Raw genomic sequence first — 144179 nt, forward strand, 5'->3', positions numbered from 1 at the left:
ACAATGTGAAATAAAGAAGACATGTAAGTTCATCCAACACCCTCAGCATTGCATAGCCTCACTCCAAACTCCAAAATCTCGATTCCAGTTCTCACGAAATACGAGCAAGGCCATGAAACACTACCTAAAAGAATTGAAAACCTTCTATGTTTATTCACCCTACAATGCCCACACAAATCCCAAAAGAAAAAAAAACATGGGTACAATCAAAGGATAACATTCGTACAAAATGTCTGGCATCATGAACTAAATTACAGCAAATTCTGACCTTCACAATGTTGTCCTCACTGCCAGATACAACCCATCGGCCATTTGGTGTAAACCTGATTGCATTGACTCCTCGACTATGGCCCTTGTATGTATGGATACACCCTTTCTTTCTGATATCCCATACCTTGAGATTCGTATCAAGAGAACCAGATGCAAAAAACTCACCAAAGGGATGGAAGTCCACAGAGATGCAATTGGATCTATGGCCAGTCAAAGTCCGAACAACTAAAAAAGTACAGATTGCCAAAAATATATCAAAAATAGATAATCAAGTGACACATATTTAAGACCGGTATTTAACATACAACAGCATGTATATTTAGATTATTTTTTTTTTGGGGGGGGAAATGGTCTATGAAACTGGACAAGCATACTTTTTGCCTCCTCCAAATCCCAAAGCTTGATGGTACCACTTGCAGCACCTGCAGCTACCAAGACTTCTGAAGAATCAAAGCTCACTGAATCTATTCGTGTGTCCAGACAAACTCTGATATAATGGTTCGCATAAAAATTGTACGGAATAAGAATTTATTGGTCTCCAAATCGAAATTTTATCATAATTACAATTGTTTAATCCTACTATATGCTATATCCTACTAATTACAGTAAATAAGTGACATATAGATGATATTGCAAAAGAAGAGTATTTGAAAGGAAATGCATTGTGCGAATATAGAGCGAGAACTGACCAGTATAGAGTTGAGTTTACCAATAGCCCAGAGATTAACCTTGTGATCTTCTCCTCCAGTCACAAGAACCCTAGACGTTTTCCTTCCAATCTTCAGGCAATTCACAGTTGAAGAGTGTGCCACAAATTCCTCTGTTCATAATTATTAAGGCAACCCTGGGTACAAATAATTCTTAAAGAAAAAGATCTGTTTGAAGTGATGGGGGCAACTGTAATGAAAAACCAGATCAATATTAACATAGTTTCATAAAAACCCTAAAAGAAGGATACGTAGCTTGTAAGCTCGTTTGGTAGTCATGGTGGAAATGAAACTGAAGACAAGACCCTTGCAATGGCTATAGCCAACATTCAAATCTTCTTAAAAAGAAAATTTTCTGATCAACAGTGCCGTGGATCTCATCCCCATTTCATTATTTTAACCGTCTACAACGACTGCATAATCGAATTTGTTACCTTTAGATCGGAAACATTAAAAAAATATCGAAATGAGTAATCTACATTTTTACCGAAAACCAAAAACCTACAAAGAAGACAATAGTTCGAGAGGTCTGTTCATATTTTACCTTTTTGCTTGAGCTTTTCTGTGAAAGTAGATAGAAATTAATGAGAAAGTAAGCAGAAGAAGAAGAAGAAGAAGAAGGGATTCAGATTTCAGTTTCACTGCTGCTGCTTGGGTTTGTTTTAAATTTGTTTCATTTCTACTGATTAATAAGCTTTAGGGAGGGAACTTAAAGGAAAAAGAAAATTCAAAAAGAAAGAAAGAAAGAAGGGCCCAATCCAAGAAGGAAGAAGAATCCCTCCATCTGCAACTCAAAAATGTGAAAAAGACAGGGCAATCACACCCCCACCTTCATCCTCAAACAATTGAAAACTCGGCTTACCTTTTTCCTATGCCAATTTCATTTTCTTCTTTCATGTTATTCTTATTGCACGCCACCTCTCCCACAAACAGGGCTGTAGATGACACAATAAAAGCCACTTTTTTTAATTTGATTCCATCAAAATGCACTCAATATTTAAACCAAACAAATAAAAAAAAAGGCAAATATTTATGTTTCATAAATTTTTTTAATATTGAAGAAGTTGGTAAGAATGGTAAGAGGCTATATTAGAAGAAGCTGAGAGCTACAAGAGAATAAGGTTTCTCTCATTTAGAAGGTGTTTCCATACCTAAATTCATTAAGAGAATATGGTGTCATGATTTCAATTGAATGTCATTTATTATTTGCTTTTCTTACAAATTTACTGATTTATTAAAGACAAGTCATTCTATTTGAAATTTGTTGCTAGATGATGGAACCCTTTCAACTTATTACAAAACACATGATAAATTGGATTATTCTTGTGTGGTCGATGAGCATCGATGAGAACCAATAACGATGAGTTCCGATAAATTAAATTGTAAAATGATAATATTACAAGGTACTTAATGTATAATTATATTTTAATTAAAATATAATTTTAAATAAATCATAATTTTCAATTAAATTGTTTTTAAATATTTTTTGTATAATTAGTTCAAATTGTAATCCCTAATTACAAAACTCTATTTTTTAAAATTTGTGATTTTCTCATCGTCGTCGCCGCCGTCGTCGTCGATGGTTTCGTCTTCCTCTTTCGATTGAATCATTTTCGTTCATCCCTACTAACATAGAAGTCGTTCACCGTCATTTGCGCAACCAACCCGTTGAGGTAAGCTAGAATAATTTATTTTTATTCAAACTTGGTGTTTTGTCCAAGCCGTCATCGGAGGGTGGTGGCTGACTGGTTGTCGATATGGGAGTTTCCCCTCTCATTGTTTTCCCCAATCCCAAATTTTCTAAACCCTAACCTTAACCCTATTTTTAAAATTCCTCCAATTGTATAACATGAATTCCTTAATTGATTTCCAAAATTCCCTTCCTAGGACCCCATTTAGAACAATTTAACCTTAATTTTTACGTTGAAATCATTTTTTCAATTCAATTCCCGATTCCCATTTTTCAAATCGTGAAGGGTGTACGGTACACACTGCCAGTGTATCGGTACTCGAGCAACCATGTATCAATACTTGTAATGTATCGGTACTACAATTCTTTATTGTTTTTCTGAATATGTCTTCGTGTACCGATACACTCATGTAAAGTATTTGTACGGTATGCTTGATTTGTTTGTTCAGCCTTATACTTTATTTATTTTTTACGTAGATGATGGATCTAAACTTAACGCACTTAAAACAAGTTAAGATGATGGAGTGTAAACGTCATATCGACATGAGTTTAGAGAAAATTAAAAACGAGGTACATTCATTATAAGTAACTGGATTTTTAATACTTGTGATGCATTTGTTTTTCGGTATATTTTTTATTTTTTTAAGATTATTGTTTTATATACATATAGGAAAAAATTGAAGTTGTTCATGAGAATAAGATTAGAAGTTCTTTTCTAAGTTATCACAAGTTTGAGACACTCATTCGATCTGTGCAAAAAATTGAAAAGGAATTTGCTATAATGCATGACCAATTCAAAAATTTAAAAGGACAATTTGAAATATTAAATGACCAATTTGGGAAATTAGTGAGCATATTAACACCGAGTAATGTTAAAAGTTCAATACATGATGGTGATTTAGTAAAAGGAGAAGGTATGCATATTCGATCATTAAAGGATGATGCTTTAAATAATATATCAGAGTGACAGATTTACATAGTGTTCTATTGAAATATGAGAGTTTTAAAAATAAATCAAACATGGAAGAATGAATAAGTGTTGCACCATTGAATGATCAAACCAATAGTGGAATTAAAAAACCAAGTTTGTCTCCTTTTATTAATTGTGATTGTGATTATCCTTCTCCCTCATTAGAATGTAGTGGCAAATGGAAACTTAATGTTAAATCTGAAGACAACTGCAAGACTAATAGTGATGGTTTTCCAAAAATCCCAGTTGAGATCTTTAACTTTAAATTTAGTCTCAATCGATTTCTTAGTCAATTAGTTATGTTGAAGGAAACTCTAATGGTTAAAAAAATTGGACCTAAAATGTCTAACAATCCTACGACTTTGTCAAAGATGAATGAGTCACAACAGAGAAAATGTTTGAGACGTTTGACCGCACGGTTATATTTTATTGATGATCTGAAGTCAAAAGACGTGACAATGAAAAAATGAGCTAGAACATCTAAAGCGAATACCAATGTATGTATATATCATTCTTTATTGGTTATATTTCATGTTAAAGTTTGAATTTAATGCTATAAAAATGTTTGTAAGAGTTATGTTTTTCTTGTAGTAAAAGTATAAGGCATTTGATTTGTTATCGAAATATGAAAAAAAAACCAATACGATAAGTGATGCGTACATACAATATTTGGAGTTTTTAACACCTGAAGAACGCATAATTTGTACAAATGTTGCCATTTGGAATGATACATTCATCAATGTTTACATGGCCAAGAGTAATTATTTGGATATCTCAAATGTTCATACAGTTTTTCCAGAAATATGGTTATTTGGTTGGTTATTACAATTTAAATTTTTTAATGTTTTACATGATCAATATTAATTATTTTGCTTATTTTTAATATAATTGTTTGTATTATTTTCAAATATTTAATAGTTTATCGATATGTATATGTACATTTTGTACTTGAGAGAAGTACATACGCGAAAGAAGTTATATTTGCCTTTTTCATTTCAGGTAAAAATAATTTATGGGATAAAGATTGAATAATTTAAAGTTTATGATTTCTTGATAGTTATATTTATTGTTTGTCTTAAAGTATCCTTACTAAATATGTCACGCATGCTCAAAAGACAGGAAGAAATACTATCCTTTTCAAATTTCATACTCGATTGATAGAGGACTTTATGCCTATTGATAGTAGTCATGTTGAACATGTATATTTATATTTAAAATTTATTATTTACATGTATGTGGTTGACTGTGATTTTTACCTCACATGATTTTGCAGGTATATGTACATTTACATGACGAAGTCAACAATCATTTATTTTTATTAGTTGTTGATGTTGTGGAGGGGCATACTTACATTTTGGTCTCTCTTATTATCAATGGCGTTCGTAAAAATATTGTAAGTTCTTTATTCTTTTATACGAACTATAAGAATTCGTGTAGTTTTCAAATATAAATTTATAAATTTTGACTTATTGTAACAGTTGAGTAAGGTTTCGCGTATCTATGAGAGTCATGCTCATTTGGGTATATTATTTGAAAATGTTTCAAAATTTCCAATCTATTTTCTTGGATTACCGAAGCAGCCAAATATGTACGTCATTTACATTTAAAATTAAAGATATTATTTTTTGGACTATGTATTTCTTTGTGATAAATTATTTTATTTGATATTGGATTTAGAAATGATTGTGACATGTACTTATTGAAGTATATAGAAGTCAATAGCAAAGGCGATTGGTCGAAGATTAGTTTCACGGTAAAGAATACCCTATAGTTTTATTTAATTATTGTGTGATATCCAATGACAATATAAATTTATTGTGTAGACTCAACAAATGAGAGTTGAACAACTAAGAATTTTGGCAAAACTTATCGCAAGAAACCACAATGAAGTTGATCTTTTCGATCTACATAAACTGCATGTACATGATTAAGAAGTTACGAATTTTCTATATAGTTTCTTCAATGCTGAATAATGATTGTGTATTAGATTTTTCGAAGCATGACATATAGTCTAGTATGATTATACATGTTATGATTCTTTTTGTGTTGATTCCGAAAGTGCAACATTAAATTCAAATTCTACCTAATAATATGTGGTGATTTGATTCCGTAGATTTGATAAATAACTAAAATAGTACTCAAGACCCAATATGATTTACTAGGTACCGATACACAACTCATATCGATACTTGTATAAACCTCTTGTTTTTAAATGTATCGATACTACATTGGTATCAGTACCATAATTCATGTTTAGATAAAGAATTCAATTACATGGTACCGATACCTTAGTTGTATCGATACCTTCGGTTTTTCTTGGGTTTTCAAGGTTGTCCATGATACCCTAATGTATACTCAGCTTGGCGTAATTGAACTTTGATTAATTTATCATAATTAATTTACAGTGACAAACAAAATTTGAAGTAAATTAAAATAAATTTGAACATTTTTCAAAATAAAATCGAACAGTTTTCAAATTAAAAAAAGCCGAATACATGTTCCTAAATCCTAAATAAATTTGAACAGTTTTCAAAATAGTATTCCAAGGTCCATAAATATAAAGCTGTAAATATTCCAACAGATACAATCCAAAATAATCTATAGAATAAATCTAAGCCTCCGATGCATCATCGTCACCATCAACATTATCCTCGTCATCATCCTCATCATCATCCTAAAGGAGCTGAACTAAATACTCCTAGATGTCAAGATGCACATCAACTAAATTGAAATGACACATAATGCGACCCTCCATCCGAGTGATCAACTCTAACAGCGATACCAAAGAGACTTCCCATTGAGGTGATAGAGCAATTGGTGGATGAGTCGTTCGACGTGATCTAATACCCAGAGTATTAGGCTAGTGACTTTATTGAAAAGATTTAAATATTGAGAATTTAATTAATAAATGATAAAGTATAAGAAAATAAATTAGAAATTTTATTTGGTTAAGACTAATTTCTAAGAATAAAATAATGAAATGTGTATTTTAGTACTTTAATGGGGAAAAGAATTATGGTATTAAAATAAGGTAAAAGAGAAGAAAATGAGAGTCTTAATACCTTGGGTATCTTTATTCTTCTTTCTCGTGTTCACGTGACCTTCTCCATAGATAAGGTAAGTTTTATTAAATGAGTTTCTCCTTTCGATTCTAGTTTGTTCTTGCAACCTTATGTGATATATAAGCTTTAAAAAGGATGAAATAAGATTAAAACTAGGAGATGGATGAAATATTTGAGATTTAAGAAAATGGGTTTTTGAATGATATGTTAGAATATGAGTTTTTATTGGTGTTTATTAGTATATTTGACTTGTCAAAGAAGTAAATAAGAGATTAGAAGCATTGGATGAGATTAAAAACATGTTAGAAAAAGTGGTATGATTCTTAGATGGAAATGTTCTTGGGAGATTTTAGATGTTTTAAGAAGCTAAATGAAGGAAAGTTAGTAAGGATAAGTAAAGAAGAGTTTAATAGTATTGTTGAAGGTAAACATAAGGAAATTTTACCAAATTTGGGTAAGAATCGGGCTGTAAATAGAAAATATGGGTAAGGGTATCGGTACTGATAGAACATTATCGATATTATAGGTTTAAAATGGTAGAAATATGATGATTAGTACCGATACTAAAGTAATTAGTATCGATAGTGATGGGGTATCGATACCATGGATTCCAAAATGTCAAAATGGTATCTATACTGAAATGGGGTATCGATACCATATTATAGAAGTATCGATACTAGGGTAGGGGTACCAGATACTATTCAGCCTAGAATTTAAAGATAGGCTAAAATTTCCATAGAAATCTAAATAATAGTACTTGTGAGTGCATTTATTATGTACATTAATAGTTAGATATACATGTTGTTAAAGGCATGTGTTGCATTTGTATATTAGTACTATGTGTACTATAGGCACTAAGTGTGCAACCCACGGAATTCATCATATGTTGATGAACAACCGTATAGGCACTAAGTGTGCAACCCACAAAATTCATCGTATGTTGATGAACAACCGTATAGTCACTAAGTGTGCAAACCACGAAATTCATCATAGGTTGATGAACAACCGTATAGGCACTAAGTGTGCAACCCACATAATTCATCATATGTTGATGAAAACCGTATAGGCACTATATGTGTGAACCAAGAAATTCATAATATATTTATGAATGACCGTATAGGCACTACGTGTGCATCTTAACGAAATGATAATGACTTTAAAGGAATGAATTGGTATTCAATGGATATGAAATAATGAAGAAATGATATCATATCAATAGTATTCTTGCCTCACTAAGGAAATACTTAACGTATGTTTTTTTTCATGCATAGGTTCTATCAAGCCGCATAAGGAGTACATCTGACATCACCAATCTGGAATCACCTCATCATTAATTGTATGATAGCTATGTCTATTTTGATATTATTAGTTGGCATGTAATAGAATTATGATAACGCTCTACAATCATCAGTAATTATATGATAATTATGTCTATTTTGATATTATTAGTCAACATGTAATAGAATTCTGATAACGTTCTGTAAAGTTTTTGGTTTTATGATGATGTAGTAAGGATAAAATCCTAGAATGTTAACTTTTGTTATATACTAAAGTCTTTAATGAATGTTTTATAAATACTAAAATAAAAATGTTTTAAAAAAAGAAACAAATTTTTATGGGTTTTTCTAAAGAGGTAATATCTTTAAAGTGATGTGACATATGTATCTCGTGTATGGAAAGGTACCGAAACTGAGTGTATTTTATTGTAAAAAGGGTTTACATGCCACTAAGATATCAAGGCTACTGATAGGGTATGAATATAATAGAATCGATGTCTCTCTTTAATAATTTAAGTATTAATCTTATGTATGTTATGTTAGATGTCATATTCTATGAAATCGAGAAGGGCTGTTGATCAAGAGAATAACAATGGATTGGGTAGTGAAAGCTATGAAGAGAATAGTGAGCACCTGATTCCATCCGAGAATACTAGTGCCTTGGCACTTCAGGGTATGCTCGTGCCAGAGTTTGGAGCTTTTATGCAAGCTCTTGATGTTATCTTAACATGGTTCCAACCTCCATCGCCTCCCCCTGCTCCTCCAACCCCTCGAATGTTAATCCCAAAGGAGTTGAAAAGTTTGAGAGCTCTTGAGTTCCGGGGAGAAGAAATTAAAAATTCTATGGACGCTGATTTATGCTTAAATGATGTTATGATGATGCTGGAAAGTCTACAATGCTCAGATCATGAAAAGCTAGGCGGAGCTATATCATTACTCTGAGGATAAGCTCGAGTGTGGTGGTTAAATACAACGATATATGCATTACCTGGTCAAGTGAACAGGTAATTCTTTCAAGATGAGTTCAAGAACAAGTACATCGGGTAGTAATTTATGAGGCCAATGCTGCTGAAGTTTTTTAATTTGAAACAAGGCGATAGAGCAGTACATGAGTATGAGGTTGAATACAACAAACTTAGTTGTTATGCTACTCAGGTAGTTCCTAATGATAAAGCCCGATGTGATTGGTTTATCGAGGGTCTAAGGCCTAAGTTGAAAGAGATGAGTTGGTGTTAAACTTGTCTAGCCTGCAGGAAGTCATAAAACGAGCTGGCTATAGAGAGACCTTAGCATGAGACTCTAGCAACGGAGTAGAGTTTGCAGATAGAGAAAAGAGTTGGAATATATTCAACTTCCCATCATGCTAAGAGAGGCAAGGGCTCAAGTTCCCAATATACTGACAAAGATAGTTCTATTGATGCTTCTCAGAAAACTAAACAATCACAATTTGTTGCTTCTAGCTCGAGTATAGCTTATGGAGAAAGAAGTAATCCATGTCAGACATGTGGCAGATTTCATCGGGGAGTGTGTAGAGTGCTCTCTGGTGCTTGTTTTCTTTGTGGAGAAATGGGTCATTATGCTCAAAACTGTCCATATAGATCTGGAGATAGGTCAGTGCAAACTGAGAGATCAGTAGCAGCATCTAGTAGAAGCAGAGGAAGAGGAAAATCTGGTGGTCAATCTGAGTCTAGCCAATGACAAGAAACTTGGGGAGTGGCTCGAATTTATAACATTAAAACGAACAAGGATTGGGATGACTTGAAAATCATAACAGGTATATTCCATCTTTTTGATGAGCCTGTATTTGTTCTAGTTGACCCCGGTTTCACACACTCTTATAATAGTACAAAGTTGGTTAGAACTAGAGGAATTCCTTTAGAACCAACTTTTAGTGAAATGATAGCGGTAAACCCTATGGGTCATAGTGCAAGGGTAACTCGGGTATGTAGAAAATGTCCAATCAAGATTCAAGGGGTTGTGTTCTCGACAAACTTGATAGAGTTGCCCTTCAACAAGTTTGAAATCATTTTGTGCTTGGATTGGTGTTCTCCACATCATGGATCGGTGGATTGTTGCATGAAATAATTATTTTTAAGGACACGGAATGCTCTGAAATAGTAATGATTGGAAAAAAAGTGAAATCACCATCCAATGTGATATCAACCATGAAGACAGAGAAAATGATGTCAAAGGGATACATATCTTTTCTAGCTAATGTAATATACACTTGAATACCGGAGGTGAGATTAAACGATATCCCAATAGTTAAGGAGTTTCTATAGGTTTTTTCAGAGGAATTACCAGGTTTACCTCAAGATCGTGAGGTGGAATTTAGAATTGAGGTTTACCCGGGTACCAAACCAGTTTATATGGCTCCGTATCAAATAGCTTCGAAGGAGTTAAGGGAATTAAAAGCCCACTTGCTACATGATAAATGATTCATTAGACCTAGTGTTTCTCCTTGGGGAGCACCCATGCTATTTGTGAAAAGAATGACAGATCTATGTGGTTATATATTAACTATCGTTAGTTAAATAAAGTAACGATAAAGAACAAGTATCCTCTTCTGAGGATTGATGATCTGTTTGATTAACTAAAAAGTGAAACGGTGTTCTCTAAGATAGATATGAGGTCGGGGTACCATCAACTAGAGATAAAAAAAGATGATATTTCAAAGACAGCTTTTCTAACCCGGTATGGACACTACGAGTTTGTGGTAATGCCATTTAGACTAACTAATGCTCCTGCAGAATTTATGTATTTGATGAACAGAGTATTCCAACTGTACTTGGATCAATTTGTGGTAGTATTTATTAATGATATTTTGGTATATTCCAAGTCAAGAGAGGATCATGATGCTCATCTTCGAGGGGTTCTTCAGATACTTCTAGAGAAGAGGTTGTATGCCAAATTATCCAAGAGTGAATTTTGGTTAGCTGAGATTGCTTCCCTTGGTCATATAGTTTCTGCAGAAGGCATAGGATTAGATCCCAAAAAGAATCAAGCATAGTGGATTGACAACCCCCAAAGAATATTTCAGAAGTTTGAAGTTTCTTGGGGGTTGTTGGTCATTATAGGCGGTTTGTGAAGAATTTCTCAATGTTAGCATCGCCGCTAACTAAGTTGTTACGAAAAGATGTACCTTTTGTGTGGATAGAGAAATGTCAAGAAAGTTTTGAAATGCTAAAGAGAATAATAACACAAGCCCCAATGCTTGTGCAACCTGAGTCAGGTAAGGACTATGTCGTTTTCAGTGATGCATCCCATAATGGACTGGGATATGTGTTGATGTAAGAAGTGAAAGTCGTGGCTTATGCCTCGAGACAGCTGAAGAATCATGAGAGAAATTACTTGACACATAACTTGGAATTGGCAGCGGTAGTTTTTGCTTTGAAAATTTGGCGCCATTATATGTACGGTGAGTTTAAAGTACATGCTAACTCAAAAAGATACGAATTTGAGACACAAAAGATGGATTGAGCTTTTAAAAGATTATGATTTTATCATTGATTACCATCCCAGAAAAGCTAATGTGGTAGCTGATGCACTTAGTCGAAAGATTTTTGCAGTTTTACATGCATTAGATGCGCATATTCTTTAAAGAAGATGGTGCCTTGATTGCTGAACTTAAAATAAAGTCGATGTTGTTGGATCGGGTAAAAGAGCTACAAAGTCAAGATGAGAACTGTTTGGCGAGGATGGCACAAGTAAAAAAAGAAGAAGCCAAAGACTTCAAAATAAGGGTTGATAGATGTTTATATTATCGAGAAAAACTTTGTATTCCGATAATGAAGAATTGAAAAAAGATATTCTTTTTGAAGAACACTATTGAAAACATTTTTTATGTTTCGATATAATAAATTAAGTATAAATAAATTTTAAGATTTTACAAATCATTTTCTAAGTATATTCGAATCAATTTACTCGAATTTCAAGATATTACTTCAAGTCTTTAAAAGATCATTTTCAAATCGTTGCTAAAGTATAAAATTGTGTTTTGATCTTAAAATATTTTTGAAATAATTTTCACAAAGTATTTCGAACCAAAAATGAGCAAAATATCAATCTTTCAAAGTAGTGTTCGAATGCATTTTGTGTACCGATGCACAAGGCATGCATCGATGCACTCCTAAATAATTTGAACATCAAATGCATTTTATTTATCGATGCACATACCATGCATCGATGCACTCCAAGCTTATTTGAAACATCGAATGTATTTTATGCATCGATGCACCCCTAGTGTACCGATGCACTAAGTCTTCAAATGGTCAAAATATTTGAATTTTACACATAATGTAACGATGCACATTGTTTATGCATCGATGCACCATACGCTCCCAACTGTTTTATTAATTGTTTTCACACAATAACGACTCTATTGACTCCACTAATGATCCCCAACATTCAAAAGTGATCCAAGGTGTATTTAAACAAGCTTAGGAGCCATTGATCAACAACAATTTTCAAGAATTAAAAGATAATAAAAGAGAAAGCATCAAACCTCAAGTTTGAGCATTGTCAAGCCTATTTCATTCAATATTCATTTTTGCTTTCAAGAATACTTATTGTGCTCAATTGCATTATTCTTGAGTGTTCTTTCTTTGTTCTAGAATTGTGCAAACATCTTTTCTTGTGAGGATTTTCTTGTAAGTTTGCAAAATTTGTATTGTTCTCTTTGGGAGAGAGTGTTCTCAAGAATTTGAGGTATAATTCTTGAGGGATTTGTAAGGTTACTCTTTGTCCTCAAAAGAAAGAACAAATTAGTGAATTTGTGGAAAATCCTTAGTGTGGATAACTAAGGTAGTGGACGTAGACTTTGGTTGAGAAAGTCGAACCACTCTAAATCATTGTGCAAATATTTTCAATTTTCTGCAAAAGTTTCTACCGAAATATTTATTGTCAATTCACCCCCTCTTGGCCTATTCCGTCGATTGATTAACTCAACAATTAGTATCAGATTCTCACTCATTTGAAGGTTTAATTGCCTCTTGAGTTGATTCGAGAAAAGTTACATCGATAATCAAGTCATCAATGGCCTCTACTTCAAACCACGACTTCAGTCTTGACTCATTGCCCGTCAACAAGCCTCCTTTCTTCAATGGAGCTAATTATCCCTAATGGAAGAATAGAATGATGTATTTCATTCAAGCAAGTGACATGGGAGCATGGAATATCATAGAAGACGAATACATCAAACCTTCCACTCATCCTAGTGTGGAGTGAAGGAGAGACAAAAATGTTCCAGCTCAACTCCAAAGCTATCTATATTATATTTTGTGCTCTTGGACCGGATGAATACGGGAGAGTATCATCTTTTACAACCACCAAGGAAATATGGGATAAACTACAAGTCACTCATGAAGGTAAAAACGAGGTAAAAGAATCCAAAATTAGTCTTCTAGCTCATAGCTATGAAAATTTTAGGATGAAACCGGATGAAGATATCAAAGGTATAACGGATAGATTTTCCACGATTATCAATGGTCTCAAATCATTTGGAGAGTTCATTCCAAATGAAAAGCTTATGAGGAAGTAGTTTACTCTCTTCTAAAATCTTGGTAATCAAAGAAGACGACGATCATCGAGGCTAAGAACATAAAATCCTTAACTCTAGATGAGCTAATTGGTTCTCTCCTCACTCATGAAATGATGCTTCAAGATGACGTAGACGTCGAAAAGATGGACGAGATAAAGAAAGAGATAGAGAAGAAAAAGAACGTGGGAGTTTCTCTCAAATCCACAAAAGATGAGAGTGATTCAGATGAAGATGACGATGACGAGGAAATGGCATTATTTGCCAAACGGTTCAGAAAATTGATTAGGCCCAACTAAGGAAGAAAATTCAAATGCAATGAAGGTTTCAAAAATGAACCGAATGAGAAAGACCCTATCATTTGCTATGAGTGCAAAAAGTCGGGGCATGTTAAATATGATTGCCCTCTATTGAAGAAAAAGGTCAATCAAAGAAGAAGCACAAGGATCATGTGGCTACATGGAGCGATGAAGAAGGTTCCGATGAAGAGGAACAAGAAGTGGCAAACTTGTGCTTGATGGTAATAGGGGAAAACTCTCAGGTAACCTCTAACTCATTTGATTCAGATAAATTATCTTATGATGAGTTATTAGAGGATTACAATGGGTTGGCTTTGGATTATAAGACTCTATTTTCAAAATACAAAAATGATGTTTTAAAATTGAAAAACGAAAATATACTTATGTACAGGACCAACAATGAGCTTGAAAGTAAGATTAAAGAATTGCAAATCAAAATTAATGATTCTGAAAAGAAAAATATTGATTTTCATAACTTACTTTCAAAAGTTCATGATGATCATCAGAAGAAATTGATGATCTTAAAGCCTCCTTTAATAAAGTTGGAACAAAAAGTTTTGAAAAAGGTGAAAATTAAAAATCCTACTAAGTTAAAAAGAGCTTTAAAAATTACAATCATATAGGTCCCCAAATAACTTCAAATGGAAAAATTATTAGAAGTATATGGGTTCCTAAAGAACTCATTACTACTAAAGATAAGGATATCCTACACAAATGGATACCCAAGGGGACTAGGATTTTGGAAACTAATGAATATAGACCCAAAAATTCTGGGTACCAAAAATAAAAAATTAATCTATGTTTGTAGAGAAATGAGCATTAATACAAGGCACGAGAAACAAATCCAAACTCATGGTACCTTGATAGTGGATGCTCAAGACACATGACTGGTGACAAGAGCCGGTTCATAGAGCTTAACGCTAAAAATGGAGGAGAGGTGACTTTTGGAGGTAATTCAAAAGGTCACATTGAAGGTATAGGCACTATAGGTAATACCTCTTCCATACAAATTAAGAATGTTTTATATGTGAATGGATTAAAACATAATCTATTGAGTATTAGTCAATTATGCGATAAAGGATTCAATGTCATGTTTGAAACTAATGGTTGTAAAGTCATTGACATTGCATCTAATCAGATTATGCTTGTTGGTCATAGAATAGAAAACATATACATGGTGCATTTAGATTCTATAGATATGATTAATTTATGCCTAGTTGCTAAGGATGAGCATGATAGTTAGTTATGACATAGGAGACTAGGACATGCTAGTATGAGTGTTTTGCAACGATTAATTCAAGGAGATTTAGTTCGAGGGTTACCTAAACTAAAATTTGGTAATGATAAAATCTGTGATGCTTATGCTAAAGGAAAACAAAAGAGAATTTCTTTTAAATCCATTAATGACGTATCCACTAGTAGAGTATTACAATTAATCAATATAGATCCTTTTGGGCCATCTAGGACTACTAGCTTGGGTGGAAAACAATATGCATTTGTCTTGGTAGATGACTATTCTATATATACTTGGAGTTCTATTTTTAAGTACTAACGATAAAGCATTAGAAAATTTCATCACATTTTCAAAAGTAATCCAAAACGAAAAAGGTTACTCTATAACTAGTGTTAGGAGTGATCATGGAACTGAATTTGAAAATCTTGGATTTACTGAATTTTGTAATTCTAATGGTATTAGTCATAATTTTTCAGTACCTAGAACCCCTCAACAAAATGGAGTTGTTGAGAGGAAAAATCAAACTTTAGAAGAAATGGCTAGAACCATGCTTTGTGAAAACAATTTGCCAAAATATTTTTGGGCAGAAGCCACAATTACCGCTTTTTATGTTATTAATCGAGTAATGATTATGACTATTTTGAAGAAAATTCCATATGAACTTTTCAAAAATAAAAAGCCTAACATTAGCTATTTTCATCCTTTTGGATGTAAATGTTTGTTTTAAACAACATAAAGAAAATCTTAGCAAATTTGATGCTAAAAGTGATGAAAGAATTTTTCTGGGTTATTCCTTAAATTCTAAAGCTTATCGAGTATTTAATAAAAGAACTTTTGTTGTAGAAGAGTTTATACATGTTGTTTTCGATGATAATTCCCTTCCAAGGAAGGATTCTTGTGTGAATGATGATGTAGGTATTATAAACACAAATGACGTTAGATATGACGTTGGAGAACCATCATCAAAGGAAGAAACGAAAGATGAGGAAACTCAAGATCCTCTCGAGAATCCAATCATTGAAGAAAGGGAAGTCTCTTACCCAAGAGAGTACAACTATGTCAATGATGGTGAGATAATAGGTGATCCATCAAAAGGGGTAACAACTCGATCTTCTCTTAGAAATATATGTAATTATGTTGCATTTATTTCATGCATAGAGCCTAAGAATATTAAAGAAGCATTAAATGATGAACATTGGATTATGGCTATGCAAGAAGAATTAAATCAATTTGAGAGAAGTAGAGTATGAACATTAGTTGAAAGGCCTAGTAATAAATCTACTGTAGGTACTAGATGGGTATTTGGGAATAAGCTTGATGAAAGTGATAATATAGTGAGAAAAAAGGCTAGACTTATTGCTCAAGGGTATACTAAAGAAGAGGGAATAGACTATGATGAAACATACGCTCTCGTAGCTAGGATGGAAGCAATTAAAATGTTATTAGCATTTGCATGTTTCAATGAATTTAAATTATATCAAATGGATGTTAAAAGTGCATTTTTAAATGGTTTTATAAAAGAAGAAGTGTATGTGGAACAACCTCCTAGTTTTGAAGATTAAAAATTTCCAGATCATGTTTTTAAATTAACAAAAGCGTTTTATGGTTTAAAACAAGCTCCTAGAGCTTGGTATGAAAGATTGTCAAATTTTTTAATTCAAAAAGGTTTTTCCAAAGGAAATATTGATACTAAATTGTTTTTAAAGCATAAAGGTAAAGATTTATTAGTTGTTCAAATTTATGTTGATGATATAATATTTGGTTCTACTAATGATATAATTTGAGATGAGCGTGATGGGGGAGCTCTCATTTTTCTTGGGACTCCAAATCAAGCAAAGAAAAGATGGCATCTTCATCAATTAAGCTAAGTACGTCAAGGATATGTTCAAGAAGTTTGGACTGGAAAATAGGAAACCTCATGCCACTCCAATGAGCTCATCAACAAAGCTTGACAAAGTTGAAGGAGGTAAATGTGTGGATGTTAAATTGTATAGGTTAATGATTGGCTATTTGCTTTATCTAACCGCAAGTAGACCGTACATTATGTTTAGTGTTTGCTTATGTGCTAGATTTCAATCATGCCCTAAGGAATCACATTTACTAGCCGTTAAGTGGATCTTTAGATACCTTAAGGACACTCTTAGTTTAGGACTTTGGTATCCTAGAGACTCTAATTTTAGCTTGCATGCCTTCTCTGATGCTGATTATAGAGGATACAAAATAAATAAGAAAAGTACCTCTGGTACTTGCCAATTCCTAGGAAATATGCAGATTTCATGGTTTTCAAAGAAACAAAATTGTGTTGCATTATCTACCACTGAAGCGGAATACATTTCAGCCGATAGTTGTTGTGCACAAGTTTTATGGATGAAACAACAACTTTTAGATTATGGAATTGAAGTAGGTACCATACCTATCAAGTGTGACAATACTAGTGCTATTTGTCTCACTAAAAATCCCATCCAACACTCTAGAACTAAGCATATTGAAATTAGACATCATTTCATTAGAGATCATGTCGCTAAAGAAGATATAGTTCTAGAATATGTTGATACTTTGCATCAATTAACAGATATTTTCACAAAACCTTTACATAAAGAAAGATTTTGGACACTTAGGAGAGAATTAGGTTTAACAGACCTATCTTCACTTAGTGTTTAAAATAATTTAGCACTTTTAATTAGAAATGAAAAATACTTAGAGAAATAATATTTTTTATTGCATTCTCTGTTATTAGTTAGGGGGAGTTTATGATTCTTAGTGAAAATTAAATACATGTTCAAATGAAAATTTGATTGATCAAACATAGTTAATTTTCAATCTATGAGTTGCCAATACCACTAGAGCTAAATAATTTAGCATTTTGAATGCTTAAAATGGATTTTTGACATTTTAGTGCATAATGCATCGATACACTAGACAGTGCATCGATGCATCCTTTGAATATGCATCGATACACCTTGAAGATGCACCAATGCACTCCTTGAATATGCATTGATGCACTATGTTGTGCATCGATACACTCATCGGGTTTTGGGTATTAAATCCCTATTTCTTCTCATTCTCTAAGAACCTTTCAAAGCCCTCTTTGTCGCCGTTCGTCCCTCTCACCCTACTCTCAATTTTTTTCTCAAAAACTCATTTCAAGCCTGAAATTACTTGCTTCTCATCTCCCAATCCTGCTACTATCATTAAATCGTGCAAAACATCATCACATTCTCACTCAAATCCAAATTTCAAGGTAATATTTTCTAAAACCCATGTTTTATTAATTTTTGAACTTAAGATTAGTTTTGATTAGTTCTAGGTTGAACAAATTATCGGGCATTGATTGTTTAGTATTTAGAAACTAGATTTTACAACCAATTTCGTCAAAACACTAAATTTCTCAAAATTATTTTTGAAATTAAAAAAAATCTAAAATTATTGTTTTAATTGATGTTTCTGATTCACTTATGTTGTTTTCATGAAAACTATACATATTATGATCTTCAAACATTTTTTCAAAATAGTTTTCCAAACTTTGCCCATTAGGATTCGGTTTAGAGAACCTTGACTATTACGGACTCAACTGAGTTTTGGGATTGATTTTATTGCATACATGTGTTTTAAATTTACAGGTTAACTATCCCATTCTGATTCTTGAAAAATGTCTAATCCTAAACGACCTAGGACATCGTCTAGTTGCTCAAGTCAAAACCGACCTCCTATTCCTCCTCCACCTCAAAATCCAAACCCAAACAAACCCGAATTAACCATTCTTAATTCTTGCTTCAACCAACCCGGTCGTCGTCGAGATGAATTATATGATAGGTTCGTTAGTTATTTTCAATCTTACAAAATCCGAGAGGAACATATTCCTTCCATTCAAGCAGTGGAGGATATTAACTTCAAATATCTTCCTGTCCTGGAAGTTTGATAAATTGTGCCAAATTAAGCCCACTGTCTATCAACAATTAGTTCACATTTTCTACTCCAATACGGTTTGTGTCCAAAATGCAAGTAAAACCGAAACCATAGGCATACGATCTTATCTCTTAGGAGAATTCATTTTCATCAATTCGGAAACTATCGCTAATGCTTTTGGTTTAGACGATGCTGACATAGATAATGAAAGAGACATTGTGGCCACACCATATAAGTCTAAGAATAGTGTTAGTACCTTACAAACACATCATGACCGATTTCTTCATTTAATGATCTCTTAGTGGTTTAGACCATCCGGAGGTAGGTACTCCACTCTTAGAGTCATCGATTTATGGTGGATACATTGTATCCAACATAACAAGAAAATTAATTTGCCATAGATTATTTTTGGTGAGCTTGTTCATAACGTAAATGTTCTCCCTTCCAAAAATATAGAAACTTTAGTTTACGGTTGTCTTCTTTCTAATCTTTTTATCAAACTAGGGCTTAAGATCTCGGTTGAGATTCCCATCCCTCTCCAAAACCAAATTAATCTTACTTCCTTAAAGAAATCGGGATGGAAAAAGGATAAGGAAACGGGTCAATGGGAATATAGACCCACTGAGCAAACTCCGGGAGCTAGCTCTTCACGAGCTCCACCTTCTCCGGCACCAGCAGCAGACGATGATCTTGAACTTCAATAAATTTTTCAACATATAGACGATCACATACCAGACGATGAGCCGACACCCGCACAGCAAGAGGAACAAATGCCTCCATATTTTTGATCGTTTATGGAGTCATTTGATCTACGGTTTGCTTCCATGGAGTCTTAACTGACTGAGTTTCAATGGGAGATGCATGAACGTATGGATGCTCTCACACTTAAAGTGCGAGCACATTATCCTCCTCCTCCCGATCCTCCTATGGACGACTAGACCTATCTTGCTTTAGTTTGCCTGAATTAAACTTTTGATTAATATTTTAGATTTTCTTTCCTTAAATTGTTCAAACTTTTGATGTTTTTGGATTGAATGTTTAGATGTTATAGATGTTTGAACTTAATATATATATTTGGATTGCTTGAATTTATAAGTTAAATGTTTATTTCGTTTTTGCATCATTTACATATTAGTTGCAATATGAACAATTTTACCATTACACATTGTTTATGAATATTGCTTATGAAACTTATGGCTCACATTTTTCTTGATTGTGATCTTAGCAGCTCACAGTTTTAAATTTCTAAATATCAATTGGCTGAGTTTTTAAAACCCTTGTTTCAAAACGTTTTAGGAGTTTTTTGATTTAACAAAAAGGGAGAGAAGATGTGTTATAGTAAGGGGGAGTAATTTTTCAAAATTGATCTCAAAAATGATTTTCTTGAAAAATCTTAAAATTACTCAAATGTTTTGTTATATCAAAAAGTGGGAGATTGTTGAAACATTTTTGATGTTTCGATATAACAAATTAAGTATAAATAAATTTTAATATTTTACAAATCATTTTCTAAGTATATTCGAATCAATTTACTCAAATTTCAAGATATTACTTCAAGTCTTTAAAAGATCAATTCAAATTCTTACTAAAGTATAAAATTGTGTTTTATTCTTAAAATATTTTTGAAACAATTTTCACAAAGTATTTCGAACCAAAAACGAGTCAAATATCAATCTTTCAGAGTAGTGTTCGAATGCATTTTGTGTACCGATGCACAAGGCATGCATCGATGCACTCTTAAATAATTTGAACATCGAATGCATTTTATGCATCGATGCACATAGCATGCATCGATACACTCCATGCTTATTTGAAACATCGAATGTATTTTATGCATCGATGCACCCCTAGTGTACCGATGCACTAAGTCTTCCAACGGTCGAAATTTTTGAATTTTACACATAGTGTACCGATGCACATTGCCTATGCATCGATGCACCATACGCTCCTAATTGTTTTATTAATTGTTTTCACACAATAACTGCTCTATTGACTCCACTAATGATCCCCAATGTTCATAAGTGATCCAAGGTGGATTTAAACAAGCTTAGGATCCATTGATCAACAAATATTATCAAGAATCAAGAGAGAATCAAAGAGAAAGCATCAAACCTCAAGTTTAAGCATTTTCAAGCCTATTTAATTCAATATTCTTTTTTGCTTTTAAGAACACTTATTGTTCTCAATTGAATTATTCTTGAGTGTTCTTTTTTTATTCTAGAATTGTGCAAACATCTTTCCTTGTGAGAATTTTCTTGTAAGTTTGCAAAATTTGTATTATTCTCTTTGGGAGAGAGTTTTCTCAAGAATTTGGGGTATAATTCTTGAGGGATTTGTAAGGTTACTCTTTGTCCTCAAAAGAAATACAAATTTGTGAATTTGTGAAAATCCTTAGTGTGGATAGCTAAGGTAGTGGACGTAGACTTTGGTTGAGAAAGTCGAACCACTCTAAATCGCTATGCAAATATTTTCAATTTTCTGCAAAAGCTTCCACCGAAATTTTTATTATCAATTCACCCCCTCTTGGCCTATTCTGTCGATCAAATAACTCAACACACACTATAGTCATTTGACAATGCATCCAGGCAGGAATAAGATGTATCACGATTTAAAGAGTCGTTATTGGTGGTCTGGTATGAAAAGAGCGGTATTAGAGTTTGTTGCAAAATGTTTGACATGTCAGCAACTGAAAGCTGAACATCAGGTGCCTTCTGGATTGCTACAACTGATATTCATTCCTGAGTGGAAGTGGGAACGTGTTACAATGGATCTTGTTTCGAGGCTACCTTTGACACCAGGTAAAAAGGACTCGATATGGATATTGCCGACAGATTGAAAAAGGTGACTCATTTTATTCCAGTTCGAGTAGATTACTTGGTCTGATATGGGTATTGGTGAATAAGTATGCAGAGTTATATATAAAAGAGATAGTCAGACTGCATGGAGTTCCTATATCAATTGTGTCCGATCGATACCCAAGGTTTACTTTAAGATTTTGGAAGTTTTTACATGAGGCATTGGGTACTCGATTGAACTTTAGCACAACTTTTCAACCACAGAAAGATGGGTAGTCCGAACGAACTATACATATATTGGAGGATATGTTAAGGGCATGTGTGATTGAGTTTAAATGATCATAAGAAAGGTATTTTCCTTTAGCAGAATTTTCTTATAATAATAGATATCAATCTAGTACTAAAATGGCCTCGTATGAAGCTTTGTATGAGAGGAAGTGCAGAACACCATTAAATTTATTTGAACTAAAAGATCGAGACCTAGTTGGACCGGATTTGATGAAAGAAATAGAGGAAAAAGTGAAAATTATCCAGAGCAATCTAAAGATAGCCTCTGATCGCTAGAAGTATTATGCAGATTTGAAAAGAAAAGAAATTGAATTTCAAGTGGGAGACAAAGTATTTATAAAAGTGTCACCTTGGAAGAAAGTTATGAGAATTGGGCGTAAAGGAAAATTGAGAAGGTACAGATCATATCCATCCCATGTTATCACTCCTAAGAGATAGAAATCTGACCAGATTTAACTTATGAGAAAGAACCAGTTCGAATATTGGCTAAGGAAAAAAGGAATTGTGTAATAAAAGAATTTTGTTAGTTAAAGTGCTTTGGCAGAATCATAAGGTAGAAGAAGCTACTTGGGAAAGAGAATAGGAAATGAGGAAGCAGTTTCCACACCTCTTCGTTCCAGGTACTTCATTAAATTCAAAGATAAATTTTCTTAAAGGGGAGAATTGTAATACCCCGAGTATCAGGGTAATGACTTTATTGAAAAGATTTAAATTTTGAGGATTTAATTAATAAATGATAAAGTATAAGAAAATAATTAGAAATTTATTTGGTTAAGACTAATTTCTAAGAATGAAAGAATGAAAGGGGTATTTTGGTCATTTAATGGGGAAATGAATTATGGTATTAAAGTAAGGTAAAAGGGAAGAAAATGAGAGTGTTAATACCTTGGGTATCTTTCTTCATCTTTCCCGTGTTCACGTGACCTTCTCCATAGATAAGGTAAGTTTCATTAAATGAGTTTCTCCTTTCGATTTTAGTTTGTTCTTGCAACCTTAAGTGATATATAAGCTTAAGAAAGGGTTAAATAAGATTAAAACTAGGAGATGGATAAAATATTTGAGATTTAAGAAAATGAGGTTTTGAATAATATATTAGAATATGAGCTTTTATTGTTGTTTATTAGTATATTTGACTTGTCAATCAAAGAAGTAAATAAGAGATTAGAAGAATTGGATGAGATTAAAAACATGTTAGAAAAAAGTGGTATAATTATTAGATGGAAATGTTCTTGGGAGATTTTAGATGTTTTAAGAAGCTAAATAAAGGAAGTTAGTTGGGATAAGTAAAGAAGAGTTTAATAGCATTGTTGAGGGTAAACATAAGGAAATTTTACCAAATTTGGGTAAGAATCGGGCTAAAAAATGGAAAATATGGGTAAGGGTATCGGTACTAATAGAACATTACCAATATTATAGGTTTAAAAGGGTAGAAATATGATGAACAATATCAGTACTAAAGTAATTAGTATTGTTACTGATGGGGTATCGATACCAAAAGAAAAGTATATATACCATGGATTCTATAATGTCAAAATGGTATCGATACTGAAAGGGGGTATCAATACCATAGTATAGAAGTATCGATACCAGGGTAGGGGTACCGATACTATTGAGCCTAGAATTTAAAGATAGGCTGAAATTATCATAGAAATCTAAATAATAGTACTTATGAGTGCATTTATTATGTACATTAATAGTTAGATATGCATGTTGTTAAAGGCATATATTGCATTTGTATATTAGTACTATGTGTATTATAGGCACTAAGTATGCAACCCACGAAATTCATCATATGTTGATGAACAACCGTATAGGCACTAATTGTGCAACCCACATAATTCATCATAGGTTGATGAACAACCGTATAGGCACTAAGTGTGCAACCCACGAAATTCATCATATATTGATGAACAACCGTATAGGTACTATATGTGCGAACCACAGAATTCATAATATGTTTATGAATGGCCGTATAGGCACTACGTGTGCATCTTAACGAAATAATAATGAATTTAAAGTAATGAATTGGTATTCGATGGATATGAAATTATAAAGAAATGATATCATATCAATAGTATTCTTGCCTCACTAAGGAAATAATTAACGTATGTTTTTTTTCATGCGTAGGTTCTATCAAGCCACGTAAGAAGTACATCTGACATCACCAATCTAGAATCGCCTCATCAATAACTATATGATACCTATGTCTATTTTGATATTATTAGTCAGCATGTAATAGAATTATGATAACACTCTGCAAAGTTTTTGATTTTATGATGATGTAGGAAAAATCCTAGAATGTTAACTTTTGTTATATACTAAAGTCTTTAATGAATGTTTTATAAATACTAAAATAAAAATGTTTTAAGAAAATAAACAAAATTTTTATGGGTTTTTCTAAAGAGGTGATGTCTTTAAAGTGATGTGACATGTGTATCTGTATACGGAAAGATATACAGGATAAGGTTGTTACAGGTGTTACTGGTGCTGGAGCTGCTCGTGGAGTGCGAACTCATTGTTAACAAGTTCAAAATAAGCCCTTCAAAGAGATGAATCATCAATATTGTTTCCTAGAGGGAAAGGAATATATATTGAGCAATCTATGTTCTCCTCAATAAAGATATAACTTAGAACGCAACTATAGTAAAAGAAGGTGACCATAGCGGTGAGATGATAGGTCACAATGTAAACTATGTCGACAAAAATAATATGAGCAAGATTGATGCATTGCCTAGTGCGGAAGCACTGAATCCACCATGCATCGATAGTCCTAATGGTAGAATATTTACCACCAGCTGGTTGAAACCACAAAGTGATAATCAAATAGAGAAAGCAGTCATGGGTGTTCAGGGCAGTAACAGAGCCAGTGAGTGGAGATCCATGAATAAGTTAATTCTCATCAAAACGACCAATGTTTTCTAGACCTAGATGGCTAGAAATTATTTCGATGTCTAGCAGAAAGGTCTTACCCATAAGATAAGACTTTACAGCAATAACATCGTTACTAGGTTCATCAACAATACAACGAGTGTTGGAATAAAAAAATTCGGGATAAAGTGGGGAAATATTGTGGCTTAAGGTTAGGAAAGGTTAAAAATTTCCAACACCTCATTAGACCAAGATAAGGAAAGTTAAAGTTAGGATTAGACTTAAAATCAAAATCAACAACACGTTCATCCCAAATAATAAATTTTTTGAAATATTGCAAGAAAATATAAATTTCGGTTTATTACTCCGATTTCATCAAAACACGTGTAAAAAGAATTTGATAAAAAGGGTTAAGGTTAAGGTTAAGGTTTATTTATCGGCCGACTCGAAGACGAGTTATCTAAATGACGATGTTTAGTTGTAAGTTTCGATTTTAGTGTCATTTTGAAATCATATTCATGCTAAAACAACATACATTGTACAATTAATCATTAATTTCAGTCCATTTTAAATTTTAAATGGAGATGTAAAAAAACTACATCAAAATAATATATTCGATTAAATTAAACCTATGCATTCAACCTAAACCCTATAAACCTAAAAAGATTTAGTCAATAATCCAAAAACCCATAAAATAACATAGTAGAGAAAATTAAATAAAAATGGAAATAATACCTAGGAAAATAACAAATATGTGATGGGTATGCACGATTCGATGTTTAGAGTTGAAATTTCTTGAAAGGCATATAAAAACGGTGAAGGGTTTTGAATTTTGAGTGATAAATGGGTGGATTTTAGAGAGAAACTTGTGTTCTTAGGGTTATGGTTTAATATAATTTGGGTAAAAATCAGATAAGAGGGTATTTATAAGTAAAAGCCCGTGCGTATTGGTATGGTAAGATCAAGTATCGATACGCCTATTACAAAGGTACCGATACACCACATGTATCGATACCATAATGATACACTGTAATATGACATTAATTATCGCGTATTGATACCCATACAGTATCGGTACTTTAACCTATTACTTGGATTTTCAAGGGTGATGCATCGTATCAGTACCAAATGCGTTCCAATACTCTTTATACATTATGTATTTTGAATGGAATTATACAAAATTTAATGACTAGTTTGATTGTTGCAAAAAAAAATTATTAACGAAATACACCATAAATTTAATAGAAAATAACTTGATTATTGGAAAATTCTTGAATATGCTCATGCTTATTACAAAACATCCTCAATCATAATTCCAAATAAAATAAAAGCTTAGTAACTAGAAAACCAACTTCATACAATCTGAAATATTAAAACTTAAAAGAAGTTTGTGCATAATTAATATGTAATTCTTGAATATCTTACATGACTAACCTTAATCTCCTGGTGGACACAGAAAAGGACAACCACAACCATCAATCGTCATGTGATAAGAACAAGCTCTGTTTATCATGAGAGTAAAAAAATGATAGAATTAATAATCGCAACAACAACAAAAATTAAAACATTTATTTAAGTCAATATTTCACTTTACTATTATATTTCGTAATTTCACATGTCATTACTTCTCTAAGTTTCCGAATTCATCCCTCGTGTGCCTCACAAAAAAGAAATGATCAGATTCTTGCTTTACATATAAATATGCCATCATCATTTCTGCATCATCATCTTGCACTTCCTCTCGTTTGATTCTATATAGATAGTTGTATAAATCCTTCGATAAAAATCCAACATTCTCAGCTGGACCAACTTCATTCACGATATTTCATATCATCTTACTTGCTCCAATTCCATAGTTGAGCATGCTCTTAATCTTAATTCGATCTAACCCATTAATTTTTCGAAATAACCTATAAAATAAAGAATTAAAAAACATTAAATATATAAGATAGCAGTTAATATAATTAACTTTTGGATAAATTACATATCAGATATAAGTAATATGTGTTGGTTGAACCATATCATGGTTATGTTCAACGTGGAATTTTACAATTTTTTAATATTGAAAACGTTATCCAATTTGAATCTAATAAATGCCCCACACCCAACTTGGATGTTCGGTTTTTGGACATGTTTTTTGTTTTGAAGGTTATTCCACCTACCCTCTCTATATCACTTCTTACGGCACACCATTTTCTTTGCAATTATGTGACCACAATTTCAATTTTTCATTGTCTACTCAACTCGAACTCCAAAACCTTTCACCTTTGCATAAGTATGATAAAATTCAATGCAGTCATCTAAAGTCTTTCACTTCAACAAATTCATATCATTCTCATCGTAATCTTATAATTCTTTTACAATCTTATCCCATATGCATTCATCAATGAATTTGTAAATTGTTTTCTCATCATCTATATGATTGTCATTATCAATTGGATTACCAATTTCTTCTTCTTCAGTATGAATTTCACAATCTGATTCACCGTTGCATTCATTTTTTCCTTATTATGGCCATCTTTATCCTGATTAACATCGTCTTACTATGTAATTTGATTTTTTTATCTCTATTATCAACCATCTCGAAAAAATATTTATCTGCACAGACATAATCAAAATCAACATTATTATAATGGTTAATGACATCAAAAATGCATTCTAAATAGTTAAACCAAACGAATCAAGCATACCGTACCGATACTCTACATGAGTGTATCAGTACATGAAGAAGTATTAAGAAAAACAATAAAGAATTATAGTACTGATACATGGCTGCTCGAGTACTAATACACTAGCAGTGTGTACGGGTACACAATTTGAAAAATGGGAATCGGGAATTAGATTGAAAAAATTGATTTCAATGTAAAAATTAATGTTAAATTGTTCTAATCGGGGTTCTAGGATGGGAATTTTGGAAATCAATTAAGAAATTGGGTTATACAATTGGAGGAATTTTAAAATTAAGGTTAGAGTTTAGGAAATTTGGGATTAGGGAAAAACAATGAGAAGGGGAACTCCCACAGTGGTAACCACGACCACTGCTGGTGAAGGCGCCAACAGTCGGTTAGCCACACTCTCCGGTGATGACTTGAACAAAACACCAATTTTGATCAAAATAAAATTATTCTAGCTTACCTCAAAGGGTTGGTTGCACAAACAGCAGTGAACGGCGTCCACATCGGGAGGGATGAATGATAACGATTCAATCGAAGGAGGAAGACGAACCGACTGTGGCGATGAGAAAATCACAACTTTTTAAAAAATTGGATTTTGTAGTTAGAGATTACTATTTGAACTAATTATACAAAAAATATTAAAAAAATTAAAATTGTGATTTATTTAAAATTACATTTACATTTTTAAGTAAAATTTAATTATACGTTAAATACCTTATAATTTTATCGTTTTACAATTTAATTTATCAGTGTTCATTGCTATTGGTGATCATCGCCGCTCATCGAGCGTCGCAGAATTTTCCTGATAAATTAGTGTTACTTGTTATTTCCATCTTTAACTCAAAAGGATAAATTATATAAATGATCCTTCAAATTTTAGGGATTCTTTTATTTTGGTTATCAAACTTTTAAAACTTGTAATGCAATCACTAAACCTTTAATTCACTTTTATTATGGTCATTGAAGTTAGTTGCTCCGACAAAAACCCTAGCTCTTCTTTCAAATTGGTTGTGGTTTGTTATGGTTGTATCAGAGAATCAGCTACAAAGCAGGGCTGAAAACTTTTCATCGTTAGCAGATGAACTTGTCAAGGCAATGAAAAATAAAAAAATGGTGGCATATGTGAGGTGAAACAAACGTGGAATTTAATTGAGATTATTTCTTCAAGCTCCATGTTAGTTCATTACTTTTGAGCTTGTGGGACTTAAACTCAATTGGTATTTGATGGGGCTATTATCATATTATCATTCCATAATAGGGATTTAAATAACAGCTCGTTATTAGAATAGTGGTCATTATATACTGTTGAAGATGTTGTCTAAAATCGTTATTGCACAATCTTAATATCCGTTATAATTACAATAGTACCCACACTATTACCGTAATCACAATAAAGGTAACGCTACTAAAAATACGACCCAATTTAAGTCCATGTTCCATAGCGAAAACTTCCTACAAAACCATATGTATCTGATGGGAAATTTCTAGAAGGTTGAGGTTTCAACAGATAATAATTCTCGAGTGCATATTTCTCTTCCTGCAAGGTAAAGTGAAACATATGGGAAATTTATTACATGTCGAACAGGTTAGTTTGCACTTTGCACGTGCGGCCAAGTTTGGTTGCTCATTTCCCTTTCTTTCTTAACCTTACAAACTCATAATTAGAGGTGGGTATATGGGCTAAGCCCGCGAGCTACCCGTTTAACGGGCGTCCCGTGCGGGTTTTGGACATAAAAAACTGAAGATCGTTTAAATTGTGGGCTTTTTAGCCCGGATCGTTAAATCCGCGGGCTTAATGGGTATAACTGCGGGTAGCCCGCGAAGCCCGCAATAGCCTGCTCAATTTAAAATTTATAAAATTTTAGAGAAAATAAACTTAAAGAATTTTATAGAAAAAGAAAATAAATTACCTATAAATATGATGTTACTTATAACCATTGTAGTTCTTAAATTTATTAGGGTATTTGTCATAATTCTACCGTTGCTTGATAATTTTTTTTTTCATTTACAATGTATCAAATTATTCTTCATTTTAAAAAGTAAAAGTTAAAAGATTTATATAGTATTTTAGTCTTATAAAATTTACAATTGAAAACATACTTTTCAACTTTTAAAGGCTTTTACAAAAGAAAAATTGTTAGATTTGTATAATGTTTGACTTTGTTGAATTTTTCTGTTTAAATTTCTGCTTGCAGACACTTCTGTGTCTTCATATTATAGCCTTAAATAATCGTTTTTTTATAAAAGTATAACATGGTTATTGTTTTATTTGTTTTTCAATTTGGTGATATAAGTGAATATTGTTTTTTTTAAATTTAAGTTTAAGTAATTATATCGTTATATATATATATATATTAATGATTAAAAAATTAAAAAAATATTATTTTATAATAATTTTAAACTATTTAAAATAAAATTTAAATATTATTTATTATTTTGACGGTGCTACCTTCCTTTTTAAGTTACTGAATCATTTTTAAAGGTGTAACAAGTTAGAACATTATTTTTTATTGCATTTAATGCATTTAAAATTGTTTTTATTTAACGGGCCGCGGGTAAGCCTGTTTAACCCGCGGGTTAAACAGATGAAACGGATGGGCCGCGGACCTTAAAATTCAAAACAGTTTATGATTGCGAGCTTTTTAAACCGCACCGTTTAAGCCCGCACTGTCAAAACCCGCGGACTATTATGTTGACATATTGTCATAAAGTAATTTTATAATATTATTGGAAAAAACAAAAAAATGAAAAGTTATCACTCATATTTTTATTATTTTTTAATTATGGATGATTAAACTGAAATCAAAATTTAACATTAGATATAATTTTTTTAAAAAAATCAATTGAGATATCAAAACGGAATAATTCGTTAACTAAACAAGTAGATTTAGAAAACGGGGCCAAGTTTGATTTCTCATGCGTGAACTCAAATGCTTTCTTTGTGTATTCTGATTTGTCCTCCACCAAATGAGCAGCTGCCGTGGAGTATAATCAAAATTAAAGTATTATATATATAACTGAATTAAAATTAAATAACAAAATTAATATTTAACATTATATATGGAACCAAAATTGAGATGATATTTGTCCTAGTGAAATTTCACATTGATTGTAGCGCACTGCCAGCAATGAAAAATTGAATTATAAAACAGAATCTTGGACTAGGCCTACATTTTAAGGACTAGAGTAATTATTTGCACCCTTTAAATTTTCAAAATGAAGCATCAACCACTTCAACATTGATTAAGGTATCAAAGGCAAATCATGATTGCCACCACTATCAAAAGTTTTAGGTTTTATAAAGGAGATTAAGATGAAGATTAGACAGGTTCAGCAAACAGTTTATTTGATTTGCTCCAAATGAATTTAGATTGTCGGAACACAAGTCTCCAACTTTTGCACATAAATAGCAGTCACTTCTTTACAATTTGTCTCCCTCTAGAAATATTTTCTATAAGATGAGCACGCATATTAATAATATAAATATGAATAGAATCTTAGGGTGGGTACAAATAATAAAATAACGAAATTTACCTTTAAGGATACAAACTACATTAGTCACTTACACACTCACCAATCAATTCACTACCAAAACAAGTTCACGGGAATCATTTGTGATTTAGTGTTTTGAAAATAGTACCACTACGATATTTTGTTGATATAACATTTTTATGTGTTTTTGTTGACCTGATATGTACCAGAGATATGGAACATAAGATACAAAGACAAAATTATGTTGCGGCTCTAGCACCTGTAAAATTTTTATATTAGATAAATTTTAGTCTAATAGTACATTGGTTCATGTAAAAATAAGTATTCAAATTAAAAAAAGTACAAAACTTCATCAAATATTTTATCAAGTAGAGCTGAATTAAAAAAATAATCTCATATTCTCAATTTTTTTAGGTCATTGTAAATTTATATATATCAGAGAAACTAGACATCGTCTTCTGAGTTTTGAGTTTAAATATCTAATAAACTATTGTGTTCTTCTTAAAAATTTTAATATTTCGACCTCTTTTAATATTTAATCCTAGCTCCGTTCCTGATAAATTTAGAAATTTCATGTTAGTAACATAGTGATTGTTATCAACTAATTGTTTCCATCCTGTAGGGGTCATTTTGACCCAAAAAAATTGAAACACTAAGGATTAAAGTGCTCCAAAAAAGGGGGGGCTAAATGATCATTCAAACTAAAGTTGGGGGCTTAATACCAATTATACCGTTCTTAAGTCAGCCTTTGCCCGACAGGGGAAGGAAACAATGCTGATTTCAAAGTCATAATCCTCGATTCGACTGCCGGAGACGGTTTTGCATTGCGGCAAGTGATGAAAGAACCAAAGGTGGCCGAAGAAGGAGCCAAAGATGCCTTACTCGGTAGTCATCTTTTACCAACAAACGCCTTCTTTCATTTGCTTTGGCTTGCGGTATCTCCGACAGGTACCACTTGTCGAAAACGATTTTTCCCCCTCAAACGGCTGAATCCAAGCTGGCTGTATGGAGACTTCTTGTCACCGATCTTTACTGCTTTATATCGTATTGGACAGGACCTTCAATGTCAGTTCTCTTGTATTTGTTCTACAATTTCAGCCGGTGGATTTCTTCAGATTTCTCAATTGGAATATGGAAATCTTAAATCAAATAACTTTGGTATAGTTGTAATAGATTTTTTTGTCCTCTAAAATCCGACTAATTGGCCTCTAATTTTGGTAGCGTTGTACTTGATATTTCACTAACTCCAAACCCATTCAATGACCTCAAGGATTAAAATAAAATGCTATTCGGTCTAGGGTTTAAACAACTCCGTCTACAAGATGTATATTCATTAAGAAAGATGAACATATACATATTCATTACGAAAGGAGAACATATACTATCTTGTGATTAAATCAATAAATATATATCCCGTAGAACACAATCAAATCCCCGCACCAATAACCAATCAGCCAGATGGGAAAAATTAGACCTAATCTCCAACACAGTCTAAACTAGGATCCGACCAAACCACTTTAGCACAAAATAATAATAATAATCCGACGGATATAACATGAACAAATAAAAAAATAAGCTTCAAAATCGTAAACAGATATCAAGGTCATTTACTGTAAGCAAAATCATCATACACATGCACCATCTATAAAAGAACTTGTGCAAACGATTTGATCTATAAAAGAAGGATAAATTTTCATACATTAAGAATCTTAGAGTCACACGGTCAAACAAGAGAAAAACGTATTTACCATGAGTAAAAAGTTAAATAAACATGCAAAAGATACATAAACCCAACAAAAATTTACAGGGATCCTCACTGTATGTATAATGGCGCAAATGGGGAGGGATTAACATGTAAAATATATCACAAGACATTGTTTAGTATAAGGATACTCAATAGTAGAGAAGAGAGCATCGGCATCGACAAAAAGAAATTTTCAAAAAGCACATCTTTTAATCATTATACATGTCGTTCGGGGAAGCGACCAATTAGTCTGCACTGTTCCGGAAGCAAAGACGATACTACTTGTCCGTTGAGGGGGAAAAACTCACCGTCAATGCCACAACCATTATGTGTGTGTTTCCCAGCCTTAATCTTAACTGATTTCACCTGCGTTTCAGTGGAAGTTAAATCATGTGTCAATATTTATATGCATATTGGATTGGACCCAATTCACTGATCTAACATAGGAATCTGCATATTTATCCCAAAACAAATCAAAGAGCATGGGGAAACTATCCTTGTGTGAAAACAGTGCACATACAACAAAATGCATGGTCAAACCAGCAACAACTCTGCAGTGACAACTTTTACAACAATCTTGGGGCTCAACAATAAAGTTTATAGGTTTGAATTATGAGGCTGTTTGTTGACTAAAGGAAAAATGATGTTCATACCTTGACATATTCAACATATGGCAGTGAAACGTGTTTACCCATCTGTAGCAGCAAAAAAAATCTCATCATCCTCAGTCGCCCGGTCCTGTGAACTAAAAGCATATCCATGGTGTTGTCATCATGTGCAGCTCTTGGAGCAACCACCTGAGAACTCTGCACTGTTCTGCATGCATGGTTGCACACAATGATGCTAAGAAATGGTCCCTTGGTCACAACCCATTTATCTTCAAGTCTTGGAACAACTTCCTTGTTTATTCCTGACTCAGCATCTAATGGCCCTGGTAACGCAATCAGATTTTCCACATCCCAATTAGCCTCGTTGTACCACTTTGGTTCAGCATCCCAAATTGGACCAGGATCAGACAATGTCGAAGATATATCCTCTCTATCATTTGTTGCAGCATTACCCCAAGAACATCTCGAAGGATCATGTGCTGCAGTCAATCCACTCCATCCTTTATCTGTCCTTGATTTAGATCTGGTCCTTGGCCAGTTTAGAGTCGATGAGAGTGGTAACTGAGGATGAATAACTTCTGGCTCAGCTGTTACATTTCTTTTTCCAGATGATAGCCGTTTAGTCTTAGGATCAAGGCATCGTACAAACTCAGATGGTTCGGAGCTGGCATGAATGCTACTACAAGTGTCTATCTCACCTCCAGACATTCGGCTTGGAGTCATTACTGAATCAATACTAGATAAACTCGAGGCCCTAGGAATGCCTTCTTTGTTTGACCTCCTCATAATGTCTGTGTACAGGTCTGACATGTCAACTACTTCTTGACCTTCTCGATCCTCTTTTTCTGCAGGAAGGTACTCCACTTCATAGTTGTACTTTGGCAAACACAAAAACTTGAAGAACCCAGCAACAAAATATCGTAGAGGACCAAATTGCTTCTGATATTTCTCAGAAAGTTTTAACACTGAAAGTCATGAGAGAAACAGACGATCAAAATTCCCAAATTAAGAGACCATAAAAGATGAGGACATCATTTTATGCACACATCACTTACACTGTATATGCTAATAAAGGATTTCACTCATTCTATACACAGAAAATCATGTATGTATTCTTTGAGTCTAATTTTCCTCTACTGTTGTTAACAATAAAGATCAAAGCCAAATAGTCACTAGAATACAAATTCAGTGTAAACAGAAACATCTGAACACGAGTATATAAAAATGAAATTATTCTAAAATTGAAATTATTCTAGTTCAGGATTAAGATAAAAGTAAAGGCGTACAAAAGGTACTCAACCTTAAATAGGCAATTTAATACCAAAATATTCCACCAAAATCTGCAAATGATAAAAGATGGCTCATCTAGGAATAATTCTGATATGTGATTTCCATTATAGACACATTTATTACTTATGATGAAGGGAGAACAAACAAGGATGGGTACAGAAATAGCTTTTTCATTACAGTGAGGGAATAAGAAACAAGTGAGAACGAAAAGCAGTCACAATTGTTGCATGATAGCAACATGTGTGAGGATGAATGCTCAAGTCACTCTAAAAGGATAATCATGGTCAACAAGTGTAACTCGCACTCGAAACTTAGGCATCATAGTAAGTATTAATTTGACCGCATGCTGAAATGGTGATGCATGTTAGACTGAAGCATCAAAAAAGCAAGCGTAGACCACATTTAGGGGAAAAAAAGAAATATTTGTAAGAACAGAACAGAGGTTGATTAAATAAGGAACCAGCAGACTTGTATCAGCCAGGGGGATCAGGTCCAGTACATACCATCACTGACAAAACCATAATAGGAGACCGTCATTCCAAAGTGAATAATACCAGTCTGAATCCACTCAACAGCAAAAACATCTGTAGCTGTAAGACCTCCCTGAAACATATAAGGGAGAACCATAATTGTAGGCAACAAAAAGATTACTAGGCATTTAATGTATCCATAACAAGAAGCATGTGTTGTTCTTAAATCTTAACTCCTTATCTCCATGGTTATTGAAAAAAAGTTTCCACAAACAGAAATGCTATAGCATGAGATATTTCTCCCAAACTTTGCATAGCAACGTGTTAGGGTCATTAAGGTGTTATTACGCAATTTCAGACCCATGTTTCAAAAGGGTTTTGAAAATCAATCTATAAAGGAAGAAACAAAACAACCAGAAAGTAAAGCAAATATCATCTTGAATTTCCTAAGCAAGTTAAAGCAAATATCATCTTGAATTTCCTAAGCAGGTTTACCTTCACAATAGAAAGCGCAGCAGAGACTGGATCTCTAACTCCAAGAACAGCCCAAACCAGTGAATTATCTGAACCTGCTGGTATAATTCCAATGGGTATAGAAATTCCTTCTTTCTGATTGTCTCTACTAAGCAGGCCATGCAGAACCTACAAATTTAATAGGATGAAGTAGTTGATGATAGAACTGAAATACCAGCAGATTACCTAAAAGAACACAACCCCGTCCAAAGGATGGTGAAGCTTTACATTCTATTACAATGCTTTCCAAAAAGCCACGAGTCCCTAAACAGTATCGTAAAACCCTCAAACCAATCCCCCAGAATGAATATAGAAAATCCAATGGTTTATGCTATATTAACAATGAACTGATCTCAGGGCTTATAATAAACTAAATAGCAGAATTCTGTATACTGAGGTCTCCATTCAAGCTGGTGGCACAATTTTGTACTAAGTTTCAAGGTGATTTCTTGTAACTATTACAGAAGCTTGAGCAAGGAAGATATTTGTTATTCAAAGAGATGCAAGATGCATTATAGAGCATTAAATGATCAAAAAGCACTAGCTTGTTCAAAAAAACTTCATATGAAAAGAATCTATTGTGTGAACTTAATATATTGAAAGCTGACTACTTGAATGAAACAACCATGGGGATCGTTAAATTTGACATGAGACATGGCAATGAAAATCGATATAATACACAATAGTAGAACATAAAATTCAATTTCACTCAATCATAAAAATCATAAAAGGGGGCCTTTTGAAAAAACATGAGTGAGAGAGTCAAAAACTTAGAGAGAGAAATAGTGAAAGGTCAGTCTTCTGTGGGGGAGAAATGGACGATTTTCGTTGATAATCTTAGTAAGAGGGTAACAAGAGGAGAATTAAGGGAAATATTTCAGCATTACGATCAAGTTGTGAGGATTTTCATTCCAAATTATACTCAGAAACCGAAATACACGAATTATACTTTCGCGTTTGTTCAGTTTGCAAGCGAGGAAGGGAGGAGGAGGGCTATCCAGTTTGTTAACGGAACTTGGATTAATGGGAAAAGAGTTTCAGTAGGGTTAGAAAAATATCAGAACAACAGAAATAGAGAAGCTACTGAAGGTAAGACTATGAGGGATGGGTCATTCCCAATTAGGGTGGAGAAAACAAATGGTGAGAATCATGTTGGATCTTCGAGAAACTTGAGGGATAGTAGATCATACAAGGAGGTGGTGGAAACGACCAATCGAGAGGTTAGCGAACATGTTAATAAGGAAGATGGACAAAGGTCAGTGAAGGCTGCAAATGGATTAAGGAATGTCTAGGAGTTGCATATCCCTTCGGAGGATTCGAACTGGGTGAAAAGGTCCTTAACAGGGGTAATCAGGCATTCCTTCGAGCAGGAATTTGTTCAGAAAGCCTTGGTGACTGAAGGAATTCTGGTAAAAATAGCGAGATGGGGCTACGCATGGAATGCCTGTGTTGTAACATTTAAATCGATTGAAGAGTACTCTGATATATGGGAAAGAAAACAGGAGGAGTTGTTTTATTGGTTTGACTGGTTAGAGCCATTGTTGAATGAGGAGGGAGTTCCATTGGCGTTTTGTCTTGTAGAATTAATAGGATTACCGTTATTATGCTGGAATGGGGAGTTCTTGGAGAAACTTGTTCAGAAATGGGGAAAGTTCATCGGCATCATGGATTCTTCAAAGAAGAGGTCAGACTTATCATCGGCAAGAGTTCTGATCAGGGTCGCTAGTTCGTTTGATGTCCCTGAATCGGTCACAATAGGGTCTTACAACAGATCATACAAAGTCAAAGCCATATTGGGATCGGTAGTTTCAAAATCGGTACAGTGAAAATGAGTTTTCCGAGAAAGAGGGTGGCCGCCGTCTGACTTTGGATCAAGTTGGAAATCACAAGTTGCCTGACGACTCTATGCTGAAGGTAAACAAATGCCTTGATCAGGAACAGAGAAGTAGGTTGGAAAATGGGGATATGGAGCAGGTTATACCTAAAAGTCAAACAAGGATATCTCAAATTTTGGGATGTCATATTTTCTTGGAAAAGGAAAATATCCTTTAGGGGATCACGTGGGACTTGGTTTGAGGGAAGAATTGGGCCTTGATTCTCAAGCCCAAGAAGATGAAAATTTGATTTCTGAATCAAGTATGAAGAATTGGTGTCCTTCAGGGCCTGCGTTTAATATAAAATGGATAGATGAAGGGTCCAAAGGCATATTTATTAATATTTTAAACAGGAAACAGAATAAGCCTAACCATGAAGTGCGAACGGATGTAGTGGTCTGGGATAAAGAAGTTAGGATTGCTGAAGGAGTTGAGGAGGAAAAGGAAGATGTATCAGTTCAATATGCTGAAACTCAGTCACTGGATTTAATTAAAGGAACGCTTTCTAATGGTCTAAGGAGTTGGAGTCTGTTGGATCATCTGTCGAGAAGTTTGTTTATTAGGAGTGTTCCGGTGGGAAGATGGAATAGAGGAACATGTAATAGAGTTTATGGAAGATCAAAAGAAAGAAAATTCTGGTATAATCCCAATACAGAAGAAGAGCTGTTGCGACCAGCTGAGTTGCAGGACCAAAATTTAAATGTTTCTAATCCTATTTTGAGCACTCAATCATTCCCAATTATAGCGGAGAAAGGTATAATTAGCGATGATGAGGAAGGTGGTTCTCTTCGAAATGCAGTAGGGGACATGGATCAGCATTCAGGGAGTTTAGAAGTGCCACGATTAGGTTGTCAGTCTCGAGCTGGGAAAGGGAGAGAGGGTAGGAGAAAAGGAAGGATTTTGACTAGGGAAGCTTTGGATATGGCTAGCGTACCTACAGTTACTTCTCCATCTTTTTCGATATTTTTGGAAGAAGCAGTGGCTACGTGGGAGGTTAGTAGGATACTGGGGATTTCTTTCAAAGAAGGCAAGAAGGCATTTTTAGATAAAATTATGGATCTTGAAGAGGGGTTGGGGGTTAGTAGAAGTGTTGAAATAATTGGAATATGTTTTTGTGATCATTTGATCAGAGGCTTTTGGGTTATTTGTTATCTTTATGAGGAACATTAACATTATTTCGTGGAACATAAGGGGTTTGGGGAAGAATGAAAAATCAAGAGTTGTAGCTAATTTGGTCAAGAAGAACAAGCCGAATATTCTACTTATTCAGGAAACAAAGCTCGAAAACTATTCTAAGGCTCTTAAGAGAAGGATAAGGGGGAGTTTTCTTGAGGGATGCATTTTTCCCCAGCTGTCGGGTCTGCAGGGGGTCTACTGGTAATGTGGAATGAGAATGATTTTAAAATGTCCAATAGCTATCTAAGTGGCCAGATTATTGCAATATTTGGGAAGTTTAAGAATTTTGATGAAAAATATGTCATTATGAATTTGTATGGTCCCTCCATTGAATCTGAAAAGGAAGAATTTTACAGGGAATTGTTGGAGTTTGTTTCAGCTCAAGTGAATCTACTTTGTATTGGGGGGGATTTCAATGTATCTTGATCCGGCAGAGAAGATGGGAAGGTCTCAAAACTGGCATTCTGTTGATATTTTTAGGAATTTTCTTCAGCAAACTAATTTAATTGATCTTCTGTTGGTCGGAGGAACCTTTACTTGGTGCAACAACAGGGAAGAATCAACTTGGTCAGACTAGATAGGTTCTTAATATCTGGAAATTTTTTGTCTTGCTTTCCGAATGTAGTTCAAAGACTGCTGTCTAGGTCCATATCATATCATAATTCGGTGTCTTTGGATGATTCGTCTGAAGATTGGGGGCCTAAACCCTTCCGATTTTATAATTATTTATTAGAGGAAGAAGACTTCGAGGATTTGGTTAAAGCTTCAATGGTGGATTTGATGAAGAGGAATAACAGGAGGGGTATATTCAGTATCTTACAGGGAACTAAAAAATCAATCAGAAACTGGTCAAGCAGGAAATTTAATGGGATTTCAGAGTCTATTGTAACCTTGGAAGAACAAATTAATGAGTTGGAATTAAAGGCACAAGGTAGTAATCTTTCTTCTCAGGAGTGGGATCAGGTGAAGCAGTTTAGATCGAATCTCTGGAGGCTGTACAGGATTGAAGAAAGTATTTGGTTTCAAAGAGCAAGAACGAGATGGATTAAAGGAGGGGACAGAAACACCAGATTTTTTCACCTCTGCGCTCTGAATAGAAGTAGGAGAAATGCAATTACAAGTCTGAAGATTAATGGGACTGTTGTTTAGATCCGTTCTTGATTAAGACCCACATTTCGAATTTTTTTCAAGACAACGTTTATTTCCATTTCTACAATGGAAGTGGAGGATTTATTGCTGGATTTTTCTAAACTGTCTGGGTACCAGTCTACAAAACTAGAGGAGCAGTTTTCTGAACAGGAAGTTTGGCAAGCTATAGCAACCTCAGACAGTTCTAAATCTCCTAGTCCTGATGGTTTCACAATGGGTTTCTTTAAGAAATGCTGGCCAAATTTAAATGAGCATGTATTGAAATTTTTTAATGATTTTTACTTTGTAAGAAAGTGGAAGCATGGAGTAAATCACTCCTTTATTACTCTAATTCCAAAGATTTTAATTCCAGAAAAGGTTAAAGACTATTGTCCAATTAGCCTTGTAGGAAGTTTGTATAAGATACTATCAAAAGTCTTATCCAAGAGACTAAGCGGTTGTGTTGGTGACTTTATCATCCCTTTCCAGTTTGCTTTTATACCAGTGAGGCAATTGTTGGACTGTGCCTTTATTGCAAATGAAGGGATCGATTATTGGAGAAAACAAGGACTACAAGGGGTTTTTTTTAAAGTTGACTTTCGTAGAGCGTACGACTCTGTTGAATGGCCAATATTAAACAGAGCAATGAAGGAGATGGGTTTTGGTACTAGATGGTGTTCGTGGATCTCACAGTGTCTCTCTTCTGCTTCAATTTCGGTTATTGTGAATGGGTCTCCCTCAGAAGAGTTTCCAATGGCTAAGGGACTTAGACAAGGTTGTAGTCTCTCTCCCCTTCTTTTTAATATAGTTGGTGAGTTGTTGCATTTTATGCTCGATAAAGCAGTTGAGAAAGGTCTTTTTCAAGGTTTTTTTATTGGGAATTCTGAAGATTCCTTCCGATTATCTCATCTTCAGTTTGCTGATGATCTCATCATTTTTTTCCAAGCTTCACTTACTTAGATTAAAAATGTGAAAAGAGTGTTGAAGATTTTCAGTATTATGGCGGGGTCGCATCTAAACTTGAAGAAGAATAAACTTTTTGGTGTTAACATTGATGAGGATATCTTATCAAATTGGGTATTGGAAGTGGGTTGTTCTGTTGATCGCGTTCCCACAAATTACTTGGGACTTCCAATCGGTGCTAAGATGAATTCTGAAGGCTTATGGGATCCAGTCTTTAAAAATTTTAACTCCAAACTAGCTGGGTGGAAAGCCTCTTATCTTTCGTTGGCTGGCAGGACAGTTTTGTAGAAGTCTGTGTTATCTTCCCTACCAATTTGTTTCCTATCATTCTTTAAAATGCCTTGCATAGTTAGGAAGAAATTAAATTCTTTAATGGCCAGTTTTTTATGGGATGACAGTGCGGAAAAAAGGAAGATTCACTGGGTTAGTTAGAGTATTGTTTGTAAATCTTTGAACAGCTGTGGCCTTGGGGTTCTTGACTTGAATCTTTCTAATCGAGCATTGTTGGGAAAATGGGTGTGGAAGTTTGCAAACGAAAAGAATTCCCTATGGAAAAGAGTTTTATGTAGAAAGCAAAAGGTTAGGTGCAATACTATGTCTATTAGTAAGGTCATCTCTCCAAAATCTTCTTGGAATTTGAGAAGTATTGCTAATAATTTTTTGAGGAATGATTCTGAGGGAGAGTGTCTCAGATCTTTTTCGAAGTTACAAGTAGGAAATGGAAAGTCCATATCATTTTGGATTGATCCATGGGTGGATGAGGTTCCTCTAAAAAATCTTTTCCCTAGAATTTTTGCACTCTCTACTAACAAATGGGGTAAGTTTGCTAAATTTGGAAGTTTTGAGTTGAATGGTTGGGTATGGAACATTCTTACTAGGAGAAATTTGTCGGATTGGGAATTGGATCAATGGATGGATTTGATGGTGAAGTTAAAGGATATAAAACTCACTGATTCGGTTGAAGACTTTCTCTCTTAGTCTGCAAGTGGTGATGGGTTATTATCAGTAAAATCGTGTAGGAAAGCTCTTGGAGGGGAAGATGGGGGTAATGATTTATGGTCAAAAGGGGTGTGGTTGGGTTTGTCACCGCCTCGTGTTGAAGTTTTTCTTTGGCAGTTAGCTCATCAGAAAGTTGCAGTTAAAGTGGAGTTAGCGAGAAGAGGAATGTCTTTAGAAGAAGATATCCTCTGTCTATTTTGCAAGGAACATGAGGAATCAGTGCAACACTTGTTTATTACGTGTTTTGTAGTGTGGGAATTATGGAATAGAGTGGTTAGATTCTGGGATTTAACTATAGTGTTACCACAAGACCATGCTTCTTTACTTATCTCGTGGGGGAATTTGAGGGTGAATTCATTGATTTGGAAGTTTATCCGGGAGTTGTTTTTTGGTCTATTTGGAAAACAAGGAATGTGATTGTGTTTGAAGGATTAAACCTTGATAGGCTGTCTCTCTTTTTCCTCGTGAGATTTAGGCTATCCAAATGGTTCCTAGCTAAGTATCCTAAATTTCATATACAAGAGGATCTGCTTATTGGGGATCCATCACTTGCTGATGGTATTTCTGTTCCTAAACCTAAGGATTATTCTATGATTTGCTGGCTCCCTCCCCCTGTTGATTTCTTGAAGATGAATGTTGATGGAGCTGTGAGGTTAAATGACTAGGCTGGAGGTATTGGAGGCATTTTAAGAGACTGGAATAGTTGTACTTTCTGACTTTTTCAAAGAATATTAGCCAAGGTCCTCCACTAGTTGCTGAATTAAAGGCTATTAAAAGAGGCATTGAAATTTTTTTGGCATCACGTTGGTCTGCTGTCAGTAGGTTGTTGTTGAGAGCGATTGCAAGTCAGCTGTGGAGTGGATCCATTCCCCTCTTTGGCTCCAGTTTTCATATTGCCTTTAGTTAAAGAAATTTTGTTGATCATTTTTGAAAAGGTGGTGTTAATTAGGTTGATTCCAAGGGCTTGTAATGGGGAGGCAGATAGTTTAGCAAAGAAGGGGATGTTGATTATATGATTTTAGTTGTATGTTTCATTTTATGGTCAGTAGGATTTTGAAGTAGGTGAAGTTATTAAGTCTTATGTAATCTCTTCGGATGTAATTGTTAAGGCTTTTGTAATTCTGGTTAAGTAATAAAATGAGGCACTCTTTTCCTCCCTCCACTACTTGATCCTTTATGTTAGGAAAGGGTTATCTATGAGGGAGGTTTTTAATGAGGTCTCCTATTTCTATAAAAAAAATAAAAACCATAAAAGAACCCTATGTAGTCAATCCATATTGCTGGGACAAGGATGACAAATAACTAACTAACAATTTCAAAAATTGTTCATGTTTAAGGAGTAACACATTTCCAAATTTTGGTTGAAAGATCAAAATATGTAAAACTATGTACCACATTAAGTGATTGGTAAAAACTTCAGTGGATAAAGGTACAACCTAAATTGAGAATCAACCCTCTACAATTCAGAGGACAAGTGGTTATACCAAACAAGACCTTTGTTACCATATTAATTTAAAAACCAAATAAGATGTTACAATATTAGAAACCATTCTGGAAGATGCAAGCATAGAAAACAGTGCAATATTCTTCCCTTTAAGGGGTGAAATTAGATTAATTCCATGTTTTTGACTCTGTTGATAAAGAGTAATTACCATAGTGGAGAAGAAAAAAACTTTTTATATTATTGATCGGTGAAAGTACATCTTGCCTTTTTATAGGAAAAGTTAGGAGTAAGTATTCTATTAGAAATAAACTACTTAGTAGTTATCCTTATCTATTTAACTTTCTAAGAGTTAGTATTATATTAAATTACTAACTAACAAGACTTATCGCAACCTACCTCCTCCACAAGTTGGGGAGTAAATGTTGAAAAGACCCAATTTGGATGTAATCTCATTAAAGGTAATTCTTGGAAGTGCTTTGGTGAGAATATATGCTAATCGATTCTTCGTTCAAACATAATTGAGCTTCATCGATCCACCATTCACCTTTTCAGAGATGAAATGTATGTCAATCTCCACATGCTTTGTTCGGTCATGATAAACTGGATTATTTGCAATACTTATTACAGATTTACTGTCACTTTGAAGTTCAAACCATTTGTTGGCACATAACCCCAGCTCAGTTAACATTCTTTGAAGCCAACTTCCTTCGCAAATTCCAAGTGTCATTGCTCTAAATTCTGCTTCTACACTACTTCGAGACAACACTTCCTATTTTTTACTTCTCCAAGTAAACAGATTTCCCCAAACAAATGAACAATAACCAGTTATAGATCTTCTATCCGTTAATTCACCTGCCCAGCTTGAATCCGAAAAAATTCTTATTGTTCTATCATCACTCTTTCTAAAAATTAATCCATGTCCTGGTGTCATTTTCAAGTATCTTAGAATTCTATTCATAACCTCTAAATGTTATTCTCTCGGATCATTCATATATTGACTCACTATACTAACAGGGAACGCAATATTAGGTCTACTAAGTGATAAATAAATTAGTTTACCTACTAGCTTTTAATATTGTTCTTTTTTTTATAAGAATTCAGGCCTCGTTAAAAACCCCCATCTTGATTAATGGATCTTGTAGGAAAGCTCCTTAATCACGGAAAGAGGAAAAGAGTGCCTTATGATTTTATTGAACCATAAAATTACATATGATACAACCATTAATACCCCCAACAGAACCACAAAACTCTAAACACCCATAAAAAAGCCAAACTAATAACACAGAATAAGCCAATTCCTTTTTAGCTAAGGCATCAGCCTCTAAATTGGTTGTCCTACTAACCCATCTAACACCAGCTTCTAAAACATTAAGCCTGTGAACAATATCTTTAATCAAAAAAGCATAAACATCAGAACTAAATCCACTTCTTAATCCAGTCTACAACCACCTTGCTATCGCTTTCGATAATCAGACGACCCTTCCTCTCTTGTAAATTCGCATAGAATATTAGACCCTTCTGAATAGCTTTTAATTCTATATAAGTTAGAGGACCCGAACCAGCATATTCCTTGAAAGAACTTAAATCAATCCCGATGAGTCCTTTAAAATACCTCCAATCCCACTTTTTTCAATCTCTTGTATTAGCAGCATCAACATTTAACTTTACAAATACGTTAGGCGGAGAAGACCAAGACAATATAGTTACAAGCCGATTAGAATTAAGATAGCACAAATCCCATAATGACGGATCTGAAATAAGAGAATCCTTAGGAATAGAAACCTTTTGTTCTTAGCAAGGAACCGAGAAGCTAGTCTAAACCTTGCTAGGAAAAAAAACTCAGCCAAATCTAACTTTCCCTCTTCAAACACAATATGATTCCTGACTTTCCAAGTTGTCCAAAGGAATGCCCCAGGAATAAAAGACCAAATTGTAGAGGTAGACTTCAAATTCACCCAAGCTAGTAGGAATTTTTTAGCATTGACATGAAAAACAACTTAATCTTCCAAAAATTCAGAAATTTGTTCCAAATCGTCCACACCACCGAACAAGTGAAAAACAAGTGTGTGGGAGACTCCTCCTCCCTCTTGCAAAGAGGGCACATAATGTCTTCAATTCCTTGAATTCCCTTTTAACCAGTTATCCTAACAACCAACTTCCCTAACACCACATGCCACATAAATGATTCCACTCTAGACGGAATCTGACCCTCCAAATAATCTTCTTCCAAAAATTTACCTCTTCCGAACCCAAAGTAATGGATGAACAAATCTTAATGCCAGATTTAAAAGTATACACTTTATCCCCTGTACCTTTCCAAATAACCCCATCAGAAAATTCCATAGATAGAGAAACAGAGGAAATAACGTTCATCAAATTGACCCACTGCTCTACTTCCCAGTCATTTAAATTTCTTCTAAACTGCATATCCAACTCCATCCCGATGAGCTGTAATTCCCAAATTCAAACAATTTGCCCATTCTGTTCGTGAAAATGGAAAATAAACATGAGAAAAATGATTAGAAGAGGAAAATCCAATGCCCAATTGTCCTGCCAGAACCTTATCAATTTACCATCTCCAACTCGAAGGAGTACAAACTTCTAAATTTGGAGCCAATATTATCCTCTTTAAAATGATTCCTAACCACCGATCTCCAAATCCAAGATACTCTTTGAGGGACTTTTTGTCAAACATTAACCAATTTGGATCCATATTGTATTTAGAACAAATGAAATCCCTCCAAAAGACCCCCTTTCATTAGCATACCTCAAAGACCATTTTGCTAAAAGAGCTATATTCATGAAACTAAGATTTCGAACACCAAAACCTCCCTCGAATTTTGACTTGCACACATTTGCCAGTTAACCCAATGAATCTTTTTCCGCCTATTCCCCCCATAAGAAATTTGACATAATGGAGTTGAGAGATCTAAGAACCGAAGCTGGTATCTTAAATAAAGATAAATAATACGTAGGGAGTGAACATAGAACTGACTTTATTAAAACCAACCTTCCTGCTAATGACAGTGAAGAAGCCTTTCATCCAGCTAATTTATTAGAAAAATTATTAACCACAGGACTCCAAAGTACTGCAGAATTTCTAGTAGCTCCCAAAGGAAGTCTTAAATAATCAGAGGAAAAACTGCCCATAGAACATCCTATAGAATTAGCCCACTATTGAACTTATTCTTCATTCAAATTCACACCAAACAGTTTACTGCAAACCAGAAATCACTTGAAACACTCAAAGCACCCTTTTCACATTAAAATCTGCATCTTAGAAGCCCCACAAAATATAATTAGATCATCCGCGAACTGTAGATGGGATAATTTGAAAGCACCCGCATCCCTGCCTAAAATCAATCCAGAAAACAGTCCCTGTGCCACAACCTTTAAAATTAGTATATTAAGAAGTTCTCCAACAAAGTTAAACAACAGAGGTGATAATGAGCACCCATGTCTAAGTCCTTTAGCCATTGGGAATTCCTCAGTAGGAACTCCATTCACTAAAACAGAAACTGAAGCTGTGGTTACACATTTTTGATCCAACCTCTCCACCTAGAACCAAATCCCATTTTCTCCATTACTATAAACAAAATGTCCGAATCAACCGAATCATAAGCTTTCTTAAAACTCCTTGAAAACACAATCTTAAGACCATTTTTCCTCCAATAATCCACTCCTTCATTCGCAATTAAAGAACATCCAATATTTGTCTCCCTTGGGTGAAGGCAAATTAAGTATGGCCAATTAAGTCAGAAATACAACTCCTCAACCTCCTCGAAAGACACTTAGAGAGGATCTTATATAATCCACCAACTAAGCTAATTGGCCTATAATCATCAAGTTCACCACTGTTATAGACCTTAGGAATAAGAGTAATAAAAGTATGGTTGATGCCATGATCCCAATCTTTCCCTGAATAAAATTGGAAAAGAACTTCATAATATCTCCTTTAAGTACATTCTAATGTCTCTTGAAAAAACCCAAATTAAAACCATCTGGCACCGAGGTTTTATTGCTATTACAAGACTTTAAAGTATCCCAAATTTCCTCCTCAGTAAATTCTTTCTCCAAACTTATACTCTGCTGAATTGAAATTCTGGAAAAATCCAACCCAATATCTTTCACTTCTAAGGTTGATTTGTCATTAAAAGCCTTAAAGAAGTGATCTTTAATAGTGGCCTTTATAACATTAGGGTCTTGAATAACATTCCCCTGATCATAAGAGCATTCAAAGCATTTCTTTTCCTCCTAACTGAAACACATGTATGGAAGAATCTGGAATTTTGTCCCCATCTTCTACCCACTTGGATCTTGAATTCTGGAACCAAATCTGCTCCTCTATCTTAAGCAACTTCCATAACTCTGATCTTAACTCCTTTAACTCAACTGCTTTCTCATCATAAGTATTATCTTGCTACTGTTGAACCTCCACTTCTAATTTTTGAATCTTCAATTCTAATTCTGAAATTAAAGCTCATGGATACTTTTCTCTTCTCAGCCCAATTTTTAATGGCAGTTTTGATATTTTTCAGCATGTTGAAAATTCCAGCATTCCTCTGAATCTCTTTACAATCTTGAATTGAAGAGCTGACAAATCCTCAAATCTAGCTTCATCCATCAGATAATTAAACAGTTTTCCCCCCAATTAACACCTCCATTCTCAATTCTTACAGCATTGTGATCTGACAATGATCTTGACAACAACGATTGTGTTAAATCTAGAAAACGGCTATGAATTGGCTATCCACAAAAAATCTATCTAGCCTAACATAGGTTGGGGAATCTTGGTTATTACACCAAGTAAACCTACCCCCACTCAATGAAAATCAATTAAACTTGTATGGAGAAGAAATCGACTGAAAATTTCTATCGAATTCCTGTTTTGGGCTCTACCAATCTTCTCATCTTCATGTAAATAAACATTAAGGTCCCTCCAACACAAATAGGCTTAGAATTTCCTCTAATGAACGTGCTTAACTCTTCAAAAAAACTCTCTTTCTCCTCCTCAACCGAGGGGCCATATACATTGATGAATCTGCACCTTAAATTATTTGCACAAAACCTCCCCGAAATAGCAATAAACTTCTGGTTGTACACTGATTTTGTAACTCAAATACATTATCATCCCAACAAAATAGTAATCCCCCTGATGAACCAACCGATGGAGACTCAATAACCCCTTGCAAATTATTTAACCCATTCCTTCTCATAAAAGACCTTTGGATCTTCTCCACTTTCGCTTCCTACAACCAAAGAAATTGAGGATAGTAATTAGAAACTAGCCTCTGAACAACCCTTTTTTATCTCTTCTACCAATCCTCCAACATTCCATGTTATTATAGATAACTTAAACATCGACATAGAGTAATAAACCATCTAAACCCCCCACAAAATCCCCCTATTTTTCCATCCTCAAGCCTTTCTCCAAACTAATAATCTTATCCAAAAAGGCTTGTTGTCCTTGCTTAAATGAAATCCCCGACATCTTACTTATCTCCCAAGTAGCTAAAGCTTCTTCCAATAAATCTGAAAAGCCTGAAGAGGAAGCTGTTGAATTGCTCACTCTGCCTAAAGCTTCCCTTAACAAATGTCTTATAGCTCTTCTGATAAAAAAACCAGATTCAAAACAATGATATCACCCATTGACTGCCATCCTTCAACCACCCTATCCACACTCTTATCCCCTGACTCAATCCATCGTTAACATCCTCACTACCCTAAAATTCTAGATCCAGTGATAAACTATCCAGTTGAATACCTCTAGAATTCAAATTTTTCCAATCCCTGACGATTAATGCATTATCTTTCTCAGCTTAAAATTCAAGATACTCCCAAGTCAGTATTTTCTGCCCCTACACCTTTTGTAGACCCTTTTGTAACTTCTGATTTTCCTTTTCTCTAACGGTTCAGTTTTGGTACTTAATGAACTATCAGACTTATAAAACAGTCTACCCTTTAATTTACTTCCCGAGATATCAATGATAGGCTTTATCACCATTAACTCTGAATCCTTAGCTCGTAAACCAGTATATTCAATAATCTGAATCTAACATATTCCCCTCTTTTTCTCTACTGTAAATTCCTGACTTAGCCAAATCCTGATCCTGAACCATTTTCCCAAATTTATCAATTTTAATTCTTGGCCCACAGGAATAATCCTTATTCCATTAGGCCCATAAATCTCATCTTCTTCTGATTGGGCTACAGACCCATCACCGACATATTTGAATCTCTTAACCCAAACTTTTAAACTCGCCCACTTTGATACTCCCCCCATTCAGTACTTCTGACTTTCCATTAATATCTGATCTAATTTTTGAAATTCTTGGCTTAAGATTTGCTTCCATGGGTGTTTCTGCTGGCTTACATCCCTTCATTCCAGTTTCTGATAGTAAACCAATCATATATTTCCTTTGATTGATCACTACTCCTTTTGACCTTGCAACCTCCATGTTAGAGTATGCCCAAAGACTAATCATATGATGATTGTAATAATACTTTTATTTATCGATTTTATTGAATAAAGGCATTGCAGCTATTATTTTCATTTATATACATTGTTTAACATAAACTGAAAGATAATAAAGTCGATATAATGACATAATTGTTATTATGGGCATGGACAATAATAATATGCTTAAGACTAACATGTTATTGATTGATGACAATGAGTTGTTATTGAAATAGAGATGTCACAATTGATACATGATTATATTGTTAGAGAACAATGTATTGGATTGACCGACCATGAGCATATGTCTTGGATTATTATGTGACATTCATAACATTGCTCATGGTGATGACTATATGTATGATCCTCAGACTTGAGATCAATATTATCCCAATATATATTGTTGTATGTTTTGATGCAACTAAACAAGCTCCGTAACTGGTTGCTCTATAAAGAATGTTATTGAATATATCTCAATATATGTAGTGGGTGTGTATGATTAAGATAGGATTTGTCCTTCATACATAATAGGAAATATATCACATGCCACATGATTGAGTAAGACTAGAAATGTATGGCCATGCTCGAATAAGTTGATATGAGATATCATAAACTATTCGTTAATTAAAGTCTACTCTAGATATCAAGAAACAATAGATGAGCTATACAAGTGTGACTATTCCAATACTTGTGCCTATTCTAGATATAAAGGACATAAGGATGTAATACATAAAAGAGTAATCACCAAGATGATATGTCGAATCATATTTTCTTGTAACTTAGGTGACAATGATATATTGCTAGATGTCACTCATTATATGTAATATTAGAATTGTTCTAATAATTACTGCTAACGTTACAAGAACCTACAAGGTCACACCCTAGGATTGAAACGAGCAAAGATGTACAATTGTTGTACGTTACTAAAATATATATCTAGAGTTAATTAAATATATGTTTAAAAATCCCGAATATATAATTTCAATTAATTAAATATATTTAATTAATTTAAAATAATAAAATCCCTAATATGATTAGGGTAACTTGGATATAAGAGGATTATTAAATTCCAATTAATTAAATATAGATTTAATTAATTTGAAATAATAAAACCTTAATATGATTAGGGTAACTTGGCTATAGAATGGTGTGTTAGGTCTAGCAGCCATTGGACAACACACACTCAAAACCTTCAGTCATTTTCTCTCAAAATAGTTTTGGGGAAAACAAAGATTGCTCTCAATCGGGTGAACTAAGTAGAGGTCGAGACGTTATTTCGTGGAGGCTTAAGATTCGAACCGATCTACACAACCAGTATTCACTGTTGTCCTTGCGTTTTTTCAAGGAACCCACTGTAAGTATTCACATCTCTTCCTCCCGATTTCAATTTTTTTCGTACTTGGATCGCTGGTGAGACCGTCGAATTTTGTTTCCACTGCTCTATGGGGTGCGCCGACGGTCCCAACATTGGCATCAGAGCCACTTGTACGATATGATTTTGGGTTAAATTTTTTGTTGATGCGATTTGTATGAGATGCATGTTCTAGTTTTATCGATTTCGATAAATATGTTGATATCATTGTTCAAATCGATACCCACAACGATTAATATGTTAATTTGTTAATATATTTTTCAATCGATTTGTTGTTGGATTATATATAGAGTGCGATAGCAGATTGCGTTTAGCAGTGGAACAATGGTTGTTCCGATGCAGAAAACCTTTGGGATTAAAAATCCAAAAGAACAATTCTGTTGATAATTGTTATCAAATCGTGAAGTTTTTCATGGAAACAGAAGTACAATGTATATATATATATATATGTTTGTTTTGTACGGTGTTTGATATGCATGGTTATAGCCCTTGTTCAATTCATAATGGTTTATTTTGAAATACAATCTGCGCACCGTGCCTTTCTATATCACTGTTGTATTTCTCTTCTCATCTTACTCCTTCGTATGTAAAACGAGTTTCTTTTAAAATTGTAAATCTATAAAGATTCACAAGGAGCAGAAGAAAGGCGAGAAGATGCTAGAGAGTAGTCTTAGGCTTTAGGGTTATTGGTTTCCCATTGGCTTGGGATGGGCCACCTTACTCATTGGTTTGGGCTATAACCATTGCATCTTATTTATTTATGTATATAATGAATCAAATGATATAATAAGAATAAATATTGATGAGATCAATAAGGGCCTAATATAAAACGAACAATGATGAGATAATTACGCAAATCCCTTTTTATAATCTAAGTTAACTTAACCGTCCAATATTTACCCTCGTTAAGGCTTTGATCGATATTGTGTGGGTTTTGGCAAAGTATTGGCACATAAATCTATCTTGGTTAAACGCGAAGAATAAGCAAGTGATATTGACCGGTTAAAATATTGGTAATAACTTAGCTAGGTTACTCTAATAGGATTAGAAACCTAGAGTTAAATATTTGGATAAGTCATGAGATGACTTGAACAAAAGTTGTTCACCAAAAATGAGGGTTACATTAGATGTAACTAGTCAAGTGTTACTTACCTAAATAATCATATCCAAAAAGAAAAGCCAAAGCTGATTTAGGAAATTGATGTATTATGGATCCTCACCCACTATAAAAATTTTCGTTGAATTTTTTTGAAATTAAAACAAAGAGGGTTTTTATTTTGAATAAAATAGTGGGAGTAATTTATAAATAAAGTCCTATTTATAAATTTTAAATTAGGTAAATTTACTTACTTTAATATTTCCATTGTTGTAGATTTAATGGAAAACAACATTTTATCACTGCGATCACTCCTTGAGAAGGATAAACTTAATGGCATAAACTTCCTTGACTGGTTTCGTAATTTGAGAATTGTTCTCAAACAGGAAAGGAAGAAATATGTCATTGAGGAACCTGTTCCTGATGAACCGGCAACTAATGCTTCAAAAGCTGACAAAGATAAATTCAAGAAACATATGGATGATATGTTAGATGTTGGATGTCTAATGCTTGCCACCATGACTCCTGAGCTTCAGAAGCAACATGAGGACATGGTTGCATATGAGATGATTCAAAATCTCAAAGAAATATATGAAGGGCAAGCACATTAAGAGAGATATGAGACCTCTAAAGCTCTATTTCAATGTAAAATGGCATAAGGAACTCTTGTAGGAGCTCATGTCATCAAGATGATGGGCTATATCCAAACGTTGGAAAAGCTGGGATTTCCTCTCAAAGATGAATTGGCTACCGATGTTATCCTGCAATCATTGCCAGATAGCTTTAGCCAATTTGTCTTTAATTTCAACATGAATGAAATTAAAAAAACTTTACCACAGTTACTTGCCATGTTACGAACAGCTGAAAGTAACATAAAAAAGGTTGGACCTAAGCCCATTCTGATGGTCAACAAGGACAAAGGAAATGGAAAGAAAAAAGTAGTGGAAAAGTCTAAGGGAAATGGTAAGACCAAATCAAAAGGGAAAAATGCATTGAAACCCAAAAGGGGAGTTAGCAAAGAAGGAAAATGTTTCCATTGCGATAAGACCGGACACTGGAAGAGAAACTGCCTTGTTTACCTTGAAGAGGTCAAGAAGGGAAAAGCAAACGGAACGTTTGTTTCAGGTATTTATGTTATTGATGTTAATTTGTCAATATCTACTTCTTGGGTATTAGATACCGGTTTTGGTTCTCATATTTGTACTTCTGTACATTGACTGCAAAAGAGAAGGAATCTGGCTAAAGGAGATGTAGACCTACGAGTGGGAAATGGAGCAAGAGTTGTTGCATTATCTATATGGACATATGTTTTATCTTTGCCTAGTGGACTTGATTTAAATTTAGAGGATTGTTATTATGTGCCTAGTTTGACTAAGAACATTATTTCTATTTCTTGTTTGGACAAGATTGGCTTTGAGATTACTATTAGGAATAATTATTGTTCTTTTTATCTCGATAGTGTTTTTTATGGTTCGACATAATTGGTTAATGGTCTCTATATTTTGGATCAAGATAACACCATTTATAACATAAATACTAAGAGATCAAAAACAAATGACTCGAATCAAACTTATCTTTGGCATTGTCGTCTAGGCCATATAAGTGAGAAATGCATATCAAAACTCCATAAAGATGGATTCTTAGATTCATTTATTTTCGAACAATATGATGTATGTGAATCTTGCTTGTTGGAAAAAATGACTAAAGCTCCTTTTAATAGTAAAGGTGAGCGAGCAAGTGATTTATTGGGGTTAATACATAGTGATGTATGTGGACCAATGAATACACAAGCCAGAGGTGGATTCCATTACTTCATTATTTTTACCGATGACTTCAGTCGGTATGGGTATATTTATCTTATACGCTATAAATCTAAAGCCCTTGAAAAGTTTAAGGAATTTAAAAATGAAGTACAAAATTGTTGAAAATAGGGCTAATGTAAAGTGAAGTAAAAAGGAATTGGGTGATGAAATAAATTAAATGACAAAGGTAAGAAAAGTGAAAAACTTCACTGTATTATATTCAAGTAACAATAGATTACAAGTTTAATATGCACATATAGTAGGTGAGAACAAGTATTTAATTTAAACTAAACTACTTAGTAGTTATCCTTATCTAACTTTCTAAGAGTTAATTTAAACTAAACTACTTAGTAGTTATCTTTATCAAACTTTCTAAGAGTTAGTGTTATATTAAAATACTAATTAATTATCCTTATCTATCGCATAACCTACACTCTCCCTCAAGTTGGGGAGTATATGTTGAAAAGACCCAACTTGGATATAATCTCATCAAAGGTAATTCTTGGAAGTGCTTTGGTGAGAATATTTGCTAACTAATTCTTCGTTGAAACATAATTGAGTTTCACCGTTCCACCATTCACCATTTCAGAGATGAAATGTCTATCAATCTCCACATGCTTTGTTCGGTCATGATGAATTGGATTCTTTGCAATACTTATTGCAGACTTACTATCACTTTGAAGTTCAAACCATTTATTGGCACATAACCCCAACTCAGTTAACATTCTTTGAAGCCAAATTCCTTCGCAAATTCCAAGTGCCATTGCTCTAAATTCTGCTTCTGCACTACTTCGAGACACCACAACCTATTTTTTACTTCTCCAAGTAACCAGATTTCCCCAAACAAATGAACAATAACCAGTTGTAGATCTATAATCTGTTAATTCACCTGCCCAGCTTGAATCCAAAAAAATTCTTATTGTTCTATCATCACTTTTTCTAAAAATTAACCCATGTCCTGGTGTCATTTTCAAGTATCTTAGAATTATATTCACTTCCTCTAAATGTTCTTCTCTTGGATCATTCATATATTGACTCACTATACTGACAGGGAACACAATATCAGGTCTAGTAAGTGATAAATAAATTAGTTTACCTACTAGCCTTTAGTATTGTTCTTTGTTCACAGGACTTCCCAATTCTTCTCTCCTTAGCTTAAGATTTGCTTCCATGGGTGTTTTTGCCGGCTTACATCCCTTTATTCTAGTTTTGATAGTAGATCAAGGATATATTTCCTTTGATTGATCACCATTCCTTCTTTTGACCTTGCAACCTCCATGCCTAAAAAATATCGTAAAGTTTCCAAGTCTTTGGTTTCAAACTCCTTCGCCAGTAGCTTTTTTTAATCTTTCTATTTCCATACAATCATCACATGTTATAATGATATCATCCACATAAACAATCAAAATTAACTTTTTTTGTTTGAAGCTGTTTTGACAAATAAAGTGTGATCTGACTGACATTGCTTGTAACCATCCTGAATAATCACCTTTATAAATCTGTCAAACCAGGCTCTTGGAGATTGCTTAAGTCCATACAAGGACTTTAGTAATCTACATGCTTTTCCTGTATTGCTCTTCACACCCGGTGGAATTTGCATATATACTTCCTCCTCCAAGTTTCCGTTTAGAAATGTGTTTTTGATGTCTAACTGATGTAGCACCCAATTCTCATTAACTGCTAATGACAGTAACACTCTCACAGTGTTTAGTTTTGCTACCGAGCAAACGTTTCATGATAATCAACTCCAAAAGATTGAGTGAATCCTTTCGCCACTAATCTCTCCTTATATCTTTCAATGCTACCATCAGCTTTGTATTTTACCGTGAATACCCATTTGCAGCCGACTGGTTTTTTATCTTTCGGAAGATTAACTATAATCCAAGTATTGTTATTTTCCAGTGCTTTTAATTCCTCTTCTACTGCCTTTTTCCACTTGAGATCTTTCAATGCTTCTTCCACCATATCTGGAATAGTAATGCTATCTACACTTGCTGTAAAGTTCTTAAAATAAGGCATTAGCTTTCCGTATGCAACAAATCTCTCAATTGGATAATTTCTGCATTTTCTTACTCATTTCCTTTGAGCAATCATCAAGTCATTATCATCAATTAAAGCATTTAATTCAGTGGAAGAACTCTGAGTACCTTCTTTGTTTTCCAAAGGATTCTCGTTCAGTTTCGGTTCATGATAGTGTCCATGCTGTGTGGGAGACTTGGGATTAGGTTCAGGGATTGATTTAGAAATTGGTTTTTGTCGTCTCTTGTAAATCTGCAATTGGATTGAGGTATTTGAGGCGAAGTGATATGCTGATCATGCCGAGGTAAATGTGTTTCGGTGGATTGGTTTGGTAAGGATGCGTTTTCTGGGTTCAGTAGTGTTGTTTGGTCTGGCTGTAGCGATTTTGTAGGCTTATTTGACTGGTTTAACTGGTTTGACGGTGCTGGATGATCAAAAAGAGATGGCTGCAAATTAAGTGACAATTGATGTGAGTCAATAAACTGATATTCATTATATGACTCCCCCTGAATAGCAGTTTTAAGGAAAAAAAAAGGTGTTTTTTCAAAGAAAATAACGTCCATAGTAATAAAGAATTTCTTTTTACGAGGATAATAACACCGAAAGCCCTTTTGAGTCGATGAAAACCAGAAACACACATCGAAATGCTCGAGGATCTAATTTGACCTGAAAGGAACATTGTTATGAACGAACATAGTACAACCAAAAACTCTAAAGGGTAACAATGAAGTCATCGATTTAAAATTAGGAAAAAACTGAAGAAAAACATCTCTCGGACACTTAAATTGTAACGGTTTACTAGGGAGACGGTTAATCAAATAAGTGGCAGTTAAAAGGGCTTCCCCCAAAAATAGTTTGAAACATTTGTGGAAAAAAGTAAAGACCGAGTAACCTCAAGAAGATGCCTTTTTTTTTTTGCTCAGCAATCCCATTTTGTTGAGGAGAATTGACACACGAAGTAAGATGAATAATCCCGGTTTCCTGAAAGAAAGAACCCAAAAATTGGCAAAATACTCACTACCATTGTCAGAATGAAACATTTGGATTGAACACTAAAATTGGGTTTCAACAATCTTATGGAACTGTTTAAATATTTCACAAGTTTTCAGATTTGGTTTTCATGAGAAAGGTCCAGGTAGTACGAGTATGATCATCAATAAATGAAATAAACCACCGAAACCCATGTAAAGATGTGACCCGAGATGGTCCCCAAATATCACTATGGATCATGGTAAATGGTTTGGACGGTTTATATGGAGAAGGTAGATAAACACTCCTAATTTGTTTAGCAAGTGGACAAATATCACAAGAAAAATATTTTGGACTCTTATTGACAAACAAATGTGGAAACAATTTTCCAAGATAAAAGAAACTGGGATGTCCTAAACAAAAATGCAATAACATAACATCGGTAAAGACCCCCACAAAGCCTAGCACTGCCAATCACTTTCCCTGAGCTAGAATCCTGAAATTCACAAAAATCATAGTTAAATTTCGTGATACAGCATAAATCAGCAGACAACTTGCTAATGGAGATAAGATTAAAAGTAATTGGGAACATAAAGAAAATGAGATAACAAAATGTCTGATTTATTCGAATAGACCCATGACCGATAACACCGAATAAAGAACCATCAGCTGTTCGAATATGAGAGATAGACGAGTCGGCATAAAAATTGTGAAAGAGCCGAAGATCACCTGTCATGTGATCACTTGCACCAGAATCCACAACCCAAGTAGGAGTGGTGGATATATTAGCCAAAGTAGCAGAAAGAATTCTACCTGCAGGTACTGATTGGGAATGAGTGTTTAACTGACTAAAAAACTGTTGTAACTCTTCCATTTGTTTTTTAGTAAACGAAATTCCTTGTAAATCAGTATTCACAACACAGTTTTCTTGATTATCATGTTGTTGATGCTGTTTTGAAGACTTCCCATCAGTAGGCTTGCCATGTAATTTCCAACAGGAATCCCGCAGATGGCCAACCTTCTTACAAGAGTCATACCAAGGTCTCCTCTTCTTTGGATGAGTAATAGTTTGAGAGTGAGGGATATAATTGTCACCATTCAATCGGTGACATATGATAGAGGCTGAAGAAATATCAGAATAGGGTGAATTAATAAGGAATTCTGAAGTGACTTTCGATGAAGAAGTGTGGAATTCATGATCGACAGCTAGATTTAGGGTAAAAAAAGAAGAAAAAAATCGGCTAGATTTAGGTGAAGGATCGGTCACCTAGCTGATACCATGTTGAAAATAGGGCTAATGTAAAGTGAAGTAAAAAGGAATTGGGTGATGAAATAAATTAAATGACAAAGTAAGAACAAGTGAAAAACTTAACTATAGTATATTCAAGTAACAATAGATTACAAGTTTAATATGTATATATAGTAGGTGAGAACAAGTATTTAATTTAAACTAAACTACTTAGTAGATATCCTTATCTAACTTTGTAAGAGTTAATTTAAACTAAACTACTTAGTAGTTATCTTTATCTAACTTTCTAAGAGTTAGTGTTATATTAAAATACTAATTAATTATCCTTATCTATCGCATAACCTACAAAAATATAGGAAAGAGTATTAAGGCACTTCAATCAGATCAAGGTGGAGAATACTTAAGTATAAAGTTTGATGAACTCCTAAAAGAATGTGGGATTGTCTCACAGCTTACACCACCTGGTACACCACAGTGGAATGGAGTTTCTGAAAGAATGAATCGAACACTGTTAGACATGGTTCGATCGATGATGAGTCATAGTGATCTTCCAACTTCTTTTTGGGGACATGCACTTGAAACAGTCGCTTTCACACTAAATCGTGTTCAATCTAAATCGGTTCAAAAGACACCATATGAGATATGGACTGGGAAACATCCCGGTATGTCTTTTATAAAGATTTAGGGTTGTGAAGCTTATGTAAAACATCAGATGTCTACAAAGCTTTAACCTAAATCTCATAAGTGTATATTTGTTGGATATCCTAAAAAAACTAAGGGATACTATTTCTTCAACCCTAACGAGAACAAGTGTTTGTTGCTCGAACAGGAGTTTTTCTCGAAAGCGAATTTCTCTCAAAGAAAGGGAAGGGAAGAAATATTAAACTTGAAGAAGTTCAAGAACAACAAATAAATGAACCTGAAGTTGAGCATGTTTCACAAGTTTTTGAGGAGCATTCAACAGATTTAGAAACATAATCACTACGTAGATCCACAAGAGAACATTGTGCACTTGAGAGATTTGGATTTCTCGTTACGACACATGGAGATGTTCTTCTTATGGATCAAGATGAGCCCAAGACTTATCAAGAGGCAGTGTCTAGCCCAGACTCTTAGAAATGGCTTGAAGCCATGAGATCTGAGATGGATTCCATGTCAGTAAACTAAGTATGGACTTTGGTTGAACCACCTGAAGGGGTCAAACCTATAGGGTGTAAATGGGTTTTCAAGAAGAAAACTGACATAGATGGTAATGTACAAACATACAAGGGGCGATTAGTCGCTAAAGGTTTTCAACAAGTTCATGGTGTAGACTATGACGAAACATTCTCCCCTGTAGCTATGTTTAAGTCCATCCAGATCCTACTCGCAATAGCTACATTCCATGATTATGAAATCTGGCAAATGGACGTCAAAACTGCCTTCCTTAATGGAAAACTTGAAGATATGTGGATATGACACAACCAGAAGGTTTTGTCTTTCCAGGAAATACTGGAAAGGTTTGTAAGCTACAGAGGTCTATTTATGGACTAAAACAAGCTTCTCAAAGCTGGAATCTTCATTTCAATGATGCAATCAAAGAGTTTGGTTTTATCAGAAATGAAGATGAGCCTTGTGTTTATAAGAAGGCTAGTGGGAGCATTGTTTCTTTCCTAATCTTGTATGTAGACGACATACTCATCATAGGAAATGATATACCTACTTTATAGTCTATTAAGACTTGGTTAAGTAGTTGTTTTTCTATGAAAGATTTGGGTGAGGCAACGTATATCTTAGGAGTTAAGATCTATAGAGATAGATCACGATGACTTCTAGGTCTGAGTCAAAGTACATATATAGACAAAGTGTTGAAAAGGTTCAGTATGGAAAAATCCAAGAAAGGATTTTTGCCTATGAGACATGGCATTTCTCTTTCTAAGAAATGTGTCCTTCAACTCCACTAGAAAGAGAATGGATGAATAAGATTCCATATGCTTGGGCTATTGGTTCTATAATGTATGCCATGATATGTACTCGGCCATATGTATCGTATGCTCTAAGCATGACGAGTCGGTATCAAGCAAACCCTGGTGAAAATCACTGGGTTACGGTTAAAAATATCCTTAAGTACTTAAGAAGAACTAAGGATAAATTTCTTGTCTATGGAGGGGAGGAAAAGCTTAGTATAAAATGTTATATTGATGCCAGCTTCCAAACTGACAAAGATGAATCACGATCGTAATTGGGTTTTGTATTTTATCTTAATTGAGGTGCTGTGAGCTGGAAAAGTTCGAAGCAAGACACAGTAGCTGATTCTACAACATAGGCTGAATACATTACAGCCAGTGAAGTAGCAAAAGAGGTTGTTTGGATCAAGAAGTTCATATCAGAATTAGAGGTTGTTCCCAGCATATCAGATGTTGTAAAACTCCTTTGTGACAATAATGGAGCTATTGCACAAGCAAAGGAACCAAGATCTCATCAACGATCCAAACATATTCTTAGGCGCTTTCATCTTATTCGAGAGATCATTAATCGAGGAGATGTGGAAATATGTAGAGTACACACTGGATGACAACATTGCTAATCCCTTGACGAAGCCTCTTACACAGCAGAGGCATGATCGTCACACTGAGTCACTCGGTATTAGATATGTGAATGATTGGTCTTAGTGCTAATGGGAGATTGTTAGAGTATGCCCAAAGACCAATCATATGATGATTGTAATAATACTTTTATTTACAGATTTTATTGAATAAAGGCATTGCCACTATTATTTTCATTTATATATATGTGTTTAATATAATCTAAAAGATAATAAAGTCTATATAATGACATAATTTTTATTATTAAAAGATCCCTAGTCAAGTATTATTATGGGCATGGACAATAATAATACGCTTAAGACTAACATGTTATTGATTGATGACAATGAGTTGTTATTGACATAGAGATGTCACAATTGATACATGATTATATTGTTAGAGAACAATGTATTGGATTGACCGACCATGAGCATATGTCTTGGATTATTATGTGACAGTCATAACATTGCACATGGTGATGACTATATATATGATCCTCAGACTTGAGATCAATATTATCCCAACATATATTGTTGTATGTTTTGATGCAGCTAAACAAGCTCCGTAGTTGGTTGCTCTATAAAGAATGTTATTAAATATATCTCAATATATGTAGTGGGTGTGTATGATTAAGATAGGATTTGTCCTTCCTACATAATAGGAAATATATCACAGGCCACTTGATTGAGTAAGACTAGAAACGCATGGGCATGCTCAAATAAGTTGATATAAGATATCATAAACTATTCGTTAATTAAAGTCTACTCTAGATATCAATAAACAATAGAAGGGTTATACAAGTGTGACTATTCCAAGACTTGTGCCTATTCTAGATATAAAGGACATAAGGATGTAATACATAAAAGAGTAATCACCAAGGTGATATGTCGAATCATATTTTCTTGTAACTTAGGTGACAATGATATATTGTTAGATGTCACTCATTGTATGTAATATTAGAATTGTTCTAATAATTACTGCTAACGTTACAAGAACCTACAAGGTCACACCCTAGGATTGAAACGAGAAAAGATGTACAATTGTTGTACGTTACTAAAATATATATCTAGAGTTAATTAAATATATGTTTTAATAATCCTGAATATTTAATTTCAATTAATTAAATATAGATTTAATTGATTTGAAATAATAAAATCCCTAATATGATTATGGTAACTTGGATATAAGCGGATTATTAAATTTCAATTAATTAAATATAGATTTAATTAATTTGAAATAATAAAACCCTAATATGATTAGGGTAACTTGGCTATAAAAAGGTGTGTTAGGTCTAGCAGCCATTAGACAACACACAATCAAAACCTTCAGCCGTTTTCTCTCAAAAGAGTTTTGGGGAAAATAAAGATTGCTCTCAATCGGGTGAACTGAGTTGAGGCAAAGACGTTATTTCGTGGAGGCTTAAGATTGAACCGATCTACACAACCAGTATTCACTTTTGTCCTTGATGTTTTTCAAGGAACCCACTGTAAGTATTCACATCTCTTCCTCCCGATTTCAGTTTTTTTTGTACTTGGATCGCTGGTGAGACCGTCGAGTTTTGTTTCGCTGCGCCATGGGGTGAGCCGACGGTCCCAACATTCCATGCCTAAGAAATATCGTAAAGTTCCCAAGTCTTTAGTTTTGAACTCCTTCGCCAATAGCTTTTTCAGTCTTTCTATCTCCATACAATCATCACCTGTTAAAATGATATCATCCACATAGACAATCAAAATTGTCTTTTTGTTGTTCCAAGCTGTTTTGACAAATAAAGTGTGACCCGATTGACATTGCTTGTAACCATCCTGAATAATCACCTTTTAAATCTGTCAAACCAAGCTCTTGGAGATTGGTTAAGTCCATACAAAGACTTTAGTAATCTACACGCTTTTCATGTATTACTCTTCACACCCGGTGGAATTCGCATATATACTTCCTCCTCAAGTTTCTGTTTAGAAATACATTTTTATGTCCAACTGATGAAGCACCCAATTCTCATTGACTGCCAATGACAGTAACACTCTCACAGTGTTTAGTTTTGCTACCAAAGTAAACATTTCATGATAAACGACTCCAAAAGATTAAGTAAATCCATTCGCCACTAATCTCGCCTTATATCTTTCAATACTACCATCAGCTTTGTATTTTACCGTGAATACCCATTTACAGCCGACTAGTTTTTTATCTTTCAGAATATCAACTATAATCCAAGTATTGTTGTTTTCCAGTGATTTTAATTCCTCTTCTACTGCCTTTTTCCACTTGGGATCTTTCAATGCTTCTTCCATTGTATTGTAACAGTAATGCTATCTACACTTGTTGTACAGTTCTTAAAACAAGGCGTTAGCTTTCCATATGCAACAAATCTATCAATTGGATAATTTCTTCATTTTCCTACTCATTTCCTTTGAGCAATCGGCAAGTCATTATCATCAATTAAAACATTTAATTCAGTGTAAGAACTCTGATTACATCCTTCATTCTCCAAAGGATTATCGTTCGGTTACAGTTCATGACAGTGTACATGCTGTGTGGAAGACTCGAGAGTAGGTTCAGGGATTGATTTAGAAATTTGTTTTTGTCGTCTCTTGTAAATTAGCAATTCGGATTGAGGTATTTGAGGTGAAGTGATATCTTGATCATGGTGAGGTAAGTATGTTTCAGTGGGCTGGTTTGTCAAGGATAAATTTTATGGGTTCGGTAGTACTATTTGGTTTGACTAGAGCGATTTTGTAGGCTGATTGGACTGGTTTGACTGATATGGCGGTGTTGGTCGGTCAAAAAGAGCTAGTTGCAAATCAAGTGACAATTGTTGTGAGTCAACAAACTGATATTCATTATATGACTCCCCTTGAATAGCAGTTTTAAGGAAAAAAAATGTTTTTTTCAAAGAAAGTAACGTCCATGTAATAAAGAATTTCTTTGTACGAGGACAATAACACCAAAAGCCCTTTTGAGTCGAAGAATAACCCAGAAACACACACTGAAATGCTCAAAGATCTAATTTGGACCTAAAAGAAACATTGTTATGAACAAACACAGTACAACTAAAAACTCTAAGGGGTAACAATGAAGTCATCGGTTTAAAATTGGGAAAAACTGAAGAAAAACATCTCTCGACCACTTAAATTATAACGGTTTACTAGGGAGATAGTTAATCAAATAAGTGGCAGTTAAAAGGGTTTCCCCCTAAAAATAGTTAAGAACATTTGTGGAATAAAGAAGAGACTGAGTAACCTCAAGAAGATGCATTTTTTGGCTCAGCAATCCCATTTTGTTGAGGAGAATTGACACACGAAGTAAGATGCACAATCCCAGTTTTCTTAAAGAAAGAACCCAAAACATTGGCAAAATACTCACTACCATTATCAAAATGAAACATTTGGATAAAACACTGAAATTGGGTTTCAGCCATCTTTTGGAAAAAAATGGCTGTCCCTTTTTCCCATATGTATGGGGTTAAGGGGAGGTAAGATAGTAGGCTACCCCCAACACCAGTTGAAGCAGCTTCCGTAAGAGACCTCCGAAATTGACACGAAGTAAGATGCACAATCCCAGTTTTCTGAAAGAAAGAACCCAAAACATTGGCAAAATACTCACTACCATTATCAAAATGAAACATTTGGATAAAACACTGAAATGGGTTTCACCATCTTAAACACTGAAATTGGTTTCAGCCATCTTTTGGAAAAAATGGCTGTCCCTTTTTCCCATATTGGGTAAGGGGAGGTAAATAGTAGGCTACCCCCAACACCAGTTGAAGCAGCTTCCGTAAGAGACCTCCGAAATAAAGCTTCATATTTATTTTTCATGAGAAAGGTCCAGGTAATACGAGTGTGATCATCAATAAATGAAATAAAACACCGAAACCCATGTAAAGATACGACCTGAGATGGTCTCCAAATATCACTATAGATCATGGTAAATGGTTTGGATGGTTTATACGAAGAAGTAGATAAACACTCTTAGTTTGTTTACCAAGTGGACAAATATCACAAGAAAAAGATTTCAGACTTTTATTGACAAACAAACGTGGAAACAATTTTGCAAGATAAAAGAAACTGGGATTTCCTAAAAGAAAGTGCAATAACATAACATCGGTTGAAGGTTCAGGTAAAGGAAATTGTTGTATAACATTGAAGGAAGCATGTGGGTAGGAAAATAAAGTTGCTGGAAGAAGGTAAAGACCCCCACAAAGTCTAGCACTTCCAATCACTTTCCCCGAGCTGGAATCCTGAAATTCACAAAAATCATAGTTAAATTTCATTGTATAGCATAAATCGACAGACAAATTGCTAATGGAGATAAGATTGCAAGTGAGATTGAGAACATAAAGAAAATGAGATAAAAAAAATGTCCGGATTTATTCGAATAGACCCCTGATCGATAACACCAGAAAGAGAACCATCCGCTGTTCGAATATGATGACCACAATCCAAGTAGGAGTGGTGGATTTATTAGCCAAAGTAGCAGAAGAAATTCTACATGAAGGTACGGATTGGGAATAAGTGTTTAACAGACTAAAAAACTGTTGCAACTCTTCCATTTGTTTTTTAGTAAACGAACTTCCTTGTAAATCAGTATTTACAACACAATTTCCTTAAGTATCACATTGTTGATGTTGTTTTGAAGACTTCCCATCAGTAGGCTTGCCATGTAACTTCCAACAAGAATCTCGCAGATGACCAACCTTCTTACAGTAGTCACACCAAGTTCTCCCCTTCTTTGGTCGAGTAGTAGTTTGAGAGTGAGCAATGCAGATCCTTCAGCGGGCTACGAATCAGAAAGCATAACTATATGTTGACTTTCTTTATGTCGTACCGCATAGAATACTTCCCGGATTGAAGGAAGAGGTTTGAGTCCTAATACTCGTCTCCAGACTTCATCAAGATCCCGATGCAAACCAGACAAAAACTGGAATATCCGGCGATGTTCAACAATCTTCTTGAATAGACGGGCATCTTCTGCACACCTCCATTCATGGGATTCGAACAAATCAAGTTACTGCCATAAGTGCGACATTAGAGTAAAATATTGATTCATGGTCATGTTGTCTTGTTTGAGATTGACAAGTTGACACTCAATCCCAAATAGAGCATCTGAATTTTCCAAATTCGAATATATCGCCTTTGTTGCGCTCCAAATTTTAACCGTTGTTTCGTATAGCATAAAGTTTTCCCCCACAATAGGAATCATGGAATTGATGAGCCATGACATAATCATGGTATTCTCACTTAGCCAGGTTAGATATTTAGGACCCGTCACAATAGGAACTGATGTAGTCTCCAAAATATATTGTTGTTTGCGCCGACTGGTTATATAAATGCGAACAGATTGGGACCAAGGGATATAATTATCACCATTCAATTGGTGACCGATGATAGAGGCGTAAGAAACATAAAAAATGTTAGAACTAGGCGAATTAACGAGGATTTCCGAAGTGACCTCCGATGAAGAAGAGGCGGAATTTATGATCGACGGCTAGAGACATAATCATGGTATTCTCACTTAGCCAGGTTAGACATTCAGGATCCGTCACAATTGGAACTGATGTAGTCTCCAAAATATATTGTTGTTTGCGCCGGATATAATTGTCACCATTCAATTAGTGACCAATGATAGAGGCGTAAGAAACATAAAAAATGTTAGAACTAGGCGAATTAACGAGGATTTCCGAAGTGACCTCCGATGAAGAAGAGGCGAAATTTATGATCGACGGCTAGAGTTAGGGTAAAAGGGTAAAAAATGATCGGCTAGGGTTAGGGAGAAGGATCGATCACCTAACTGATACCATGTTGATAAAGAGTAACCAGCATAGTGGAGAAGAAAAAAACTTTTTATATTATTGATTGGTGAAAGTACATCTTGTCTTTTTATATGAAAAGTTAGGAGTAAGTATTCTATTAGAAATAAACTACCTACTAGTTATCCTTATCTATTTAACTTTCTAAGAGTTAATATTATATTAAATTACTAACTAACAAGACTTATCGCATAACCTACAGACTCCAATACTTTAATACCATAAATAAGCAGAAGAAATATACTTGGCATAATGAGTAAGCAACATTAATGCAATTACATAAACATAGGAATTACTCCTTCCCTAATGATTCAATACTATCATACAGAGGTCAATCAGTCCCTCAAAAAATCGATCCATGAATCACCCAATGACACAACGGAATACCTATTCTTAGAAAAGTTTGGGAGTAATTCCACTTTTCCATGTAACTAAAAAATATTAATGGTGTTGAAATGGGTAGGGGAAAAAGAGACTTGGAATGAAAGGTTCCCTAGAGAAAACAAATAAATAAGTTAGAAACAAGTATGGAAATTGGAATAAAATTGAAATGGCTAACCTCATTAATTATCCCATCACCACCAACGCATATTATTCCTAAAGGAAGTATAACAATTTAAATTCATGTTAATGGAGAAGATCATGACAATCATCAAAACCATAAGCAAAGACAGAATAAGTAATTAAAGGTAAGTATTACTACTATCAGGGCATGTGCTGATATCAACGGTAGATTCCAACTTTTTAGCATGGCCGACAGATGATGTTTTGACTACCTCTAATTTGAACCCTGCAAGCTTTCACAGTTTTCACATAACACGTAAAACTCAATGAAGCCAAAACTCCAAAACAGCTTCTTCTTGAAAATAATGAAAGAATATCACAAGAGTTGGAAAGCAGTGATGATAAAACATACCAAAGAAGCAATGAGTTAAAGAAAAGAGAAAATAAAGCATGCGGGAAAACACCATTATCCAAAAATTCTACCATTTGTTAATCAAGTAGTATGCAGCAGTATATAACTAATGATTCCTTTATATATATTACATCAAGAATATTCATCTTTAAAAGGAAATCCTAACAAGTAAAGTTTGCCAACACCAGAATTAGAATTCAAAGATACATCACATGAAACGCCAAATATGCCGAGTATCAATGATACTCACCATGCAACAACACAGAAAAAATAAAACATAATTCAATTTTTATCTACACTTTCTCAGAGGCTATAGATTACTAAATAGTTTTGCCACGACCTTCACCAGCTTTTTTCATTTTGATGATGATATCAGAGAAAAATATTCAACCTTCTATAATTGTAGCAAAGAATACTAATGCATCTTCAGTTCAAACAATCCATTTTATCCTAACCATACTTTTCTCTATGCAAGTAATCCCAACAATAAAAATCAGGGTATTTATGGATTTAAGCAGTTATGTGGAAGTGCTCTTATTAAGATCTCAAAGAATGATTGAACCAAGCACCTATAAGATTTATATGCATCCAAGTGAAGGTTAAATTTAGCATATTGATTCCCTAAGATATAAACTAAGAGCCTAGGCATCAGTTCATATAAGAGAAAAAAACCCAAGGATTTTATTTACTTATAGGTGGTTAGTGAATATACCAATATGGTAGAGAGGAAGTAACTAATAAGTTGCAAATAACAGCAGCAATTACGATACGATCAACGACAATCAATGTCAGTGTATCAAATCCTAAATAGTGTCTGTACAAATTAGTGAGGATAAAAGAGCACACCTTAAATATAGGTTCAACAATTCAGAAACAATTAAGGAAACAATTCAATATAACGAGCATTTTTGTGGATTCCTGCACCTGAAGATGAGCTCATGAGGAGCATTCATTAGAAACAATTCAGAAGAAGCTTGCTTCTTTGAAGAAACTAAAGGGTGAGGCAAACAATTAAGGAAACAATTGATCTGCGAACCCACCAACCCATTGAACAACTTCTTCTACACTAGAAGCTAAGAAACGAAAATCCTTTTTTGCTTCTCTTCGGTTTAATAAAGCATGAAAGGTCATAAGAACCCCTTGTTAGAGTGTAAGCATACACAGTGAAATGTCTAACACCGACATTATAAGAAACCTGTCAATATAAGAAAACTGAATAGGCCGATTGCAAACCCAAAACGGTGGAAAATAAATACTTAATTCATGTAAGGGTCTATTCCAGATGAAATCATCTAGAGGTAAGATATGAGAACCCTAAACTATGCCTTGTTAGTGAGTTTAGCAGCAACAGTTTCCTGGTCGGCAATATCAATAGTAATAGTTGGGGCATTCTTTCTTGTATCGAAAATGAGATTCACCAAGTAAACCACGTAACCAAGCAAATCTGACTTTTCATCCCCTCCAATGTCGATTCGATGCTCTTTTGTCTTAGGTTTATCAGTCTGATCATCCGTGACAGGGGCTTCACTACGTTTGGAGGAAGCCTTGTGCTTCTTACTACGTTTCTCTGGGAACACAATTGGGGAAGAGGGGGTTGCTATTTGGGAGCACAAGCTCAGCCGCCTCCCCGACTACTGAGACGGCGACGGCTGTGACGACGATGATACTCTCACAGATGGAATATCATTACTCCTTGACAGACTTCCACTCTTATGCATATCCAATCATGCGCTTCTGGCCCACAATTGTAACCACCAAATCTCACAACTACAGAAAATAAATAAACAGATGGAGACATACAAAAGAGAAAACGAATCTTTGTTTTCTTTATTATTTAAATTCTAATTTTTTCTCCTTAATAATCTCAAGCCAGCTGTAGTGGAGATTATGATAACGGTGGGAGCTTGAAAGCCACGAATTGCGATCAGAGATCTCCTACAGTGCGAATCGTAGGAATAATCTGGCAGATCAGCTCAGGATTTTAAAATTTTAGTTCTACTTTCTTTCTTTTTAAAAAAAATGGATTTAAATTAAATTTGTGAATAATTTGGAAGGTATTTGGAGAGTTGACAAGAAATGAGAAATGAATTTGACCTTGAAAGGAAGGAGACGACGACCAGAATGAAATGGGCTGAGATGAACGGATCCGTCGATTGAAACCTAAGGTGAAGGCCCTTACCCTTTTTCACACTCATGTTCATGTTTTATCAGGCCAAGGTATAATATATGATAGAGAAAATAACTTCAGTGACCGAAAATGCCTTGTAATATACGATTTTAACCAATTTTTTTGGATTTGCGAAACTGACCAATAAATTCGTAACGCGAACTCCAATTTCACAACTCAGTTTCCAAATTCGCAACGCGAATATGTAAATCGCAACGCGAATATGTAAATCGCAACGCGAATTTGTAAATCGCAACACGAATTTGTAAATCACAACGCGAATCTATAAATCGCAACGCAAATCTGTAAATCGCAATGCGAATTTGTAATTCGCAACACATAAGTCAAATTCGCAAAGCGCGTTTATTTTTGCAACGCGAATTTTATTTTCGAATTCGAAACACAATATTAATTTCGCAACACAAATGTAAAAAGTATAATCGCAAATCATAACCTAAAACCCTTAATCACAACACAACCTCATCTCCATCTCTCACTCTCTACGGCGACATCCGTCCCCATCTCCGATGAAATACGTCCCCATCTCCGGCGAAATCCGTTTATCTCTATCTCGCAGAGCCACGCTCATAACTATTCACGATCAGAAATGGAAAATCAACCACCGAGGATTAGTTTTTTTAATTATTTTTATTTTGAAATTTTTGTATTATTATTAGATTTTTCATATTTAAATTGATAAAATTATTTACTGGTAATTTCATAATAGATTAACCATTTCACTTAGATTGCTTAGTAAATTCATTCGTTGCTGACAATACTGCTAAACTGTTTAGTCTTTAACCCTGTGAAGTTAGTATTTGTCTTTGTTTGTCTTTTGTGGTAAGCAATTCATTCAAGTTTCAATTTGCAGAAGACTATTTGAAACTTAAATTCGCAACACGAAAATGAAAATCGGAACGCGAAAATGAAAATCGCAACGTGATTTTAGTTTCACATTGCGATTTTCATTTTTGCGTTGCGATTTTAAGTTTCAAAAACTATTCTTCTTCTGCAAATTGAAACTTGAATGAATTGCATTACTTTAACAAAAAAAAAAGACAAATACTAACTTCACAGTGTTGCGAATTAGTTTCAAGCTTCACAGTGTTGCGAATTTAAGTTTCAAGAAAACTACTACTCTTTATGTTGTCCTTGAACCTGCACTAAACCTATATGTTATCCTTTTAAATGTTTATATAAGTGCTTACTTCTAGAATGTTATCTGATGCATTTTGTGAACTATGATAGAATAATGACTTGAGTGAATACAGTGCAAGTTTGAAACATATTTGGCTTTGTTTTCACTATTTAATATCATGTATGTTTATAGTGTATAATTTGTAGTTTTTGGTATATCTAACTTGGTATGTTTATTGTTTTTGTAGAAATATTTTTTCGGCTTCATTGACCTTAAGGAATAAATTAACTCTAGCCACTACAATTGTGTCGACGCTTACACCTGTACAAAGAAAATTGTTTGAGGATACTTGCTTCGGGTCATTGCTGAAAGTAAAACATCCAAGTGGAGATGCTATGTTGACCCATTTTTTTTCTTCATACCACGACTAACGATCTACCCTAGAGGATACAACGTGGTGATGAAGAGATATGGTTTCATTTTCCTCCGGCGTATACTTGTTTTGGGCAGGAGGAGTTTTGCTTAATCACTGGTGTTGAGTTAATCTATCGACGGAATCAGCCAAGAGGGGGGTGATTTGGCAATTAAAAATCTGGTGGAAGCTTTTGCAGAAAATTGAAAAGATTTGCACAGCGATTTAGAGTGGTTCGACTTTATCAACCAAAGTCTACGTCCACTACCTTAGCTATCCACACTAAGGATTTTCCAACAAATTCACTAATTTGTTATTTCTTTTGAGGCTAAAGAGATAACCTTACAACACCCTCAAGAATATACCCCAATTCTTGAGAACTCTCTTTCTCAAAGAGAAGATTACAAATTTGCAAACTTACAAGGAAATCCTCACAAGGTAGATTGTTTGCACAATTCTAGAACAAAGAAAATAACACTAAAAAATGAATACAATTGAGTACAAGTAGTGTTCTTGAAAGCAAAATGAATATTGAATGAAAAATAGGCTTGAAATGCTCAAACTTGAGGTTTGATGCTTTCTCTTTGATTCTCTCTTGATTCTAGTTGCTTGTTATTTCTTGTTGTTGATCAATGGCTTCTAAGCTTGTTTAAATATACCTTCAAATGATTCTGAACGTTGGGGATGATTAGTGCAGTCAATAGAGTCGTTTAAGTGTGAAAACAATTAATTAAATCAGTTTGGAGAGTCAGTGCATCGATGCATACCCTAGGTGCATCGGTGCATCAGTGTAAAATTTAAATATTTTGATCGTTGGACCCTTAGTGCATCAATTCATACAATGCATTCGATGTTTCAAAATAGCCTGAGTGCATCGATGCATGGTTGGTGCATCGATACATCAAATGCATTCGATGTTTTCATATAAAACCCTGAGTGCATCGATGCATGGTATGTGCATCGATGCATGAAATGTATTCGATGCTCATTTTATTCCATGGTGCATCGATGCATGGATTGGTGCATCGATACATGGATTGGTGCATCGGTGCATCACTTTGAAAAATTGATTTTAGACTTGATTTTGGTTCAAAATACTTTGTGAAAATTGTTTTAAAAATAGTTTAAGTATAAAACACAATTTTACACATTTAGTAAGGTTTGAAATTGATCTTGAAAGACTTGGAGTAATAATTTGATATTCGATTAATTAAATCGAATATACTTAGAAAATCATTTGTAAAATCTTAAAATTCATTTAAACTAATTTGTTATATCGAAACATCAAAATGTTTTCAACAATCTCCCCCTTTTTGATATAAAAAAACATTTGTGTTATTTTAAGATTTTCTAAAAATTTGAAATCAATTTTGAAAAATTACTCCCCCCTTATTATAACTCTTCTTCCTTTTAAAACAACACTTAACACTTCTCCCCCTTTTTATTAAATCAAAAAGACTCTAAAACGTTTTTAAACAAGGTTTTAAAAAACTTAGCCAAATGATTAATTTAAAGATTAAGCTGCTAAGATCAAAGATCAAAAGAGAGATTAGCCATTAGTTTCATAATCAATATTCATAAACATGTAATGGATAATTGGTCATAATGAACTAATACGTATATGATGCAAAAATTAATAAACAGTAAGCTCAAAATGAAAATTCAAATCAAACCAATAATATTAAGTTTAAAATCCATAAAACATCCAAATCATATCTCCAAACAAAGTCAAACAATCCAAAGAAAACAATAATCCTCAAATATTCAAAATGTTTTAACAAGAAAAGTTCAACGAAAATCCAAAACAAAACAAGGTCTACTCATCCATAGAAGGATCGGGAGGCGGAGGAGGAAATCAGGCTTGCATCTCAAGAGAGAGAGCATCCATATGTGGAAGCATCTCCCTTTGAACCTCCATCTGTCGAGTTTCCAAAGTGTCTAAGCGTTGATTTACTACTTCGTGAGTAGCAGTCAAGTGGGATTCGATGGAAGCATACCGTAGATCAAATGTCTCCAAAAACGAACGAAAATATGGAGGCACGTGATCCTCTTGTGGAGCAGGCTCATCATTTGGTACGTGATCATCGATGTCTTGCATAAGTTGTTGAAATTCAGGATCATCCTCAGCAGCTGGAGCCGGAGGAGGAGGAGGAGCATGAGAGAAGCTAGGAGCAGCTCGTGAGGAACTAGCTCCCGGAGTTGGCTTACTGGGTCTAAAGACCCATTGACTGGTTTCCTCGTCTTGTTTCCACCCGTCTTTCTTTAACGAGGTTAGATTGATTGGATTTTAGAGAGGAATGGGATTATCGAGAGAGACATCTAGACCAAGTTTGATAAAGAGGTTACTAAGAAGACATCCATAAACTAATGTTTCTACATGTTTTGAAGGAACAATGTTTATGATATCTACTAGTTGGCTAAAAATAATGTGGGGCAGATTTATTTTGATTTTGTTCTTAATATAATACATCCACCATAAATCCATAGCACGAAGAGTGGAGTACCTACCAATAGATGGTCGAAACCACCACGAGATTATCAAATGAAGAAAACGATCGTGGTGAGAACGAAGGGTACTAACACTAGCGTTTGGAGTATAGAGATAATCCACATTTTCATTTTCATTATATAACCTATCATCATCTAACCCAAAACGTGAGGCTATAGTTGTGGGGTTAATATTAATATATTTGCCTAAGACATAGGATCTAATAGCAATAGTCCCACATTGAGTATTATTTTGAATGCACACCGCATTAGAATAGAAAATGCGGACTAACTGATGAAAAACGACAGGTTTGAGATGAAACAATTTATCAAACTTCCAAGTTTTAAGAATTGGGAGGTATTCAAAATCAATGGCAATCATGGCTTGAAGAGAAGGAATACGCTCTTCCCGGATTCTATAGGATTGGAAAGACTCCATATACCTATGGTACAGGTCATCTCTACGACGTTCAGGCATGTTGAAACAAAGTACTATAAGACTATTAAGAGGAGGAGGAACGAGATTTGAAGGTTGGTTTGAACTAGAATGACTCGATGAAGTTCTAGTGCGTTTGGGATTAGACATGGTTTAGGAATCAGAAAAAGGAATGTAACCTGCGATATGAAACACATGTATGCACAATAATCAATCCTAAAACTCAATTGAGTCCTCAATAATTCAAGGTTCTCTAAATCGAATCCTAATGGGCAAGGTTTTGAAAAACTATTTGAAAATAATATTTGTAAATTATAATATGTATAGTTTTTCATGAAAACAACATAATTAAATCAAAAACATCAAATTTAGAAATTAAATTTAGATTTTTTTATTTCAAAAATTCACAAATTCATTGAAAATTTGTGAGTTTTTGATGAAATTAGTTGTAAAAACTAGTTTGTAATCATCAAACTATCAATGCCCGATATAATGTTCATCCTAGAACTAATTCAAACTAGTCCTAAGATCAAAAATCAATAAAATAGAGTTTTTGAAATATTACCTTGAAAATTTTGGATTTGGGAAGAATGTGATGTTGTTTGCACGATTTAATGATAAATGTAGGATTAGGAGTTGAAAAACTTGAAGATTTCGACAAATTTTCGTTGATTTTAAGCAAGAGGAGAGTTTAGAGAAGAATAGAGGCATACGGTTAGAGAGGGTTTAGTTTTAGGGTTTTAAATAATTAAGAAAATAAGCCTTTTAAACCCAAAACCCAACAGATGCATCGATGCATGACCCTGTGCATCGATGCACATTCAAGGCGTGCATCGGTGCATCAACATGATGAATCGATGCACATTCATAGGGATGCGTCGATGCACTGTTAAGTGTATCGATGCATGAAGCACAAAAATGTCAAAAATCCATTTTAAACACTTTAAATGCTAAATTAATTAGCTCTAGTGGTATTGGCAACTCATATATTGAAAATTAATCATGTTCAATCAATCAAATTAATCTTTAAACAACATTTGAGCATAAAATTAATTTTCACCAAATAACATAAACTCCCCCTAACTAATAGCAATGAATGCAATCAAAAATTACCATTATAAGCATTTTTCATTTATTCTTAAAAGTGCTAAAATTATTTTAAAAACTAAGTAAAGATAGGTCAGTTAAACCTAATTCTCTCCTAAGTGTCCAAAATATTTCCTTGTCTAAAGGTTTTGTAAAGATATCCGCTAATTGATGCAAAGCATCAACAAATTCTAGAACTACATCTTCCTTAGTGACATGGTCTCTAATAAAGTGATGTCTTATTTCAATGTGCTTAGTTCTAGAGTGTTGGATGGGATTTTTAGTGAGACAAATAGCACTAGTATTGTCACACTTGATAGGAATGGTACCTACTTCAATTCCATAATCAAAAAGTTGTTGTTTCATCCATAAAACTTGTGCACAACAACTACCGACTGAAATGTATTCCGCTTCAGTGGTAGATAATGCAACACAATTTTGTTTCTTTGAAAACCAAGAAATCAACATATTTCCAAGGAATTGGCAAGTACCGGAGGTGCTTTTCCTATCTAATTTGCATCCTCCATAATCTGCATCAGAAAAGGCATGCAAAATAAAGCTAGAGTCTCTAGGATACCAAAGTCCTAAACTAGGAGTGTCCTTAAGGTATCTAAAGATTCTCTTAACAGCTAGTAAATGTGATTCCTTAGGACAAGATTGAAATCTAGCACATAAGTAAACACTAAACATAATGTCCGATTTACTTGCAATTAGATAAAACAAAGAGCCAATCATTGACCTATATAATTTAACATCCACACATTTACCTCCTTCATCTAAGTCAAGCTTTGTTGATGAGCTCATTGGAGTGTTACGTGGCTTCCCATTTTCCAGTCCAAACTTTTTGAGCATATCTTTAACGTACTTAGCTTGATTGATGAAGATGTCATCTTTTCTTTGCTTGATTTGGAGTCCCAAGAAAAATGAGAGCTCCCCTATCATGCTCATCTCGAATTCACTTTGCATTAGCTTAGAAAATTCTTGGCAAAGAACATCATTAATAGAACCAAATATTATATCATCAACATAAATTTGAACTACCAATAAATTTTTACCTTTATTCTTTAAAAACAATGTAGTGTCAACCTTCCCTTTTGAAAAACCTTTTTCAATTAAAAAATTTGACAATCTTTCATACCAAGCTCTAGGAGCTTGTTTTAAACCATAAAGTGCTTTTCTCAAATTTAAGAACATGATTTGGAAATTTTAAATCTTCAAACCCTAGAGGTTGTTCCACACACACTTCTTCCTTTATAAAACCATTTAAAAATGAACTTTTAACATCCATTTGATATAATTTAAAGTCATGAAAACATGTAAATGCTAATAACATTCTAATTGCTTCCATCCTAGCTACGGGAGCGTATATTTCATCATAATCTATGCCTTCTTCTTGAGTATAGCCTTGAGCAACAAGTCTAGCCTTGTTTCTCACTATATTACCACTTTCATCAAGCTTATTCCTAAACACCCATCTAGTACCTGCAGTAGATTTATTACTAGGCCTTTCAACTAATGTCCAAACTTTACTTCTCTCAAATTGATTTAACTCTTCTTGCATAGCCATAATCCAATGTTCATCATTTAATGCTTCTTTAATATTCTTAGGCTCAATGCATGAGATAAATGCAACATAATTACATATATTTCTAAGAGAAGATCGAGTTGTTACCCCTTTGGATGGATCACCTATGATTTCACCATCCTTGACATAGTTATACTCTCTTGGATAATATACTTCTCTTTCTTCAATGGTTGGATTCTCGAGAGGATCATGAGTTTCTTCATTTTTCGTTTATTCCTTTGATGATGGTTCTCCAACGTCATGTCTAACGTCATTTGTATTTATAACACCTACGTCATCATTCACACAAGAATCCTTCCTCGGAAGGAGGTTATCATCAAAAACAACATGTATAGACTCTTCTACAACTAAAGTTCTTTTATTAAATACTCGATAAGCTTTAGAATTTGAGGAATAACCCAGAAAAATTCTTTCATCACTTTTAGTATCAAATTTGCCAAGATTGTCTTTACCGTTGTTTAAAACAAAACATTTACATCCAAAAGGATGAAAATAGGTAATGTTAGGCTTTTTTATTTTTCAAAAGTTCATATGGAGTTTTCTTTAAAATAGGCCTAATCATTACTCGATTAATAACATAACAAGCGATATTTGTGGCTTCTGCCCAAAAATATTTTGGCAAATTATTTTCACAAAGCATGGTTCTAGCTATTTCTTCTAAAGTTCGATTTTTCCTTTCAATAACTCCATTTTGTTGAGGGGTTCTAGGTGCTGAAAAATTATGGCTAATACCATTAGAATTACAAAAATCAGTAAATCCAAGATTTTCAAATTCAGTTCCATGATCACTCCTAACACTAGTTATAGAGTAACCTTTTTTGTTTTGGATTACTTTTGAAAACGTGATGAAGTTTTCTAATGCTTCATCTTTAGTAATTAAGAATAGAACCCAAGTATATCTAGAATAGTCATCTACCAAGAAAAATGCATATTGTTTTCCACCCAAGCTAGTAGTCCTAGTTCGCCCAAAAAGATCTATATGGATTAATTGTAATACTCTACTAGTTGATACATCATTAATGGATTTAAAAGAAATCCGCTTTTGTTTTCCTTTAGCACAAGCATCACAGATTTTATCATTATCAAATTTTAGTTTAGGCAACCCTCGAACTAAATCACCTTGAATTAGCCATTGCAAAACACTCATACTAGCATGTCATAGTCTCCTATGCCATAACCAACTATCTTGCTCATCCTTAGCAACTAGGCATAAATTAGTCATAACAATAGAGTCTAAATGCACCATGTAAATATTTCATATTCTATGACCAACAAGCATAATCCGATTAGATGCAATGTCAATAACTTTACAACCATTAGTTTCAAATATAACATTGAACCCCTTATCACAAAATTGACTAATACTCAAGAGATTATGCTTTAATCCATTCACATATAAAACATTTTTAATTTGTATGGAAGAGGTATTACCTATTGTACCTATACCTTCAATGTGACCTTTTGAATTATTACCAAAAGTCACTTCTCCTCCATTTTTGGCGTTAAGCTCTATGAACCGGTTTTTGTCTCCAGTCATGTGTCTTGAGCATCCACTATCAAGGTACAATGAGTTTGGATTGTTTCCCGTGCTTGTAGCAATGCTCCTTTTCCTACAAACATAGATTAATTTAATTTTGGTAACCAAATTCTTTTGGGTCCATATTCATTAGTCTTCAAAATCCTAGTCCCCTTAGGTATCCATTTGTGTAGGATATCCTTATCTTTAGTAGTAATGAGTCATTTAGGAACCCATATACTTCTAACAATTTTTTATTAGAGGTTTTTCGAGGACCTCTATGATTGTAGTTTTTAAAACTTTTTCTAACAAAGTTGGATTTTGAATTTTCTCCATTTTCAAAATGTTTTGTTCCAACTTTATCAAAAGAAGCTTTAAGATCATCAACTTTCTTTTGATGATCATCATTGACCTTTGAAAGTAAATTTTGCAAATCCAAATTTTTCTTTCAAACTCTTCTAGTTTGATTGCAAATCTTGATTTTACTTTCAAGATCATTGTTGGTTTTGGATGATTTATTATATTTTTTAATTTTGAAATATCATTTTATATTTTAAAAACAATTTCTCATAATCCGAAGCCAACCCATTATATTCCTCTAATTGCTCATCATAAGGTAAATCATCAAATTCAGATGAGTTAGAGGTTACCTTAGAATCTTCCCGAATGTCATCAAGCACAAGTTTGCTACTTCTTGTTCCTCTTCATCGGAACCTTCTTCATCGCTCCATGTAGCCACATGAGCCTTGTGTTTATTCTTTGATTGACCCTTTCTTCAATTATGGGCAATCATATTGACATGCCCCGGCTTTTTGCATTCATAGCAAATGATCGGGTCTTCTCTTTTGGTTCATTTTTAGGCTTCATTCGTTTTAATTTTCTTCCTTGGTAAGGTCTCATCATTTTCTGAACCGTTTGGCAAACAATACTTTAGGTTCTTAGCCTCGATGATTGCCGTCTTCTTGGATTGCCATGATTTTGGAAGTGAGTAAACTAACTTCCTCACAAGCTTCTCATTTGAAATGATCTCTCCATATGATTTGAGACAATTGACAATAGTTGAGAATCTATCCGTCATAGCTTTGATATCTTCATTTGGTTTCATCCTAAAATTTCATAGCTATGTGTTAAAAGACTATTTTAGATTCTTTTACCTCGTCGCCTTCATGAGTGACTTGTAGTTTATCCCATATTTCTTTGGCAGTTGTACAAGATGAAACTCTTCAATTCATCTGTCCAAGAGCACAAAATATGATATGGATGGCTTTGGAGTTGAGCTGAAAATTCTGTCTCTCATTCACTCCACAATCTTGGATGAGTAAGAGGCTTGATATATCCGTCTTCTATAATATTCATGCTCCCATGTCACTTCTGAATGAAATACATCATCCTATTCTTCTAATTGAAATTTTCATAGCTATGTGTTAAATGACTAATTTTAGAATCTTTTACCTCGTCGGTGCCTTCATGAGTGACTTGTAGTTTATCCCATATTTCTTTGGCGGTTGTACAAGATGAAACTCTTTCATATTCATCTGGTCCAAGAGCACAAAATATGATATGGATGGCTTTGGAGTTGAGCTGAAACATTCTTGTCTCTCATTCACTCCACAATCTTGGATGAGTAAGAGGCTTGATATATCCGTCTTCTACAATATTCTATGCTCCCATGTCACTTGCTTGAATGAAATACATCATCCTATTCTTCCCAATAGGTATAGTTAGCACCATTGAAGAAAGGAGGATTATTGACGGGCATCAAATCGAGACCGGAGTCGACGTTTGAAGTGGAGGCCATTGATGACTTGATTATCGATGTAACTCTTCCCGAATTGACTCAAGAGGCGATTAAACCTTCAAATAAGTGAGGCTCTGATACCAATTATTGAGTTAATCGATCGACGAAATCGGCCAAGAGGGGGGTGAATTGGCAATTAAAACTCTGATGGAAGCTTTTGCAGAAAATTGAAAAGATTTGCATAGCGATTTAGAGTGGTTCAACTTTCTCAAACAAAGTCTACGTCCACTACCTTAGCTATCCACACTAAGGATTTTCCAACAAATTCACTAATTTGTTATTTCTTTTGAGGCCAAAGAGATAACCTTACAACACCCTCAAGAATATACCCCAATTCTTGAGAACACTCTTTCTCAAAGAGAAGATTATAAATTTGCAAACTTACAAGGAAATCCTCACAAGGTAGATTGTTTGCACAATTATAGAACAAAGAAAAGAACACTAAAAATGAACACAATTGAGTACAAGTAGTGTTCTTGAAAGCAAAATGAATATTGAATGAAAAATAGGCTTGAAATGCTGAAACTTGAGGTTTGATGCTTTCTCTTTAATTCTCTCTTGATTCTAATTGCTTGTTGTTTCTTGTTGTTGATCAATGGCTTCTAAGCTTGTTTAAATACACCTTCAAATGATTCTGAACGTTGGGGATGATTAGTGGAGTCAATAGAGCCGTTTAAGTGTAAAAAAATTAATTAAAGCAATTGGGAGCGTCAGTGCATCGATGCATACCCTAGGTGCATCGGTGCATCAGTGTAAAATTCAAATATTTTGACTGTTGGACCCTTAGTGCATCAGTACAATAAGAGTGCATCGATGCATACAATGCATTCAAATGTTTCAAAATAGCCTGATTGTATCGATGTATGACTGGTGAATCGATACATCAAATGCATTCGATGTTTTCTTAAAACCCTGAGTGCATCGATGCATGGTATGTGCATCGATGCATGAAATGCATTCGATGCTCAATTTATTCCATGGTGCATCGATGCATGGATTGGTGCATCGGTGCATCACTTTGAAAAATTGATTTTAGGCTTGATTTTGGTTCAAAATACTTTGTGAAAATTGTTTTAAAAATAATTTAAGTATAAAACACAATTTTACACATTTAGTAAGGTTTGAAATTGATCTTGAAAGACTTGGAGTAATAATTTGATATTCGATTAATTAAATCGAATATACTTAGAAAATCATTTGTAAAATCTTAAAATTCATTTAAACTAATTTGTTATATCGAAACATCAAAATTAAACTAATTTGTTATATCGAAACATCAAAATGTTTTCAACAACTGGTCTATGCTTCGGACACGATGAAGTAGGTCAGTAAACTAGTCATATCGCTCGCCCATCATGGTTATCTCGGGTTTTTCCTGAGCTGGAAAAGGTGAAGCTGAGTTTACACGTCGACGACTTGAAAAGATTATTTGTTAAAGATGGTTTTACTCGGATAGATGACCTCGATGTGTCCGAGTATGCCTTTTATTACTTTTGCATGTCGGCTTTTTAGGAAAAGAGACCAGACAACCTATTTTGGATGACCTAATATTATTGGTAGATGACCTAAATGCATGGAACGTGTTTCCGTGGGGTTCATATCTATGGAAAACTACTTGGAAAAAGTTGTCGTCTGCCTTTGAGGACCGAAAAAGTTTACGTGGCCATGGTTCCAAATACACTTTAACAGGCTTTATTTGGGCCTTTAAGGTAAGAATTTCTATATAATGTTTCCAATATTATAATTAATTATTTAACAATTACTAATGTTTGTGTATTATATTGTTTGTAGATTTGGTTTGAGGCTTTTCCCAGCATGCGGACATATGCAATCAAAAATTCAAATGATATTCCTAGGGCTATTTCCTGGAGAAGGATCCGGCTGTTGGATTGGGAAGAGTTACTACCATATACGATGATGAATGATGTAAGTTAACACAAATACTACCATATATAAACAAGTTATTACTAGTAGACGTTTAACTTTGTTTGAGCTTTTATATTGTTAGGAAGCCAACTATCCATTACAGAGGCTGACACCCACAGAGACTGAGCTTGCCACTGATTGGTGGCAAGCTAATAAGCATTTTTTTGATGGCATGGATGATGAGCACACTCAAAGCCATCACCTCCACAACCAGAGCCACCACCTATTCCATCACATCATCGAGCCTCTTCTCCACCATCACCTCATGATAGGCGACCGACAAAGATGCCACGATATTTATCTCCCTGTTCTCCACCTCCACGGCATGAATTAGGGGAGTTACGTGATGAGGTCAATGCTTTGCGTGAGGAGGTTGGTACTTTACGTGACGACAATGGTGCATGGCGTGATAAGGTACGGTCTTTACGTGGTGAGGTAGAGGTTGTACGTGATGACAATGGTGCTTTACGTGGTGAGGTATCTATTTTACGTGATGAGGTAGCCGCTCTACGTGAGATTGTTGCATCGTTGTAGAATGAGGTTCATACTCTACGCAATAAGGTAAGTTTGTTTAATATTATACTAAAAATACAAATAACCTTTTTTCGGCATTATTTATTTGTTTATTTACTGATTTATGTATTAATTTATTTTTAGCGGCCCGATAAGGTAGATGCTTTACGTTAAGTTTTTCTTGCACGACGGGGTTCACGCATCAGACGTCGTGCACATGCCATTACATCTCCGTTCACTCTAATAGTGCCAAGACTCCGTAAGAAGAAGCCCGATTCACCTGTCATCGTTCAAAAGGCCTCTCCTATCGTTCAAGAGGCCCCTATCATCCTTCAAGAGGCCCCTCCCACCGTTCAAGCGGCCCTTGTCATCATTCAAGAGGTCCCTCCCACCGTTCAAGAGCCCGATTCACATGGCATAATATGTCGACATATTGATAAACCCCCTCACGTGCCCGATATGATGGTTGAGAGTTGGCTTTCGTATGAGTTATCGGTCAGTACCATTCCGGTATCTGAAGTGGAGATGAGAACACTACCGGACACAATTATGGATAATACCCTTTGGGCTAAGACCGCAGTTGATTTTTATCTACATGAGCGGAGCCAGGGGTGTTACGCTGACATATGCAAACTCGACGATGATATGCATTTGTTTCTTGATCGATCTTGTGTTATTAGGGGTTGAAGATAATGGCTATTTCGAATGGGTTAAGTCTTATATTCTTCTTATATTGCATTTTGATTAATTTTTTTTAATTTATTTATTAAATTCACTCATATATATATATATATATATATATTTTATAAAACAACATATTGATGCATGGGTGTCACGTCTTCTGATAATAAGGAAATTGAAGAAAATAAAAAATATGCGATGGACTATTATGCCTTCGTCTTTTCACGTAGCTCACTTGAAGGATCAGAGAGACGCTTCATATGTGTTAGGTAATGGAAAAGCTAAACTTTATCCTGCGTGGTGAGAGGTCGATAAGGTTAGTATTTATGTTTGAATATTTTAATGGTGTTCATAAATTTTATTTGATGTGCGCAATTGAATTATTATTTATGATTGCAGGTGTTTATCCCTGTTATGGAACGTCGTCATTGGCTTCTCGTCGAGCTTCAGCTCCCATCCCTGAAGACGATAGTATATGATAGCATGTTGAATTACATACCATTGTATGATCTGAGAGATATTATTTGTAAGGGATGGAGTCCTCATTTGGCTAAATACTTGGATACGATTGATTATTAGGCTAATTCTGGAAACAAGAAGCCAAAAAAGTTCAAAGTTACAATGATCAGAGACGAGACAGTGCCACAAATTGGTAAGTTTGAGCATTAACATATATACTCTTTGTTGGTTTGAAAATGTTTGGTTAAGTACCTAGATAATTTGCAGTTTGTTGGTTTTAGATGTGTAGAAAGTGTTTTTGAGCAAATGTTTGGTTTCTGCAGGCTAATCTTGATCCTGAAGTGAGCTGCGTGAAATTGATGTATTTGTGCATAAACAACCAGCTGTTGATTTGTTTTTTTAGATGTGTAAATAAGAATTGTTTTTTGCTTGTTTAATTGATTTGTAAAAGTTGATTTGTTATTTAAGAAAATTTCAATATGCATTATGTTGAAGGCAAAACAGACTTGTTGAAGGTACACTTTCGCAACGCGAAAATCAAATTCGTAACGTGAAAGTCAAACTCGCAACGTGAAAGTCAAACTCACAACGCAAAAGTCAAACTCGCAACGCAAAGTCAAATTCGCGTTGCAAAAGTAAAATTCGCAACGCTAAATTCAAATGCGCATTGCGATTTTCGCTTTCGCATTTCGAATTTGACTTTCGCAACAATCACAACTTGAATTTGACTTTCACGTTGCGAATTCAAGGAAAACACCTTCAAAAAGATAACAGACAACAATCTGATAAGTGATAACAACTGAACAGATCATAGTAATGTTCAAACTCAAGTTACTAATGAATGTCTAACTAAAAATGTATGCATTCACACATAAAATACACATAATACAACGTTTGTATTTAAAAATCACCTAAGTTAATAAGTCTCAAAAGGTGAAGCTGGTTGTGATTGGGATTTTGATTTTGATTGTAATTTTGATTTCCTTTTGCTTGGCACCATATGAGCTTTGGATTTTGATGAGGATCCATATTTTGGTAGAGGAAAAGATGATTATGATGGCACTGGTGATCCACATGTCAACCTTGTATGACCACTTTCCTTGCACCGACTACATGTTGATATCCTCTTCTCTTCACCCTTAGACGGTATACGATCGTGATTTTTTGGTCGGCCAGGTAGTATGCTATCCATGACTGGTGGTAAAACTGTTTGTAAGTCATCTGGTATGTCCCACTCAGAAGGATGTGGAATAGGGTAGACAATCTCGGCATAAGTCTGTCAATATACTTCTGTAGTGTAGCAATCCATAGCGTATGCACTTGAATCATCTTGGTTTAGATGAAGGGCAACTTTTATAACATGGCCACACGGATAACCATATGTTTGTAATTTCATACAACTACACGTCTTTGCATTTAGATCGACAAGCCTATTTAAGTTATTATCCAATACTTCAAACAAAGTGTTTGAATATGGTTCAACTCTCAATAACGTTGACTTCACAACACGTTTCGTTATCTTTTTTTCAGTCCATGGTGTAACACGACGTTCCAATGTTCCTGTAAATTTAAATAAATAATACTTAGTAAAATATATAAATATGATAAGTTACGAATTTAAAGAAATAATACCTGCATGGTTTCTTTTCTTGTAGTACCACTGTTGAATAGAGGCTAGAAAAAACTCCATTAACATAGTAATGGGTAATTTTCGGGAATAACAACTTAGAGCGTTGATTGATTCTGCACTATTAGACGTCATGAAACCATATCTTGCTCCAAGTTGATGTACTCTTGACCATCTTTCAAACCCGACATCTTCTAGTGTTTTAGCACATTAAGGCAAAACACGTCTTAAACAATTTATATGCTTATTAAAATCCATTTCCCAATAAGCTTTTACATCCTTCCAGTATGTCCATTTGTGATTTTTTTATACCAGCAGACCTTGATTTTAGATTTTTGTACAAATGAACACCACAAAGTCCATGAAAAGCATCTGGGAAACACCTTCTAACAGTGTTGTCAATTGAGTTTTCCCTATCGGATATGATTTTCAGATTGCTAATAGGACCTATGCAATACCTAAGATGCCCCATAAACCATGTCCATGAATCAGAGGTTTCAGATTTGCCAACCCCGTAAGCTATTGGCAGTATCCCATTGTTAGCATCCATGGCTACTGCTAATAAGTTTACTCCAAGGTATCGACCTTTCAAATGTGCTCCATCAACTGTAATAAATGGGTATATGCAAGTAATAAACGAATGAATCTACAAAATAATATACACAAGAAATATAATCAATTAAATGTGAAATGCATGTAACTAACAAAAATGAGTCAACAAAATTATATTGATTTACTAACCGCATCACCAATGGCGATAAACAGCAACTCAAAGCGTCCATCTCTATCTGTTTTGAGATGAGTTACCGACCCAGCATTTTTCAGCTTTAAATTGTGACAATAAGCCGGCAGTTGGGCAAACGATGCTTCTGGAGACCCCCTCAACAATTCCAAGGAATAACATTTGGCTCTCCAAGCTTGAGAATATGAGATACTAATCTTGAACCGAGCATTCATGTCAGTCATAATTTCATGTCCCCGATATACCCTGCCATTCAAAAACATTAACTCAGGCAGAAAACCACCCAACACCTTTTTGTTTGCCTGTCTAAGGTGAGGAAAAACTTGGGTTCTTGAACATGTATGTTTATCAATAAAAGTCCTAACTTGAAACATTTCGCAATCTTTTATCCTCTTTGCAATCATACGCCACGTACAGTTTTTGTCAATCATACACTTTGTTTCGAAACGATCTTTGCTTGATTTGTTAACTTTTAGTTGATAGTCATCTTCCACACATTTCGTATACAAAGCTATCTTCAAGTCTTCCTTTGTATCAAAACAATCATCTTTTTTTATATGAATAACTTTTTTGTAACAATCAACTGCTATCTTTACCAACTCTTCTTTCGGTATCTGAAGTAATTCTGGCATATTCTAGTTATACTCGAGTGGCATTTTCTTCTTTTTCTTTTCTTCGGGGACTTTTTCTTCTTTGTTTCTTCTTCAGGGTTATATGAATTACAGAATGAATGTTCAACATGTTCATTCACATACGTAACTTCCTCCTCATTATTATCAACAACATCTTCCTCGGCAATGGCTGTTTCATCATCAAAATTCGGGTATTGACCAATATCAAAATCATTACACGCACTGTCTATTTCTTCTTCTGAAATATCATTAAAATTCGAGTATTGACCAAGATCAAAGTCCGGGTATTGACCAAGATCAAATTTCGAATACTAACTAGTACTCACAATTTTTTCTATTGGCTCATAATCGTCTAACTGGTCAATACGAAAACCGTAATTTGGTACTGAAAGTTGATTGGGATTTGGATTAGGAAAAGGTTGTGGGTTTTGAGATTGTGTTTGATATTTTGTTTGGTATTGGAAATGTGGTGAAACAAAATTTTCTTGGTGATGAAATTGTGGTGGAACCATTAAATTTTGAGGTTGATAACAACGTTGTACATTGTGAGCACCCTAAACTGGGGTTGAAGAACTTAGTTGATTACTACCCGCTACTGACCCAACTTCACTACTTCTAGGTTCAACAACATACAATGTAACATCATCTTCTTGTGAAACACTAATGTAAGCAATGAATCGTTCATCATCTTCATTGTCGGTTAACAAATAAACTTTACATTTTCTCTGATACGATAGCTTAAATCCACTTAGAGGCTCTAAATTCAATTTCTTTGCAACACGTAACATTAGAGTTTCATAAGTTAACTTTTTTAATGACAGTTTTAGTTGAAGATTCATGGGTAAAGGCATATATTGTAAAATACCATGAACATTCTCCCATGACCCTCCAAAACGCAAATCTATCCAAATATGATCAACATTAGATGATTTCATTCTACAAATTGTAAATTAATTTACTAAACAAACGAGCTATAAACTACATATCATCACTAACTTAGAGAAGAACATACCTTTATTAAGTTGATAGTTGATAATTTGGGAGAGAAATCATTGAAAATTTATATAGAAATAAAATTATGTAAAAACAATTAGAGATGGGGAAGGATGTCGTTGGATATAGGAACGGATGTCGCCGGAGAGAGTGATAGATGGAGATGGAATTAGTTGCGATTTAGGGATTTAGGTTATGAGTTGTTGCTGCTGCGTAGTTATATACCCAAAACATTTGTGTTGCGAAAATAAAACCTTTTGCGAAATTAAAATTCGTGTTGCGAATTCAAAAATCGAGTTGCAAATTTGAAATTCAGTGTTGCGAATTTGACTTCTGCGATGCGATTTACAGATTCGCGTTGCGATTTACATATTCGCGTTGCAAAATTAGAGTTCGCGTTGCGGATTTGTTGGTCATTTTCGCAAATCCAAAAAAAAGTTGGTTAAAATCGTATATTATAAGGCATTTTCGGTCACTGAAGTTATTCTCTCTATATGATATGAGCCTACCTTTTTTTAAAATTAAAATAAAAAAAAAGTTATTCCCACTCAACCACTATTTTTTCCTTATAAATATTATGGGTAAATTGCAATTTTCATCCAACTTTCTTCTCGCGTTTATTTTCGTAATTAGAGTTTAATTTTTTAAATTTAATCATGAAAGTTTCGAATGCAGTTGTTTTAGTCACTTCTTTATTAAATAGTTAACAAAGTTATGACATGGCAGATGACACTAAAATTACATCATTTTGAAAAGCAAAATTTTACATCAAAATAGCATCGCTTTGGGTTATACAGAACCATGTCCGTTCCAAAAGATAGGTAGATTTTGTGCTATTTTTTTAAAATGAGGCTTATAAAATATTTTATAATAAGAACTAATTTGTCAAATTTGAAATTATGAGGGATATATGATGTATTTTTACCCAAATTATCATAGAAAACGAATAAAGATACTATCAAAATCTTAGTTTGCAACTTTATTTGTCGAGAATCAAACGGAAAGTTCATTTTCCCTTTAAACGAAAATTTCGTTAGGGCACAAAGGTTATATATGTAGGGACGGACGCAAAATTTTATGTTAGGGGTGAACCTCTAAAATTTTAGAAGAAGGATGATTTATAAAATTTCAGGGTGATGAAAACAAAATTTTCAATAAAAAATACAATAAAATTTTTAAAATATATGATATTTAAAAATACTAAAGGATGGCCTCCCCCACCCGCTCTCTTCAAATCTTCCCTATTTACAGGAACGAACCTGAATAATATTCATGCGTGGATCCTCAAATTTAGAGACCATGTGTCGTGTCATAGAATAAACATGCAACAGGACGAGTATGTACATAACCTAATATTCTCTCTTTTTCACTTTTTCATATTTTATTTCTCTTTTTTCATCCTCTCATTTTCTCTCCATTTGTCCAAATTATGCCTACATAGGTCATCATCTAAGGGTGTTTAAAAATATCCGACCCGTCGACCCATCGACTCGTTTAAAAAATATCGAGTATTTATTTTGAAAATATCCAATTTTTCGGGTCGGTACTCGGCTCGTTAAATTATTCAGATTTTTGGGTCGAGCCCGGGCCAAAAAAACTTGCTTAATCGGGTAGCGATAGACCCGATACCCGGTTTATTATATATATATATATATATATATATATATATATATATTATTTTTATATTTTATATTAATTTTTTTATTTATAATTCTCAAATCATTTCACTCTAACATTCAAAATTCCTAATTTCTTAAATTTTATCACCATAACATTCTAAATTCTTAGTATTTTAAATTATTTCATATTAACATTCTAAATTATTTTTTAAAATGTTTATTGTAACTTTGAAACATTTGAAACTTAATTATATTTTTTTATTTTAAGTTTTAAGAAAATTTTCTTTCAATTATGTAATTTGAATTTTTAAATTTTATGTATGAATTATATATTATAGGTCTTTAAATTTTATATTTTTTTAAAAAAAATAATATAAATTAAAAAAAATATTATGAACCAAGTACCTGGATGTAATAAGTTGGGACACGAACTGATATTTTGGTACCAAAAATTTCAAGTACTTGGTATTTCGAGTACCCGAAAATACGAGTTCTCGGTTTTGAACACCCTTAATCATGAATGATGATTCACGACTCCTAAAATTTTTCACCAAAATTATTTGACCCTTCTAAATGCGAATTTGGTGCGTGTTTAATTTAAAAACACTTTTAAACTTTATGAATCTAGTGGCAATATTTCCTTTCTCTTGCGAATCTGCCATTTTTCGATTGCCTTTGAAGGTCAAACCACACACTATGAAGTTCGTTTATAATATCTACTATTCTGACCATCAAATCATGGCGTGCCCAATACATGCTGTTGTCTTAATCTATTAGGACTCTTCTATCATTAGGATCGGAGAATGAATACTTTGGTCATCACTCAACTTTTTCTTCCCTTGTTTTCATTTTTCCTTGATGTTTTCATGGCTTCTCTTTTATAGGTAAGTGTTTTGATTTGGTTAGGGCAAAAGGTGTCGGATTAGGGTATAATCTTGGTTCATGTTGAAATAGGGAAGAATTTAGTTTAATGGTATGATAGTAGGATGGAGTTTAAGGGCTTTTGGGCAATGGTTGATAATCAATTTAGTCTTAGCATAGATAGATCACTTGGTTTAGGGTTTAGGGTTTGTTAGTGTTTCAATGGATATAGTGTGTCGTTTATGTTGAAGCCGGTGATAAAGTGGGCAGAGGTTTCTAGTTTAATTGGGATTCAATTGAAATGAAGGTAAAACTTTAACTCAAGGATTGTAATAAGGTGATCTAAATATTTTTGGGATCTAACAATCGATACTAACGGTTGACGTGGTGATCGATCACGACAAGCGATCTGAGTTGGAGCTTACGTGCCTAAAGATTTTAAAATAAGAATTGTCACCAAAAAATAGATGAGAAAATGGAAGAGTGACCAAAGGAATTCAATGTCTAAAGTTCAGTGATTAAATTGAATATTTTTGAACTCTAATAACCAAGATAGGAATAAGAGTAAAACTGAGTGATGAAATTTGCAATTTATCCAAATATTATTAGCATCGACGGAATAAAATACTAGCAGTTCCTTCGGTGGAAATGATGTGAGAATTGAGGAATTTGCAAATGAGGTTTCTGCTTTGTTCTTCCAACTGTTTCATAACTTATATTCCAATGCGTGTTGTACCAAAACAACTAAGAATAAAAATTAATACATGATTTGTTTTCGACATTAATGCATAATTGTCATTATTATAAATATAAGTTTTTATTAATTTAAGTTAATATCTTTTAAATATTTTTGCTTTAAATATAATAAAATTTGAATGTCTTTAATTTAGAAGTGGGAAAGTTAACGAATACTTTATATATTGTAAAAAAATTGTTATTTAGGAGAATAAAGTAATATTATTTTTTTAGTAGAAAGTAATACTACTTTTAATACAAGTAATATGGTGTATTTAATATGAGTTAATTGCATCATGCATCTTCAAATTATGATCTATATTCTAAATCAGTCCCTAACTTTTAAAAAATCTAAGTTCATACCTAAACTATGACTATCATTCTAAATTAGTCCTTAAACTTTTTAATATTTAAGTTTCATCCCCAAACTCTAACATTTATTCTAAATCGGTCCTCAAACTTCTTGAACATTTCATTTTCATCCCAAACTATATGTATATACTAATCACATCTGTTGTTAATAAAATTGTTAGCCCAAGTTATATAATCATATCTTTGAAAAAAAATAAAATTTAGGCTGAACTGTGGTTGGAACTAATTGCATATTTGGATGAATTTGATGATGAAATTCAAAGATTTAAAATTTTGGGGGACCAATTTAGAGTGATGATTATAATTTGGGGATGAAATTGGAATGCTCAAAAGTTTAAGTATTAGTTTAGAATAAGAGTAATAGTTTGCGGATGAAATTAGAATGTTCAAAAGTTTAAGGACCAATTTAAAATAAAGATCATAGTTTAGTGACATATGGTGCAATTAACTTATTTAATATATTATATTTTCATTAAGTCTTATTTACACTAATCTATTTGTTATATATAGTTCAATATCCTTCATAAGATTTATATATATTTTTTAATTCAAGGGTTATATTGCATGTTTAGCAAGTTAAATTTTGATTCAATTAAAATATTTTTATTATTACATTTATGTTAAAAAATAATTAAATGGTCAAAATAGAAGAAAAGTGATAGTTGAGGTACTAACATGTGGTTTATCCTATATATTTTTAGAATTATGGACCAACATTTTCTTACGGGCTATAAGAGATAAGCATCAATCACCTAGAATTCCAGAAAATAATCAAAGAGCAATCAAAGGGATAAATTTCAAGTCATGGGATTTGTTTATTTATTGTATGCGACTTGTGGTAATGATTATTAAATATGGTGAATATAATGTAGTATATATTTAATAACTTTCAATCATTTGATAATGAATGTTTATATCTATACATACACGGTGCTAAAATTAAGACCTCAAGAAACAACAATAATTTCCTTAATCACTAGAATCGCTTGGTTAAAGCATATAATATGCATATAATTTTAGAATATGAATATAAAAAATAGTTTGATAATATGATTTTATCACTTAAGAAAAACATGCATGTGAGTTATGAATGTATTACCTACATTTCTACTAAATTTAAAAAAAATGTTAATCAAAATCATTTGGTGGTTCAATTATTATCCAAATCCACACTTATCATCATTAAAACAATTAATCAAATATAACAATAAGATCCTAAAAACAATTTATTTATAACGTCTTATGTCGCAGTTAAAAAATATACTAGAATAGAGAAAGTTTTGTTATGAAAATATGAATAATATCATAGACTCTGGTTCTCTAAATGTCGATTTCGATCCTAATATGGTGATGCAAGCATGAATACAACCAAATAAATACATAAAATGATATAACAGAAGAAAATGCAACACTCTGGTTAAAGGAAAGCCAATGAGTATTGACAGAAGACACTTTAAACCGCATTCTTATAGTTTTCTCATTCTTTTTTATATAGCATCATTATCTGTTGAGGGCAGTGTTTCACCCCTTTGACAAACTCTTCAGGAAATTCAACGGCTGAAGCTTCAAGCCAAATTGACAACACAAGGACTGCAACTAAACGAAAACTCATTCCTCCAAGGTCAGAAAGTATGGTCTCAATTTACTAAGTTTGTTAATAGTGATGGTAAAAATAAGTATTGTGATAAAAGAATTTTGTTGTGATGAAACAAATGGAATTGGGTCATTGATATATCATATGAAGTAATGTAAGAAAAATCCTAAAAATATTGTTGACACTAATCAAGGTCATCTAGTGTTACCTAGTAAGGGTTAGGACATCCAGTGTTCCTCCGTGCCCCAAAAACAAGTATGCAAACTGAACACATTCTGAGGACAACTTCAATTGAAAGTGTAGAGAAAAGATTCGTATCTGTTTAGGAAAGTCTAGATCAAACATTATCGGGCCAAAATTCCCTAAAAAATGCACGCTCAAATTCCTTTTCTTGCATTTGCTTTTCCTGTTCTTGCATCTTCCGCAACCTTTTGGAAAGTGCCTTGGTCTTCTTTCTTGATGTTTGTTCCTGAATTTCATACAAATTATGAGTTAACCAGCAACTCCATAAATTCTGAGCCATCAAAACGTTAATATCTATCTCAACAAAACTACCATTGGTATTGCTTATTTCATACCAAGCAATGGTATTTTTCAACACTAATCATATCTCGTTTTGCTATGTATATCATATTTACTGTTTCTCTCGTATGAACATAAACATAAGACATAAGAAATGTATCAAAAACCTTAAACACAAGTATAATATGTGTATCAAATGTATCAAGTTACTCAATCTCAATATGGCGTAGTGTTCGTTGTTGGTAATTTGTTAGCAGAAAACGTGATTAGTGCAGCACCAACATAAAATAAATATCACACACAAGAGATAATATTTAACAATATTAATGTAGTTCACCTTCAGATGCCTACATCCACGAATTGAGAGAAAAATTATCATAGGCATAGATAACAAAGAGTTCAAAACAAACAACAGACAAAAACCAAACTGAGCCCCAACCAAACCCAATTTCTATGCTCCTAATGTTTATCACATAGAACATCCCAATAACCAATGTTTTTACCAAAAACTTTTTCTAACATTCATAAAAAAAAACCATCTCCCGTACATAGACCCATAAGAATCACCCCTCTCATAATTCTAAAGTTATGACTTACTCCATATTGATAAAGCCTATGACTTGATCACTAAAAATTCTTATTCCCTAAAATGTCTTGCCTGATATGATGAATATATAGATATTAAGTAAACTTAATCACTAATTTATCTTCAACCAATAAAATACACTAGAATCTGAGTTGATTTTAGAATTTAGATAAATATCTAACATTTATTGCACTCTTTTTATGAATGATTTTTTTTTTTTTCGTATCAAGTTCAAAATTCCACTTTTTCCATTTAGCAACTAGCTAAGGGAAACATATAGTATATATTGCACTAGCTCTTTGTTCTTCTTAAAATACTCATCTTTCACACATATTAAAACAAAAATGCGAGGCACCATAGGCAAACCTAGGGATCATGCAGGGGCCCTTGGTTCCTTTAAACACTTAAATATAATAGTTATCGCTTGTTTAAAATCCGAGTAAATCATATTTTGACTCCAAGACTATATAATTCAACCTCGGACCTACAGGGTATGATCCTCCAAGTACATGAACAAACTTACAAAAAAAATTGAGCACACCATGTTGGACACATACCAAATTAACCCTACAACTGGGATAGCTTATAGTGGTATTAAAAAAATGAAAGTCACCTCATCATTTATGGCTTTGGATTCACCATGATCAGTAGACTTTGGTGTTTTTCTCTTCTTCTCTGCTCCAATTCCTTTTTTATTGTTCTTCACATATGCTTCTACAGGCTCCAACCTACCCTAGTAACATGAAATTAAAAAATCCATAAATCAGATGAAAAGAATATTTTAAAAGCATTTCTTCTTAGAATTAAGGAGAAGAATTTAGGGTTTCAAAGACGAATCAAACCTGCTCAGAAACACCAAGACCAGTGCCTTCTTTCCATCCATGCTTCTTTAATAGCTGCCAAAAACCAAGTCAATAGGCATTAAAACACGAATATATAAGGAAAACGTTACAATAAAAACCCGAGAGTTGAAAGAGAGGAGAGAGGTTGAATACCTGGAAGCCGATGTTGGAGGAATCAATGGCGGTTGATGAACCGCTCGAACCTAACGTTTCTCCCATCGCTTTCCTCCCGGACCAGTAATTTCAGCGAATTGAGGTTTTCCCTTTTACCCCTTTTTTATTCCCAATTCTGTCCTATGTTGAGAATTGTGTAGGCTTTCGAAGAAGAAGAAGAAGAAGAAGATCCCGATTCAACAATTTCGAATTATTTGCGCTGTGTTTGTTTTGTGGATTTAGGCCAACCCACAAGCCGGAGTTCACTTAACAATAAGAATTTTTGCAGCTTCCAGATAAATAAAAGCCCATCGGCCCAATCACAGAATTTTTATTGAAAGTGTGACAGCTTTTCTTTCCCGCTTTTAATGCTTGCTTTTTCAGGGCAACAATAATTGGCGGAGTAATTAACACTATGGTTGTAAACGAGTCGAGTCAAACTCGAGTATTGTTGAACTCGACTTGACTCAAAAATTCTGAAATTGACCTCGATTCGAAAACTCGCGAGTTTAAAATTTTTAAGTTCGACTCGAATTCAAAATCCTGAACTGAAGCTCGTGAACAGTTCGAAAAGGCTCGAAATAAAAAAAAAAATTAAACTTAACTCGATTAAAACCTCAAACTCAAACTCGAACATGAACCTTAAATACGTGAAATCTTACTGTATTTTTAAAAAAAAAATCAATACATAAATATTAATATTATTATTAATTTATTTTTTTTAAATAAAATCTTAATATATTATATTTTCGAGCTGCTCACGAGCTTTTCGAGTCGAATATCGAATAATTCGTTTCAACTCGTTAAGAACTCGAGTCGAGTTCGAGTTCAAGTCAAATTCATTTGATCCAAATATTTATCGATCTTTGATCGAGTCGATCTCGAATACATCGTGTATCGAATCTTTTCGAACCTTAAATCCTAAAGCCAACAGAATGTATTGAATCTTGTGAAACCAATTCCATGGCCGCTTTCGGATTTCCAAACACTTTCTCTTTCACAAAATCTTCTTTTTCAAAGTCATTAACGACCGGTATCCATGAAAGGATTCTTTTAGTTTCACCTACTTCCGGTAAAAACACCCTAAATACTTCCAACTACAGTACCCAGATTACCCTCTGTGCTCCTTCAAATTCTCCACTTTGGACTGTCACCGACATAGCGGAAGCCGTCGATGGTAGGGTTGTAAAATGGGGTCATCCAGGAACCATTTGTACGGATACCAGAACCATTGAACCCGGCCAATGGTTCTTTGCCATTGCTGGTCAAAACTTCGACGCCCATGATTTTGTAACCCTTGAATTATCCAGAAGTGGGTGCGTCGGGTTATTGGAAATCGCGTTTGCGAGAATTGGGAAATGGGGTTCGTCCAGATTGACGGCGACACCGTGATTTCATTGCTCAAAATGGCAAAATTTGCTAGGAACAGGCTTCTTGGTAAAGTTATAGCAGTTACTGGAAGTGTGGGGAAAACTACCACAAAGGCTATGATAGCTCTTGGTCTCGAGAGTTTGGGGAGCGAAGTATATCAGACTTATGGGAACTGGAATAATAGGATAGGGGTTGCCTTGTCATTGATTGGGGTTCCTAAGAATGTGGGGATGACAGTTTTGGAGATGGGAATGGATCGAAGAGGAGAGATATTGGAATTGGCGAGGATGGGGAGGCCTGATATTAGAGTGATTCTTAATGTGGGAGCTTCTCATTTGGGAAACCTTGGTAGCTTGGAGGAAATTGCAATGGCTAAAGGGGAGATTTTGGAAGAAGCAAGGCCAGGAGATGTTTGTGCTCTGAATTCTGATGATCCTCTTGTCATGAGCCTTCCAGTTCCTCCAGGAGTTACAAAGGTAAGATAGGCCTATATCCACGTATTTAAATTGCGGTTGCCACTTCATCACTGCATTTTAATGAATGTTATTGCATTCATTGCGGGAATAATGGCCCATTATTGCTGCAATCGGCCGCTATCCCGTGATCCACCACCATTAGTGTGATTCTGCATCACACCACTATTTTCCGCAATAGCGGTTCCGGCGGCCGCCACCATCGCTATATGGTGGCCGTAATTCCGCTACTGCTATTTGAATCCCTGTCTATACCATCATACTAATAGTGTTCTTCACTAAGCTACTTTTTTAAAATTTCAACAGTTCTTGTTCATGTTAAACTATTGGAAATTTGGAAAGATATAACATTGTACGTGTGAGGTTGTTGATTATGTTAGGTGCAGCATTAGTGATAAATTTGTTATTGCATTGGCATTGTCTTATGCTTTCAATATTCGAAGTAAGAGTCACACTGTATATGGTGCTAACACTTTGGCTCTGCCCCTCTTCTTCTAGCAATTATTTACTGAATTTTGTTTCATTTAGCATGCTTTGAAATGGTTTCACGATAAAAAGACGTTTGGCTAAGTCTTGGGAGTTGGGACTATCTAAGCTGTACTTTTTCTCCAGTGAAGTCAATCCTCCTAGTCATTAGTGGAGTTGCTATGTTTTATCTATCATCTTGGTGTGCATTTACATTGAATTCGTTATCTGGCCCTGCAATTTGACTTTTTCCTGTGCAACAGGTGCTTTTTGGTCGCAGCTTGGAGAGTGATGTTCGGCTGGTAGTAGCAGAAAGCGTTTGTGGTGGTCTTGGTGTTCGAGTTGTCTTGCAGAAAAATATGGAGATGTAAGTTTCTTGTAAGGCTCACTCATTATTAAAGTAATGAGGTTTTCATAATGCACTCTTGGACCAATGAGTAATTGCACTGAGTAGATCCTTGCTGAACTATTTGGGGTGATTCTTGGTTGATTTGAAAACACCTTTTTTCACAGGACCTGAGCATCCAAACATAGCTTAAATGGAATTCAGAAAGCACTATTTAGGATAGATTATTTATTGACTTTTGGATAAGCTGATACAGGAAAACATGACCTTTTTCATTGTTCTTTTTAATATAAAATCTAAATGAAAGAAACAAGTAGTCTCATTTTATGGTCGAACTTGAAATATTACTTGCTCTGAAATCCACTTTTCAAAACTGAAGTGAATGGTCAGTGGGTGCCAAGGATTATCCTTTACTTTTCAATATGTTCATTAGCACATTCAAACGTGTCGGGCTAATTGTATTGGAAAGTAACGGAGAGAAAAAGTAAGAGAGGTGAGCCCATATTGGCAAATAAGTTGTAGGGGCTAGGACTCAAATTAGAAATCATTTGTATGATCAATTGTAAAAATTGCTCACCTTATTCTCTGGATAAGCTGAATGTTTCCAAATTGCTCCCCTTCCTGAACTTGTGATTTGATGTAGATGATATTCATGTCGAATTCTGACTTGTGATTGCTTTTCCCTACAATTTTTTCCTCAACTTTTCCTTATCAACAACCGTTTTATAAGACCAAAACTTGCAGAATGTTTTGGTTTGTAGTTTGTGTTTCTTTTCTTACCTAGGATTGCATCCTTATTTTGATATTTTCTGTCTAAGTTTTAGTTTCTTTTCTCATCATTCATTAAGTCTCATATTTCTTTGTTTGATTTTTAAAATAAATATAAACCACTTGAAGCTATTTATGCCCTGGATACACAAATAGCTTATTGAATTCATATCCAGGGTGGAGTTTGTGATTCCTGGTCTGGGTCTGCATTTGGCTCTCAATGCATGTGCAGCAGCTGCAGTTGCAACCTCTATTGGTGTACCCCTTTCTCAAGTTGGAAGATCCTTATCCAGATACGTTCCCGTTAGCATGAGATCCGAGTTCATTGTAGCTAAAAGTGGCATCAAAATAGTGAATGATGTTTACAATGCCAATCCTGTTAGCACCAAAGCAGCCGTTGACATGTTGCGAAGGATCGATTGTGATGGAAAAAGAGTTGCTATTCTTGGAGATATGTTAGGACTTGGTCCACTTGAGTTGGAGTTTCATGAGGAGATATTGAATTACTGTCTTGGTGCTCATATTGATTTAGTTGGCGTTGCTGGGAAGAGGTTTCATTTAGCAGCTGATCATATGAATTTAATGAAGAAGATGAAAATTGTACATGCAATTGATTCAGAAAATCTTGTTCCCAAAATCTTGAAGTGGTTGAATATGAACGATGTCGTCTTGGTGAAGGGTAGCCGTGGCATGCAAATGGAGAAAGTTGTCGATGCACTTTTGGCAATGCCGAGGCTCACTCCACCGTTAAGTTCGGAGAATTGGGATTGAAGACAAGAACAGGTATAAAACTTTTGATAAAAACAACGGATCAGGAACTAAACCCGGACCAGTGTTCGTTGAAGAATGCGTCTAAGCGTGCCTCGCCTCATGATTTAGTGTTCGACAACAAAAACGTCTCAGACCCTTTCGGACAAGACACGGATGATAGGTTTATTCCTCTTGTAAAATTTTGTAGCTGAAGTGTTTTTTTGGTATTGCCGGCACTCCTGAAAGTCGGACAATCCATTTGATGCCATATAAACAACTTTGTTGGATTCATTGAAGATTCAAGATCTGGCTCCTAATGTCATATTGTATGGTGATTTTTGAAGTTGACAAAACCGGCTTCGGATTCTTTCATTGCTTTGTTTCTTTAATGTTAAGCAATAGCTTTCACTAACAAAACAAAGCCTTGATGTTCCTGAAAGTCCTACTGTCCATTCATTTCCACCTCACCATTACATTTTGAAGGGCTTCCTCGCCGTATAAGGCGTTGGAAAAGAAAATCCTTGTATAGGGCTTCCACCAAATCATTTCCTAAACCAAGTTGTTTTCTACCGTCTCAAGAGAAAGACGTATGTCTTCCATTTTGTAGACGCTTTATAGAGCAAAAGAAAAAAATGGTCGGTAGGGTGAAGACGTGCAACAATCTTGAGGTCTTCTCCAAATTACTATTCCAAACACCCTAGTCTGAAAAATAATTGTTTGAATGGACTATTTGGGGATTTTTTTCAAACACAATATAACAATAATTTTCCCCGATTTGAAGATTAAAAAAGGAAAGTTAAAAAGAGTGTATTCCAGATAAGCACATGGATTGTTTCGTCACTCCTTTCATCACATTTTCAACTTTTGACTGATAATCAACATCTTTGTTGGGGAGTGTTTGATCAACTGTTTATGTTTATTTATTAAGCTAAATAAATTAATATTAATAAAAAATTTATATTCCTTTAGTGAACTAACGAACATGAATAAAAATGTGTTCGGTTCATTTATAAACTTGTTTACTCTATTCTCTTTTTCCTTTTGTTACATTTTAAATATTGATGAAGATAGATACTAAAATGAATATAAGATGAATTTTGGAGGTAAAACTATAAGTCTAATGAGTTTAGGACTAATGACATAATTTCAAAATATGTTCGCGAACACTAAGCAAACATGTTGACAAATATATGAATGAATATATTCATGAACGTTAAATGAATTGAACAAAATACCTTCAAGAAAATAAACAAACAAGAACACGATATTAAAAATTTAAAGGAATAGAACCAAACAGAAACATTTTCAAAAATATATAAACGAATTTGTATCCAAAAATAATAAGTCAACAAATACGAACACTGTCTTATTTGTTTAAACCTTCTTAAACTGTTTAAAATTTCAGATCACCATCTTTAAATAATTTGAACCTGAAAACCCATGCCTAAAAATATAAAAAGTTACATGAAATGATTTAAAAAATTATCTCAAATTGGAATTTGATTTCAATTAAAAACAAATCTGAAAAATAAAAAATTTTACATGCCACGTGTAGATGAGATCTCACATAGTGTATGCCTAAGAATTTGAAGCATGAGTGAGTATCAAGTCACTGCATTTATCAAATTATAAAACTTTTGGTTGGCAAATGGCAAATGGGTGTTCCCTTTATCTTAGCAGTAGACATCAGAAAGGTGCAATGCCAACTCACGAAGTTTCAATCCCACGTCCTCTCCATGTCTGTTTCTGTTAGCAATTCAAATCAAAATCTGGGCAATTTCGTTAGGCATTTTGTTAAAAATCATTTCTTGGAGTTGGACTCAACTTTCTTTTTCTTAAAGCAACCAAATCTTATCATCAATAAAGTTACCCCATTTATATCCCTTTAAATACCATTTGCCAATCTACAACATTCAACAAGATTCCATGAAAACGAAGAATCAGTTACTTGAACAAGTTATCGGAGTTCCAATGAAATCAACTGTATATCGAGTCTAGAGAACCCCGAGACGATACTTACCTGATCCACAAGGGTCTGAAACATTGAGAACAGGTAGGTTATGCTTGTAACATCGTAATTTGTATGGAAAAATTCATACTGGAGATGCTTTCAGTGCTAATGTGGAAGTTTTGGATATTGCAGGCAAAGGGAATTTTGTAATTAAAAGGATGAACAAGCTAGGGAAGAAAGCTGGTATTTTGGCTCATGGAATCTGAGAGCATGGTAAGAAACACTCTTATTGTTACGAAAGACGGTTATCGGATAGAGCAAAATCGCAACTGATAATTTGAGAAAATAAAAATGAAGATAAAGAAGACACACATTTTACGTGGAAAACCCCTAAATAATATAGGGTAAAAACCACGGGCAACGGTAGAAGAATTTCACTAAGAGAAAATATGAATTACAACTTCTCTCGATCTAACAAGGAGAAAACAATAATAATTTTCACTTGATAAAAAGGAGAAAACAACTCTCAAGAAAACTCTCTAAATTCTCTAGTATTGGGAGAAAGCTAGAATGATTCGGGATGGTTTCGAAGCTAAATGAGGTAGGGTATTTATAGTTGAAGTTTAAGGACTAATCTTATAAATACCCTAAAGTCTAGTGACTAAAGTTGCAATTTTACCATTGCAAAAAAATCAACAATTTGGTGCCAATTAATGCACATGCACCGAAAGTTTTTTTTTCAACTTTCCACCGAAAGTTTGCCATCAATTTGGCCACTTGAATGTTGACTTTTCAACAATCTCTCACTTGAATATTTGATTGGAACAATCATATCTTCACACCATTCTTTCTACCTTGTATCATCATGTTGCTTACGTCTCTGACAAGCCACAAGTCTCTGACAAGCCACAACAGGATCGATACCAGGTAAATTTATCAGCATTGATTGCCTTCGTCATGAAATCTGTTATGTTGTTTTTGGTATGGATTTTCTGCATATCTATCGTCCCTTCTTCCACCTTTTCATGAATGAAATGGTACTGAACTCGTATGTGCTTTGTCCTTGAATGAAATGTTGGATTCCTTGCTAGATACAAGGAGCTTTGACTTTCACAAAATAGAGAGACATACTCTTGATTGTGCCCAAGCTCCTCCAATAGCATCTTTAAACAAATTGCTTCTTTACTGGCTTGTGTAGCTGCTACATATTCTGCTTCTGTTGTGGATGTAGCCACAACTGATTGCAATTTTGAAACCCAACTTACAGCTCCACCAGCAACTTTGAACATATATCTTGTTATAGATTTAATTTTATCTAAATCCCCTACATAGTCAGAATCGACATACCCATTGATTAGTAAGTTTGATCTTCCGTAACATAATGCAATATTTGAGGTCCCTTTGATGTATCTCAAGATCCTCTTTACTGTATTTCAATGCTCTTTGCCTGGATTCGCCATGTACCGACTAACCACTCCCACTACTTGTGCAATGTCTGGTCTTGTGCATATCATAACAAACATTAAACTTCCCACTACCGATGCATACGGTACTCGAGACATCTCCATCCTCTTTTCTTCACTGTTAGGACTCATACTGGAGGATAATTTGAAGTTAGTAGGAAAAGGGGTAGAAATTGGCTTACAATCTTGCATGTTGAATCGTGACAATATCTTCTTCAAGTAATTCTTTTGTGAAAGCCAAATCTTCCTATTACTTCTGTCTCGGTGAATTTGAATCCCTAAAATCTTGTTTGCTGATCCAAAGTCCTTCATTTCAAATTCCCTAGCCAGTTATGCCTTCAATTCTTCAATATGATCTTTGTTGGGTCATACAACCAACATGTCATCCACATACAACAACAATATAACAAAATCGTTATCACCAAACCTCTTAAAATAAGCACAATAGTCTGTATTAAGTCTGTTGTATCCAAGACACATAATGAAGGAATCAAATCTCTTATACCAACACCTCGGGGTCTGTTTTAGACCGTACAGAGATTTGTTCAACCTGAAAACCAAGTTCTTCTTTTCTTTTTCTTCAAAACTTTCAGGTTGGAGCATGTAAATCTCTTCTTCAAGATTTCCATGAATAAAAACTATTTTAACATCTAACTGCTCTAGATGTAAATTCAATGTAGCACACATTTCCAAGACTATTCGAACTGTTGTTAGTCGAACCACAGGAGAAAAGATTTCATTGAAATCAATACATTCTTTTTGAGCATATGCTTTAACCACCAGTATTGCACGATACCTCTCAACTTGATCGTCACCATTTCGCTTGATTTTGAAAACCCATTTGTTACCAATCGGCTTCCTTTCTTGTGGTAGTGGCACAATATCCCATGTATTATTTTTATGAGGGCTTCAATTTCTTCTTGCATCGCCATCATCCACAGTGAAGCATCTAAGCTGTTTATTGCCTTCTGGAATGTTGATGGCTTACTGTCCTCTGTTAAAAGGTAGTATGCAATATTTCCTTCTATGACATAATTTGAGTTCCAATTGGGATGTCTTATCACACGATCTGATTGACGAGTTGTTGGAGCTTTAGAACTCTCTGGTTCTTGTTCATCATGTGCTGGTTCTGCTTCAGAAGAACCTCCTTGTTCAAACTCCTTTTCCACATGTATCTGTGTAATCTCTGACTTTTCAGCGCTATCATCGTCTTCTTTTCTTTGTAGTTTATCTTCCACAAAGATAATATCACTGCTGATGATCACTTTGCGGGAAGTGGGATCCCACAAGCGATAACCCTTTACTCCATCAACATACCCCAAGAATTTGCATTTCTTGGCTTTTTTTTATCCCAAATCTCCTTAGTTGTCTTCTTCTCCTCAATGCTTGACAATACTTCATCTGCTAATGTTAGATGAAAGTTTGTCATAGTATTCTCGTCTATCTCATTCCATTTACTGTTATCTGTGAAATCTACTGGTCTTTCACTGATAGCCGCTAGACACCCGTCTTTCCTTAGGACGACCTTCATCTTTAATTTTCACAATAAGAAATTTCTCCCATTAAACTTTTCAATATCAAATTTCGTTGACATAGCTTCTATTACGGATAGCTCTCATTATTTCACTATAGTGAATAGTTCTCTTGAACCTTCAAAGAATGGGTAATACCTTCTTACTTTCTTATGTTAGAGGATCCACCTTTTGGTGGCAACCACAAAAACAATAAGTAGATATTACACACTATAATTTGGCTCTTGATACCAATTGTTACGGAATACGGCTATCGGATAGAGCAAAATCGCAACTGATAATTTAAGAAAATAAAGATGAAGATAAAGAAGACACAAATTTTACGTGGAAAACCCCTAAATAATATAGGGCAAAAACTACGGGTAACGGTAAAAGAATTTCACTAAGAGAAAATATGAATTACAATTTCTCTCGATCTAACAAGGAGAAAACAATAACAATTCTCTCTTGATAAAAAGGAGAAAACAACTCTCAAGAAAACTCTCTAAATTCTCTAGTATTGGGAGAAAGCTATAATGATTCGGGATGGTTTCGAAACTAAATGAGGTAGGGTATTTATAGTTGAAGCTTAAGGACTAATCTTATAAATATCCTAAAGTCTACTGACTAAAGTTGCAATTTTACCATTGTCAAAAAATCAACAATTTGGTGCCAATTAATGCACATGCACGGAAAGTTTTTTTTTCCAACTTTCCACCGAAAGTTTACCATCAATTTGGCCACTTGAATGCTGACTTTTCAACACTTATGCCATCTCTATCGTTAACTGTATTTAACATTCACATGTCAAAATGGAAGCCGAAGTTATTTGTTTGTTATTTTTGAAACTGTAGTGAGATTGGGGCCAAAGATGAGTGAAACACTGAAGGGAAAATTTGAGTTTGGGGGCAAGAATTCTTCAAGTGGGAGGTGTGGAGAAGATTTTCAAACAATTATTTAGTGTTACTGAAGGAGAGAAGTTGGTTAGGCTTGTCAATGCTATTTATCGACAACATCCGGTCCTATTGCAGGCCTTCTTTTCATCTCCACTGCAAAGGTGGCCTTTTCAGTGATAGATCCATTAAAATATCTTCCCCAAATGGAGAATCTTTCAAAGTACATTACAAGCTTTTGATTCCAATTGAGAAAATAAAGGGAGTGAACCAGAGTGAAAACATGAAGAGACCAAGGCAGAAGTATATGGAAATTGTGGCAGTTGACGGCTTTGATTTCTGGTTTATGGGTTTCTTGAATTACAAGAAAGCTTTCAAGTATCTTCAACGGGCAATCTCCCACAGACTAGATGATGTACAAGTCACTTTCTAGGTGGCTTACGGTCAGGAATATGTAGCATCCGTCTTCATCAGCTTGATGAAAGGAGGAAGAAAACATCGGCCCTGGAAATGTAAAAAGTTTCTGTTGATTCAAATACATGACCCTCAATTCTTCAATCATGTTTAGGGGAAGGATACTAATTTGTTGTGTGTATTTGATTAACAAGTGGGGGCATTTTTAGTTGTTTGGTTGCTAGTTACTCCGTTCAAGGTGCTAACACATCCTTTACCATGGCCGAATACAAATGAATAGGGATGGAAAAAGTAATATACATGCAAAATACATATACCCGAGAAATAATAAACACAAGCTCTATGCATCAAATGTGCAAGACCCCGGAAAGTAATTGCTAAAAGCCCTTATCTCACTGTCTTTTGAAACCTGGTCGATATTGGGGCAATATCAAGTGATTCGCATACACGGAACGACATCCGGCACGCTTAAACCATCAGTGAAGTTTACATTACACTGTTAAGTAGGGGTGTAAACAAGCCGAGTCGAGTTCGAGTATTGCAAAGCTCGACTCGACTCGAAAACTCTGAAATGAAGTTCGACTCGAACTCGAAATCCTAAACTGAAGCTCGTGAGCAGTTCGAAAAGGCTCGAAATGAAAAAAAAAATCTTAAACTTAACTAGATTGAAGCCTCAAACTCGAACATGAATCTTAAATATATAAAAGTTTTACTATATTTTTTAAAAAAAAATCAACACATAAATGTTAATATTATTAATAATTTATTTTTTTTAAATCTTAATATATTATATTTTCGAGCTGCTCACGAACTTTTTGAGTCGAATATCAAGCAGCTCATTTCGGCTCGTTAAGAATTCGAGTCGAGCTCGAGTCGAGTTCATTCGATCCGAGTATTTATCGAGCATTGACCGAGTCAATCTCGAATAGCTCGCGATCTGTCTCGTTCATTTACAGCCCTAATGTTGAGGGAAATTCAATCCAGCTCCATCACGACCAGCCTTAGTTACATGGGACCGGGGGGGCAGGACTTATTCCAAAGAATTGCTTTGATTCAATACCATACCTTTGGATAAGGAGAATGTTGAGAGAAAAAAAAGTTGAATTACATCGATAGATTTCATATTTATATTAAATTCAGGAGGAAATATATGTTTAATAATTAAATTAAACAATATTATTATCTATTTAAATTTATATATTAAAAGAGTTTTGGTTGGTGTAAAACTCTCAAGTTTAATATTATAAATTTAAAAGATATTATAATTTGTTTAAATTTAGATATTAAAAGAGTTTTGGTTAGAGTATGATGCAGAGGGATCCGAGACAGATGATGCTGAGCTGTCAGATTACACCTTGATGGCTCTGAGATACCATGAGTTGGCAGATCAACGCAAATGTGGGAATTGATTGTGATATGTTCTTCATTAGGGCCGTTTTGAGTGTACTTCAGTCTTTTGGTCATAACTTTGGCTACGGGTGTCAGAATCACGCATAAAACCTCAATCCGGAAAGCTCTTTTCGACACGCATGCTGTCCACAGTGAGCCATGCTCTATGTGGCCTTTTTTCGACCTCAAATTCTGCCCTTTTTTCCTCCGAATCATTAGATTTAGATATTTTTTACTATTTATGGTAATATTTCGATTGTCAATTAGGAAGTCATTTTAAATCCGATTTCGGCCGGATTTTTTGCATATTGCTTATTTTATTTTGAATTTCAATTTAGATTGATTCTCGGGATTTTGATATTTTTGATAAAATTCTAATAAACAAGATTTTTGGCTATAACAGTCCGGCTTATGGACTAATTTTGGATAGTTTTGATTTTATAATATTTTATTAAACTCTAGAGACTTTTTTCTCTGGTTTTTGGGCGAATTTTCTCTTGTGAATCATCTGTTGGAACTAGCCTACAGGATAATCGATATTCTGTCTGGCGTCAGAGTAAAGCTTTCAGATTTAATATTTTAAATTTAAAAGATATTATTATCTATTTTTAGATATTAAAAGAGTTTTAGTTGGAGTAAAACTCTCTCGAAAATCCCCTATAAATACTGAGCAATCCTCTCAGCTTTTCATATCTCAGAATTCAAGAAGTATTCTTCACTTGAAAAATATTTTTCTCCCTTAGTTTTTCGGTGATAGTCAAAGGCGAGGAAAGTTTGTGATCTCTACTGTTGTGCAATTATAGTTGATCATTAAGTTGTTGTATCCTGGAAGACAAATGACCAAAAGATCTCGAGCACTAAGGAGTGGCCGAAAATCTATCTTAAAGAAACTATGTAGCGATAGACCTCAACTAATTCCGATCACAAGATCAAATATAAAAGAGTATTTTTTTTATTTCCTTTTTAATTCTTTTTTATTTTAAAGAATTTGATTTTTTTTCTTTTACTTTTTCTCAAGTTCCATTTGTATCAAATTGTTACTGTGGTTAACAATTTTAAGAGAATTTTTTTCTTCTAATCTTCAACCTTTCTTGATCCGAGATACTTCGGAATTATGGGAAAACGAGATAGTAAACAAATTTGTTTCAGGATTTATCTTGTCGTCTTAACGGATTTACTAGAATCTCAAGTGGACAAATCTGTGTAACATAAATTGTTGTAAAAGTAACTGTGGTTACTGATTTATTTCAAAATATTGATTATGTCCGATAACAAAATCTAAAATAAATGAGAATTAATTTTCTGTTTATTGAAATCTTTGATTTCGTATTTGAAATCAATTAAGATTTTAATTTTGTCACGTAACAGAATTATAAGATTTCTATTAATATAAATTTTGGGAAGTAACAACTCTGTTGTTGGTTTGTTTCAAAATATTTAGTTCATGATTAAATTATGTTGATTGAATAAATTAAAAAAAATTGATTTTGGTTTATTGTTGGAATTATTTCGTGTTAAACGGAATAATAGATAATCTCAGCGTTTAACCTAATTCCTGATTTGGAACATTGATTCCAGCTCAAACATTGAATTTAAATTCAACGATGTTGATGGTTGTAAGCCACAACAAGAAGCTTGTGCAATTCTAAAGATAGAATTTCAAGATGTGATAACATAAAATGTTATTTTATTTGGTCATTGTGAATTTGGCCAAATGTGAGATGATCCCCTTATTATTAGAGAGGATGAAGTAAATATTGTTACCATATTAAAATGCATAAGAATTAATTATGACATTTTAATATAGAATATTAAATATGACATGAATAAATAATACCATTTGATATTTATAATTATTATAAGCTATTATAATAATTATGGCTAGTGTTTAGAAACACTATACTATTAATTTCTTTTGAGAAATTTTATAAATACAAACAGATTTAGAGTTTAATTAAAGGTTTTTGAATACTGAGTTGTCAAAGTTAAAGGATTTGTTCCTTTTATTTCTGGTTGTTAATCAGAATGCAATTGCCTTGATATATCTATTTCGGAAGATATAACACTGAAAAAAGAGAAATAAATTGTTGAATTTATTTCATCTTAGAATCTTGCGTTGATTCTAACTTTGAAAAGGAATTAATTGTTGAATTTATTTTCCTATGAATCTTATATGATTCTGTTTGATAAAAGGAAATAAAATGTCAAATATATTTGCTTGAAAATCTAGATCGATTTCATCTTGTAGAAGAAAATAAATTGTTAAATTTAATTTTATAGAATCTTGTATGATCATGTTTTGTAAAAGAAATTAAATCATTTGATTTATTTCTTGAGAATCAAGTATGATTCTATCTTGTAAAAAGAAATAAATTGTTGACTTTATTTCTTGAAAATCTCGAATCAAAGCTTGGAAAACATGGTTTTCTAAGATATAATCACATTTTCAAATCCTTATCTGATGCACATTATAAAGTGTACAATGTTTAAATGGCTAAAGAATTATGGATGGCATTAGACCATGACACTAAAGAAATTTTAGTGGTCAAGTTATTAAAATTCACAATATTGGTGTCGTAACGTCTTTTCTGACGAACAAATAAGTTTTTGATGAAAACCCTAAATTATGACTTATTTGGGAAAAAATGAGTTTTTGTGTTTATTTTTGATTAAATTGATTTTGAGTCGCCATCATCCTTTGGGATAGGTAGGTTGAATACCTAAAAACGTCATTTAAAATAATTTTAAGAAAAATAATTTTAAAGACAAAAAACTAGTATGAGCTTGTCAAAGATTCATTTTAGGTTCGGGAGCCAATTACGCGTGGGGAATTGTTAACACCCCACAACGCCCAAAAAATTAGTACTTAATTGCTTGTATATTGTCATGGTGGAAATTAAAAATTTGAATCAAAATTTAAAGTTTGATCTTTTTATTAAATAATAATTAATTTGTTTCGAATTAATTATTAGGGAACATTCCTTAATTTGAGAAAAAATCATGGGATTTGCACATCCTCCAACGGGAAGGATATCTCATTTATTTCTCCTTTATACGAGAAATGTCTCCCTCCCCAACATGATCAAAAAGCACAAATTGAATATAAATTAACTATCGGTAATTGCATAAAATAAATTACTATTTAAAGAAACATGCATTGCATCATTTGAATTAAAATAAAAACAAATTAATCATTATTTATAAAAAATAAACTTGATTTATTTCAAATTCAGTTTTGTTAAAATATCGTATCGAAACGCACTACTTCGATCAAGTTGTGCTTTTCATGCCCATTCTACGATAAATGTTATTGAAAATATACGAGTAAAAAAGGATGAATGTATCGAACATACATATATTTTACAAATTTAATAAGTAATGATCTTTTAGAGAAAATGGATCTCACAAATATAATAAAACATAAACCTTGATATTCAAATAAAATGAAGTAAATAAATTAAAATGAAAGTGAACTACAGTCCATGATTCACAAATCAAAACTATGGCTAAATTAAAACGGTGGAAGAACTACAAGAGGTAACATGCAATAAACCCATGTTATTTCATATAATAAAAAAATAAAGCTGGAAATAATGACCAAAGCAACAAAAAAAAAGAGAGGATAAATTTAGGCATTAAAGTGCAAACTAATCTAATCTAATAAAAGCATACACACGTGACCAAAATGTAAATCTCATAAATTAGTAGTCAAAATCTAAAAATATTAACAAAGTAGTGGAACATAACAACTAGCGACTAAAATGAACTAAAATAAAAAATAGTAGCCAAAATAGAAGTAAACAATGACCAAAATGCAGAAAATGGAAGAATAGTAGCTAAATCATAAATAAACGGTGACTAAATTGCATAAATTGAAAGTATCACATCAAATTCATAAATGAATAAAGATAATATAACTAATTAGTGACTAAATTGCAATAACATAAAATTCAGTGATCAATTTAAAATAAATGACAAAATAAAACAGTGACTAAATTAAAATAAAATGAAAGTAGAGTACCGAAATCAAAGAAAATGAAAGGATGGTACTTGATGACTAAACTTGAAAAACTCGGCATAGTTTAAGGGACTTATATGGTGATTTGACCTAGATCATATGACTAAAACACAAAAAGTGCTAAACTAAAACAGAATTATACCTTAATTTAGTGACCAGGATATTATAGAACACCTAAAGCCTAGGGACTTTTAGGCAATTAACCTACAACATAATGACCAAAAGGTAAAAACACGCTAAAGGTTCAGGGACCTTAGCGTGATTATCCCAAAAAAATAAAAGAGACCTGATATCCCCTGCTTCATTTCACCTGAAAAACAAAACAAACCCTACAAATATTTTAACCCATCTCCCTCCCCTCACAAACTCGTGGCAGTCAAACCCCCAAAGTCCCAAAGCATATGACTCCCGGCCACCGGATATGGGTGGATGTTCCCCTCTCGGCCAGCAACCAACAAGACACTGGAAAACTCTTGTCAATAGCCCCCTGACGGAACAAAGCTCGACTCCAATCTTTCTCTCCTTGACCGAGACCCAAACTGTGGCCGACCACCATATACGGTGGCGCCACGACCCTAACTAACCTAAAACTACCCTAGGTTTCCCTGCCCGACGACTCCTCTGGTCCCAACGAAGCCTGACAGCATCAAGATAAGTTCTCCCCTATCATTTTTTGTTATATTCGAATGATCAAACATGTATACCAAGAACAAAAAAAAAATGCAGTGGCTAGAATACCTTTTAGTTGGAAACTATTTCGGTTATTTTTTTTTCAAAAAAAATTCGCCTTTACATTGTTTTAATTTTTGGGTTATATATACCCATTACAACTGTCAAAATAAAAAAATTGATTGGCATGCTGATTTGGTTGGTATAGCTGGTTGTGCCGTTATTTAGTTAAAGTGGCAGGCGTGGAGTGCTGCAGTGGGCAAGATGTGCTGGATAACTCCAGTGGATGGCCAAACAGGGCTGAAGAACCCTAATCGGCTCTTAGGCTCACAACGGGCTTCACTCTTGGGCTTGGATGCTTCTTGGGCTTGAACCGATGGGTTGATGCTAAGGATGGAAAACCCTAGTCGGGTTTTGGGATCACCAACGGGCTTCACTCTTGGGTCGAGTGAACAATAGTATCGGGCCTGGGATGTTGTTTGTAGTATTGGGATTTAGTTTTTGGGCCTCAATTTTGGGCCTACAAAAATGTAAAATAAAATATTATTAATAAAATAATAATAATAATAAAATGACTCGGACGAAAACGGGTGTCAACAAATGGCATAAATGAAGAAAAATAAATGTTTTATTACCTCTATTGATGATATCATAAGTGTTGTTATGTATATTTTCTTAAGAGCAAAGATGAAGCTATAGAAAAATTTATACTCTATAAGCAGGAAGTCGAAAACCAACTTAATAAAAAGATTAAGATGGTAAGAAGTGACCGTGGTGGTGAATATGTTGAGTCATTCGATGAATTTTTTTCACAACATAGAATTATTCACGAAGTAACACCGTCATATTCTCTTCAATCAAATAGAGTAGCTGAGCGCAAAAATCGGGCTCTAAAAGAAATGATGAATGTCTTGTTAGGCAATTTTGGGTTATCACATAACATGTGGGGGGAAGTTGTCCTTTCAACTAACTAACTTTTAAATAAGGTACCCCGAAATAAAAAAGAAAAGACACCATACGAATTATGTAAATGTTGGAAACCTTCCTGCAAATATTTGGAAATGTGGAGGAGTTGACGAGCGATCAGGGGAGTCTCGATTACCTTCAATAATTAATAACATAAACCAGTCCTTGACCTTTAATTAATTGCACTTAAATAAAATAATTAAATACATATGCATGTTTGGGGTTAAACACTTGATTTAAGGGATTTCAAGTTAGAATTTTGCAAAATAGAGTGCAAATTCATACTCAGGACATCGAAAAACATAAAATATGACTTTTCAAAAAACTTGACTTTTTTGTCAAAGTCAACCCTAGTTAAAGTCAAAGTCAACCTAGGGTCAAAGTCAACAGTCTAACTGGTTTGAGTTGACTTGGTGAGTTGTCTCAGTGGATTGGTTCAAGGTTTAACTTGGTTCGATTTAATCAGACCAGTTTAGCCTGGTTCGGTCCAACTAGACTGGTTCTGCTAATTTTTAACGTTGGAGACGAAGCCCATGCGCACCGACGGCGCGTGGAGGCAAGTGTGGTGAGAAAAATGACGGGGATGAAGGTCGATTACTCCCCAAGTCTTCAATCGTCGATTTAACACTATTACTAGCCAAACATCAACCCAAAAGCTCGACGAAATAACTGAAAAAGAGAATAGAGGCTTACCTACAGCGACGATGGAGAAAATGATGACGTTGGAGCAACCGACTGGTTGGGTTTTGTTCACGAGATGTCGAGGATTCCAACGATGGTGGCAGTGCAATGAACGGACACTGGAATCGACGTGAAATTGCTTAAAACAATGTGGTGGTTGAGGGTTTATGCCAAAGCTTCGATCGTCCTTTTACGACGAACAGTGCAACTACACGGTTAGAGGTTAGGGGGATTTTGGCCGCGAGGTCATGGCGATCACGATGGTATCGGTGGTGCACTACACGACGATCAGGGGAAGGCAACAACAAGGGACGAAAAATGACAGGAAACGAACAGTGCCTAGCCTAAATGGTTAAGACATACGTATCCATAACCCTAGGTCATGAGTTCAAGTCACCACAGTGACCTAATTTCATTTTTTTTCTTTGTAGACCTATGATGATCAAATTTCATCTTAAGTCCTTGAGTCTCAAAAGCTTTCAAAAATGACCTTAAAGTTTACAAAGTCTTACGAATTAGTCCCCCAAAATTTATTTAATTAATTAATTTTAAAAAAATAAGGGTCTTACAACTCTCCAATAAAGAAAATTTCACCCTCTAAATTTTCCTAAAGCTACCATATACGGAAATTGATCCTTCATTAACTCCTCTATCTCCCAGGTAGCTTCAACATGACCATTGTTACTCCACTTAACCTTTATCATCAGAATATACATGTTCCGGAGAACTCTCTCATCTTGATCCAGAATTTGAACAAGCTCCTCGTTATATGATAGATCTAGCCTTAACTCAACATCCTCAATCTAGATGATATTGCTCGGATCCAGACGATATAGCCTGAACATGGACACATGGAAAACATCGTGAATACGACTAAGTTGGGGAGACAACTTTAGCTGATAAGGAACAGGTCCAACTCACTTCAGAATACGATACGGTCCAATAAATCTTGGACTCAGCTTACCCTTACATCCAAATCTTAACACCTACTTCCATGTAGATACTTAAAGAAAAACCTGATCCCCGACCTGAAACTCAATGTCTTTCTTCCTCTGATTAGCATAAGACTTTTGCCTGTCAAAAGCCTCTCCCAGACGATCCTGGATCAGGCTGACAGTTTCCTCAGTCTCACAGACTAACTCTGGTCCCAAAGTCTTCCTATCACGCAACTCAGTCCAACAGATGAGAGTGCTACACCTACGTGCATACAAAGCCTCATATTGGTGATTAATTGTAACTTTTAAATGTTTGGTGACAAAAAAAACTCATATTTAAGTGAAAAACTATGTAATTTAGCCTTAATTTTTGAAATTGTTCATGAATTAATATTTTTATAGGGGTAAATACACTAGATGTCACTAAACTATGCTTGAATGATTATTGTGGCCACTAAATTTATTTAACTATTAATAAATGATCAATAGAATGTTAAAATGATTGTAAAATTTGATAAATTTAATAATTATTTATAAAATTCGGTAAAAATTGATGATCATTTAGTTCAATAAAATTTAATGACAATTTGATAATCATTTGATAAATTTAATGATTATTTTGTAAGTTTCAAGAATTCAATGGTCAATACAAAAATTTAAAACATAATTCAGTGAGCTAGAGACTTTAACCTTTTTATATTGTTTTGTTAATTATTTTATTTTCCACATATAATTATGATATTTGCAAGTGGTAAAACCAATCGCCCTCACTCTTTTGCTGGTTTTGGTCTGTCACAGACAATTTATAAGCTTTATACAGTGAAAAGGAGGGGAAAAAAAAAAGACTCGTGTTGCCTTTTCAATTGTAATTTTCATTTTTACTGGAACGGCGTTTTCCTTATATTACAAGAGGTTAAAGGTGAGGCATTTGTTACTTTTACCAAGTTCATTTTTGTAGGGGTGTATGTGCCTATTCCGTTAGGGTAGAGTAATGAGATTGAGAAAATTGAAAAAATGATTTAAATTGATTTATTCGGTTTAATTCAGTTTGAATTATTCGGTTTAATTCAGTTTGAATTTTTTTAATTTATAATTTGGTTTCAGTCCGATTTTAAAAAATAAATGTTCAATTCGATTCAGTTTCGGTTTCAGTTTTTTTCATATGAAAACTGATTAAATTGAAATAAAAGAAAATAAGTATAAAAAACGCATTCATTTTGAATTTATCCTAAGATAAAGTTAAGTAAATAAAATATTAAAACTAATAATATTTTTTTATATAAATTTAAAGTTATATATTTGCACTTGATTTATACTTTAATTTTGTTTAGAGATTGAGTTTGAAAAATAATAAACATTCAAAAACCGTTCAAATGAATCAAATTAAACTAAACCGAACTGAAAATCGTACTTTTTATACCATTCAATTTTAGTTTCTATTCTCACTTTTAAAAACCGACAAAGAATAAAACCGAATCGGATACACCCCTATATACCCCCATTCAACCGCGTTTTGGGGTCGACTATTCATTCCAAAATCTCTCTATACTTTTCTTATTAATTTACAAATACTTGCTCCATAGGTAAGAAAAATCACGTTTTCCCATGAAAGGTTTTGTTTCAGTTGATGGAAATAAAAAGATTATAATAATAGTAAATAATTTAGATGAAGAAGAGTAGTTAGGGCTATAAATGAGACGAGACAGATCACGAACTACTTGAGATTGACTCGGTCAAAGCTCGATAAATACTCGAATCGAATTCTTAATGAGCCGAAACGAGCTACTTGATACTCGATTCGAAAAGCTCGTGAGCAGCTCGAAAATATAATATATTAAGATTTTATTTTTTTTAAAATAAATTATTAATAATATTAACATTTATGTGTTTTTTAAAAAAAATACAGTAAGGTTTTCATGTATTTAATGTTCATGTTCGAGTTTGAGGCTTCAATCTAGTTAAGTTTAAGATTTTTTTTTTCATTTCGAACCTTTTCGAGCTGCTCACGAGCTTCGGTTCAGGATTTCGAGTCGAGCTTAAAAATTTTAAACTCGTGAGTTTTCGAGTCGAGCTCTATTTCAAAGTTTTCGAGTCGAGTTGAGCTCAACAATACTCGAGCTCTACTCGACTCGTTTACACCCCTAGTAGTTAGACAGTGGTTAATTGTTTTTTAGATACTATATTTTCATAAGATAGAAAATTGAAGACGATGATTCTAGAACATTCTCTTAGGGTGTGTTTGGTTAGGCAAATGTGAGATTCTTATGGGAATAGAATTCACATTCCTCTGTTTGGTTGGCCGGAAATGTCATTCCCGGTAATCTTATATTACCAATAGTGGATTTTTTTGGGTATATTACCGGGAATGTCATTACCTTCCTTTCCTTAGGTATTGTTAGATTACTGGCGTTTTGAACTAAAATGCCCTTAATTTTTTTTTCCCAAAAATATCCTTATTCTGTCATTGAATAATAAAAATTCTACGAATGTTAAATTATAAATTTATCCTTAAACTATTTTAGATTTACAAAAAAATCTATAATTAAAATTTTATATGAAGTTCAGGGATTAAAATAAAATTTTACCCTTTCATTAAACCTTTTTATATTTTCAATTTTGTTAAAAAATTATATAATTTTTATGAATATAATTTTTTTAAAGAAAATATATAAATATTTTCCAACTTGTTAAAAAAAACAAATATATAATAAGGACAATTTGGTCAAATATACATTCCAATAATTATTTATTTATTTAACCAAACATGGCAATCTTACATTCATGCTAAACCAACCAAACACAAAATACAACATTCCCAGTAATCCTGTTCCCTAATAATCTTTTATTCCCACTGGTAATCTTTTATTCCCACTGGTAATCTTACATTCAGTGAACCAAACGCACCCTTAATATTGATTGAAAATCATACATATAATTATGACAGTTATTGGTAAATTGCATGACCTAATATATTGTTAGTTGATAATTGATTTTGATTTTGATATATTACATTAATTTTCGTAGGTTATATTTAAGGTTATAACTTTTCGAAAGATGTAAAATATCTAAGATCTTATGTTTAGAGACATTTTCTTACGAACTCGAATCAATTTTCCCCCCTGATAATTGTTAATATATAATAATTATCTTAAAAATATTTTTAGATTCGTTACTATTAATTTACAAATATCAATCTTACGAAGAAGCTAAGAAGATGATGCAACATTTATAATTTTAAAATTTAATTTCATTCCATCTCATTAAATGATTTAATCATAAAAGATAATATTTTTATTTCTAAAGGTCCTAAATTCAAGCAATAATATTTGTAAGATATATATATATATATATATATATATATATATATATATCATCAATGAATTTAAATTTTACAATAAATAGGGTAAATTATATAAATAGTCCCCAAACTTTTAGTATTTTATATTTTAGTCACCCAATTTTAAAACTTGCAATACATTCATCAAACTACTACTATTTGCCGGTGAAACAAAGACGTTAACCATCTTTTAAATAACGAACGACATGGTTCAAATAATCTTTTTCCAAGTAGAAAAGGGTTTTGAGTTTAAAGTTTCTTTCACTTATAGCAAAGATGCCATCAATGGCGGAATCCCAAGTACCCAACTGCAGCATCTCTTTTAAGAACAAAAGAAGAAAAACAAACAAACCCGATTTCTTTTCGAGGTCCATTCAACACTCTTTGTTTTTTATTTAGTTTTTTTATCCTAATCTCATAATTATTTTCAATTTTCAGGAAAGAAAAGATTTTGAAGCACCGGAAATTGCTTCCTATTGCTTCGGGTTTGTTAGATTGCTACTCCTTATAGTAAATCATGATTACGTTTATGCTTCTCTATTTAAACAAAGGTTGCTCCTTCTTGTTGTAGTTGAAAGAAGACTTATTGAAGAGGTTCAAAAACATGTTGTCTTGATAATTGTTGGCGAAACTGGAAGTGGGAAAATAACTGCAGAAGCACCTTCACCAACAATTCTGTTCCTATGAAACCCAAGTTGATCGAATCACCGTACTCAATCCAAGTTGTTATCTTTTGCCCACTTTTGAGATCAAACCCTTTGGACAAAACATCAACCGAGGCCAAAGAAACAAAGAGTTAACATCAACACCAACATGATTGCCATTGATGCATAGTATCAAATTGTTGTTGCGAATTTTATTGTGGATGCGGTTGCGGATGCTGCGGACGTTACGTATTGTGTTGCGGCTGTCGTGGGCGTGATTCTTCCTCAAAAATCACAATACGTCTAAAATATTATATTTATACATTTTACAGTTATCTTTTAATATACTAATATTATTATATTCTTTTAATATTTTATTTTGAAAACAAAAAATTACTAAAAACAAAAATAAATCATAGAAGTGTTATCATACTGGATAATGGGTAATAACAATTATAATGTTAATGAATAACATATAAACAATATCACTAAAATCATATCAAATTTTTTTATATTGTAACATAAAAATATTCACCACCAAAATGAATGGTGTAACGGATCTAAAACATTTCCATCTTCATCATTGTTTTGGATTTGACTCCTTCCTATTCCATGTGAAAAAGACATCACATTATGTACATCATAAAATGCATCATTTATAAGAAACATTTTGTATGATAAAATTTTATAGTAAATAGATTAGATAAAATTTTATAGTTTCATAGTAAATATATAAAATACATATACTATTATAGTATTATAAAGTGAATTCCTCTCTTATACAAAATTTATATACTAATAAATAAACATATAATTATGATACTTAATGTTAATATAAAAATTTAATTTAAAATTAATCACGATAATTTTAGATATGAGAAAAATTCAATTTAAATTTAAATTAATTTAATTTTAAAATAACCTTAATAAATAATTTAAACATAACTATTACGATATTATTAATGATATATATTTATAATTTAGTTTTAAGAATTAAATTAGAACAATTCATCTATGTAATTTTTTTATTTCAGATAATTTAAAGTTTGTTGCGGCGTTGCAGCGCAATTTATAACGTGTTGCGGTGTTATGTAACGGTTTTGTACCGCAACAATCGTAATGTGGTTCCCTTATCACGTTGCACCGATATTACGTCGCGGTAACCTTCAAAAAACATTACGTTGCGTTGCTGACGCAATTTAGTACTATGCATTGATGTCACCGACCAAGTAACAGGTTAAAACCGGTGTCGAACTCAACGGCGAAGAAAAAAAAGAAAAATCTTGGGAGTTGAAATCATCGTCGAGCTGTAAGAGTCCCATGTAGCCATTGAAGAAGTTGAAAGAATCGGATCTGAACAATATGAAAAAATCGATGAACTTGTGAATTACAGTTTTTTTACTCACTATTTTATGTATAGATTGCTTGAGTTTTTGCATTTGTTAAACCTTTTTTTAAGTTTTCGATAATAGTTTGTTATTTAATTGTCTATGAGGAGGAGCAGATAGAAAAAGAAGATAATGTGTGTCACGTCAGATATAACTAACATGAGATAACGTTAGAAACTTTGTTGAGAACGAATTAAAATTATAATGATTATATTACAAATTTTAAAAATTAAATGACTAAAATAAAAATACTATAAAAATTAAAGAATTATTTATATACTTTATCAAAATAAATATTATAAGTTACATAAAAAGGTTAACTTTATTTCAAACAAATCTCGACGAAAGAGAGTTTTAAAGGCATAACGGAAAACACAATAAGTTGCAGGGTTGATGGAACTGATGCACACAACAGATGTCAGCCAAATTAAATGCGTCAACATAACTGTTGCTGTCATTGCAGAATTATTATTATTAGGCAGAAACATAATATTTTGAGCTAAAAACACAACCTCCACCCTAATTAATTCCACTATTACACTGCTAATCAACGATACTGTTATTCTTTTTTAACCTAAAATAACCATTGAAATGCTGGTAGGAAGAGAGAGAGAGAGAGAGAGAGAGAGAGAGAGAGAGAGAGTGACAAGAATTAAATGCAAATTTCAAAAGAAAATGGATAAAAGGGTGGAATTGGGCCTCAGGCAGCTTCAACATCACTTTTCAAAATTCCTATTTAAAGTCCGGAATTTTAGATCCCCTAGAAGAATTTTTTACAACCCAATATCTACTACTAGTTACCTAGTACTACTATAATATTTCTTGGCTGTACATTTTGTAAGGTAAAAAACATACAAATCTATTAAACTAGCCGTTTTTATCGAAATATAACCTTTAGATCCAACAATTACCCGTCAGACACTTTTTCTCCTAATATTATCGATCTAGCATATTTTCTGACATGATGGCAATAAAACATGAATCGTCAGCCGTGACTTCGCGGGGTTCTGTACGAGCTGATGCCACGTTCTTACACGTATGAATGATCCACGCCTTTCCTTTAATTCTCTAACCTTCTGTCTCCCACATTGATACCACCCGTCCCCCTCTCCTCTTCCTATAAATACCACACTCAACACAACCCTCAAACCACACTCAAATCTCAAAATCTCTCATTCTTCTCATTATCAATATTTCTATTAAGAAAGTAAAATATTTTTATTATATTATAATTAATTAAAAATTTATTATTTTATTAAATTTATTGTACTAATTTTTATTACTTTTTGCAATTATAAAATGGAAGGCATGTTACTACATTTAGATGGGAATCATATCTCAAGGCATTTTGCCAATACGGTAACAATTTAAATTTTGTTGTTATTTTAATTATTTCGAATGTTTTATTTATTTAATTTGTTAGTATTAGTTTATATTTTAATTTGTATATTATTTATTAAATTATGAGAGAAGCCGTATATTAGGTCCATTCATTCGTAATGTTAACTCGTATCTGGCAGTATTTACCCGAGGCTGGATTCAGTTACGTAGCGAAATATGAAAGGCAATGTAACCTTGAACCAACCTTATTTTTGCATTGGTTGAGAGGTGGAGACCAGAGACACACACACATTTCATCTTCCGTGTGGAGAGTGCACTATTACATTGGAGGATGTTTTTATATATTTGGGGCTTTCGGTAAATAGGGATTTGATTTATGGGGTGGCGGATGGTGACTGACATTCCTTGTACGAGGAGTATCTTGGAGGTGTCCCGCCTAATTTCAACGGTGGTTGAATATCGTTAAATTGGTTGGATACAACTTTTAAACATTTAAGTCGCGATGCCTCCGAGGAACAAGTTAAAATGTATGCACGAGCTTGCATATTACAGCTCATAGGAGGGATCCTGATGCCCGATAAATTAAGCAACCAAGTTCATTGTATGTGGTTGTGTTAGCTCGCAAATTTTCACGTTGTCGTGCACTCATTTGGGGCTCTGCAGTTTTGGCATTTCTATATATGGAAATGTGTTGAGCAACTGATTATTGAAAAAATACTATCGGTGGATGTCTCCTTCTTCTCCATTCTTGGGCGTGGTATCGCATGCCCTTTTTATGTTTGATTGTGAAAAAACCCGTTGGTCTTCCCGCTATTGTTGAGGTAATTTCAATACTGAATTCGTATATAAATAATTTTGTTGAGTATATAATGAATTTTTTCCATTGAATAGGTTTGTATTTAAATTTTATTATTTACTTTTAAATATCGTTATATAATTATAATATTATTTTGATAAGAATTATATATATTTGTTTTAGTTTCAAAGGGCTCCTTATTCTACCGAAGAAATGATGATTTGCATTCCACATCACTTGAGAGACCCATTAGATGTTTGGATGGCGGTAGTCACTATGATATGTTATGCTATTGTCGAGTAGCATCCTACTGATCACGTGCTCCGCCAATTTGGTTGTTTACAATATATTCGACGATATTCATATCATCGATAGACGAAGCAAAAAAGAAGTCGACTGACTGCTAAAGCATATCGAGTGGGTAATGATATGGGAGGATCGACGTGGATGCATTCCCTGTACGAAACCCATTTATGTGGATCATTATTTGATTGCAGATGATTATTATGAGTGATTCAACACGAAGGAAAACCGTTCATATTTTTTGAGGAAGCACGAGGTAGAAGCATTCATCGACACCGACAAGGACGCCAACCGTTATAGTATCATTGTCCCCCGACTTGTGGACGGATAACAAGGACTTCTGCTCTTCCTCAATTGCAATACTGAAACCATCACAGTAGCCATCATCTATGTCGGTGTACATTCCACAACCGTTTCAGATGGCACCACATCCGTATCAGTTGGTACAACAAACATTTCATATGTAATCGTATCCAGGTCAAATGCCACCACTCCCATATCAGATGTCACCGCAGTCGAGTCAGATGCCACCGCAGCTAGGTCAGATGCCACCGCAGCTGGCTCAGATGCCAACGCCGGAGGGCTTTATGACCCTTCTTGGTGGTATTATACTTGCATGCTTGTAGATCTAGCGTGGGGTTCATATGTTGGTTATTTGACGGGTAAAGGTTCACCACATACACAGACACCTCTGGCGTAATTATCACACTCATCAATGTTGGTGTTTTCGCAACTTTCATATTTTTTTGTGAGCAGTGAGATAGTTAGCCATACACCTCCAGGGTTCTTATTCTATGGAAATGCTACATCGTTATTCGTCCCTCATCAACAAAATGTAGCTACTCTTGATGATGATGATGATGATGAGAGTGAGGATGAAGAACAATTATACGAAGAAATCCTCATCGATACAGACAGCCACGACCCTGCGGAACACATTTAAGATGCATGCATCAATAGAGTTTTTTAGTTCGTAATGTTTTTATTTAATTTTGTTTGTTTACTAGCAATAGTAAACTTTTTATTTAATTATATATATATTTATTTATTTATTTTGTTTGTTAATGTTTTTATTATTTAATTGTTTAAATTGTATCGTATGCATTTAATGTTTCTATTTAGTTATTTTTGTTATTTGAATTGTATCACTTTTTTGTATTTAGTTTGTAATGTTTTTTATTTAATTTTCACTTGAGTAGTCCATTAGTTGATGACGCTCAAATGAAATTTATTGAAAGTAAATGAAAATTAAATAACACAAACTTAGATTTCATAAACAACAATTACATCATCACAATATCAACGATTACTTGATGACAAAAGAGATGGACATTTTTCCTATTGTGTCCTAGGTTTCTACAATGCCCACATATTTTGTTTTCTCTGGGCGTCTCTTGAATATCCATATCACAATGAATTTGAGTGGAATTTGGACGACCGAGCTCCCTTAATAAGGACGGATCTGGTACAATTAGAAGCCAATTCTGAACCACATCAGGGTATTTCTCATTATCTATGGGGGGAACTTAAATTTATATACCTTAAATACTTCAGAAAGTCAGAATACGGGATTCACAAAATGGTTATAGTCTTAACGGGTATGAGAGCAAGCTGCTATGACATGAGAGCATGGATACTTCAAAGATTGAAAAAACTCACAGTCACACCACCTCCCTCGTAGATTAACTCTGAATGAGTTAGCTTGAATCCCTTGAAGAGGTTGCGAATTCTCTGTGACACTAAGTAATTCATGGGTTCTAGAGAAGATTTTTACAGACATTCCATTTGGTTCAGCAATTCTTTTTTGTAGATCTAAAACTAATCTTGGGTGATACACATGACTGTTTTGCATCCAAGTTTGACCTTGTCACCCGAGCTTCGCAAAAAGTGCTCCCAAACAAAAATATGTCGTTTTAACCAAAGCCATTACTGATAAATGGTGTGTCCCCTTTAAGGTCGAATTAATAGCCTCAGCTAAGTTGGTCGTCATGTGTACATATCGATATCCACTATCATATGCTTTTTTCAACATTTATTTGTTGATGAGGTTGATGTAATTGTATCCTTTCTTATTCTTTCCTCACAAATCTTGAAGCATTGACTCAAATATTTCAGGTAATAGTTCGTAATCTGAGCATCTAATGTAGAACTTACTGTTAAGTTTCCATAAAAAATGAAAATGAATGAAAAATAAAATTAGGCATTTTGATATACCCGTGCGCACAAGTACTTGACGCTCATCATTCTTCTTGAACTTTCCATGATAGTTAGCAGCAATGTGCCAGATATAATACTGATGTTGGACATAGGGTGGTTGCCACATTGGACCCAAAGAATCCATTGATGATTTGATCCTAGCTCTACAATATGAAATGACATAGATTGTTTCCCTCGTGACAACATGTAAGCGTAAGTTTCTGAGGAAAAAACCCAAAAATATGTATCTTCTCATTCAATAAGGGCAAAAGCAACTGGAAGAATGTTACAATTACCATCTTGGACAACTACCAATAGTAAAACTTACTTGTATTTTCCATACAAGAATATCTCATCAATTTGAACCAGGGGCTTACAGTATTTCACAGCATTAATGCACTGTAGGTAAGTCCAAAAAAGCCGATAGAATTGGCATCGATCACGAAGCACTCGATCATTGTGGTATGCATAGCAAGTTTCAAAGTCGACAATTTTCCCAGGATTCAATCTGTGCACTATCCTAAACCAATTTAGTAGTTCATTGTAAGATGCATCCCACTTGCCGTGAAGTTTTTAAATGACATTGTGCTTTGTCTTCCATACTTTCCTGTATGAGACAGTGTACCCATATTGTGATTGTATAACTAAATTAGCACCGTAATATCTATATGAGAGCTTGCTTTGAACATGTGTATGATGGATTGGCAGATAATGTTGGAGTCTAAGTTGGGATGATCTTTATTGATCTCTCCAACACAACATGTGTGAAGACCATTGTTTATTGTTAGTTCTCATATATTATTTTTCATCTTTCTCTGCAATACACGAACTATCCAATTGCATTCGTTGTCACGCTGGAAACTGTAAAAGACATAATTTGGTAGTGGAATGGTTGACTCTAGACTGAATAGAATTACGAATGTTGTAATTCTTAATTTCCATCATCGCTTCTTCTTTGGATGGAAACTCCATTCCTTTATATAACTCACCATAATTGACTGATGAGCTAAATTTGTAGACACCAACATTATGTATATCTGCAAATTATGACCCTTACATTGAACCATAGTCAGCTTCATACATGTGTGTTGGAGGTTCGGTGTGAACCGTATTTATGGGAACTTCATCTACATCATCATCATTCGAGTCCATGTTGAACTGCGGTGATTCTGGCTGAACAAATAGTCCAGTCTTAACACCATCAACATCAGGCTCACAAAGAGGTTCTTCTGGTGAAGATGATGATTGTAGACACTCATTTTCGTCCATATTTTTTTATTTTATATATATATATATATATATTATAGTTTGCAAACGATTTTTGAAAATACATATATAATATATAGTTTTTAAAACACTTTTGAAAACTATATAATATATAGTTTTTAAAACATTTTAGAAAATATATAATATATAATTTTTAAAATCATTTTGAAAACTTATATAATATATAGGTTTTGAAAACATTTTTGAAAACATATATAATATAATATTTTAAATTTTTTAAAAATTATATAGTATTTAAAAAACATTTTAAAAATTATATAGTTTAAAAAAAACAAATTTGAAAATTTATTTATAATATATAGTTTTTAAATGAAAAAACATTTTTAAAAATTTATATTATATATTTTTAAAAAATAATTTTTATATTTATTAATATTATTATTATTTTTTTTATTATTCTTATTATTGATTTATTTTAATTATTTTTGTAGGCCCCATGTTGAATCTCACGTATCTCAACCGTTTCCCTTCGTGGGAAACTGGTTGTGCACCTATGATCTCCTCACTCACGCTTTTGCTGGGGAAGTGGGGTGAAGTTTTCAATCGGTTTTCCTCCAAGCGAAAGAAAAAAATCGTGGTTCACATACACCCAACCCTCTAATCACCTATAAATACCATATAATTCATTGTAAGGAAAGGAGGAGAGGGATGTGATACCAATTGGATGCTTTCTCTTTCCGATTCAAGGGTGAGCGCACTTGCAAAGAAATTAAGTTGGTATTATCATTACTTCGGCCTCATCTCGACCCATCCTCTTCCCTTCTGCGTAGCCTCCAACAAACAGCAGAGGATTTCATTGTCCTTCATATCTCCATGGATTCTCTATAAACCTTAAAGCGTTCATCTTTCAAAGCCCTTTTTTCACTCAGTCTCGTGTAGTGTTGAAATTATTGTGCCTTCCTCCTACGCCACTTTCATTTTTCTTCTTCCTTTTGCCATGACCAAGACAATGGCAGCTGCAAATGCTGAACTATCTCGCTGCGTAGCGGCCTCTTCCAGACTCATTCTCGATAAGCCCACCATTACTGCTCAACCTCCTTTTGAAGTTCGACCAAACATCTTGCCAAGGTTTCCGCTTCTTTATTTATCACTGATAAAAAGAAATAGCAGTCGCTTGCGGTCCAAGTCCAAGGACTCTGACGGGTTGGGTGGACTAACTTATAAAGATGCTGGAACCGGTGGTTTTGGCGGCCTTTACCCACTTGGTGATTCATACCTTGTTGCTGGGACTGAATCGACTGATGGTGTGGGAATCAAGCTCAAGCTAGCATTTGATATGGAATCCATGAATACTCGTGCTATGGAATTTATTGGTGCTGGTGCTAAAAATTTCAAATAGTGGTTTACTTTCATTGGGTTACTTTCAATCGTTCAAAGGGAATTAATTTGAATTAATTTTTTAAATTTAAATTTAAATTTTAATTTTCGTAATTAAGACAACCGACAAATTAATTGGTAAGTGAGTCAGGCCAGAATTAATTTTCGGTTGTCTTTTTATACGAAAATAGTAAATTTTAATTTTAATTTTAATTTATTTATTCAATTCCAATTATTTACCTGTGATTATTTTTCAAACAAATAGTTGTACTGACATTTTTTTCAATGATTTCAGATTTTTTTAAAAGTTTCTATCTTTGGCTCTATACCCGAGCTCTGAACCCTTTTTAAGTAGGGGTAAAAATGACGCCTTCGTGAGAATTTATTCTCCGCACAGGCCTAGCAAGTAACCTTCGGGATTCATATATCTTATGTCTTCGTGTGAATTTATTCACCGCATAGGCATAAGAGAATGCATCCTCTCGAGTTTAACTTAGTCCAATAAGCCTGTAATGGGCTTAGGACTAAGGGTCTGACAAGCCCAATGAGAAACCGACAAGGAGAACTCGAGTACCTTCATTAGAACCTAAATCGGGAGACTACAGGGAATTAGAGCCCACCCCAAAACCTCATTGCAAACCCTAGGCTGCTTTGATATTATTTCCTGCTTCATTTTTTTGTTCAAAGCATGTGAAATAGAAATGTATGCGGTTAGGACTTGTTCAAAATCAACTTGCGGGATAGAGATCATGTCCGAGTAGGAATAATGAGCATGTGGGGTAGATATCATGTGGTGCAAGACTTTTTCATTATTGTTTTGAATTACCTCACTAACTCTTTTCATTTTTGTTCTTTTACATTTTTTTATCATTTTTATCATTCAAAAGAGGTGTTGATCCACCAAAAATGTGTGCGTTAAACGTAAATAACCTGCATTAATGAATAAAGGGGTTATAATACAAGATATGGAAAACTTAGAAGTCCAACTATGGTCAGAGAATACTCGGAATGAACCACCGAGCATGCCAAAAGTCAAGTTTTCCAAAACGGGATGGTGAAAGTTGCAGGGACAAGACAAAAAAAAAGTTACTGACCTGGAGAATCCTTTCAAAGACAATAAGAACAAGATGATGAAACCCTAGCTAAGCTAAAGACCACTATTGAAAAATTTAAGAAGCAAACTTCAGACTCCAATGACACTTTCATTAGGAACAAGCTCAACAGAGAGTGAAAGTCGGAGATACAGTTATTCGAGACTTTTTTGGGGCAAGCAGCTCGTCACTTGCACATTTTAGCCAGAGGAGCCAGAACAGTCTGACAGGGTATTCAACCAGTGACAGAAGAAGGCAGAAGATGAATTAATTTGTCATAAGTAGTTTGGGGTCTATACTTTTAAAATGTTTTTTATCTCTTAAGACGTAACACTTTTGTCCCCAATAAGGATTATTTACAATAACATAAACATTTTTTGGATCAATGCCTCGAACATTTCATGCATCATGCATTTTTGCATATTTCGCATAATTTTTCTTTTTTCATTGCATTCACATGAACTAACAAAAGATGTCTCTTAAAAAACGGGTACAAACACTGGATATTCCACCTCAAGCATTGGACACACCTTATCCACATAACACTCGTTCAAATGGAAAAGAGCGGGAATTTTTCGATGAAAGTAAGGACACTCCCAATGTAGAAATTTGTTCATCTGAGATTACATCAAAAGGAGCCCCGACAAGTGAAACGGTTGAAAAATGGAGAGAAAGTGCAGATGAAGGACCTAATCCTCGACATTCTAGAAATAGTGGGGCATCCTAATGAGGCTTTATTTCATTTTGCAGCGTCTTGTTTGGACTAGTTTTTTTAACCTTTTCATATTTCTTTTTGTAACTTGTTTTTGAACTTTGACATATTTTTTATGAGGACATTTCAATGAATTTGTGTTGAGCATTGAATTAAATTTACAACTTGCAATTCTTTGAATATTAACTGAATTAAAAAACTCTGCAAATGATTCAGAGTTACATATCTTTGACAAAGTAACACGATTAAAAGCCGATAAAACCAAGGATAAAGACCTTACCCAAAATATACACTCAAACACCGTACCCTGCTCTTGCAATTAACCAATATAACATTTTCCTTTCATAAGGTGCGTACACCATGGGGCATCCTTTTGCATATGACATTACTGTGCTTTTTATTTAAGATGTTCAGTGACGATAATGATCTTCACAGATGTAATAGTCGAGTAGGTGAATCTAGTTTAGGTCATTTGCTTGGAAATTGAACTCTAAAGATGAGATTCCTTGACTTTCAACAACACCTAGACTATAACAGGTTCTTCTTGACAATCTTAAGAAATTAAATCCATAAAGCTGAGCTATTCCATTAAGGCAATTGGTTATAGAGGAAACTTGAAAGACCTGGCCTTATGAATAGTTTACATTCAAACCATGACATTGCTCTAACACTTAGCAATTCGATGTTTGCTCCACTGCTATTGTCCGACTGAAGACTTTGTGATGAGATGAACCCTTTAGTTAACTTGATAAAAGTGATTATAATGTTAAGTTGTCACTCTAAAGCAATTGGTTAAACACCCCGACTTTATGGATTCAACTAGCCAGATAACGACAAATTAAATCAAATTTATCTAAACAAGAAATGTTTGGTAATGATGGACTAAGGGAGTTAAGGAACACATGTTATAGTCAATTTCACACGAGCACTCATGAATTTCTTTTTTAGACCGATATTTCTGCACTACCTTTGTTAGAGGAGTTTATGAATCTTGAACAAATGGAAGATTTTAGAGAACCGAAATAGAAGGTCTAGTAATTGATAATGCTAGTTGCGTCATTTTGTCCGCATCCAATTAAAATGCCAAGCCAATCAATAACCGAAAAAATGACATTTTATGGCTAAATAGGAGGCCACCTAAAGCCAACTCATCCACTTGAATATTTGTCAAAGAACTATAACTATGAAAACATTAAAAGAGCTATTGATTCCTTTGATATTCTTTGAACTCATGTTTATAATTTGATTCGATTTGATTGCGAGCCTGAATTAAGGGGCAATGTTTTATAGAATTCTTCTATTTTCATATACTTTTCCCCTCATGAATAAGAGAAAGAAAAAACATTTTCAAACAGGGCAATCTCAAATGTGAAAGGTCCTGAAAGCTGCTGAGGGTCATTTTGCCTCTATTGAAGAAAGAACGAACAATGCCAAATTTCGAGCATTTTACCAGACAATCAGTCCGAGAGATCATATAGAACTTGTGACATTACCGATAACCTGAGAAGAAAATGGGGCATGGTTGATTTTAAGGACGAGACTAGCAGACAAAAATGAGGCTCCATCCAAGGATAAAACATAATTAATTCTTGTTGCTTGCATCTTAGACATACTTAAGAGCATCGCATTTATCATTTTTAGCATACATAATTTTTTGCAGTTTTTTTAGTCAAGTTTTAACTTCAAGATGAAAGATACTCGATTAAAGAGCACATTCAAGAGTTGATGGTAGTTGCTCGACCTCACAGCGAAGGGGCGAATGTCTGATGACAAAATAACTTTCTTAGTCTCGTTCAGAGTCAATTTCAACTTCACAACCAAGGATATTGAACTCGAAGTGACACAATTTGTTTGAAACATGATTTCAACTCCACGACGGAGGATATCCAACTTAAAACCAACTTTCTCGAGATTGGATTTCAACTTCACGATGAATGATATCCAACTCAAAGCAACATACAATACTTGGATTTCAAATTCACGATGAAGGATAGTCAAGTGAAGGCTCAACTTCACGACGAAGGTGCCATCCACGATTTCAACTCCAAGATGGAGGATATCGTGCCCACAAACCTACGATTTCAACTTCACAACGAAGGATATTGTGCCCATCTACACAAGGTTGGATTTTAACTTCACGACGAAGGATATCCAATTCAAATCTCAACTTCACGTTCCAATTTCAACTTCATGGTGAAGGATATTAGACTCGAAACCATACATGCTTGGATTTCAACTTCATGATGAAGGATATTCAAGCCGAGGCTCAACTTCACAACGAAGGGGCCATCCATAGTTTCAACTTCACGACAAAGGGAACCGTGCTCACCAGCAACATTCATTGGATTTCAACTTCACGACAAATGATATCCAATTCAATGCTTAACTTCACAATGAAGGGGCCATCCACGGTTTTAACTTCACGACGAAGGGAATCGTTCCCACTAGAAATAATTCCATCCACAGATTTGACTTCCTTAAGTCAACGATTAGAGCTTCTGAAAGAATTTCTTTAACATGCAGGAAAAAGCAGATTATCGATCGCCTTTGAGATTGTTTCTCTCGAAACAAGGGGTCGTCTCGCTTGAGACTAATTTACTCAAAACAAATTTTTGTCTCTCTTGAGATAGTTTCTCTTGAAACAAATTGTCTCTCTTGAGATAGTTTCACTTGAAACAAATTTTGTCTCTCTTGAGACAGTTTCCCTTGAAACAAAATTGAATATGTGTTCCTTGAAACAAATTTTGTCTCCCTTGAGACAGATTTTTCCCTGAACAAGTTTTGTCTCTCTTGAGACATTTTCTCTCGAAACAAATTTTGTCTCTCTTTAGACAGTTTCCCTTGAAACAAAGTTTTGTCTCTCTTGAGACAGTTTCTCTTGAAACACCAACCTTTGAGTATGTTTCCCTTGAGACAAAATTTTGCCTCCCTGGAGACAGTTTCTCTTGAAACACAAAAAACCTTTGAAAAGTTTCTCTTGAAACACAAAAAAAAAACCTTTGAAAATGTTTCTCTTGAACACAAAGACCTTTGAGTTCGACTACACTCGCTTCGAGGGCACAACATTTGCAGTATAACTCAAGGCTAGAAGGGTATCTGCTAACCAAATACCTTCGAGTTCGACTACGCTCAGCTCAAAGGCACATCATTTGCAACATAGCTTAAGTCGAGAAGGGCTATCTGTCAACCAAAGACCTTCGAGTTCGATTATATTCAACTCAGAGGAAAATCAAATTTATAGCATAGCTCAAGGCAATAAGGGCTATCTATTAATTAAATGTCGAGTTCGATTCCATTCAGCTCGATAACACATCAATCACACTACTTTCCAGTTGCAGTCAAGGTTTTCAAGTTGAGAAGAAGACATGGGTTAGTCGTGCCCTAGTGACAAGAAACCGTTTTTCGGCAAAGTTTTGTCTCTCTTGAGACAGTTTCTCTTGAAACACCAACCTTTGAGTATGTTTCCCTTGAGACAAAATTTTGCCTCCCTAGAGACAGTTTCTCTTGAAACACAAAAAAACCTTTGAAATCGTTTCTCTTGAAACACAAAAAAAACCTTTGAAAATGTTTCTCTTGAAACACAAAGACCTTTGAGTTCGACTACACTCAGCTTCGAGGGCACAACATTTGCAGTATAACTCAAGGCTAGAAGGGTTATCTGCTAACCAAATACGTTCGAGTTCGACTACGCTCAGCTCAAAGGCACATCATTTGCAACATAGCTTAAGTCGAGAAGGGCTATCTGTCAACCAAAGACCTTCGAGTTCGATATATTCAATCAGAGGCAAATCAAATTTACAGCATAGCTCAGGCAATAAGGGCTATCTATTAATTAAATTGTCGAGTTCGATTCTATTCAGCTCGATAACACATCAATCACACTACTTTCCAATTGCAGTCAAGGTTTTCAAGTTGAGAAGAAGACATGGGTTAGTCGTGCCCTAGTGACAAGAAACCGTTTTTTGGCAGCACAACTTAAATTGAGAAAAAGCTATGTCAATGAAGAGTTCTGAATTCGAGGGCAGTCACCACATGGTGGAGTTAAGGAACTATTTCCCAGTCGAATTTACCAAGGTCTTTTAAATCTGAAGTGGACTAATTTGGCAGTAAGAACTCATATTCTGATTTTAATTCCGAACTGCGGCTTCAATTCCATATCATTTCAAGATGGACTAGAATTCGCGACGGATGAGCCATCTGCAACCCAATTCGACAGAGAGTTATTCTTCAACTCCACAGAACGAAAATTTGTGTCTTTTTATCTTTGTCCTATTTTTCGTTCCACGAAAAATGACAAAGATGGGCAGCTGTAGAAACTCATTTGTCGTCCATATATTTTTTTTTTTTATTGTATACATATATCTATATATTTAATAGTTTGCAAACGATTTTTGAAAATACGTATATAATATATAGTTTTTAAACACTTTGAATACATATATATTAGTTTTAAAATCATTTTGAAAAATAATATATATATAGTTTTTAAAATCATTTTGAAAAAATAATATAATATAGTTTTTGAAAACTTTTGAAAAATTATATAATATATAGTTTTGAAAACTTATATAATATATAATTTTTAAAACATTTTTGAAAATTATATAGTTTTTAAAAAACATTTTTAAAAATTATAGTTTTTTAAAAACCAATTTGAAAATTTATAAATAATATATAGTTTTTAAATGAAAAAAAAAAAATTTTAAAATTATATAGTTTTAAAAATTTTTTATATTTATTATTCTTATTATTATATTATTATTTCTTTTATTATTCTTATTGTTGATTTATTTTAATTATTTTGTAGGTCCCATGTTGAATCTCACGTATCTCAATCGTTCCCTTCGTGGGAAACTGGTTGTGCACCCATGATCTCTTCACTCGCGTTTTTGTTGGGGAAGTGGGGTGAAGTTTCAGTCGGTTTTCCTCCAAGCGAAAGAAAAGAATCGTGGTTCACATCCACCCAACCCTCTAATCACCTATAAATACCATATAATTCATTGTAAGGAAAGGAGGAGAGGGATGTGATACCAATTGGATGCTTCTCTTTCCGATTCAAGGTGAGCGCACTTGCAAAGAAATTAAGCTGGTATTCTCATTGCTTCGGCCTCGTCTCGACCCATCCTCTTCCCTTCTGCGTAACCTCCAACAAACAGCAGAGGATTTCATTATCCTCCATATCCCATGGATTCTCTGTAAACCTTAAAGCGCTCACTTTCAAAGCCCTCTTTCACTCTTAATCTCGTATAGTGTTGAAATTATTGTGCCTTCCTCCTACGCCACTTTCGCTTTTCTTCTTCCTTTTTTCCATGACCAAGACTGTGGCAGCTGCAAATGCTGAACTATCTCGCAGTGTAGCAGCCTCTTCCAGACTCATTCTCGATAAGCCCACCATTGTTGCTCAACCTCATTTTGAAGTTCGACCAAAGTGCTTGCCAAGGTTTCCGCTTCTTTATTTATCACTGATAAAAAGAAATAGCAGCCGCTTGCGGTCTAGGTCCAAGGACTCTGACGGGTCAGGTGGACTAACTTATAAGGATGCTGGAACCGGCGGTTTTGGCGGCCTTTACCCACTTGGTGATTCATACCTTGTTGCTGGGACTGAATCGACTAATGGTGGGGAACCAAGCTCAAGCTAGCATTTGAGGATGGAGTCCATGAATACTCGTGCTATGGAATTTATTGGTGCTGGTGCTAAAATTTTTAAATAGTGGGTTGCTTTCATTGGGTTAATTTCAATCGATCAAAGGTAATTAATTTGAATTAAATTTTTAAATTTTAATTTTAATTTTAGTTTTTGCAATTAAGACAACCGACAAATTAATTGGTACCGAAAGGACAGTACAATGGTACCAATCATTCCTTTACTGTAACCAACTCCCGAACCCGAAACATTTTTGGTAAAACGCAGACCAGGTAAGATGGTGTCCGATCCACCTAAAATAATTGTTTTAAAGTGATCGGTGGTGACTCTAACCTAATTATTCACGTCGAAGCCCAATTCCGGGCCCAACCAAAAGATGGTCGCGACAATGATTCCTCTACGATACTGACATTTAGGTCGAACAAGCTGGTAGTTGAATGTCTTCCCCTTGAACTTAAATGCATCTCGACATTGAGGTCGAAGAAGTTCACAGTTGAATACCTCCCTCTGGAACATGAAGGCATCGTGTAAAATGGGTACTATACAGATTGATGCATCGAGGGCATCTCCATATTCAGGTGAAAGAAATTGGCAGATGAATGTCTTCCCTATGAACTGGAAGCGATATTGTCATACGGATTATTTGTGGACCCATCTCGGTACATATCGTAACAAGTTGCTGATGAATGTCTCCCCATTGAACTTGATGGGATGACACCATGATGTGGATTTCCCATTAACGAGCTAAAATCATTAAAAATTAATTGAGTTAAACTATCAACTTGATCAACTTGTTGAGCAGCCTATAGTGGGAGCATAATGACATACCAAGACTACAGACACTTCAACAAATATTGCATACATCTGTGTATCGACGTCTGAATATTGATTCTGATAATCAACCATCATAGCATCATCGTAATCGTTGGACAGTTCGAACACTGTATAAGTTAATGGAAATACTACAGTTGGAAATCATTACTGAGTTGATGGCAGTCTTCTAGTATTTCCAACATGAACATTCCTTGAAATTTTAGTGATCAGCTCCTCAAGTGATGTTTCTCTTGAATGATATTCTAACAAATGATTTGATGCGATGACGACACCAATTTTATCTTCCTGAATTTCTCCATCATAGTAAACAATAGCTGAAATACGCGTCATTGTGAGAGTTTGAAAGGTTGAGAGTCTTATATCTATATAAACAATAGCTAAAATAAGCCTAATTAATTAAATAGTATTGAATTAAAATATAACTATTCCAAATATGTAAAAATTTCACAATAATTTAAATAACAAATTTTATATTATTTTATCGATAAAGTGTCTCAGGTACGATCCCAAATTTCAATTTTACAACCGTAAAAAATAATACAAATAATTAGTACAATAAAATTTGATTAAATATTTAAATATAAAATAAATATAATATAATAAAAAATAGATTTACCTAATAAAAACAATAACAAAATATACTTAGCTTGATAAAAAGAATTGATAGAAGTCAGAATAAGCAAGTAATTTGGTGATGTTTGCATTCAGAGGGGTTGTTATTTATAGGAGAGGGTGAGCATTTAAAAGTCGAGTTTTCAGGTTCAGGTAATAATGGAGTTCCAATATTTAACGTGCATAATACGCGTCTTCTGCACTTGTCAGAGTGAAGGAGCGGATGACGATCCACGCCTTTCTTTAAGTGGCGCCAGTTCAGATATACCCCGCGAAGGCGTGACTGACGATTCGTGCTTATATCCACTGTGTCAAAAAGGGTGCTAGATCGGTAATATTAGAGAGAGGGTGCCAGACAATTAATTATTGGGTAAGGGTGATATTTTGGTAAAAATACCATTAAACTATGCATGAATTCTTGTCTAATTCCATGGTAAATTAACAGAAAGCATCCATTGAATTATTGACAACGAGAAAAAGACCAACATCTAAGCACTAATAAATATTTACAAAATAAAGGAAGTACAATTGAAAGGATAGCAAATCTCATCATATATCATCAAAACCCTAAAAAGTGAAAAATCTATAAGAATTTGATAGAACAATCAATGGACCCATGGGTATACTACTTTATGGATTTTAATTTATTTTGATTTCTCTTCAATTTTTTATTGTTAATTAAGCTGATATCCTAGGCATTTTTAACCAAAAATACCCAACAATTAAATAATTACATGTCAGACACCTATCACCTTAATTTTACCGATCTAACACCTTTTGTGATAGTGTGGAAAGAAGGCGCAAATCACCATCTACGCCTTGCTGGGGTTTGTTCGAGCTGGTACCACGTAGGGGTAATGCGTGTATCATCATTCGCGCTTTCCTAGCGAAGGCACAAATCACCATCTGTGCCTTCGAAAATTTCCCCCAACCGTCAGCCTTAATTACCCCATCCCCTTCCCTATAAATACCCCCTCATACAACTCTCAAATCACACCAAAATGAAAATAGTCTCTTCTTATCACTCATTCGAATAAAGCTCAAGTAGGTTCTGTAATTTTTCTTAGAAAGTAAAATTATTGTATTATATTATAATCATTATATAGTTAATTTTTATTATTTTACTGCCTAAATTTATTATGTTTTGCAGATATAAAATGGAAGGCAGATTGATACGCTTCGATAGGAATCATATCACGAGTCATTTTGTCTATACGGTAACAATTTATTTAATTATTAGTTTTATTCTTGTGTTATGTTAATTATTGTGAATATTTATTTATTTATTTATTTATTTAGTATTAATTTATATTTTAATGTATATACTATTTATTTACTCAGGGAATGATCATATATTAGACTCATTTATTCATAATGCTAAGTTAGAGATACCAAGTCTTATATGGCCATATTTAGTGGAGGCTAGATTTGATTATATAGCTAGATATGAAGGGCATTTTAACCTTGAAAGCAATTTATTTCTACATTGGTTGAGAGGTGGAGACTAAAGACACACACATTCCATCTTTCGTGTGGGGAGTATACGATTATGCTGGAGGATGTTTTCTTACATATGGGGCTGTCGGTAGATGGGGATGTCATTTCAGGTGTGACGAATGGTGACTGACGTTCATTGTGCGAAGAGAGGTATCCCGTCTGATTTATTGGTGGTGGAATATGTTTCATGGTTGGCGACGTTGAACATTTGAGTAAAGACTGTTCCGAGGAATAGGCTAAAAGAGTTGTCGGGGTTTGTAAATTACGACTGATAGGAGGGATCTTGATGCCCGATAAATCTCATAACCAAGTTCATTGCGCGTCGAGTTTGTCGAGTTGTTGGGTTATTCAGTTGAGGATCCACAATTTTGGTATCTGTATAGAGAAATGTATTGAGCAACTGATTATAAAAAAATGTTATGGGCAAATGTCTCCTACTTCTGTAGTCATGGGCGTGGTATCGCATGCCCTTTTTGTGTCCAGTGGTGAAAGACCTGTTAGTCTTCCCGTTATTACTGAGGTAATTCAATACTGAGTTTATATATAATATTTTTTGAGTACATAATAAATATTTTTACAATAAATAGGTGGCCATGTTTAAGGAAGATCATCATGATATACCAGACGAATTAGAAAAAATTGACTATTTATTATCAAAAAGCTGGTTCACGGGTATGTATTTAAATTTTGTTATTTACCTTTAATTATCATTATATAATTAAAATATTATTTTGAAAAGAATTATATTATTTAGTTTCAATGGACTCCTTATGCTACTGACGAAATGAGGCATTGTATCCCACCTAATATGAGTCGCTATGATATGCTATGCTATTGTCGAGTGGCATTCGACTGATCGCGTGCTCCGGTAATCTGATTTCGTATAATCTATTCCAGAAGCACCTATGAATCTCGACAATTTGTATAACATCGATAGACGGAGAAAAAAGAATTCAACTGGATGATGAAACCACGAGTGGATGATGATTTTGGAGGATCAACGTTGCGTATTCTCCGTAGGGAGCCAATTTATGTGGATCAGTATTCGATTGTGGATGACTACTACCAGTGATTCAACATGAATGGTAAGTTTTTCCTATTTTCTGAGAAAACACGAGCCCATAGCATCTATTAGCGTCAATAAAGGTGTCCACTGTCACAGCTGTATCGTCTCCCAACTCGTGGACGGAGAGCAGACGCTTCTGAATCATCTTTAGCTGCAGCAACAACCACCGTCTACAATTTGGATTTGCCTTCCATGATTTCTTGTAGGAGATAGTGTACCCATATTGAGATTGTATAGCGAAAATCAACACAACAATAGTTATATAGGAGCTTACTTTGACCATGAGCATGATGGCTTGGCAGATAATGTCAGAGTCCATGTTAGGATGATCCTGGTTGATCCCTATAGCACAACATGTATGATGAACTTTGTATGCTGTTAGTTCTCATATGTTATTTTTCCTCTTCCTCTTCGATACATGAACTATTTAGTTACATCCGTTATCACGTTTGACACAGTAGCAAATATACTTTTCGGTAGTGGATCGATCGACTTTGGAGTGAACAGAATTACGAATGTTGTAATTCTTAATAGAAATCATCACTTTTTATTTCAATGGAAACTCTATTATGATATATAACTCACCATCATTGACTGATTAGTTAAATTCATAGTCACCAACATAAGGTATATCCATAAATTCTGGCCCGTATATTGCACCATAGTCAGCTGTATACATGTGTACTAGAGGTTCAGTGTGTCGTAGTTATGGGAACTTCATCTACATCATCATCAACAGAGTTCATGTTGAATTGTAGTGATTCTGGCTCAACGAATAGTACAGTCTCACAATCTGCAACTGGCTCAAGAAAAGGTTCTTCTGGTGGAGATGAGGGTTCTTCTGCGATGTTGATATTTAGGTCGAACAAGCTGGTAGTTAAATATTTCCCTTGACTTTAAGGCATCTTATCATATGGGTTTTGGACTGAGTGTTTGTCGTAGGCATCTCGATATTGAGGTCGAAGAAGCTCGCAGGTGAATGCACCCCCTGGAACTTTAAGGCATCATGTCAAATGGGTACTGAACAAATTGTTGTGTTGATGATATCCCCATATTCAAGTCAAAGAAATTGCAGATGATTGTGTTTCCCCTTGAACTGGAAGCGACGTTGCCATATGGATTGTTCGTGGAGCCATATGGATTGTTCGTGGAGCCACATTGATATACACGCTACAAGTTGCTGATGAATGTATCCCCATTGAACTTGATGTGAAGGTGTGGATTTCCTATTATGGCATTAAAATCATTACACATTACTATAGTTGGCTGTCAACTTGATCAACATATTAAGCCACCCATAGTGGGAGCACAATGACATACCACGAGCCACAAACTCTTCAACAAATCTAGTATACATTTGTGTGACAGAGTCTGAATTTTGATTATGAGAATCAACCATCATAGTAACATAATCATCGTTGGAGAGTTCAAACTCTGTATAAGTTAATGAAATATTATTGTTGAAAATCTGTACTGAAGTGAGAATAGTCTTCTAGTACTTCCAATGAACCTTCCTTGAAATTTTAGTGATCAGCTCCTCAAGAGTAATGTTTCTCTTGAAGGATATTATGATAGAATGATTTGATACGAAGACACACTGTTTTTCTCTCCCTAATTTCTCCATCATAGTAAACTATTGAAAATATTTTGATGTTTGATATACAAATAAAAAGTACTATTGAATTTTAAGATTTTATTCATTTTTAAATTATATATTCGATTAATTATTCAAATATCAAAAATATTACTCCAAGTTTTCAAATGTCAATTTTAATCCTTACTTAAGTGTAAAATTGGGTTTTAATCTTAAAATATTTTAAACATTTTACAAAGTATTTCGAACCTTACTCGAGCCAAAAACAAGTTTACAATGGATGTATCGATACACTCCTGTATGTACAAATACACCCCATATTTGAATGTAATTAGTGTAACCGATACAGCCGATGTACCGATATACTTCTGGCTCCGAGAAACATCGAATGTAATTAGTGTACCAATACACCTGGGATGTACTGATACACCTGGGATGTACCGATACACTTGGTCAACTAACGGTCGAAATATTTGAATTTTACACTGAAGTGTACCAATACACCTTTGATAGTGTACCGATATACCTATGCTCCCAACAGATTTTTTAATGAATATACACCATAACGATATTGACTTCACCAATGACCCCCAACGTCAGAATCAATCCAAGTGTATTTAAATAAGTTATGAATCCATTGATCACACAATTAAAAAAAAAGAAGCTAGAGAATCAAAGCGAAAGCCTTAAACTTACTTTTTGAGCATTTTCAAGCCTATTTGCTTTCAATATTCATTTTGCTTTCAAGAACACCATTTGTTCTCAATTTTATTCATTCTTGAGTGTTCTTTCTTTGTTCTAGAATTGCAAACAATCTATCTTGTGAGGTTTTTGTTAAGTTGCGAATTTGTAATTTTCTCTTTGGGAGAGAGTATTCTCAAGAATTTGGGGTATAATTCTTGAGGGAGTTGTAAGGTTACCCTTTGCCCTCAAAGAAAGACAAATTAGTGAATTTGTAGAAAATCCTTACTGTGGATAGCTAAGGTAATGGACGTAGACTTTGGTTGAAAAGTCGAACCACTCTAAATCTTTGTGCAAATATTTCAATTTTCTCCCAAAAGCTTTCACCGAAATTTTTATTGCCAATTCACCCCTCTTGGCTATTACATCGATTGATTACTCAACAATTGGTATCAAGCCTCACTCATTGAAGGTCTAACCACCTCTTGAGTCGATTCGGAAGAGTTATATCGATATTTAAGTCATCATGAATCTACATCAAACTTCGACTTCGTTCTTGATTCTCAGCTTCAACAAGCCTTCTTTCTTTAATAGAGCTAATTATGCTTATGAAAGAATAGGATGAGGCACGTCATTCAAGCAAGTGACATGGGAGCATGGAAAATCGTGGTGAACGGATACTCTGAACCTTCCACAGACCCAAATATGTGGAGTGAAGAAGAGACAAGATTGTTCCAGCTCACTCAAAAGCTATCCATATTCTATTTATGCTCTTGGACCAGATGAATAACAGGAGTTTCATCTTGTACAACTGCCAAGGAGATATTGGATAAACTACAAGTCACTCATTAAGGCACCAACCAGGTAAAAGAATCTAAAAAGTCTTCTTACTCATAGCTATGAAAATTCAAGATGAAACTGGATGAAGACATCAAAGCTATGACGGATAGATTCTCCGTGATTTTCAATGGTCTCAAAGCATATGGAGAGATCATTCCAAATGAGAAGCTTGTGAGGAAGATGATTATTCTCTTCCAAAAGCTTGCAATCGAAGAAGACGGTGATTATCGAGGCTAAAAACTTAAAGTCTTTAACCCTCAATGAGCTAATGGTTCTCTCCTCACGCATGAAATGATGATTCAAGATGAGTAGACCTCGAGTAGAATGACGAGATAAAGAAGGAGACGGAGAAAAAAAAAAAGGAGACGGAGAAAAAAAAAGAACGTTGGAGTTGCTCTCAAATCCATAAAAGAGAGAGTGATTATGATAAAGATGACGAGGAATTACATTACTTGCCAAAAGGTTCAGAAAACTAATGAAGCCCAATAGAGGAAGAAAATTCAAACGAAATGAAGGCTTCAAAAAAGAACCAAAGAAAAAGGACCCGATCATTTGCTACAAATGTAAAAAAGCACGGGCATGTCAAATATGATTGCCCGTAATTAAAGAAAAAGGGTCAATCCAAGAAGAAGCACAAGGCACACGTGGCTACTTGGAGCGATGATGATGAATCATCAAATGAAGAGGAACAAGAAGTAGTAAACTTGTGCTTGATAGCCATCGGGGAAGATTCTCAGGTAACCTCTAACTCATTTGATTTAGAATATTATTTTTATGATGAGTTAGTAGAAGAATATACTAGGTTGTCTTTGGATTATGAGAAATTATTTTCAAAATAGAAGAAAGATATTTCAAAATTTAAAAATGAAAATAATATCATATCCAAGACAAAAATGATCTTGAAAGTAAAATTAAAGAATTGCAAATCAAAATCGAAGTTTTTGAAAAGAAAAATTCCGATTTACATTTAGTTTCAAGAGTTCATGACGATCATCAAAAAGAAATTGATGATCTTAAAGCTTCTTTCAATAAAGTTGAAACAAAACGTTTTGAAAATAGAATGTTCAAAGTCCAACTTTGTTAGAAAAAGTTTAAAAACTACAATCATAGAGGTCCCTAAGAACCTCTAATGGTAAAATCGTTAGAAGTATATGGGTTCCTAATGAACTCATTACTACTAAAGATAAGGATATCCTATACAAATGGATACCCAAAGGGACTAGGATTTTATGAACTAATGAATATGGACCCAAAAGAATTTGGGTACCAAAAATAAAAAATCAATCTATGTTTGTAGGAAAATAAGCATTGCTACAAGGCACACAATACAAGTTCAAATTCATGGTTTCTTGATAGTGGATGCTTGAGACACATTACCGGAGACAAGAGCCGATTTATAGAGCTTAACGACAAAACTGGATGAGTGGTAACCTTTGGTGACAACTCAAAAGGTTACATTGAAGGTATATGTACTATATGTAATACCTCTTCCATATAAATAGAAAAAGTATTATATATGAATGGGTTAAAGCATAATCTATTGATTATTAGTTAATTATGCGATAAAGGATACAATTTCTTATTTGAAACTAATGGTTGTAAAGTCATTGACATTGCATCTAATCGGATTATGCTTGTTGGTCATAGATAGGAAACATATACATGGTGCATTTAGATTCCATTAATATGACTAACTTGTGCCTAGTTGCTAAGGATGAACATGATAGTTGGTTATGGCATAGGAGACTAGGACATACTAGCATGAGTGTTTTACAAACACTAATTCAAGGAAATCTAGTAAGAGGATTGTCAAAGCTAAAATTTGATAATGATAAAATCTGTGATGCATGTGCTAAAGGAAAACACAAAAGAGCCTCCTTTAAATCCATTAATGATGTATCAACTAATAGAGTATTATAATTGATCCATATAGATCTTTTTGGGCCAATTAAGACTACTAGCTTGGGTGGAAAACAATATGCATTTGTCTTGGTAGATGACTATTCTAGATATATTTGGGTTCTATTCATAAGTACAAAGATGAAGCATTAGCAAATTTCATCACGTTTTCAAAATTAATCCAAAACGAAAAAGGTTACTCCATTTCTAGTGTTAGGAGTGATCATGGTACTGAATTTGAAAATCTTAGATTTACTGAGTTTTGTAATTCTAATGGAATTAGCAATAATTTTTCAGCACCTAGAACCCCTTAACAAAATGGAGTTGTTGAGAGGAAAACAGAACTTTAGAATAAATGGCTATAACCATGCTTTGTGAAAATAATTTGCCAAAATATTTTTGGCAAAAGCCACAAATACCGCTTGTTATGTTATAAATTGAGTAATGATTAGACATATTTTAAAGAAAAATCCATATGAACTTTTCAAAAATAAAAAGCCTAACATTAGTTATTTTCATCATTTTGGATGTAAATGTTTTATTTTAAACAACTGTAAAGATAACCTTGGTAAATTTGATGCTAAAAGTGATGAATGAATTTTTCTAGGTTATTCCTTAAATTCTAAAGCTTAATGGGTATTTAATAAAAGAAGTTTAGTGGTAGAAGAGTATATACATATTTTTTTATGATAATCCCATTCCGAGGAAGGATTCTTGTGTTGATGATGACGTAGGTATTGTAAACACACATGACGTTGGACATGACGTTGGAGAACCATCATTAAAGAAAGAAGTGAAAGATGAAGAAACTCACGATGCTCTTGAGAATCCAACCATTGAAGAAAGGGAAGTCACTTACCCAAGAGAGTACAACTATGTCAATGATGGTGAGATTATAGGTGATCCATCCAAAGGGGTAACAAACTCGATATTCTCTTAGAAATATATGTAATTATGTTGCATTTATCTCATGCATAGAGCCTAAAAATATCCAAGAAGCATTAGAAGATGAAAATTAGATTATGGCTATGTA

General features: G+C 34.0%; 4 protein-coding genes and 1 pseudogene across 4 annotated transcripts in view; 2 read left to right on the forward strand and 3 right to left on the reverse strand.

Annotated features, from left to right (window-relative positions):
- Positions 1 to 933, reverse strand: part of LOC120173899 (katanin p80 WD40 repeat-containing subunit B1 homolog KTN80.4-like) — a 4754-nt gene extending 3821 nt beyond the window's left edge. The window contains 4 exon segments of the mRNA XM_039180938.1: positions 269 to 495; positions 645 to 739; positions 741 to 757; positions 889 to 933. Of these exon segments, the coding sequence (XP_039036869.1) occupies positions 269 to 495; positions 645 to 739; positions 741 to 757; positions 889 to 933 (384 nt within the window).
- A 31859-nt stretch (positions 934 to 32792) lies between these two features.
- On the reverse strand, positions 32793 to 69723 carry LOC120173900 (sphingoid long-chain bases kinase 1-like). Its single transcript, XM_039180939.1, has 8 exons — positions 69702 to 69723; positions 68848 to 69089; positions 67310 to 67403; positions 67166 to 67203; positions 35677 to 35823; positions 35215 to 35314; positions 33467 to 34386; positions 32793 to 33179 (listed from the first exon to the last, which is right to left on the reverse strand). Exons 1-8 carry the CDS (start codon positions 69721 to 69723, stop codon positions 33030 to 33032), a joined length of 1713 nt encoding a protein of 570 aa, XP_039036870.1. The 3' UTR covers positions 32793 to 33029.
- Positions 69724 to 93130: 23407 nt separating this feature from the next.
- LOC120173882 (protein pxr1-like) lies at positions 93131 to 95204 on the reverse strand. Its single transcript, XM_039180925.1, has 4 exons — positions 95005 to 95204; positions 94852 to 94905; positions 94623 to 94742; positions 93131 to 93370 (listed from the first exon to the last, which is right to left on the reverse strand). The coding sequence occupies exons 1-4, from the start codon at positions 95068 to 95070 to the stop codon at positions 93239 to 93241; spliced, it is 372 nt and encodes a 123-aa protein (XP_039036856.1). The 5' UTR covers positions 95071 to 95204; the 3' UTR covers positions 93131 to 93238.
- Positions 95205 to 95962: 758 nt separating this feature from the next.
- LOC120173889 lies at positions 95963 to 99439 on the forward strand (annotated as a pseudogene).
- Positions 99440 to 104973: 5534 nt separating this feature from the next.
- LOC120173901 (GEM-like protein 4) lies at positions 104974 to 105428 on the forward strand. The gene is made up of 2 exons (XM_039180940.1): positions 104974 to 105032; positions 105134 to 105428. The coding sequence occupies exons 1-2, from the start codon at positions 104974 to 104976 to the stop codon at positions 105426 to 105428; spliced, it is 354 nt and encodes a 117-aa protein (XP_039036871.1).
- Positions 105429 to 144179: the final 38751 nt, after the last annotated feature.

The sequence above is a fragment of the Hibiscus syriacus genome, unplaced genomic scaffold (assembly GCF_006381635.1).
Source record: "Hibiscus syriacus cultivar Baekdansim isolate YM2019G1 unplaced genomic scaffold, ASM638163v2 tig00111990_pilon, whole genome shotgun sequence".
Lineage (NCBI taxonomy): Eukaryota > Viridiplantae > Streptophyta > Magnoliopsida > Malvales > Malvaceae > Hibiscus > Hibiscus syriacus.

What these genes read in the sequence shown, in the direction of transcription:
- LOC120173901 (XM_039180940.1), top strand. Translation starts at nt 104,974, where the DNA reads ATGAGTGAAACACTGAAGGGAAAATTTGAGTTTGGGGGCAAGAATTCT. An exon ending in AAGAATTCTTCAAGTGGGAG is followed by an intron (nt 105,033 to 105,133) that starts GTGTGGAGAAGA and finishes GTCCTATTGCAG; the next exon opens with GCCTTCTTTTCATCTCCACT.
- LOC120173882 (XM_039180925.1), bottom strand. Translation starts at nt 95,070, where the DNA reads ATGGGAGAAACGTTAGGTTCGAGCGGTTCATCAACCGCCATTGATTCC. An exon ending in CCTCCAACATCGGCTTCCAG is followed by an intron (nt 94,906 to 95,004) that starts GTATTCAACCTC and finishes GGTTTTTGGCAG; the next exon opens with CTATTAAAGAAGCATGGATG. An exon ending in GTCTTGGTGTTTCTGAGCAG is followed by an intron (nt 94,743 to 94,851) that starts GTTTGATTCGTC and finishes TCATGTTACTAG; the next exon opens with GGTAGGTTGGAGCCTGTAGA.
- LOC120173900 (XM_039180939.1), bottom strand. Translation starts at nt 69,723, where the DNA reads ATGAACATGAGTGTGAAAAAGG. An exon ending in CTGCTAAACTCACTAACAAG is followed by an intron (nt 67,404 to 68,847) that starts GCATAGTTTAGG and finishes AAACTGTGAAAG; the next exon opens with CTTGCAGGGTTCAAATTAGA. An exon ending in CTGCGCTTTCTATTGTGAAG is followed by an intron (nt 35,315 to 35,676) that starts GTAAACCTGCTT and finishes TATATGTTTCAG; the next exon opens with GGAGGTCTTACAGCTACAGA.